The sequence below is a fragment of the Tinamus guttatus genome, unplaced genomic scaffold (genome assembly GCF_059628265.1).
Source record: "Tinamus guttatus ecotype Peru unplaced genomic scaffold, ASM5962826v1 Tinamus_guttatus_pri_ptg000247l, whole genome shotgun sequence".
Classification (NCBI taxonomy): Eukaryota; Metazoa; Chordata; class Aves; order Tinamiformes; family Tinamidae; genus Tinamus; species Tinamus guttatus.
This window is the reverse complement of record NW_028288781.1, coordinates 3,612,893-3,757,071: the sequence shown is the minus strand read 5'-3', so window position 1 is coordinate 3,757,071 and position 144,179 is coordinate 3,612,893. Positions and strand designations below refer to the sequence as shown.

General features: G+C 40.9%; 2 protein-coding genes and 1 pseudogene across 5 annotated transcripts; 1 reads left to right on the top strand and 2 right to left on the bottom strand.

The window, feature by feature from the left end:
• Window positions 1-5,870: 5,870 nt before the first annotated feature.
• Window positions 5,871-17,264, top strand: LOC148594391 (FRAS1-related extracellular matrix protein 2-like; annotated as a pseudogene).
• Window positions 17,265-19,709: 2,445 nt separating this feature from the next.
• On the bottom strand, window positions 19,710-37,465 carry SMARCA5 (SNF2 related chromatin remodeling ATPase 5). The gene is made up of 25 exons (XM_088526478.1): window positions 37,343-37,465; window positions 36,852-37,088; window positions 35,298-35,372; window positions 32,877-33,043; window positions 32,064-32,164; window positions 31,287-31,387; window positions 29,628-29,807; window positions 28,582-28,737; window positions 28,349-28,480; window positions 27,479-27,547; window positions 26,881-26,990; window positions 26,572-26,798; window positions 25,686-25,807; window positions 25,444-25,596; window positions 24,947-25,083; window positions 24,535-24,679; window positions 24,211-24,330; window positions 23,849-23,959; window positions 23,144-23,257; window positions 22,926-23,048; window positions 22,218-22,350; window positions 21,307-21,425; window positions 20,923-21,135; window positions 20,391-20,501; window positions 19,710-20,010 (listed from the first exon to the last, which is right to left on the bottom strand). The coding sequence occupies exons 1-25, from the start codon at window positions 37,463-37,465 to the stop codon at window positions 19,945-19,947; spliced, it is 3,345 nt and encodes a 1,114-aa protein (XP_088382604.1). The 3' UTR covers window positions 19,710-19,944.
• A 6,044-nt stretch (window positions 37,466-43,509) lies between these two features.
• Window positions 43,510-130,666, bottom strand: GAB1 (GRB2 associated binding protein 1). 4 transcript variants are annotated; one of them, XM_088526564.1, is made up of 12 exons: window positions 130,541-130,664; window positions 77,994-78,288; window positions 70,505-70,715; window positions 67,738-67,821; window positions 64,626-65,230; window positions 62,840-62,925; window positions 62,330-62,633; window positions 51,233-51,322; window positions 48,942-49,035; window positions 48,470-48,593; window positions 45,669-45,791; window positions 43,510-45,444 (listed from the first exon to the last, which is right to left on the bottom strand). In XM_088526564.1, exons 1-12 carry the CDS (start codon window positions 130,610-130,612, stop codon window positions 45,286-45,288), a joined length of 2,247 nt encoding a protein of 748 aa, XP_088382690.1. In that variant the 5' UTR covers window positions 130,613-130,664; the 3' UTR covers window positions 43,510-45,285. The 4 variants fall into 4 exon arrangements, with proteins under 4 accessions (XP_088382690.1, XP_088382689.1, XP_088382687.1 ...); XM_088526563.1 differs by lacking the exon at window positions 67,738-67,821 and having other exon boundaries at window positions 62,330-62,540; window positions 130,541-130,666; XM_088526561.1 differs by lacking the exon at window positions 67,738-67,821.
• Between the last annotated feature and the right edge of the window lie 13,513 nt (window positions 130,667-144,179).

Here is a 144,179-nt window from a genome sequence, read left to right as displayed (position 1 = left end):
TAGCAGTATTCTGTTTAAGTTTGATTTTAACTATTGGTAATGGTTTTTAACTATTTTCTCTCTTGCTCTTAATTGAGCTGTAATACAGTATCTGCCTCAGGTCTGGACTGTCATATATAGTTAGAGCATTTATCCCTGGTTTTATTTTCTTGTATAGTTACTGGCTACATTCACCCTTTAAATTGTGAAATGTTGATTAGGAAAGAGTTCAAAATGTGCTTCTTCCAATACAGCTGTCTAGCTATAGATACATGTCTGTAGCTGTATTATCTGTCTCTATGGATAAACAGATGTCTGCACTGACACCTTGAGCAATTATTGTGAATCCCATGAAGCCCCTTCTCTCCTGGAGAGAAGGTAACGGTGTTTGGTATTATTATTGTTTGTATTAATCAGCCAGCTTGGGCATGCATTTAAAGGCAAACTGTTTCTTGTATAAGGAAGAATACAGAACTAGATATAGAAGGTCTTTGACTCACTATTTTCCCTTCTTCTTTTGAGAAAAGTGAGCAGAATGCACTGGATACGACCCCAGCGCTTCAGATTAAGCAAGCAAAATGTTGGTCTTTTCAAAGTCTGTAACTATTTCCAAGGCTGGTCTGTGTTCCATGGAATGCTACTGTCAATTAGCAGAGGGACAGCCAAGCCATGAGTTTCGGAGCGTTGTGCACTGGGATGGTTCCTTGATGTCTGTATGTGTCACTGCCCAGTTGCTCCACCTCGTCAGTCAAACTCCAGGAAGCCGCTGGCTCCATCGCAGGGGAGCGTGGTGGTCTGCAGTGTCTGTTGGAGCCTTCCACAGGGAGCTCCTGGCCTGCGTTTGTGCTCTGCAGCTGGGAGATGGAGACGGTCTAAAGAGATCCCGTGCACGGCAGCTGCAGGGTGGCCTGGGGTTTTTGCTTCCCTCTTGAAATGGAATAGACCTCCCTGAAAAATGAATAGTGTCCAATCACTTACAAAAGCAAATTTATCCAGTTGCATCTGACTAAGAACTGGCCAGTTTGTAAGGAATGCAGTAACTATAGGTGGGCTACTTGGTGCTTATGTTTTCAATGCTGATATATCAAAGGGACCTATATATAACATAAGTTGGTCAGACACTGTTTGCTTAGGAAATTTTGTCACAAAGTGTGTGACTGCTTTGTAATAGCTACAAGGATCTTTGTTAGGAATTGTATTTTTATAATAATATCCTAAATTGTTATGTTTGTTAAATATAGTAATAATATGCTGAGTCTAGCAAAGCAATGTTTGACGCTTCTACTTAGGAATCGAGATCTTAACTACTTTGTGGGGAGTGGGAGAGATGGCTAATTTGTTCATCACTGCATCTCATATGGTCATTCACAAATAAAACAGGTGCATTAAAAAAAAAGATATAGTTATGCACTTAGCAAAATAGCTGTATTCCTGAAGTTAATTTAAAAAATGTTCTGATAGCTTATTTTTACATTTTCAGTGTTCAGATTCATTCTTCTAATTTGAAAGCCTTCAAGTGTCACTTCCCTCCAACTAGTGCCTCCAAGTTCGATCCAAGACAGTCTCTTCCTCTTGTCTCAGGAGAGATGCAACCTACAAAAAGACGGACCAAATGCCAGGACCTGCATATTTTTATACTGAAACCTCAAATACAGTTGAAAAAGACTTCTAGAGCACTGATGAAGGGTTCAGACAGTAAGGTGAGTGGAGACTTCCAATCACTGCTGAAATTAGTGGTTTTTTGAACTTGGCAACAAATACCAAGATAAGCAAAAGGATTCATTTGTTGATTTGTGTATACATTTTTATGGCCAGGTAGATGGACTCTTGTCAAAGGCTTTTGCTAGGTATGAGAAGGTAATTGCACCATCAAAGGGGTTTTCAAAGGATGTACTGTCCATTTTACAAGAAATCACTTAATGCAAGTCTGTGTCTCTATTTGTGAACTCTGTGAAAGGATCGGCATGTGACATAGCTGTTACTATGAATCTAGTTCTGTAAAAGATCTATCTGATGCTTTGGGCTGCGAGTCATAGTTGCTACCGTAATCGGCTCTGAAATCTTGGCTCCAAACACATTAAAGTGTTGCCCCAGTGAACTGCCAGAAGTTCCCACTATGTATTCAACTCCTAAAGGCTAATGTATGTGGATCAGTGCTTGTGCATTCAAGATTAAACTTAGTAATGTGATTTAAAAAAAAAAAATCATGATTCATAAGGAACACTGGCAAGGAGTTCCTTAACGTCATATTTTCTTTAAGCGCAATTTGAGGAAAACTTAGAACAGTATGGCTTAATTTCTTTAATGAAGCAAGTGGAGACTTCCCATCTCAGTTTAATGAACTCTGTAAATAAGGGTTCGTTGACTATTATATAAAATAATTTTGCATTGTTTAGAAAATTATCCTTAGATATTTGAAGACCTAGAAATGTGTATGTTGTGCTGTACCGACTTTTGAATGTCTCCTATCTATGAAAACTTTCATTTTTCTTTGAATGCGGACAAGAAGCCTAAGTCTTCTGTAGTCAGGAGTATTAATTACAAAAAAAAAAGTGTAGAACATAAAGGAAAAAAGTACAACAAGATTTTTGATTGTAGTTACACTATCATTATACTGAATTAATATGGTCATAAATCAAGACCTCTAGAATCTTTCACAGATATCTATAATTTATGCTTTATATGCTGTCTGATCTCTGGTGTTAGTCATAAAACTTTAATATGGTAATACAGTTATTTTTATCTAAAATAAGACTGTAGGAAGAAGATTACTCCAGCTTACATCTATGAGACACAAAGGAGCTGCTTGAGCAATTAAAAGTTGTTGTTTAACAGTTCTTTGAGCTTGATTCTAAATAACTTGTATAACATTGATCCAAAGCCCATCAAATTTGGCTAAAAGGTGATTGTAGAATTTAGAGGGCTTTGAATCCTGTCTGAAGAGCTGTAAGCACAAATGTTCTTTTCCAGCAGATGGGTGTTTATGAGAGCCATCTTACTGATTTTAACAAGGCTGCTGGTATGTAATATGAGGCTACTGGTAATATAATATGCATACTTTCAGGATTGGGCTTTGGTGACATAAGCAAGAAGAAATAACTGAAAAATTACTGAGAAAGTTTTCTCGTGGTGTGTGAACGTATAAGCAAGGCGATGAGAAACATTCTGTGCTGTTTGCATTTAGTCTGTTGATGTTTTATAATATCAGCTTTCCATAATGCCATGATAAGTAGTATACAGTTCTGAATTAATCTAGTAGTGTACATTCGTGTTTGTAATATATTATACAACCATCTTTCACAGCTTGCTGTAACGAAGTGGGTTGAGCAGATTTCTCTTTCCATTTATTTTAATGGGGGAAATACCTTGTCTTCAGAAACACTCAGGACACTGCTCTGTTCCTTAACATCAAGCCCTTTATGAGAGCACTTGAAGGAAACCTGCCATGTGTTGGGTTTTACACAGCCGTTACACACTGGCACCATTCCCTATCATAGCACGAGTACCCAGGTTCTGATCATTGTAAAGGACAGTGTAGGATTCCTGGCCTTTGCGAGCCCTGAGTGTGCACACATGTACACACGAGTCTGCAGGCGATACCTGTTCCCAGGTGCAGCTCTACCAAGGAACAGAGTTTGCTGCATTGCCTTCAGCTCTGGCAAGAAGAGAAAAATCCTTTCTACCTGTAAATGGTTATTCAGGAATACTTTACTGACCAATTACTGACCATTGCAGGTATATTTGCAAGAAATATCCTCCTGGCTTGAGAAAACAAGGTATCTGAAAAGACAAATCCCAGTAAAATGGGTTAGTGACAACAGCACCACTGAGTCAGTCCTCACTACCAGGTAGAGAGGTGCAGGCTGTGTAAGTGCGGGGGAGCGTTGTTTTATTTTCTTTTTAATGTGAGGACTTTCCCTATCTTACAAAAAAAAAGCCATTGATAAAATAACGGGTGGTTGCATAAGCCCTGTACTAAAACAAGAACATATATTTGGTCTCTCAATGCATCCTTTTCATCTTGTAAGGAAGCTGGGTCGCTTTCTGTGTTAATAGATGCCGATCTTCCTAGTGACACCAGAACGTGAAGGTGTCAAGCAAACGCGTGAGCAGGAGAAGCCCGGTACCGTTTCCTTTAACTTAAGAGTGGCACAGCCGTTGATTCTCCTGCAGGCAGTGACAGGCGCTGCTATTTTCCTCAAGGGCTCTGGGGAAACCCACCAGAGCACTGCGACTTTGCGCGCCGGGCTCAGGCACGGCAGCGCGCGGGGCGGCCGCATGCCCCCGCTGCGCTCGCCCCCGGCCCCGCTGCCCCCGGCCCCGCTCCCTGCCGCCCCGGGGCCGCTCCGCGCAGGGCTGGGGCTCTGCGGCGCTGCCCGGCCCCCAGTAGCCCCCCAGGGCTGGTTCTGAGGCACTGCTGGCCATGCCGGGGGTGGCCGAGCCGAGCGCTGCCGCCATCCTGGTGGCCACCCGCGGGCTACGCGTCCCCCTGGGCTGCTCGGCCGTGCTGGACCCTACAGCAGGGCTGGTGCTGCGTGTGCTGCCGGGGCACCACTGCTCCGTGATGGTGCTGGAGGCTGGCCCAGGCCCGCCGCGCTCGCCCCGCCGCGCTTTCCGTGTGCCTTCACCTGCGGACAGCTCACCTGCAGGCCCTTCGGCACCGCGTGCGCCTGCAGCGGCGCTACACCTCACCGCACCGCTGGCGCTGGAGGTGCTCTTCCAGCAGCCGTGCCTGCTCAGCTGCAACCTGCCGCTGCGCATGGAGAAGCTGCGTGGGCTGGATGCCCCCCTGGACGCCAGGGTGCTCGCCTCTCCTGTGGGCAAGCCCCAGAGCGCTGCTCCTGCTGCGGCCCCCACCGCTGCTGGCTCCCTGCCTCCCTACGGACTGGACACCAGCTACAGCGGCGACTGCCTGGCCGTGCTGCAGGCGAGGATCCGCTACGAGCACATGGCAGCCACTGCCTTCCCCAGCCGTGACCACATCCCCATGTGTGTGGCTGTGCCCGCCGCCAGCCCTGAGGAGCGGGAGTACTTCCAGGTGCTGGTGCGCGTCCGCGAGGGCACAGACAACACGCGGCCCGAGGCCAGCTTCCTGGCGTTGCTCATGATGGAAGTGGACCAGTTCGCGCTCACTGCCCTCACCCTGGACATGCTGGCTGCTGAGGACCTGGAGACACCATCAGACCTCCTGCTCTTCAATCTAACCTCGCCCTGGCGCAGCAGCCCATGGCAGCAGGGCTACCTGCTCAGCACTGATGACCCCAGCCGGCCCCTTTCTGCCTTCTTGCAGCAGGAAGTGAGGGAGCTGAAGATCGCCTACCAGCCCCTTACGCTGGATACAGACCAGGAGCAGCTTTTCCAGGTGGAAATGGAGGCACTGGACTCCAATGGTGCCTCATCGGAGCTCTTTGCTTTTGTAATCCTGGTGAAGCCCCTGTGTCTTTGAGCAGCGTGAAGCCGTGCAGCACACTGACTGCTTGGGAGAACAGAGCAGCTCTGCTCGGTGGCTTAGTGACCTGGACCTGTTTAGCCTGGAGAAGCAAAGACTGAGAGGAGATCTGATCAACATGTTCAAGTACCTGAGGAGTGATTGTAGGGAGGATGGGGCCAAGCTCTTCTCGGTGGTGGCTGGTGACAGGCCAAGGGGTAATGGGTGTAAGTTGAAACACAGGAAGTTCCACCTCCATGTGAGCAAGAACTTCTTTCCTGTGAGGGTGACAGAGCCCTGCAACAGGCTGCCCAGAGAGGCTGTGGAGTTTCCTCCTCTGGAGATCTTCAAACCTGGATGCCACCCTGTGCCACGTGCTGTAGGTGTCCCTGCTGGAGCTGGAGTGGGAGGGTTGGACTAGATGATCTCTAGAGGTCCCTTCCAACCTTAACCATCCTGTAACTCTGTGACCGGTACTGTTAACCCCTTGATAGACAGATACTTCTATATTACCATCAGTAGCATTGATATGGTCTTCCCTGAGGTGATCAAGAAGGGGGTAACTCTGAAAGACGGTGGAAAGGTGACGCTCACAACTGACCTGCTCAGCACAAGTGATGTGAACAGTCCTGATGGGAACTTGTACTTCAGTGTTACCCGGTCTCCTGCCTGGGGCCATTTAGAGAACTCAGACAGTCCTGGGGTACCTGCTGTTTGCTTTACTCAGCTCCAACTTGCTGGCAGCAAGATTTACTACATTCATACAGCAGAGGATGAGGTGAAGATGGACAGTTTTGAATTTGAAGTGACTGATGAATATAACCCAGTCTTTCACACCTTCAGGGTCTCTATTACAAACGTGGGCAGTGAAAAGCCAATTCTAACTATTGGGGACCTGGTAGTTGGTGAAGGGAGAACCAGACTGATTACCCCTTTTGAACTGTCTGTGGAAGACAGGGATACACCTGACTATTTACTCCTTTTCACAGTCACTCAGGTTCCTGTGCACAGCTAGATTTTGTACAATAAAAGCCACCCGGTAACCACCTTCACCAAACAAGACTTGAACAAAAACCTTATCAGCTATAGACATGATAGTATAGAAACCAGCCAGGATAGCTTCTCCTTCTCTGTGACCGATGGGATCCACACGAAATTTATGTTTTCCCTGACACTGTCATGGAGACCCATCAGTCCCAAATGCTGAGGATTCGGATCAGTTTGCTGGACAACGGGTTGCTGCAGCTAAGGTGCCCCCACCCTGAGGAGACTTCCAACGGAGCAGCTGGGCTTCCTCATCACTAGTAAGGCACTAAAGGCAGAAGACTGGGACAGTTCACACAAGCTGTTGGAATACAAAATAACGAATGGACGAGAGCATGGCTTCATCATTAATACTGGCCTTGGAAATGAGAGCATTAGAACATTTATGCAAGGTTGGTGCTGGTGATTTTGTTTGCTTGTAATTATTAGACACAATGAGGCTCAATTCTGCATTATATAATTTGGATCTCTCTGTTTCAGGAGATTTAGGATGCAGTGTGTTTCAGTTATACAAAATATATACCCATGTACACAATTAGAAATACATACATGTAAAAATGAAGCTTGATTTTACCTATCAAGACCAACAGGGAAGTTCTGTATTTTATGTGCATGCATTAATGTGTTTGCTAGTGTGCCTTAAATGTATGTTTTATCATGTGTGTGGTATGGTACTGTTCATGAGGAGACAGGCTAAAATCTGAAACAGTGATTTACAGATCTGGCCCTGGTTTCTTTTCCAAGACTGAGGTTCCTGTTTTCCTTCCTGGAAATTAACCCAGGCTCAAAAATCATTATTGCTTTTGGTGGAAATTGTTTGGAAAAGCATCAAGTGATTTATTGTCAAGAAGGTGAGTGGGGGAAGCACAGTAGTTTTGGTTGCATTTTGGGTGTTCCCATTCCACAGAGAAAGCTGTGTACATAGGGATCTGCTGCACCTCACCTGTGCTGAGAGGGTCAAAGGATAGTGGAGCTCAGTGAGAGCAGCAGGTCTCTGTGTAAACAGCCCTGTGCTTAAGCAGATCCCAGGGAATTTACGGGCTTCAGGAATGTTATTCACTGTCCAGGCTAGTATAGTACTTACTTTCTCAAGAAAATCTCCAGTCAGGCCTCTGCCTCCACAAGTGTGCTTTCCTCATCATAAGAGTGACAATGTTTTCAGTTGACAAGAACCCAAAGTTGTCACACGAGAACAAGGGCAACTGATAACTCCAGGGGGGTAAGTCTGCTAATACATTGATATTAGCTGGAAAAATACTAATGATTTCTTCTTACTCCCTGGGAATTTCCCAGCAAAGTTGTATTGACTTTTACAATTATTTGTGATTAAGAAGGAAAATTTGCTGTGCTCTCATCTTTGTTGTTCTCATCTCTTTCCTGACCTGTAAAGTTTTTGTGTGTAAGCAAAGCTTAAAAGGATTGATTAAACTCATTTTTAAAAGGTGGACAAATCTTTACTCCTGGTACATGCAATTCAGTTATGGCAAAGTGATTCTTCCTAATGTGCTAAGACAAAAAATGTGAATTTAATATTTAAAATTAAATATTTTAAGTAAAACTATATCTCATTGGCTTTTTACCCTGGTTCTTCAGATTAGAAATTAAACTCATATTGTGTTACTGAGCCTAGAGCAACATAAAAAGTCGTGCCACAGTATACAAGTTTAGTCGCTGAGACAGTTTGCCACCAAGTAAGTAATGAAATCCTAGATTTAGAATGATGTAAGTTTTGTATTATGCTGTGTAATGCTATGATTATTCATGTTAAATATTCCTTTCTTAGCTGATATTGATGAAATGAGGATAAGCTGCATCCTGAGAGAAGGTGATAATGCTACCAGCGACATCTTCTATTTCTCCATTGAAGACAGTGGTAAGATTAAGATGCTTATGTATGCGTATTTTAGAATTGCTCCATCTGGTGCATGTGAGAATGTGCCTGAGAAGTAAGCATTCTGTTATGGCTTAATAACTGCAGCACTTGAATAAGCTGAGATACTTTGATTAGCTGAGATGATCCTATCTGTTTTATTAGTTAGAGATGAATATATTACTTTCTCCATCCCATTTCTAGTGCAGTATTTAAGATCTTCAAACCATGCACTAAGAGTATTTATTAGCAAAGCGATGAAATGTAGCAGTTGTTTATTTCCAGTTGTTCAGAAATAATTGAATACTTGAAACAGGTCAATTGCTATTGACACTTTGCTCATCTATGAAATATTACATAGCTTAAGGGAAGTTAAATCATTTTCAACTGCAGTGCTTTTTCATGGGAATCCTATTGCAGCAAGTTCCTCATGTTTACAAACAAAGATGGAATAGTCAGCAACTGGAAATGCACAGTATCCATAATTGCTGAATTTTTTTTCCTTTCTAGTAAAGATTTGGGTAAGCGAATCATTTAGTTCAGCTGTAGTTACATGGGGCTTCTGGAGAGTGGAAGATCTCTGTTTCATAATCAAAGAATGCACCAAGTCAGCCCTCATGGCTGGCACTTTATATCCTTGGCAACTTTACAGATGGAGAGATCTTCTCTTTTAGGAGCCCATAGAGTAAGTGAGAGACAAAGCTACGAGGGACTGCAAATGACTTTTGGTTTGTGCTTCGTCTGGTTATGTTGAAAGGTAAAGGTCAAACATCGGCTAGCTGAGGGGGATTGAAGAAACAAGCTGGATTTCACAAGCCAGTTACTTTCTAGCTCTTTTTGTGCAGCTGATGCAGTTAAAATCAAATAGGGCTACTCATTTGAGAAAGATTGGAGATCATAGAATCATGCTAACATTTCACTTAGCATGCAGCAGAAGGTGCTGCAAACAGCTACCTGGGTTTCTTACAAACATCTTATTTTGCTGTCAGTTGCTGAATATATGAATCTTTGGTCATGGCATGTCTAAGTGAAGTAATGTGATAGTGATGAGAAACAATGAAAAGAAGAATTACATGGCTGAACAGATGATTTTCATTCCTTATACACTAAGGAGCACAAGGGAGGCAGTAGATGTTTTCATTAACAGCGCTTCAAGTCTTCACTGAACAGCACGATGACACCATTCCTTCACCTAGACAATCATCTCTCTGCTGCAGGTCTCACGAAACAGAGGAAGCTGTGACAAGTGTGTTTATAGATTAAGGTATTTACTGACTGTAGGGGTATTTGTATACTGAAATGATTGGCACAGCTATGGGAATGCCTGGCTATTGTCAGTTAGAGTCTGAGTGAGTAACATCTGGGCATTCACTTGGAACTTGTTTGATATGGGAAGTGTTCATGTTCAGTCTTGGGCCAGTCGTTCATTCCACAGACCAAGTGAGGGTAAAAGTTAAATACAAATAGGTAGTTTCTTAATTATTTTCTTCTAGGCTTGATTATAATTTGGTAATAACAATATGTTGTTCAAAGATGTATAGTGGAGCAGTGATATGCAGTAAACTCAGAGCCGGTTAATGTTGTCCTTATTATTATATCTGGTTGAGGAAACTTCTTTTTTGTGACCCTCTGACTTTCATGCAGATGTCAGCACTAAGCAGTGCCTCTCCACCCTGTTTTATGCTCACTCATGTTTTGTATGAGGAGCTCTGCATGTTTTAATTAAGGTTGTAGTCTATTACTCTCGTGGTTTGCAAGGTTCTTAAACAGTTTTCAATTGTACTGACAGTATAAATGATGATCCAGCTTCATGTGTGTTTTTCACTGTATGTTCATTGTTCCTATCACTACTAATGCTAGTGAGGCTTAATAGTGAGGGAAAGTGAGGAGGAGCTGAGCACTTGCAAATGTGGGCTATAGCTAGATGGTACAGGGTTTGCTAGAAACATCATGGGCTTTGTGAGCAGAGCTGTGCTGGGAGCAGGAAGTGTTACCAGACTTGTGTGAACAGCCTCTGGTATCAGCCCTCTGCCCTAGGAGGCTGCTGTCGCAGACAGAGCTGGCTGAGGGACCCGTCTGTGTGCACTGGTTCTGTGTAATAAAGTGTTTTAAACCATTAGTAAAGGTGGACCTCGAGTACAGAAAGATGAATTTTGTGCTAATCAAAGGCACCCGTGCATCTTTACTCCTGGCCGTGGGAGCAGCAGCAAACTGTTGGGGAAGGAGCAGCTTTCGCTGTGACAGCTCTTAGCCATTAGCTCTTAGCCAGTTGGGGCCATTCATTTCATGTTTCTACCAATTCTTTATCTACTAGGATAGGCTGGTTCACACTAGGATTGTGGCACAAGAGGGGTGTGGGATGGGTGGGGGAGGGTGTCTTAATTTAGGAGACGAGACCCAGTTTTGGGCTAGTCAAATAAGTGGTCAGTTTTGGAGTTAGCACCAGCATTTTCCAGAGTTGTGTGGTCAGAGGTGACAAATACACAAGTCACAGCAGCAGCTCACACTATCTTGTTTGTTTGTTTGATCTTGGTCTTTAATTAAATGAAAGATCACATTCATTCCTGCCCCCCGCCCCTCAGTTAAGAGGAAGATAGTCTGTATAAATGTATTATTTTGCTGTTATATTTTTAGTAAGAAGCATGATGCTATTGGGATAAAATTTAACATTTTGCTTACCTGGAGCAGGTGCCAGTAAATACAGATAAGCCCATTTATTTTGTGTGTGTGCCAACCTGTAGGCCTGCAATCCCAAGTGTTTGGACTACGAGAAGACTGGATCCCTTTGTGCCACAGAGAACATCAATGATGCTCTGACTCGGTACCGCTGGCTTCTCAGTGCTCTGAGTGGCAGCAACGGTGTCACCAGCCCAATGAGGGAAGTGGATGCCACCACTTTCTTTACCAGCACCAAATCCATCTCCCTGGATTCGCTATGCTTCCAGGCAGGCTCCAGGCTGCAGTGTGCAGCACGAGCTGTGAATGCCATCGGTGACGCAGGTCTGGAGCTGCGGAGTCCAATTTATACAGTAAGCAGAGAGGAAGGTGAGTGATAATTGCAGGAAGATGGTGGCCTTTCCTGGGCAATAGCATCATCAGCTTTGGTATTTCAAGAGTTTGTACCCATCATAGCTCAGGTGTAAATAATGGGAGGGTGTCCTGGTCCACCCACGTTAGAGCAGGAGCTTGACTTCCCTGCATCCCAGAGTTCACAGCCAACCCATCGCGTGTTTGGGGTGGAAACATTCCTCTGTGTCTTTGCCCTAAATTGTTTGTTTTAGGGCAGGTAATGCAGGGTGAGATTCACTCATGGGGTGAGAGAGGCACTACCCTGATTACAGGAGGGAGCAAGACTGTTCCACACATGCTTTTATCAACCTCACAGTTGAGAGAACCATGAAGAAAACTGTTTTGCACAGTTCAGTTCTGCTGCTGCACCAGGCCGTGTTCCCCCCACCTCCAGCCACCGTGCAAAACCCCAAGGGAGAGTTAGACTCTGTGAAAAGAACTGTGATGCCAGGATATTAGTGCTAGTGCCCTTGTAGCTGTGGTGGTCTGTCAGAAAGGCAAGGCAAAGTCTGTGGATGGAGGTGGTGTTTTTTATTACGATCAGAAGTTGCTTTTGAGCATACAATCCAGGACTGTCATGGTTTGAGACAGTTGTGTTCATACTCAGTGCCTGAAAAGTAGCTCCCTCAGGACTTCTTGCACTTAAAAAAAAATTAGACTGTAGCTTGTGAAGGTTGCCTGAGTCTCCCAAGTGTTAGGTTTACCCTAGAGTGGTAACTATATATCTTAGCTCCTCTGTGGATTTATCATTCCAGACCCAAAGTTGTTTGGTCTTTGCGTAATTTGATTAGAAATTATCTTTGTTTTTCTGAATGAGGAAATGAACCCAATATATGTCACTAGTGGGAGGGGGGAGCCCGCAGAACAGTGGGCCAGAGGAGTTTACCTGCCCTGTGACCAAACCTCACAGATTTACCTAGAAATAAACAGAGTGTACAAAACTAGAGATATGTAAAGTGTAAAAGAACTGCTGGTGGAACGAGAGAGCCATGGGAGACGAGCTCTTCCTACGGAAGGAAGAGAAAAGCAGAGAGGTGGGCAACACCAGTGAAACATCATTCAAGAGCAGTTCCAAATCAAATTGGTGACATTCAGTTGTTACAGCCAGTGCTGTGCTGGAGAAATACAGCTTCTGGTTTGCATGATTCCCAAGATGGCATTTCACTGAGAAGACTCTGTCAGACCATTTGAACCAAAGGGCTGGATGGATAGTGGTCACAGTAACTGCAGGCTAAGGGGAGAGACATCCTGCACGTGCAGAGACTAAAGGCACCACACAGGACGTATCACCCACTTACGCCTGCATTAGAAAACCGAGGTGGTCTCTTTTCAAAACTCATGCTGAGGCTTATCTCCGAGCAGGACAGGGAGCAAAACAAACACGTCACGGCTTAGGCTCCTTTCTTGAGGAGGTGCAGGCTTGGGTCAGCTACGGTCTGCGAGGGGATGGTTCTGTTCTGGTCACACAGGCTGGTGTGGGCGCCTGCAGAGCTCCGAGTCCCGTAGCCCTTCACCCCAGCCCCGCGGTGGTGGCTGCTGCCCGCGCCGCCCTGCGAGGGAGGGAGGACGGGCACTCGTCACAGAGCGGGGCAGGTTCCTCAGCCTCTGCTGGGAAATGAAGGTTTTCCACGCTGCTCTCCCTGCATCTCCAGAAGGGCCGTGCCTTGCTGTGGGCACTGCACGGATACGTGAGGCCTTGGCCCTAGGGGTTGCAGTAGCCAGCATGGGCAGAGTTCTTTTGATCTAACCTGGCGCTGTGGCTATTTTGATCTAACCTGACGCTGTGGACAGACACATCCAGACTTCTTAAGCAGTAACACAGTCCATCGGATGTCTCACAACCCCCCTCAGGCCTTTGTCAACCTCACGTCCCAGGAACAGTGGGAGCAGAACCTTTCTCTGCTAAAACTGATGATCCTGACTATCCCAGTCTGATCCGACTGATGGTCACTATGCCTCACATGGACGGTAAGCACTGAGTGGCCAGAGCAGCCTCTTATTTAGCACACATTGCTTTGGACTTTCTTCTATGGCAGTTTTTCTGTCAAAGTAAAAGCAGTATTTTGGGTCTAACCAGAGATAGACCAGAATGCTCTTACATGTTTAGCAGACGTGTTCTAACACTGCAGTTTGCTGCATTGCATCAAACCATGAATGATCTGTGTTTCAGCAACAGCTTACCAACTGCAAAGTTAGTGTATGGGTGAAACATTGATCATCCTGATTTCTTGCATTTCCAGTCGCCAGCACTAAAAAGTTATTCACAAGCAGATAATGAGTACTGTGGATGCTCCCTTTCGTTCAGGGTGCTAGTGGACCATGTGGCTTCTGTGTTTCAGACCTGTTCCCAGTTATCTCCACACGCCCCTTATCCAACTTGGTCCAGGCAGCACTCGCGTGGGACACCACAAGTGCTCCAACCTCCTGGACTGTGATGAGATCCAGACCAAGCATGGCTTCGTAAGGCAGGGAACCGAGAACCCCAAGGTGGTGGAGAAGCATCACCCTGGCAGTACAGCCGCGCTCTGCGCTCCGCGAGGACCCCACGTTTCTGCCGGCGCCTCGGCCTGGGCTCCTGTCTCGGGGCGTTCAGCAGCTGCCACGACGCGGCCGAGCTGCTGAGACGGGCAGGTCGGACGGGCGGCCCCTTCCTCCCGGCACTGGTCTTGGGGGGAGCAAAGGCTCTGGATTTCTTTCAGATTGCATGTGGTAACGTGGACCTCCGTGTTTCCCAGGTCTCAGGTCTGGTGCAGCCCTAGGTCACGCCGCGGGCGCCCCGTACGTCTCTGATGTGTTCCGCTCCCGCGCTGCAGCGCGTGGCTGGCAGCGTTTTGACTTGTGGTCTGAACTGAGGCTCACCTTTGTGTACGACACTGCCATCCTCTGGCAGCAGGGGACAGGCAGCAGCCCCCCTGCAGCGCAGCTCCAAGGTGAGTCCTTCCCTCGCTTGTAACGGCCACCCCACTGCTGGTGGGAGCCTCTCACGCATAGAAACAGCAAGCCAGACTCCCCCACTTAAAACGTGCACCCTAAGGACCATGATGTTTGTTTTTTAATGCCATATGTTATTAAATTAGATGGTTTGAATCTTTCTCCAAGTGCACACTGCTTTTAATCTTATCAAAAACTAGACAAAACAGTGCACAGGTCAACTCTAAGGCAGGTATTCTTATGGGGGTTAAACTACTGTGCTGAACTCGTACAGAGCTAGGAAGCAGAAGAGGCATTTTCATATCGTTAGGATGCAGAGGAAGCATCTGAATGTCTGCAAAAGGGGCCATGCTGGGGCGAGTAGCCTTCGTGTCTGTGCGAGAGGAAAAAAAAAGAGTCCTAGACTCTGTCCCTTTCCTCCCTGCCCTCTGCTCCATGGGCAGATGCGGATGTGCTTCAGGCGAGTCTGTCCCTATGGCTGCACAAAGGGGAGAAGAATGTGGCCCAGGGGAGTAGACTTGTCAGCTGGCATAAATCAGTGTATTTCTTTTGAAATTGGTGGGTCTGGAGATCTGTCCCTACACAGTCAACAGGACAGGTTTTAATTTCTCCAAAGAGCACCAGAACTTATGGAGAAGGTCTTTTTTCTAAACTGTTGGGAAACAGAGCTGCCCGGGGCACATGGGACACTGGGTGGTGGCATCAAGGGTTCCTCATCTGCAGATTGCTGGATCGTGTGGGCCGTCGTTCAGGTGGAACGAGTCGGTGCCGGTCCTGGTTCTGTTTTGATCCGGCTTTTATTGGCCTCTTGCTCCAAGGCCTGTTCGCTCAGGAACTTTTGCACGTGCCACTGAAAAATATATTGCAGGTCTGCAGCTGAGGAGGCAGCTGTGCACTCAGCACTATTTTTTCTTAGGAATCTTGAAATAAAGCACAGGTAGGTGTTCTAATGGGCTGTAGTAAGAATCGCAGAATAGCAGACATGGAGTGTAGGAGTGATGTTTGCAAGTAAGATGAAGATGTTTTTCATCATCTGATTTCACTTATCCCCACAGGTCAGTGACCCACAGGCAGCAGAGTTCAGTCTAAATACCCACATGTTCCTGCTGTCCAAAAAGAAGCTTTGGATATCTGATGGGTTGATGGGATTGGTGCTGATGGGACTTTTGCTGAAGGTATGGAAAATAAAAAACAATGGTTGTGTATTCAGCCAGTTGTGAAAGCTAAAAGCAGCACCACTTTTAACAGGCTCCAGCTTTGTATTTTACTGCTTTTTCTAACTCCTTTTGGCAACACCTTTGTTTTGTGTACATGTATTTCCATTGGAAAAAAAGAAAAAAGTAAAAACATATAAGCAGTAAACTACAATGATAATTTAGTATAACTGAAAGAGGCTTTGGTTCTAAGTGATTTGTTGGGAAAATAATTCAAAAGATTCTGGAGTTCTGCAAAACTTCTGCTCAACTACTGCGTAGTCGCAGCTTCCTCCTGCCCTGGTTAATCAGCCGAAGCAGCCTGGGCTCAAACTTTTTGCCCTGTTTTGAAAGGGATAGATAGTTTCAGTGCTTAATTCGTTCTAGTCAGAAATGCAGAAATTGGATCTGGCTGTGGCCAAACTGCTCATTCAGACGCTCTGCTTCGAGTTGCACTCAAGGCAGGGGCTCCCGTGCCCTGTTCTCGCTGTCTGCCTGAAGCTGTGATCAAGTGCAGAACTAATTTTGTTTTTATTGAGTCCCTTATTTGAGGCATCGGTCTGAAACACAAATACTCTATGAGGAACTTTATTTTGCTTGATATATTAGTGATCAGGTTGGGTAACTTTTTGTTTGTGAATATGGGTTGCCCTCTAGTGAAAAGAAAGGAAAAGCTTACTTGAAAAGGGCTGCATTGTAGGCCCCGGAGGTCAGTCCAGGCTTTCAAACAAGCACTGAATTGACTCCAGCACTGAATTGCCTGGTATAGTGCAGTACATGTGATGTGTTTGCTAGGATCTCAAATCTACGGCCGAGTGATGGTGGAGCCAGTGCAGCACCTTGGCGCTGCCGTCAGCTGCATCATCGAGCGGGTTTTCCTTTGCACCGGTGCCGACGGCTACGTGCCCAAGTACAGTCCAGACAAGCAGGAGTACGGCTGCCTGGCTGACTTGCCTTCCCTCCTGTGCACATTCAAGATCCGGGTAGGTACATTCAGAGCCCACCCGCACACCCTTGCCCTGTGGATTCCTAAGTGAGTCAGGAAATACTGAACTTACTTAGTCCTTTTAGGACAAAGCTCAACCTGAGACTGAAGCAAGAGTCTTTGGATACCTGGAATTTCATGCTGCCCTAGCAGCTGATCATGCAGCTGCTCTTCCTTTAGTAAACCAGCCTGGCTCTGATGGTTTCAGCCTGTCTTCTACTCTGCTCTTCCAGGTAAGCTGTCTGGTAAGTGTATCACACCAACATTCTTTCATAGCAAAAGAAGAAGGCCCTAGCAGAAACTACATGGCTAATCTAATCATGAGAGTGCTCTTTCTGGCATTTTTAAAATATTTTTCGATAAGAACCAGCTAGCATTTGGACAGTTTTATTTGGAAGAGCTTTTGTAATACATGACATTGGTCTTCATTTTGCTTCCAGGCTTAGATTTCTGACTTAAGCAACAAGTTTACTCGGTTCCCTCCTGCTAAAAGCATAGAGACCATGAGAGCACTGCTTTGTAATCCTGAGGTACTCTGCTGCAGCCTTGCTGAGGTACAGCTGTGCCTGGGAGCAGAAGACAAATCTTGCCTCCCAAGTGTTTTCCTTTCCTTGTTTCTCCTTACAGGTGGCAGCAGGCCGGGAATGGTACATGGACGCGATCTACACGGTCCGATCTAAAGCAAATGCCAAGAGTGGCCAAAGGAGCCTCCCCATCAGTACACACTGTCCTCTGCTGCCCGCAGAGTTAACGCCACGGCCTTGAAACGCCCCCGAAGAGCCAATCCAAAGGCCCCCTGCTTTTGTGCAAGACATTGGGGCAGACAAGACCAGGGGCACCAACATTCAGCAGTTGCTCTTCACCGGGCCCACAAAGCTGCGCCTGTCCCAAAAGCCGCGGCCCCAGCTGGCAGGCCCTCCCCTAGGCAAGCTGGGGACCTGACCAGCGAGGACGCTGCAGATCACCTTGTGCCTGTAGCTGCAGGAGTGACGGGGTTGCCCTTTGTGGGCTGCACCGTGGGTCCAACTGCCTTTTGGCTGAAGCACCAGCCCTCAGCTGGGAGGAGCAAAGGGCCCACCAGCCACCCCAGCAGCAGCCGCGCTCGGAGGTCTAGCCCGGGCCCTGGGGCTGGGCCTTGGCGGGGCCTTCCCGGGCACACGGTGCTGCACCTGCACGGCTGCTGCACCTGCATGGCTGCTGCACCTGCACGGCTGCTGCACCTGCACGGCTGCTGCTGACGGGGCACGTAGGGTCGAGGTGAAGGACTCGGCTACAGCACCCAAATGAGTACCCCGTGAGCAGAGCGTGGCTGGTTTTAAACCTAGTCAGAGTTTGAATATGCAGCTGTAAACGTGCCTTATTGTCCCCATGGAAAGCTGGTGCTTAAAGAGATATGGGGGGATTTTTTTTTTTTTTTTTTTTTAATTGCAGGTGCTGATTTTGTGTTTTTGTTATGTTTTATAAGGACTTCCAGGTCAGGAGGAGTTACTGGAGAATGGAAGCTAAGTAGCAGAGAGGATTCTTTTACATGAGTGATACCAAAAAGTTTGTCTCAAATTTCAGAGAGGACCTCAGACCTACAGCCAGCAGCTGAAGACTCACACAGGTACGGCTGTAATTGCAGCTCTGCTGTAACTATAAGGAGATTATATTATTAACCGTATGATTAATAAGAATTAGAACTATATTTTAAAGTGACACTATTATTAAGGCTTAGATATTGCCTTAACTCCTTTCTAACATTGTTAAAGAGGTTGGAGCACTTGTACAACACTACTTTTGACTTTCTCCATACTGTATGATAATTACCCCTATTAGAATTGCCCTTGTTACATACATTAATATAAAAACAGCATCTAAATAGGGGCAAATACTTCTAAAAGGGAGCTTATTTTGTCAGTTGTCCTGCCTCGTTTTATTCTGGAAGTGGGCAACTTAACTGTACAATTTTGATTTGTTCTATTAGTAGAGACATTTTGGAAAGTTAGTGCTTAGCTCATTTCCTTGTCTTCATACTTGAAAATTGGGTATGCAAACGGATTGCTGCCCAGCTCTCATGGCTGGTTGTTTTCCTTGTCTTGGGCCTTTTTTTTCAGTCTTGCAGCATTTTTTGTTTAGGGGACATTACACATGGCCATATTATTTACAATGTCTTCTCTAAGGCTGCCACGACATTACAGGGTGAAGATTTTTTTTGTAAATTGACTCATAATTCTGCTGTACACAGTAAGCTCTTTCGGATTTATAACCAAAATATTTTTACTGAACCTGTTCTCATCTGCTGGCTGCAAACTAGCTACCTGCAAATAGATACTTGCTTCATGTACCAGTGAGACTAGTACTGCTGGCCATGAAATGGCTCTGTGTAACTGCTCAGCTTTTTCTAAAGCCTAGGGTTGCCAAAGTTCAAAAGAGATAGGTGATTTGCTATGGATTCAATCCCTCCGTGTCTACACAACACTGATACTTTTGATCTGTGTTCTTGAACAAGCCCAGATTGAGTAAAGCAATCTATGACTCAGGACTTTGTTCGCCTGTGAATTCCAAAGTTAGATGGTGGCACTGGGGAGCACAGAATTTACTCACGGTGATGATGTGCCAAAGACACACAACTAGGAGAGCAGAGTGGTGGGGCCATGGGCCTAGCTTGGCTGGACAGGGTGGCCTGGCTGGCTAGGAGGTGGCAATACAGAACATAGTGCAGCTTACACTGAGCAGCTCTCTTGCCGCATCAGTTAAGACCATCTCTATTTGCCAAAGCTGTTAGTGCAAAGGGGTTGTTACACACACTGGTTTCTGTCCTGAGTTGCTGCTGTTTACCAGTAAAAACAGTGCTACCGTTCTTAGGCCAGTCTAATTAAGTACAAACTTGTAGTGTCACCTTTCCACTTGTACAGATTGCAAGCAGAAGAGTTCATTTTGTTCCATGTAACACATTAATCAGATGTTCCTGAGGCAGTGAGTAACCTGTATTTTCCTGTAGTGTCTCTGGATTCAGCTCAGTAAAGCAAAAGTCAAACCCACACAATTTCAAAACAAAATGAGTCTGAGTTGGGGTACAGGTGTGAGGTGACTTACTTATAAAGTAAAAACAAATTACTCTATTGATCATAATGGAAAAACAGTTTTCCCGTAGGTGAAAATGGTTTGGGCTGAGGAAATGAATGGGTATTCCAGTGGAAACATGTAGGAAAAAAGTCAAGTGAACCCTTATTAATAAATGAAGCCTATTTATTACTTCAAGTGTTAATGGTAAAAAAAATTCAGCACAGCTGTTGCATTTAAAAAAGTGAACCTACATTAAGTACTATGTTTCTAGTTCAGTAAACAGATGAACCCGATGTCCTTTAATGACATAATAGTTGAGCATTATACAGTACATCTTATGAAGACCCGTAAATTAAAGAACTACTTTTTAAATTTAGTGATTACAAAAACTCTCCATTCACAGCTTTAGCTTCTTTTTTCTTCCACGACCATCAGCAGTACCATCCATCTTGCGCTTCTGTGCCTGCAAGGGAAGGTGTTCAGTAAGTTACTGGGGCAGGAAGAAGGCTGCCAAGTAGCATGTTTGCAGTCACAGCACATGGTATGATGTACCCAGGCACTTATTAGCAGGTGATAAACTGCAACTAGGCAGCACGGTAAATATGCACATCCCCCTCAGTATCAGTACAGCACTGCTACTGTATTTTTCCAACTCTGGAAAAGTATCATGAAGAGAGAAAATGTACAGCATCAAGTCAGGCTGTAAAAAGGCTTAAGCTGCTTGTAACTCATGCCCTGTAAGTTTTTCCCAAATAATGTAATGCATTGCTTTTTCCAGACAGATTACTAAAAGTAGCTTGTCTTAAATGAGCTTTAGCACAGAAATGCCTTATCAAATCTTACCGATGAGGGTTTTGGTCCACGTTTCTTCTTTTCTGCTTTTTCCTTTTCTTCCAATTCCATGTTTTCTCTTTCAATCAGGGTAATTAAAGTATTGCATCTTCTCTGCAGCTCCTAAATTGCAGGACACATTCGATCAGTTAGGCAGCTGCTTAAAAAATCATATCGGAAGATTAGAAATCTCTATGATAAGTTACTGTATTTCACCATGCAAAAACTAGACAGTGAAATACCAGTGAAATCCAGAAATGTTCCGTGGTAGTTACTGGCTGGCCTAGCAGGATTGGATTTGATTGCAGATGTTTGCTTTATTAAAACAGCTGTTGGTTCTGAAAAACTACCTTGGAATTTAAAAATCTTCTCCTGAAAGACTTTGTAGTTTACTGTACTTGCAATTTGTTACATTTGTGGAAAAGGCTTTATAAAAATCAATGTATGTTACACATGTGCGTGCGTACATAGGCGAGAATGACCTGCTAAAGCTGCCTTGTCTTGGGGGAGCCTCGCGGAGCAGGGAGCGCGCGAGGCTACGTACCATGGCAGTTCTGGACTTGAGAAACCAGTCGAATCGGAACTGGGGCGAGTTCCGGATGCACTGTCTCAACTCATCATACACATTTTCTTTATCAAAGCCCAGCTTGTGGAGCATACAGATGAGAAAGCGATCCTCCTCCTCAGTGTAATTCTTCCCCTTATTGGTACCATATGAGATCCTTAACTGGTGGAAAGGGGCTTTGTATCTGCCAATCTGAACAAAGCGAAAAAAAAAGAGCGTAAAGAAGAGAAAATGCAGAATAGATGAATGAGATGATAGATAAAAATTAGATCATGATCTATAGTGCTAGGATGTGTCAGTATTTGAAAGATGTGATAAAGATACAGAAAAGGGAGCGGAAAGAAAATAGGGAGAAAGGACTACCTTTGTGTCAAGTGCTTTTTTAATGCTGATCCGCCTCTGAATTCTGGCCTCTCCTCTTTCTATCTGAGCCATGATCTTTTCTATATCCTGGAGTTCATTGCATCTTTCCCAGAACACAGCTAAAAAGAAGAGCCACTGGTTAAGTTTCTTAGTACTCAGCTTACAAACCCTTTGTCTATCCATTTCTCAAAGGCAAACCTACTTTTGAAGCACAACCTGCTGTAACAACAATTCTGTAACAATAGGCGGAAGAGGGAGGATCACTGCAAGCAACCAAAAAGCACCACAAGTGTCTGAAAGACTTGAAGGCTTTTCAGGACTCTGCCACATCGTAAGCAGCTCCTCCCCTTGCACATTTGGCACAGGGACCTTGCAGCTGCTGACCCGGCAGTGGAAGATCCCCCTCCAGGACATCGGAGGCAGGCAGCCACGGGCGCTTAGGCTGCCAGAGCCCAGGGTGACCACAGGCACTGACAAAGCACCTTCTCATCTCCACACCCTGTTCTTCCACAAAGGGATAGCAACAGCGTAAAGAGTTAAGGAAACTACTCTTTGGCTAATGTGAGATCTCCCTGCCTAGTAAGCACATTCTCTCAGCATCTTCTTTGCAAAAATTACGAAGATACAATTGGAGAGAGCGGCCTGTCCGAGTACTATGGATTTAGAATATTTAGAGGTGGACCCATACAGGCTTGTAGGTATGTTTCTGTGGAGCTATAATTACACAGCTGCTGAGTATGCTAAAACTTCAGACACCTCCCACATCCACCACTGAAATTCCACTATGAATGTCTCAAAGATCAATATAAGAAATACTAACAACACGTTTAGCATGCGCACAGGCATTTCAAACTAGAAAAGATGGCACTAAATACTGATTTGCAGTGTTAAGCACTTTCTTTTTAAGTTACCTGAGTATTCGATGACTTCCTCTGGGGTTTTTCCTTCTACTTCTCGTGCTATATTTTCAATGTCGTCACGGCCCCACTTCTCATTCGCTTTGATGAACTGGTTAAAGTCTCTCTTATTCCAGTTAGTGAATCCCTTTATAGCAATAAAAAGCAAACAAAGGCACTTCAAAGAAAGCTACTGAAACAAATTTGGAGGAAGACAAATGGTGACCTTCTGTGCAATAATATTTCTGTCATTCCAACAATATTAAAACTTTTTTTTTCTGTAGTTTAAAGTTAATAGAAAAAAGAAAAAAAAAAGAACCACATGCTTTTCTACTACGGTTTTTCTACTGGTGGCTCTCCCTCTACATACTGCAGCATGATTAGCACTGGGTCCCTGCTCAGAAAAGTGGTCAGTGCAAACTTGAGAAACCGGAGCCTAGAAGCTGGGACCATTCCCACTTACTCACTGGACTTAAAACTAGGTAGGCTGGCAGGCAGATGCAGCAGCAGCTCCATGCACTAGTTGGGTGGGCATCCTGCGAGGGCATCTAGGCCCATGACAAATATAATGCTAAATTTCTCTCAGTCACTTTTCACAATGAACCAAAACTTGCAACCACATTAAGTAGAGCATTTGTGACCCAGTAACAAAAGAATTTCCCTACCACAGTGTAAAAGAGAAAGCATGCTGATGATTTAGATTTCACTAAAGCCTCACCATACCTGGGTTAGAAGCTTCTCTTTTTCCTCTAATTCTTCATCATTAAGAGGCTCAGCCTCATCAATCTTAAGCTGCTCTTCCTTTTGTGTCTGGGCTGCATTTGGTAGGTCGGGATTACGAGGTACCTAAAAGGTTTTAGATTGTGTATAATTTGGCAAATAAAACAAATGCTAGTCATAGCCTCTCTATTGAGGTTTTTTTTTTTTTTTTTTCCTATTACCTTGTAACCTATTGTTTTCCTGTAGTAGAGGATCTCTTTTTCCAATAGTTCAAAGAGGCGTGGAGGAAAGAACTGGAAGTCCTGAACATTTGGCTGCTTCGGAGGTCGTGGTGCCTGAAATGTATAGAAAGTTTGCATTTGTCTCCCTTTCATGTATAGAAGTTGCTTGCTTGTAATAAATGAATGAGAGTTCAGTTTGTGAGAGACAAAAGCTTAAAATATGCAAAAACAGCACTATCCTTGATAAAAAGTCAACAGTCAACACCAGGCAAACTCAAGCATCAAGGCCAGCTTTAGAGGTCAAGGAGAGCGGGTCCTTCAGGGAGAGGGGGCTGGGGTGGGGAGAGCCACACAGGCACCCCTTAAACAAAGCTCAGGTGTCGGAGTAGCAATAAGGAAACCCTGCAGGTAAGGAAAATCCAGCACTACTTAGGCAAAAATAAACATTAAAAAATGTAAAACAAAATGAGAAACACCCTGGTTTTACCCTGCCTACGGTCTTCCTTTTCCTGGTAAAGGTTGAGTCCACTCTTAATTCTTCCTCACAAAAGTTCATGTTAAACCCTTTGGATCTTTCTGAATTTAAGTCCTTCAGGTATCTCCTGCCCTTATGAAAGTCATTCTGATTTAACATCAATCCCTTGCTTTCACAGCTGCCACCATTTCTCATGTTTGTTTGAAAGAGTCTTTAATGAGTCAACTCACCTTGGGAGCCTTTGGCTCGCTGACTCGCAGAGCCTCTCTGAAATAGGCATCCACAGCATAATTGGCTTTTCTTTCTCGTTTAGGTGGTTCAATCCACTCTGTAAATGCCATCTACAAAAACAAGGCACCCCCAAGTACCCCAGGAAATATTAACAGTAGATCTTACAAAACATTAATAATCAGTTGTGAGTTCCATTAAAAAAAAGGTCAATAACTGCTTTACATGTAAAAGCTGTAATTAATCTTATATACTTATATACTTATTTTTGTATGTTACATTTTTAACAAATCCACATTTTAAATAAAATGTGATTCAATCTTATAAAATCAGTGCTTTCCTCTAAAACAAATTTAATTGTTACCTTTTGTTTTTCTCTGTAGTCTTCTCCTTCAAAATTATATACACTGGACTCTGTATCCATTGTGAAATTCCTGAGTGAGCTCTCACCCATCTTGGAGAGCTTTTCATTCATTTCTGCAGTCTAGGAGGGAGGCAAGGGCACAGTAACAATTTTGGAAGAACAATAAATTACAAAATTTATAACAATAAAAAACAAAGCTGTTTGATGAATACAAAGTTTCGTAATAGCAAAACCCATAGTTGTCCAGCCTACACTGAAGTTATGGTCCAGGCAGATACTATATTACTGTTTGTTAGTCTTTTTGTTTTTAAAACTTGCTCTCACCTTCTTTGCACCTCTTTCCAAAATGTGATCAATGTCTTCATCTGTAATCTCACTCTCCTTTGATGCAAACACATGTGTTGCTCCATGTCTGATCATTTGCAGCATTTCATCCTTCCCAAGTTTATTCAAGTTTTGATCCACCAATCTTCCTGCAGATAAAAGCAACTTGCTAAAGAATTTACTGAACAAGTAACAAAGTAATTTTTTTGTCTTTCCAAGTCAACCCATCCTTATGGAAAAATAAATTTCCAAGGGGCTCAGGACTTTGCACTCTATTCAGAGAATCTCATGAGGGCAAAGGCAACATCCCCATTAGCTCTTAAGGGGATGAGTTCATTGTAGTTTGCAAGTTGTGAGAGAAAGAGGCACATGATCACTATAACACAGGAAGGGAGAAGCTGCACTCATGCACTTGCCTTGCTGAATGACTATGGAATCGAGCCGGAGCTTCATTTCTGCCCGCTCCACTATTCTTTCTTCCACTGTGTTGTCTGTGATAAACCTGAACACTCGAACAGTTTTGGTTTGGCCGATTCTGTGCGCGCGATCCTAGGCAAAGGGCACAAACACAACATCAGTGCTTGCTTTCAAGCGCATACACACCATCCCGCGTTAAGTTTTGCTCTGTGGATTTAGGCACTACTCAGTGCTATATACAGCGTAACCCATGGTATTTCTTCCAGTTGAAATAATTTTATAGCCCAAATGTGACTACGTGTTCCTCAAAGTGAAAGCTGCACTGGACCTAAAAATCAGTCTTAGGATTACTAAATAGCACAGAAATACTGTGCTAAAACAGGAAAAGTAGCAACTCAGTGTGGAAATACTACATTAGGTCACACATACATGTACAGGAAAGCTGTGTGAGACAGCAGAGACAAAAGGATAACATTTCCACCTCATACTTACCATAGCCTGAAGATCTACTTGGGGATTCCAGTCTGAATCATACAGAATTACAACATCAGCAGTAGCCAAATTGATTCCAAGACCTCCAGCCCGTGTACTCAACATGAACACAAACTTTGAGCTACCAGGTTCATTATATGCATTAATAGAAGCCTATATAAATAAAAAGAACATGTCAATTGAACCAAACATTTTAGGAATACTAGTTTTTACCTAAGTAAAATACTTCAAAATTTAGATACCTGTCTCTCATCATGAGGTGTTTGACCATCCAGTCTACAATATTCATAATTTCGCCACATACAATAATCTTCCAAGATGTCTAAGACTCTGGTCATCTGACTGAAGATTAAGACTCTTGAACCTTTTGGGGGCAAAAAGCTTTTATGATTTCACCAAAACTTAACACTTACTGAACTCTATGAATTTGCCTAATAAAAAGGGGAAGGAGGGCAGTTGCATGTTACTATCAACAAGAGAAGTTATAAATAAAAGGACTCATGTAAATAAAATAATGCTGGTAACTTTCAGGAATATATCCAGGGATATATTCAGGAATATATGCATAGAACAACAAATTTAGACAAACTCTGCTATTTTTATTGACCAAGAATCAGAATGTGAAAGACCTGGTAACATCAAATCTTTCTGTGAATCTATAATGCAGGGCTGCAGATGCTGCTACCAAGTACTGCAATGAACACCCAATATTTTAAATATCATAAAGACAATTGTTTTTATATTCTTTAAATATAATTTATACTTATTCTGCAAAGGAAATTTTCTTGGGAAAACTGTGGAGATTTATTGAGGAAAAAAAATGTAGCATAGATAAAGAAATCTCTCTACCAAATATATATAAAAACATATGAAGAACAAAATTTTTAAGCATTTGTGATGGAATCAGTCTATCCAGAAATAAATTTGTTCTTAAAGTCAATTTACTTATCTGCCAAGAACATTAAAAATGTGAAGTAATTTATGCAAACACACAACTACTTCCAGCCTACACTAGGGCTTTAACTACAAGCCAGAGTATTACAGAGCTTCTGTTTCCTTTCACATCCTCCCAGTCTTGACATTTAATCATTAAAATAAACAAGCCGCAAGACACAGAGTGTAGTATACCTTGTTCTTTCAACTTGGGTAGTAATTTGTCCAGTACTACCATTTTGCCACTGTTGGTGACCAAATGCATGTCTGTTGTGTAGGGTGGGCCGGGTTCTGCTCCGTCGAAGAGGTACGGGTGATTGCAGCACTTCCGCAGCTGCATCAGGATATTCAGGAGCCGCATTTTGTCCAGCTTCCCGGCAGAATTGAGAATGTCGATATCCTTCATTAGGATCCGTGTATACCTGTACCAAGGAAAACAACCAAGGCTCAAGCAGCTCAGACCTTCTGAGCGTCAACCACAGCACAGCCAAGCACATGAATTACCATTCTCGCTGCATTTTGCTGAGACCCACATAAATTTTAACTTCCTTCTTCGGAGGCAAGCTTTTCTCTACATCAGCTTTAATGCGACGTAAAAGGAACGGCCGCAGCACCTGAGGGAAATTGTGTCATGAAATATATTTTGGAAGCCGAAATACAGAACATGTCTATGACAGAAGCAGACAGATACTCTCTGTTCTAGATGCTCAAACTGCAGAGCTATTACCTGATGCCCCCCACATGGAAAAGCCTCAGACACACAGATGATTACACAAGGGAATAAATATTGTGCCAAGACCCAAAGATTAAGCCTTTTTTTTCCTGCTTGACTGAAATCTCCAATGCTACATTCATAGCATTAAATATAATGTTTACATTAAAAGTAATGTAAACATTAAAAAACCCAAACTATCAACCTTCTCCTTCAATGTTCTCCTGCCTCCCCGAAGCCATTTCCCGTTCACCTAGGCAGTGAATCTTCTTATGAGTGTCTCCAACCTGTTCTGAAAAGCTACCATTGTTTTTGAAATGACATCAGACAAATTACTTTGAACCTAACTTAAATAAATGTAACATTTACACACAAAGCAGAAACACCTACCATATGGAGACGCTCCACCAACTTTTGATCCCCTAGACAGTTGTTTGTATCAAACCACGAATCAAAGTCCTGTGCCAAGAAAATAATTAATATGTATGAAGTTCCCTTTCAAGGTACATTGCAATGTCACTGCAATGATGAGTAAGAACCACTTAGTGATTCTGTCACACACTCAGTAAAGGAACAGGGCACCCATTCTGGTCTATCTCGCTTTGCTTTCATCGTGCAGTTCAGCAGTACCTCTTCATCTACCTCAGCTCACCATGAACCTTCCCAAAGCCAAAACCGATTTACCATTATGTTTGTGTTTGGTTTTTGTTTTTTGAATCTAAGCTGCTTTTGTTATAGAGCAGCTTGAACACAGGCACAGCAATAACTATCCTCCCAAGTCGTTACTGTGATAAACTTCTCAGCAGACACACGGTTCTGCCGCTTAGGGGAGTCTACTGCTGTTTAAATACTGTCTCCCCACTCACAGGAAAGCACGCAAAAAAGTACTTAATGGAAAAAGACCAAGTTAGTTGTTTTAGCTATCCATATGCTTAGTCCTATTTTGAAATGCAGCTGAGATCACCTTCCCATTGTGATTGCTAATACCTCTCACATCTGCTAATATTACAATTCAAAAACAGCCACGTCGACAGAAGTAGCATTAACTACTACGCTTTACAACTTTACAAACATTTACCAGCCATCAATCTCTCGTTATCAGATCTGATAAGAGATCTGATTAATTATAATAACACGGTGACTGCAACCTGAAATACACAGCATAATTCTCAGACCTATATATATATATTCAGGTCTATTTTCAAAATCTGGAAAAACACCAACATTCATATGCTTTGACTAGCAAAAATTATGACTTACTTCAGACGAATTAAACACATCTGGCAAAAGGAAGTTAAGAAGTGCCCAGAGTTCATGTAAGTTGTTCTGAAGTGGAGTTCCAGTCAACAGCAACCGATTTGTAGTCTTGAATTCCCGCACAATTTCTGATAACTGAAGGAGACAGACACACAAACAGATATAACAATGTTACCAGCCTTCCCTACACACCTACCTAACCCACGCAAATATCTGTCAATGAAAGCATAAATTACCTTAGATTTTTCATTTTTAATCCTGTGGGCTTCATCTATGACTAGGTACCTCCAGTTAAACTTTTTGAATACTGATTTCTCCTTGATGAGCATTTCATACGACGTTACGCAGACATCCCATTCTCCTGGCAGCAGCACATCTCGGACAAAGGCGGCCTAGATGGCAAAGCAACAGTAGTTCATTACTGAGGATTTCTCAAAAATAAGACAAAGAGAACACATTAGTGATGACAATATTTTAGAGCAACATTGCTGCTAAATTTGAAATTAAGATTAATTATAGATTTAATATATGACTGTTCTAAGACTTCAGAATTTTGTCAGTGCCAAAGCTGCTAAGACTCCTGTGGCAGAGCAGGGAAGAGATTTCGGCTCTGAATTCTGGTTTGGGAAACTGCTCATGACTGTACACAGGAGTTTCTCAACAGCTGAACTCTAACAATATTGAGGAAACTTGAGGAAAGCCCTCAAAAAAATCAAGTTGAGTTCCACTTTAAAACACTGGAGTTCCTGTGCATCAAAAATAATCCCAAACACAGCTGCAGTAGCTGCCTTTAGAATAATAATTTAAAAACACTGCCGATGAGCAGATTTAATGACTTCAGTAATAATTACTCCTTCCATAAATAAATGAACTCCAGCTGACAATTCTATAGATGCACCACCCTAATTCAACTAAAACAAAACTTTCATTTGACATGCTAGAAAAACAAGAGAGAATGATTCAAACAAAAGTTTGTATGTGGTTGAAAATATTTTCTTGTAATTGATAAAAATCAACCAGAATAAGATTCATCTGAGCACTACTTTTTCCAACCAATCCCTTTAGACACTAAGCTCACAGATTGTTTTCAAAGAACAGTTACTTGGTGAGAGACCCACAATCCTCTTAAGAACCACTATCACAGCTGTACTATAATGAAGCAGTTAGAAACAAAATTACTCATTTCCAGGTTCATATACCTCACACGATTGACAGCACTTTATATCAACCCTATATAAATAGAAGGTAGGAACACAGGAAAAATAACCATGCCAAAACTTACTCGCTGATCTTTGTCACCGATCAAACAAACTGCTCGAAGGGTAGGTACCCATCTCTTAAATTCATTCATCCAGTTATGGAGAGTGGATTTCGGAACTAACACCATGTGGGGACCAGGAATATTTCTGTAGTGTTTCATATACCCAAGAAGCGAAATTGTTTGCAGTGTCTTCCCAAGACCCTGCGAGAGAAATTAACACATCAGAAGAAATTTCTGAGGAAACACCTTTAAAAAACCTCCAATGTGATTTCAGAGAATGTGGCAGAAGACACAGCAGCCTGAGTTAATGAAACTCATGCTGCTTCTCTCATGTTAAAAAGAAAAAACATTTTTTCAAACCGATGTTCATGTTCATAAAAGTTAGACCCTTGTATTACGTGAGGCATATTTTCAGAAGGCAAAGAAAGCTTTACTTTGTTTTTTTTGTTGTTGTTTGTTTTTGGTTTTTTTTTTTTTTGTCAAATAGGTGCACTCTGTTTATTTGGAGACCAATGAAACATTACAAACTTAAATTTGAAGTAACGAATCCTCTAGGACAACTCTGATAAGCCACCACATCATTTCAGTTCTTCTGAGAAGAAATGCAAACTTAAGCTAATGTAAAAAGCTGCATACATGAAAAAAACACAGTCAGCTTCCTTAGAGCACTTTTTAAAAGTGCCCTGTTCATTATTCGGCAGAAATATTAAAGATTTTCAGTATATAATGTTATCGCAAGAAAACTGAGGAAGACATGCATAAACTGGATCATTCATATCATTTCAAAAATTCAGAAAGATCATGACTTGGGATTAAAAAAACCCCATACTGCACGTTATTTTTGGTTTGAGAATTAAATTCTGTTTTCAAAATGAGCACATTTCACTTAGTGAAGAAGAGAAAAAATTTTTACAGGCTATGTAAAAAGCATTAAGCAAGACAATGAACATTTAAAAATAAATCCACAAATATTTAATAGTAAATATTTAAATTCCTCAACACAGGATGTATTTTGGAGTACAACAGATCCATTCATTTATAAAATGTCCTAAACTACTTTGTTAAAATAAGCCTGCTCCATTTACAGCTGTACTCAGCAAAGAAAATCCTGTATTCCACGGTCATGGTAGGAAAGACCTTTTAACAAGCCTCTCTTGCTACATCTACTTTAACATTGTTTTTCCCAGCAAATTTGCCACTGTTGCACTCCTTGCTGCTGGGGATATCAATCCATACAGGACACCCCTAGGCTGCCATCTTCATTTCAGTCTAAACACGACAGGGAGTGTTCCCACATCTGTTGCTCTTTTCATACATGATACCCTTTCACATAGGGGAGTTTCAAAATATCGTAACAAAATAACTGCAATTTAAAGAAACACAGAAAGGATGTGCTATTCTGTAGAATATCTTTATCCCAGAACTGTATTCTCCTAATAGGATAGAGAATCCATTTTCATATGCCTACTTCATAAGCTGCCTACATGGCTTATTTAAGCTAACAGATAAATGTGGTGTACAGTGTTTTAACATTACTGATTTAAAACATGCTAAAAAAAAACACGGCAAATTATACACTGCATGTTATATTATTTAAAAGAATACTCAGCTGAAGTAATTTTTTTTCCTGCATGAGTTGTGCTCCCACCCCCAGGACAGAAATGCAGGCTACCGACGTACCATTTCATCCGCCAGGATGCCATTGATGCCATTTTCATACAAAGAGATGAGCCAGTTCAGTCCTCGGACCTGATAATCGCGCAGCTTTCCCCATTTGACATCTAAAAGGCATGGAAGAACAGACTAAAAGATTTGTAACAACTTACCAAAGAACCTTCCCATTCCTCTTGACTGCTAATTGAGACCGATTATCTACGCTACAGAACAGCATCAAGCAATAAACTTCAGGTAGTAAATTCCAAAGGATCTTCGAGAGATCAAAGACACTAACATGCACATTTTGTTTCTATATGCATGAGAAGCAAGACCCCAAGATATGTGAAAACTCTTAATTTATAAACCCTCCCAAATCAGAACATACTAGAGCATTAAAACAATAGCATACTAAACTCCCTATTAAACAAATCTAAAGCTGCTGTGTACTTTTAATTGTGCCAGAAGGCATATTACATGTGGAAAAATTGTAAGATGGTCAACTCAAAAGCAGAACTTTGAGTGCAGATACAGCTGGCCTGGGAAAGAGCTGCAGCTAGCCGTTCCCAACCACTGAGATGTGTCAGCTGGGCAAGACTCACTGCACTCCCTTTCTAGCCTGAAAACAAACAGCTCCTTGCTAATGTATTTTGTTCAGTTAGGTTGCTGCTGGTTAATTTTCTTCCCCCCACTCCACCAAATCAACTCATTTCCCATGGAAGGGTGCAAATAAACTTCATTTTAAAATACACAGGTTTAAAGGAAAGGAACTTTCAGGGGAAAAGGAGAAAAGAGGAAACATACATGATGGAGATTCTTCAAACCGAGTGCACACATTGGTTGCCTTGGAGCTTTCTGTTAAAAGCTCCTCATCTTCTTCCTGTTCTGTTCTACGATGCCGGTAGCTTTTTAAAAAAAAAAAAAAAAAAAAAAAAGTTTTTGAAAAAAGTTTCTGACTAACCCAAAAGACACTAAACTATTTCAAAGTCAAATCTGAGATCAGTGTGGTACAGACATAAACACCTAAAGGAGCTTCTTGAAGGTTTCTTTAAATGAACTGATCCACTTATATGCCACTTCTTTAATTTTAAGAGCCACTTCCTAATGATAAACTGTTACATTCCAGCTGAGATTAGCAGTAGCCTCAAATATTAGTGTGCTTAGCTGCAAGAGAGACTTAAGACAGTGCACTTCAGGAGCTCTAGAGCACCTGCCAAGAGCTAGAGATACTGCAATCAGACAAGCAGCAATGAGGACAATCCAAATTTCTCGATTCCTGATTTTCAAGCTGTCAGTAAGACACAGAACACTGATGCTCTCCACACAGCCTTGCAACTTATAGCCATGGAGGCTCTACTCTTTTGCCCGTTTCTCTTCATGCTGGAATACTTTTAACCATGACAGTACCTCACCACAGCACTAAATTTCTACAAGTCCTAGAATTCTTAAACAACTCTACTCAGCTTGTAGGTGGGAACTTTCAAAAAAAAAAAAAGGCACACACGCTGTAATACACACAGCCAAACAGAACAAAAGGCTAGCCAACTTCACTTACATTCCTGAAGCAAAATAAAACCCGTAATTACAGTACAAACTGGCCTACATGTCATCACTTACTCGCCAACTGACAGTAAATTCTGCTTCTCATCCTTCTTTATTCGTGGACGTCCTGGTTTCATTTTCAAAGGTGAAGTAGGAGTTTTCTGAGCAGCAGGCTGAATGAAGTGAGCAAACAGCTCAGTCTGCTTCAGCAGATACTCAAATCTGTTTGCTCTATCTGTTTGCTGTTGACAAAGAAAATGGAATGGAACAAGTGTAAGACACTGCAATATGCATTCGATTTTTTAGAAAATAGAAAATGCTTTCAAACCATTTCGATTTGCACACCTACAACAAACACACCAACAATGCAACCACCACGGACACACTCAACACTCTTCCACTGGCTGAAGGCTAACCTCGAGCACACAATAAAATCTAAGAGGCAAGCCAGGCCTGCCTAAGACTGAGATCTGGCTTTAGCGCAAAGATTGTGAGGGTGTCACTGGACAAGGCAGCATGGCTCATAAAAAAAGAGTCCCCCTCCCAGAAATTTTCTCCTCACTAAGATTCATGTGATTCTTTGGTGAACTCGTTCACCTCATCAGCCTAGCAACAGCCACTTTCTCTTTTACTGCCTTAGTTTCCTGTGTGCTCACACTCCCTGCTTGCTCAGCGGGATAAACCACCTCACCTACCTTTGATGGATAAGCTAAAGAGGCAGCACGAAGGGCAGGCAGAAGGGGAGCAGAAGAGCCCCGAGCTAGAAGGCAGAGCACCCATTTCAGCAGCAGAACTGCCAGATATGCTCGGCCTAATTTGTCACACTGCACCCTTTGATATGAGACCCTGTTTCTGCTGCGCAATATAGATTACAGGAGACAACGTTAATATCTAAAAGGGTCAACTGACCCTTTATGATGGGTTCCACTTGGAATCAACTCACATTCCCACGGCCACTTCGACTACTCTTCTAAAGTCTCTGTAAGTTCAGAGACAAGTGAGAGAGAAAACAGCAACCACCTGATGCTGCCAGGTGCCAAACACAACCTGGTGTTCAGCAGCCTGTGCAGTTAACAGGCAGCCGACCTCCTTAGTAGAAAGGAACAACACTAGCTACAGCATTTACAAGTTCACTTCCTTCACCATTTGCCAGGAAAGAAATTAGGAAGAGAAGACTAAGTAATTTTCTTGTGGTGACAAGAAGAAATGTAGGCAGCAACAAACTGAGAACAATCAGTTTCACATTCCTCTGAAGAAATTCTGTGTGCAGTCACAGACACTGAAATTACAAACTGGAAGGAAAGAAAGTAGGAAGAACAGAAAAAGGAAATGTGATGAGATGGTAAGAAATGGATGGCTCCATCCCTAAATTCAGGATATCCTAACAACTACAAAAAAAAAGGAAAACAGCAATTTTCCTCCTGCCCAATCAGCACAAAATTACCCATCTTCAAGTTTGAGGAATCTAACCAGAGCTTTGCAAAGAATGAATTAAATTGAAAAAAAAAATAAAAATAAAAAAAGGCTATCAAGATCCCTTTCTCTTTAAATTAATGATAAAGTGTAGGAAAAAAAAAAACAGCAGCTTAGCAGCAAAACTCTATCAGCTTCCTGTGAATTTTGAAAGCACTGATTTTAGGAAGTTCCTCTTTTATTTACTTAGACCTGTAAATGATACTGTTTATGAGAACCTGTCCATTTTGAAGTCTTCCTACTAAAGTATATTTCACTCGAAAATTTATGTAAGAATTTACAGTATCTACTTAAAGTCTTAGGATAAACTTTTTATTTTTCTCTGCCCTACCTGTTAATAAATAAATACATATATATACACACACACACTTTCGTGTATATATATATATATATACACACACACACACACACACACACTCATACACACTTGTATAAAGGACTGCTATTCCTGAAGTTCAAGATTTTTCTGTATTTGTCAATAATATAAAACGTCAGAGACTTCAACAGATTCCATACGTAAAGGAAGAAAGGTAGTAGCCGGTCAGGATGGACCCTCTCCTAGGGGGGAGATTCTGTTCCAGAATCTTCCAGTTTCTGACTAAGAAAGTGACCTCTTTATGATCCTCCTTATCTGCAGGAAGGACTATTTCACAGACAACTGCAAAAGCAACGCACAATTCTTATTATGCCTTTTTCCCTGAAGATGCCTGAATACTTCTCATTCTCCCATCTGTCCTAAATCTAGACTGGTACAAGACTGCTAGGACTATATCTTGAAACAGCAAAACACATTCACAGCTGCACCAACACATTACTGCAATGGCAATAAAGAAACAACAGAAAACAAAACGCTAATAAGGGAAAAGAGATTTTCTTAGACTTTTTTGGTTTCAAATTACTTAAATGTTTCTGAAGGACTAGACAAAAGCCTATACATGCCGTTAACAGATTTCAAAAGAGCCAAACACAAAATATTAACCGTTTAATACCAGATAGCTGTATGCATTCCCAAACGCTACATACCATTTTCTCTTCATACGTAGGATCTGCTTCCTGGATTTCTTTTTGTTTTCCTGGTGATGCATCATCGAACGATTCCTGAGGGGAAAAACATTAGAAGTAACTTCTTTTCTGAACAACAGACTTTGCCCGTGTAAAGGTAAATAAGCTGGATACAAATTACTATCTACCCACGCCGGGTAGCGCCTCCTTCTTGTGTTGCTGCGGTATAGCCACGTTTCCATTAATTACTGTGAAATTAACTAGGTCACAGATCCGTGATCCCTCCCACAAGAGGAGGCCCAGAGCTAGCTCTCCATAATCCAATCTAGCTCCATCCCTGTAGCATCATGCGGGTGCAAACAGGAGAGCCAGCCGTGGTCCAGGAGCCCAGCCGGCCACCTCTAGGACGCGGAACTAGAGCCTTCCCAAAGCTGCCCCTGGAAAAGGAACTGCCAGAGAACCGGCTCTGCGCTGGAGGCAACAGCAACTTCACGTTCTGCCCTTGTTGCGTGTGACCCCAATCCCTCCACGCTCTGCTCCAAGCGAACAACTCCACGTAAAGAGCTTGCCCTGGAAGCAGGGCGGCATGTTGGAGATGCCACATTCTTCCCTCCTTTGTTTACTAAATCAGCAACTGTTGTGGCCAGGAGAGGACAACGGCGTTTGTTTTGACAGCCCCTCCTCATCCTCCTTCCTGTCCACTCCTTGGCACACTGCCTTCAACTTGCCTTTCAGGACAGGGTTTTTTTTGTCCTTCTCTCTTCCAGTTAACTCTTTCCCCCATCATCTCCCACATTTAATTTCCTCTTCTCCCGTCACTAGCACCAAAAACATGACAGGATGTCCATGACAGGATAGTACTTTACAAAATACTTCTTGAAAGGGTAAAAAAATGAAACGAGATGTCGAGTAGTCTTTACTCCAAAATCATGATTCCAATGGGGAATTCAATGAATTCAATCCAGAACAAAGAAGCAGTGTGAAACAAAGGGAAACAAAACAGGGGTTGCGCGTGGGGGAGTGTCACCTTGCCAAGCTCCTGCAGGTACGTACATGTGAAAACACCGACACAAACGCCTCATTTGCCAGTCAAGAGACTCAGCACAGGAAGTTACAGCTAAGGATCTTTCAGAATTTTGTTTTCTCATCTCCCAGTGTATATTTCACAACCATCTTTCACTGGGCACAAGGAGGACGGAACTGTCTGAACCCCTCGACAAAATTCATGTCTCTCCAGCGATGCTGGAAACTTCAAACAGAAAGAAAACACCCACAAAAAAAAGCAGCAACCTGCTCTGACCTCTTCAGATGTGACAAAGACAGCAAAAACTTCCAATTTACATAGACAGCAAGAAAAACAACCTCAATCTTTTAGCTGACTAGAGCCATGAGGAAACCATTTAAAAGGAAAGCTGCATTTATGCGAGGCTGAGGCTAACCCCTTCCTCAAATAAAGAGCAATTAACTTTGGATATACACGAAAGAAGAAACCATCAGAAGCAGGCGCTTCCCAGCATCCGTGCACTCTCTGCCCGGCCTGGAACGGCCGTGTTTCGTGCAGGCCCAGGCCCTTGCCGTGCATCTGCTGCCACTTGCCAGCGCGCGCAAGGGAGGCCGTCGCACCGCACGGCGCGACGCCGAGGGCAGAAAACGCCATGCAGCTCCGCATGGGGAAAAGCAGGAGCAGCCCGGGGATCCACGGAGCAGGCTGATCCCTCGGGCCTGGCGCGGGGAGGAGGCAACGCTGCCATAAGGCGCGCTGGCCTCTCCCGGCGGGCACTCGGAGCCCCTGGGAACTTCAGGAATAAGCACCTGTTGCCGAGAGTCAAGCAAAACAAAGTAAAATAAAGAAATAAAAACTAGAATAAAGTTTAGAAAATAGAGCGAATAAAAAATAGAACGGCACAAACGGCAGTGACCCCGGCCGGCCCCCAAGCAGCCCCCGCGGCGCAGGCCGCGCGCGCTCCCGCCGCCCCTAACGGCCGCTCCGCCGCCGCCGCTCCTTTGTCCGCGCCGCACGCGGCCGCCTGCGCCTCATGGCGGCACCTGCCGCGCCGCTCGCTCACCTCCATGGCGGGCCCGACCGCCGCAGCGCCCGCCGCGGCCTCGCCGGTGTGGGCCCCCGGGGGCGGCGGCGCGTGAGGCTCGTCCGGCGGCGGCGGCCCCGGCGGCGGCGGCCCGGCGGACATGATCCCGCGCGCACAAAGCTCCGCCGGGCGCCGCGCGGGCCCGGCGCGGGGCTGCGGGAGGGGAGAGGGAAGGCGGAGAGAGGAACGAGGGCGGGGGCGCGCGCGGGCCGGGGGCGGCGGGGGCGCGCGCGGGGCCCGTTCAGCGCTGGCGCCGGCTGCCTGGGCGGGCGCGCGCCAACCAGGAAGCGAGTCGGCCGCCGCTCTCGCGAGAGCCGCGCCGCGAGCGGGAGGCACCAGCGCGCGTGCGCCAGGCTGTGCTCGCGCCGCGGATTGGAGGCGCCGCCGCACGGGTCCGAGGGCTGCGGAAGGGGGCGCTCTGTGACGTCACCGCATTCGCCGCCGGGGCCGAGCGGGCGGGGTGGGAGGAGGCGAGCGCGCGCGCGCGGCGTGACGTCACGAGGCCGTAACGGCCGGCGGGCTCCGTAACGGCTCCCAGCGCGGGGGCCTGAGGAGAAGGCGGGAGGAGCAGCGGTATCCGAGGCCGACCTTGGTCATTAGGGGAAACGAAAACGGAGCCGGTAGAAACCCCTCTCTTCCTACACCAGGCTCGTAGAACCAGACTAGTGCATGCATGAGGAGGGGTCTAAGGTCCAAATAAATATATCGATAAATAAAATTTAAAAAAAGAAAGCTGAAAGAATAGAGGAGGAGAAGAAAGAGATACGTGTCCTGCCACCCTCTGCCAGGGAAGGGTAACTCAGTCCTGCTGCTGCTTTTATGTGTGGCTGTGGGGAACTCCAACTGCCTTTTTTTTAATGAAAAAGAAATGGTTAAGGTAATTCCAAGGAGTGTGCAGTGTGCATGCCCTATTAGAGATAATACTTGCTCCTGCTACCCTGCAGGAGTTGCAGCCCAGCTTCCTCTTGGCCCTGCCTTAAAGCCACTACATGGAGCCCCTGTCTGGTGCATGAGGTCAGCTCACAGCACATCCCAACTTCCCCCAGGCTGGTGAAGGCTTATAACTAAAATACAATTGGTAGCACCAGGACCTGTTCCAAAAGAAAATACCAGGAAGATGCCAACACTATGAAAATACAACTCACAGTTCAAATTGCTCTTTTCTCTCCAGTCAGTCACACTCTCGTGAATGCACAAAATCCAAAGACCCTGAACAGGCAGCCTGAACATGGAGACCTTAAATTAAAAGCAATCCATAGCAAAAAGAAACTCCTGACAGAGATTACTAAAATGCTAAACCCCAACTAATGACAAATACACATCAAGGCATTATAAGCCTCCCCTAGTCATCAAGTTTTAAAGTATAGAGACAATTACTTGTTATTAACATGCTTATGAAGTTAGTAAAGAACAGTTTAATTACAGATTTTTGTCAAATTTCTTTGTCATGTCTTTTGTTGCTTGGTGTGTAATAATAACTTTTTAAATTAATATTCTTTAGATGACTTTTGTTTAATAAATAAACACTAAAATACCACAAATAAGAGCTACTCTAGAATATACTGTTAGCTGCATAGCAACTACATTAGTAGGCACTGCTACACATATCAACACTATAAATTTGATAGAAAAAAATACTATATATTTATTTCAATAATTTCTTAGTGCAATGGTGACAATATTCAAGATAGTTTACCACATAAACCTACAAGAAGGTATTCATGTGCTCTTTAGATTTGAGTACTCTCAAGATAATATTGAATTTAAAATTACAGTGCATGTTAGCAAAATTAGTATTCTATGCAAAGTAAACAATACTGAGTTAATTTGCAGTGCTGTCTCATAAACATTCACAAGCCTGTGTTTTAGCTCTGTCTTCAAAAAAATTCTAAAAATAATGCCATAAGAAGACCAAAAAGTTTTTCAAATTTAATACTTATAACCACAAACCAAGAACAATTTGGCAACAGAAACAGTCTGTAGCTTGTCAGACTTTGCTTGTCTCTAATTTAAAGCAAGGCACCAGATGTGTATCTAGCAATAACATTTATCCATGGGAAAAAAAAGCTTTATGTCTCTGATAGAAATCCTTGAAGAAGGGAGATTCTGTAATAAGTAGCTCTCCCACGGAAGAAAGTCAGACTACAGAAAATGCTTTTAGGTTTTATTTGCACAGTGTTGTGACTGAAAAGGCTCAACCACAACCCAGATTTATGTTACTTCATTATGGATGCTTCTTTCATTACACATGCAGACCTTTCTCATTCCAAAACTCCCCATCCTCCTTGGCGGTCAGTTCTTCACTGACCCTCCTTTCTCGAACCCCAAGGTTTACCTCTTACCATCAGGTGCAGCAATGAGAGTGACACAAGGCGAAGAGAGAGGATCCCTTGCAAATCCCATACTGCACAAATGGGCATTGGCACTAAGCCACCTGACCCCCTTGTGGGGTGGTCGTTCTTTGAAGGAAGGAGGATTTTTATGAGGTTGCTATAAACGTGGACTTCGCTGAAAGAAGGGCATACATCTGCAAAGAGTTTTCTTAAGTAAGGCTTATTATTTTAGCATTTTTAAACTATAAATAAAAATGCTGTTCTATTTATCTACAATTTTATGAAGCTGCTGGGATTCCACATATACACAAGTATCTGCCTGTAATTTCCATGGTGTCCCTGCGTGTGCAGAGGGGTTGGACTACATGACCTCTAGATGTCCCTTCCAACCTAACGATTCTGCGATTCTACCAGACTAGGACACTCAGCGTCTTGTAATACAGCTTTTACTGCAGGAATGATGTGTTCTTATATATGCCGTAGACTATATTAGTGTATAAATATCTTTCAAGTTCTTGGTTTTAGAAACAGATACAGGTAACACATCTGAATTCCTTTCTGTATTAGTGGTTGTTTTGAATAACAACAGATTATTTGATATGTTCAAATTCTATGCTTTCTGGCGAGATAAAACACCTATGGTGGAAGTAATTAGTTTTCAAACCTGATTTAAGGGATTTTTTTTGGGGAAAAAGGTCAGAAAAAATGAGAAATCGAAGTAAAATCCTGCCAAAGAACCGAGGGCATAGGGGAAAATGTAATACCATGTGCTCTATTTGTTATGACACACAGGCAGGGGATTTGAAATGAGCAACAGAAAATAAAAGCATGACAGGTAAGTGTGGGAGTGATAAATGATAGATAAGCGGATAGAGACCAAAAGAGCCCATCAAAGCTACTTCTGTAGCTCTGAGCAAAATACCAGGGCCATCAGAACAGACACTTGTCAGTTACGTTTTCTGAAGAAAAGAGCAAAGGCCCACACAATTTCAGTTAATTTGAAAAGATGATGGTCGGTCAATACTGATAGAAGATATTTAATAAATTAGAGAGTTGAAATCATTTTTTTTTCCAGGGGAGTGGTAGTGGTGCTTGAGCTCTCAGAGGATTTGGGTGGTTTGTTGGATTTTTTTTTTTATTATTACAATTATTTATTTTTTAAATTTTCATCCATTTACTGCACAGAAACTCAAGAAAGTCAAGTTATCTGCATACACTCCACAAGTGCATAAGTCCATGTACACACTAGCACCCAAGGGCAGCTGGAAAGAACCTCAAAGAGCATTTAATAGAATATCATTAAAATGGTAATCAATATCTTATTGTCCCTCTTCAAAACTGATGCAATTCACATTGCCTTTAATTGCAGAGGGAACTTAACAGGAAAAGGCTCAGCAACTATGGTGGATGCTGTAAAAATCTTCAAAAATAAACTATGGTATTAGTACAGATACTGATTTTATACCTAAAAAAAGAAAATTTTTGAGTGTCTACTTTGTATTTTATGTTTATGATTTGTATTTTATATTCTAGATGTTATGATAATTTTGCTATTGCTTCCTGCCCTAGTAGGCTTAGATACACTGAAGTCAGAGGGGTAGTTGTTTTTAACACACATGAAGGCATTAGCCCATGCCCCATAGTCTAGAAACAGGAAAACATATTGTTTTGGCCTACTACATTTGGCATCATAATGGGACACTTGTTTAGTAAGCTGGCTTTTGTAAGTGCTTAGTGTTTCTTAATTTATGGGTGTACACAGCAGGTTACGCAACTAGAATACTTCAGCTAACCTCTCTTATTAAGAAGTCAACAAATGAACCAGATCAGTCCTTTCCAGTTTCCATTAATACCAAAGGTTTCTTTTAAAGAGTTTAAAAATGAACCCCCTGGGTGTCAGAGCAGTCTAGCTCTGGTCACCAACTGACAAGATGGCAAGTCCCTCAGCTAGTCGTACAGACAGCACCAGCTACTCTGCTTGCTGCTGTTGCTGAAAATTACTGCCAAGGATGCTGAACCATAAATATACACTGTGGAAAATTGCTCATGTCAAAGACACTATTCGTAAGTCCCATTCTTATGGGGAATAAGAATGTCCCATTCTTTGTGCCTTTCCGGGTTGAGACCTATGCCCAAAGATACCCGGTTACTCCTTCAGCTGAAGCCAAGACACACAGAAGCATCCAACAGCCTGATCTTCTGTTCATCTGCACCCAAATCAATGCAGTGCTTTTGTGGAGCACTTCATACACACTAGTGGCTGGATAAGAACTTTTTTTGTGGCAGTCACGGATAGCATAAGCATTTCTAAGTAATAGGAAGGACAACAGTAAATGAATCATGAGTTTATGAAAGGTTTGGTGCAACACAGATCCCCAGCTAACATAAGAAATAGAGGCCAATCTCCAAGGCTGGTAAGCTTCCAGAGTAGCTTTGCAAGACTGGACAAAAAAAAAGTATATATACATACATACACGCACACAAATTGTTGTTGGTTCTACCCGGAATGACTTTTAACTTAATTGACTGTTGCAATCAGTAATAGCTACATTCAGTTTAATTGTGATAAAAATCTTGCTCACATAGTGCAGTGTGAAAGTTCTGGAGGGGCCCATTGCTCCCCATTTAGCTATATGGAGCAACAAATTCTAAATTACAGAATTACAATGGCAAGACTAACTTGTTTGTAAGCCCTATGTGCAGCATGATGTTGTGATTGTCATAGATGAATAGATCATTAAAAAAACTCTTTAACTCACACCTAACCAAAAGAGACTACTGAGCACAATGCTCTTTCTTCATCTTTTAAAATGTCCTTTTTAAAAAAAAATCCCAGCAGAAACACCTGTGCTTTTGCCCTTGCATGTTATGGGGCAACAGTGAACAAGTGACAGTGTGTTCAACTGAACCTGTGAAGTATAAATGTCCCTCTGCTATCCCTCAGCCTACTAGTCTTGTAGTAGCTAAAGCTTTTGAGGAGATTTCCCAGTGCTTTCTTGAGTTAAGAAAAGCAGCCTTCTAGCAGGAATAAAATGGTCAAACTAAAAATTTAAAGAGCAGCATTCCCAACTGAGCACGGGGGTGACAGGGATGAAGGGCAGGCTGGAGGGGTGCAGGACAAGCAGCCTTTTGATGGCCCTCCCCCAAATTCCCCTCCTACCCATGGAGGGAAGAAAGAAACACACGTTTCAAATACTCCGAGATCAGCTTAACCCTCAGGCATGTGCCCACGTGAGCACAGGAACACGCAAAGCGACCCTTTGCCATGATGATAAGCACCAAGAGAACTATGCAGGGGAAGCCGCGCGCGCAGATTACCTAATCGCAGCTGTCAAAATCAGAAGCAGCTCCGCAGCGGAGATGCGCCAGCCCACGCTTAGAGCCAGGGTCCCAGAGCAAGGCTGCCTGGAGCGCGTTTCTGAAACTACCAAGTACTCACCATGCCCACGGACGCTTTAACTTACCATCGGCGAAAGGAAGTTTGATCCCATTAGATAAAGGCTTTGAAGCAGCGTAGATTTATTGCTCCAGGATCTTTAAAGATTTGAACTAGTTATGCTTAAGTAATGGAGCTCCCCTGAAGCCAGTACACTGCTTTTCCTGGCTCCCAGGAGGCTGGGACTTGACTTCATTTTTGCTGTTTCGAGGGGGAGAAAGTTCAGAGACATGCTTTAGAAACTGCTATATTTAATCTTTTTTTTGAGAAGTAGTCAGTGTTGTATCTAAATCCACAATTGTGAAAAAATGTGGTTGGTTTCTAGATACCCTTACACACACACATTGAATATTGCTTTGCCATTTCACGGGACAGAGTTTACACATCAAAACTGAACAACTTGATTTATTTAAAATTCACCTCAAAATGCATTGTGTTTAGTTTTTTTTTTTTTTAAATGAGCATTCAAAGCATCAAAATTACTAATTCAAAAAGAACCTTTGTTAAGAATACATTAATTTACATACTGTAGTTTGTGGCTGTGAGGGGAAAGAAACAAACAATAGCAGATTAGGCACAGGACTGACACCAACATGCCAGAAAACAACACACTTCTCAACTTTTAAATGATCTGGGCAAATTAAAGCAAATGGATCAGGGAGCAGGGGAAGGGACCACAGAAAAACAATTTACTTATGAGCATTTTTGTGTTTAAAAAAAACAAAAGATGAAAAAATGTTAGTAGGTTTTCTATCTAGACCAAAGTCATTCACACATTTAAAGAACTCTCTTCCAGATAACAAAACTGTTTCTAAACCAAGGCAGATTATTATTTGGAACTGGCATAGTAAAATGAAGGATCACAGTATACAGAGCTTAAACTCCTGTACCAGGAAAAAGCAACAAGTGGTTTACAAGGGGATCAGTTAGGTATATTATCTAATTTTTAAAAACAGAGGTATAAAATATCAGTTGCATAGGGATTTAAATATAAGGCAAAGCAGAAGATTAAAGTAAAATAAAGATCGTAAGAAGGGCACTATGGTGTCAAAACATAGTATTTCCATTTGAATTAAAGGTCTAATTCAAAATCACAGTATTTTGCTAGTACTACAAACAGTGAATGTCAAACTGTCCCATTAATCTCAAACTGAAAACTGACATTAGAACTTCTAAATAGTACAAAACTAAAGCTCACTGTCTAAACCTGATCAGTGTATTAGCACAACAGTGCTTGGTACGTACCTGATTTATATACTCTACCTTCCGTAAATAATATAAAGGTTATTTCTTGTTAATAGGTGTGAGATCACAATATTACTGCATGCCATCAGTGGTTTGCAGGCTTACTTGATATTTAATTACTCAGTCTTTAGAAGGTGAGATCCCACCCTGCAGAATCTTCACCCATTGAATACAGAACACTGTCATTAATAAAATACAATAGAAGTTCCACTACTAACAACTAACATAGAAGCCAGGATTGTAGGTCTAAACCCAGTATAGTTCATTATTATTAACTCACAGCAATTTTTGTTAGGAAGGTAACCTGTAGACTTCCAAATCATCTTGCGTGTATTAAATATAAACAAGTATGTAACTACCGGTCATCTCTTGACATTTCAAGTAGATTATTCAATTGTGGAAGTATTTCCGCAAAATCAATTTTAAGTTGTTTAACTGAAGTTCAAATATTAATTCCCATATCTACAAGTAGCTTAATTAACCTAAAATTGTAAGGAATAGTAGTGTAAGGAAAAAAAATTCTCCAGATGAATTAGGCATTAAGATACACTAACTGGGAATACCTGAACCAACATCATAACTGAAAAAGTGCATAAACATAGTAATACTACAAATGTGTTAACTACCGAACAAAAGGTTTCCGAAAGCCAAGCGATACTATTGTACATGGTATTTACAGGTTGCGAACTTTCCAGAGACCACAGAGCCAATTTAGGATCTTAAAATTCCTCCGATGTATCTGAACATCCTTTGGCTACCGTCTTCTTCGGTCAAGAACCTATCCACACACCAGTGAATCATCAAGCGCTGCACAGTCAATCAACACTGCCATCGTGGTTCTGTAATTCTCAAAAATGCAGAGCGATAAACGACGCCTCTTTCTGTTCTTTGAAGCTAAAGCTGTGTTTTCATTTTACACTTTTGGAAGGTGTTTCAGATTCTGTAGACTGCCTCCCATCAGTCCATGCCTCTCGTGTGCTCTTCAGTGCTAGTGTTTTCTGCTGGTCAACCACAACATAATCAACTCTTTCATCTGCCACGCTGCTGCCTGAACCACTGCTCTTTTTCTGGAAAAGGCAAGGGAGAGTGAAAAACCCATTAAGACAAGTCAAGGCAGGTCCCAAACAGATCCAGGGCGAGCAGAGCTTCCTCTGAAAGGTACAACACACTCTCTCTGTCACATGCTGTTTGACAAACTAATGAAGGTGATCTTGCTGGGGGCTCACCATCCCAGCAACTGCTTGGGAAGAAATGCTAAACTCTTCAGGGCTGAAGTTCAAGATTTGCTTACCTTACGAGGCGGGGTAGATTTCCCAGAATCTAGGTCCAGATCTAAATACTCTACTTGCTTATCTCCTTTAGGTTTTACCATAGGACTGCTTCCTCCATCAAGGCTGTTGCTACCAAACAAATTCTGAAATTATAATATAAATAACTTCAGCTGCAAATGCACATTGTCATGGGCCATATTATCAAATACGCTTGCTGCAAACTGCCTAAACATTCAAGGTTAAAGACCTGACTGAGTGCTCTTGCAATGTGCTAAGCCATGCATGTTTTATTGACACTGTGTAACAAGCAAACTTGTTCCAAGGCAAAACTGGAAAAAAATAATGTTGAGCTTGGGACACAGAGTCAAAAGCCAAGGCAGGAAAACCCCCCAAACCCAACGACCAAACCCACCCCCACTTAAGGGTGCCACCAAATCAACCTGTGCTTTCCACCTTATACCCCTTTCGCAGCATGAGATCTGGATGGAGTCTGTTTTTTTTTTCCTGAATATATATTATCTCAAATTTAGCATGATTTAATTAAAATTTCTGTATACCTTTACATTAATTTCAGAATTTCAGTCTTACAACAGTGACAAAACTTCAAAGGAGGCTTTTGCATGAAATGCAAAATAAAATGAAGTGCGTCATAATTAAGCTGAAAGTCAAAAGATATTATTCAATGGCTAAAAATGAAAGATTACGCAAACTGAAAACTTTGGGTGGGACTGCCTGAACTAACATTGTACTGCATGTACCTACATTTCAATTAGCCCAGACTTTTACAACCTCACCTCCTCTGTCCTCTCCCAGCCTGATCCCTGCCTCTTAACAGGTGTTATAGGAACAGTACAATGGAAGGTCTCTTCTCTAAAAGATCTAAAATATCTAAAAGGAAGACAGAGGGCAGCAGTCAGCAAAAAATGAAGAGCAAGGCGTAGGAAAGACAGAAGGGCAAAGCTGACAGCAACTTGAAAGAAAAAGCAGAATATTGCTCATTTTATTAAGTAAACCAGAAGTATGACAATCCAAACAAGATACTCCGAAGCTGATGACAGAAAAGGAAGAAACAGTTCGGGCTTCTTCCTAAGGTGTAGTTACAATAAATAAAATTTTTCAAAATGTCCATGGAATTAGCACATTTTAAGACAATGGCCTTGAGATATCTGTAAACATTCAGGTTCTCTAAGAAATAAAATACTTCAGGGGTTAAAGCTTAATGGGCTTGGCTTTTTTTAATGAGAGTTATTTTGTATTACATCTGCATCACCCAACTCACTACTAAGTAGTAACAAGGACAAACACAAATGACCAATACGAAGTTCAGTTTTGCTGCCCAACTTCTCTAAAGCATATTTCTTAGTATTTAAGAGTCAGAATCCTTATCAGTTTTCAGCATTAAAAAAAAATTGTTCTTTAAACAGAAAAGGGTCTGTACTTCACACAAACTAGGCAAGTATAATGTATGCATTAGAAAAAAAAATCAATACACTTAAACAAAAACAAAGAAAAGTCTTCAGAACAACCTTGAAGAATGAATGATGCAAGCAAGCATAAGATGATAATGCCAGGCCATCCTAGCTGTGATATTAAACACAGCATCTTGGCACTCAAGATAAGCCCCTAAATGACATTCTAAGATTCAGCAGAAATCCCCACTTCTCCTTGTGATTCTACTATGGCCAGAAGTGCAGGTACAAGGCAACTTGCAGCTTTTGTGTAAAAGCGGACGTCTCCTGACTGCAGGCTGGGATGTTCCTGGTTACTTACCAGTGCCTCTCGCAGAGGGCTCTTGCGGGAGGTGAGTTAACTTTACATGGCGGAAGGCAGCAGCAGCAGCCGGGAATGGGGCAGAGCACGGGCCAGCACCCTCCTGCTGCGCCCGTGAGGCGGCAGCCAGGCCGAGCTGCTGCGGGGGCCGCTACCGGGGCGGCATCCAGGGACAAGGCCGGGAGCAGGGAGGCGGCAGGGAAGCTGGCATGGCAAGGGCGGGACAAGAAAGCAGCACAAGGAGAAGGGAGAGCTGTGGTACAGCGAAAGGGGACAACACATGCCACACGTGAGAGCAGACACACAGGCAGAGCAGAGAGGGTGGCAGGCCCTCCCCTAGAGGAGGCTGGGGAAAACCACAGCTTGCGTAACGCTTTGAAGATGAAAAATGCTACTGTGCTCTCTAAGTGAGAATCCAAGCTGTAAAGATAGAGTGAATGACCCTGAAAGGATGGCTGGGCTAGACGTACAACTAGCTAGAGGGCTACAGCCTGGCCTAGAGCTTTACTCTGAACCGCATTTTAGTTTGGGCTTGAGGCTCATCTCACCCCACCCCTCCTTCCTCCCCCCCTTCCCTTTCTTTTTTATAAGAAGCCTAATAAATGCACTTGTAGCTCAGATTTCATAGACTGGAAACCACAAATATCAATTATTTTCCCTGTTCTTCCCACATTTCTTGGAAGATCTTCTTTCAAAAAAGGGTTTTGAAGTATGCCTCAGAAGTTCTAAAACAGTTTATTTCCCATAATGTCACAACCAGTCTCTATCCTGGGACAAACAACTACAAGACAAGAGGAGAGAGTTTGTAGGGAGGAGAAAGAAACGTGAACTGCTTTGTAGAACAGACATGCATACTGACCCTACCCTAATTAGAAACAGTCATGCTCTTATTTTTGTCAATGCAATCTTACCAAAATTACAGCTGTTTTATAGAGAGTTGCCTTTTTTTTTTTAATCTAGAAATGTAGAGGGAGGTGATGTTGAACACTTGAATGATTTAAAAGTAAGGACTGCACAGGAAGAGAGTAGTTAAGATGTAGATATTACATACTGGGTCTTCAGTGGACTGATTTGGGTTCATGGATACATAATTCTCTTCACTGTCGTGCGAGTCACTGCTGGAAGTTGTGCTATGAACTGAATCCGGTCTGGGAGACATGGGAAGCCTGGAGGAGCTAATTACCAGGAATTATTTTACAAACAATACATCGTTAATATCTTAAACCTCCTGGTGAACAACAAAAATAAGCATATTAGAGCTGAAATTTTCATTCAAGTTGTATTTTCCAGTTACACAGTTCTTAATATTAAATACTACAAAAGAAACATTCATATTGACACCCTGTTTCAGTGAATCTATGCACACTATATATACACACACACACATATATACACACATATACACAGATCCAATTACAAAAGAAATCTCAATCTGTTGCAAAGGCTAAGGAATTCAATAGAGAAGCACATATATATTTGCACTCCAGTCAATGAAAATAAATGAGAAAAACTAAGAAACTTACTCTCGTGCAAAACTTCTGGTGATAGGAGATCTAACTGGGGCTTGTAATTCTTCCCATTCAGGCAGAGGCTTTATTTCTAGTGGAGCTGGTTTTGCTACATAGGAAACAGACATTCTTAAAGCACAGAAAATTTCTAAACTAAAACAGCTTTTCAAAGTCTAAATACCAAAAGGAAATACTATTTTTTTAAATAGTAAGCACTAGTAAGGGAAAGGAGGCACTGCTCAGCTCTCAGAAAGTCGTGATATATTCACCTATATTTTAAACCTTCCCTTTATTGAACAGCAATTAGAAAAAACACAATTTAAGAATTTTTGCAAGATGCATTTGTACATATTAATCTGTTTCAAAAATAGACTCTGAAAATGGCAGTGTCATGTTCCGTGCTAGTTGTGTCACAAGACTTGTTGAACTGACAAGCACAGGACAGGCTTGATCAAATGTCTCAACTTAAACTGGTCGCATAGCCAACTCTGGATACTTTTCTTGGCTCATGGACAAATGTTATTAGGTAAAATTTGCCCTCACTGTGTACATGTGCACTTACTGATTAGGTTTCATGGCTGAAAGTGTGGGCAGAATCTTGAACTACGATTAAGTTTGCAAAGCTCACAGATGAGTCAATACCTAGCTTAAATTCCAGAGGTGCTTGCCTTGTTTTGGGTGCTCAGCAAGCTCCGAGCTCATCAACAGCAGAGCAAAGCAGCAGTGCGTCATTAAGGCAGCAAACGTGACGCTAGAGAACGTGCCATTTCCAAATTCCATTTTCGTAACAGAACCACAAAGCAAGTATTAGCAAGGAATACATTATCCTTCCCTCCCACCTCTTTTGTTTTTTTTTTTTAATCTTTTCTAAATGTTAAAAGCAGAAGTTTTTAAAAAAAGTGGACCATAGAACTTTTTAGGAAAACTTGTTACAGTTCTAATCTCAGCTCCATCCTCCCTAAAAATATTTTAACAAAATAAATTCTAAAGCTGCTACAACAACAACAAAAACAAGTCAAACAGTTTGTTGCATACTAACAGATTTACAAGGTCAAATTTCGGGTGTAAAGAACCAGTTCCTGGGGAGTAAAAGCAGTCACAAGTGACCACATGAGGAACTGAGAGAAATCAGTTGCTTAATCAGTATGGTCTTCTCGTAAGGAAGAAGCAGAACCGTACAACAGTCTACTGCCATTATACTTGCTCTTCAGATAAAGTTTACATGAAGAGTCAGCTACCTTATGGATTCGACCTGAAGACTCATAATTCATTTTTTCTAGTTTGAGTCTTTAGCACCCAGTTTTCTCCATTAGATTAAAATGCCATAATTACTCACATATAACACATCATGCCTACTCCGGTCATTCTGCCACTCTAACTCATTTAAGCATAAAGCCTTTGCCACATACTCTCACAGACTTGTAGATATTCTCCTGAGGATCTACACCTGCGTCACCTGCATCAAGCTATAAAGTCTCATGTGAGACAGGGTGGCAGAAGTGAACTTTAGGGAGGCAAGATGATACTAAAGCATGAGTGACACAGCGAGACCCCAGCCCGGCTCAAATGCTGTGTAAAGGGCCTGCGGCCGCGTGGCACCTACAGTCGGCAGCCGTGTACAGCACTCGGGCATAAACAGAGCAAGGATTTTGTCCAATGCCCCTTGAGGACAGCAGGAACAGCTCATCCAATTCCAGGGAGCTTTAGCAACCAAACGTGCTGATCAATTACAGTTGTGAGAACCTTTACACATTATTTGCAATTTGCTTCGGCTCATGTACAAAGCACCAGCTCGGCGCCTTCAATAAAGCCAGTGTGACTCTAATTGCAATGCTCATAAATAGCATCTCTGCACTAATACATGATCACTGTGTTGATCTTTTTGCTGCGCTACAGCACTTAGCCAACAGCAGGAGACCCAAGTGAACTGTGGTTTCAGGTTGTTGCCTCATCAAAGTTATTTCAAGCAGCTTACAGGTAAGTCACATATACTTGTTTCTAAGTAAGCAGACACAAAAGTAAACCTGAGATACGAACAGATAGAATTTAAGAGATCAGAAGACTTATGTCTAGGAAAAGTTTCCCTGCGCTGTTAAAGACAGCGAGGTTTTTTCTTCCTTATAAAGGAAACTTGCTTGGCAAGGAAACAGCATTCATGATCTTAGATTGTAATAGAAGGAAAAGATCTTACATTATAATAGAAGCAAAAAAGGCTTTATGAGAGTTCAAATTCTAGAAAAACATTTTTCTTAATGCTACTTTTAATTTTATAAAGCTCCATATACATACAGTGCTAAAGTACATACCCTTTCTTCTTGTAGTAAAGTCACCTATGGTTTGTGAATCAGTTCGCTCTAAACCATGTGGTTTAGGTCTTAAAATTTTAGGGCTTTGACCTAATTGGTAAAAAGAAGACTCTCTTAATATATTGTTCTTTTTATAACTGGAATATGGAATTTTGTACATAAGCAGCAGAACCCCCTGCAGAAAGGTTAACGCCACAAGCATAAGCAAGCTGCCGAAGGAGAGTTTTACAGTCTAGCTGGGTCTCACACTAAGGGCTTAAGCACCAAACTTGCAACAAACAACACACTGCATGCAAGAAATTTGTCGGAGGCAAGCATAAGAGGTGTACAACTGGCTAAAAAGGGCATTAAAAACACTGTAACTGATCTTTACTATTAAATTATTTTCAAGTCGTATTACAGTAAAAAATGCTGTATTTGAGGAATATCTAAAATGACACAACAGTCATCTTTCAGATATAGGTTAAATCACTGTAAAAATTTAAGCCTTTTTATTCACCATATTACTTCAGAAACAGCAAAGCTTGCAGGAGGTCTCCTCCCCGACATGCCCTCCTCCACCCGCAGTGGACCCACGGATCTCCACTCCCCACGGATCCTTTTCCATACCGTAGTTGTTAAACATGCTCCCCAAAGGACTGCATCAATTCATACCAAAAACTTCACACATTACAAGCATCTCTCTGCGCTTGTAGAAGTGGAGTGACCTTCAATCCAAACTCCCAGCCTGCACACCAGCCCCCTGCCACAATGCAACCCAGCCTACACCGCAAACGGCTCCAACAGAAAAAAACACACTTTTTTAAGCCATTGGCGTTTTTGTAAGGTGTGTATGCCTCTAAGTGGGTGTAGTAAGTACTCTAGTTGTTCCCTAATATTTTATGCTATCCTGTAATGTAACAGTTTAGATGAATGTAGTAACGAGGTGAAGGGGACAGAGCAAGAAAACATATTAGAGGCAGTAAGATTTTTATAGACGGGAATATAACCCTTTCCCTTTAAGTAAGTAGTTCTTACTCAAACTGACAAAACACTGCAAGAAACTCAGATCACCTGGTCTATTTTAAATAAATATGATCGATAGTGCATAATAACCCTAATCTTTCTTGAAAGCGTATCTAACGAAGTGTTTGTTTAATATTAGAAAAGATGAGCGCCTTCAGGTGGTACACCAAGAAGCCATATGAAAGGTAAATCTTGACAATAAACCTAATAAAACATTGTTAGGTCTGATTATGTTTGAAAATTGCCCTGCAGCACCAAATGGAAAAGGACTGGCACCAACTCAGATGCGGGCTGGTACTACCAGCAGTGAGTGAGAACACTTGGTGAAAAAAACAAATCTGGCAGCAAACACCAGAAGTTTGCAAATCACTACCTGAAGGGTTTTGCATATGAAGGGTTCTATTACTGTTATCACTGAAGTATTGGGAACAATCAAGTAAGAACAAGCAAGGTAAATAGAAAGGTTTTGTACCATGTTGTTAACTGTTATGCAGTGCTGCTGAGTGACCATGCAGGTAGGAAGCTTGTTTATATTTATTAATACCACTATATAGCAACTTCCTTTAAAAAAAAATACAGTGATATTCACATAGAAGGTTGTTTTCTAATTTCTAAGACAGATGTTTCCTTAAATGGCTAAAAGTGCTGACGAAAAGACCAAGTGGTTGGGCAATGCTGACCAAAGGCTCAGATTATACAGTAGCACAGCAAAGTATTTCTGTAAAGTATGCTGCTGACTGGAACCAAGTCAAAAGCATGACCCAGCATGTTGGCCAAGTTTACTCCGAACTGATTTAATATTCTTAAGTACCTTACCTACAGTCCTAGGGTGGAAGCTTGGGGATATAAAAAGATCAAGATCCCAGAATGCACTGAACAGATTTGTAAATTCAAATTCAAGCATCATCTACAAGTGACATTCTATGCTAAATATCATTATCTAATCACATTAGCTTTGTGTTCCACAGTTTCTAAGCTGATTAAACAGAAATTTGGGCCAATCCAACCCAGTTTAAAAGATCAACCGATGCACTACCCTATGAGCAGAGATCTCAAGTACAGTGAAAAATCTAGCGAGGTTAACAGTGTTAATAAACTACTTAACCAATATGTACTTAATGACCTCTCTCCTCTTAACAAATGTAGGCTCGATTGCCTGAAACCAGTAAGATAAAAGAGCAATGAACTTAGCGCTGTGACTCATTATTTCTACTTTTATAATGATTCTATCTGGTCTCATCAAACACTTTCCTCAGTTACAAGTACCCCCTTTTGTAAAATATGGGTATTATGTAGATGCTTCTCTCATATTCAATTTAGCATTTAAAAACTCTTCCCAAACTCTCAAACAAACTATACAAAAAAGCATAGATTTCTATGATACCCCTTTTTGCATCAAAAACATACAAAATGTTCCAGTGTAAAATATGCTCACTGCATTTTCATCTCCTGCTACTGCAGGACAGTGTGACCTAAATACCAACTGGGTGGCAAAAGCGTTCGCTGCTACTAACCAGCCATAATAATGCAATTCCTTAGTATGTGTCTGAGAATTAAAATGCTTGTGCATTTTTTTTCTCTCTACAAAATAAAAAAGCTGAGGAGCTTATAATTTACCGTAGAAGAGATCTGACACCAGACGGGGAAGGAGGAGGAAAAAGAAAAAAACCTACAGAACTGTGAGGTTACTTATTTTACTATATATTGCACAATTCTTCCATCCCATCCTTGCCATTTAAGAAGCTAAAATAATGTGAGTTAAGGCACAGAAAGGGCTTAACACCTTTTTTCAAAAGACATGTATTTAATAAATGTAACATCAGTTTTTAAATTGCCATTCTTTATCTAAAATTCACCAGCTCTGCTGCTAATTTGACCAGATCTACAAATAGAAATACTCATTTTTAGAACTGAAAAACTTAAAGAGTGATTGAAATTCATGGTGCTGATCCAGAATAACCTTACTAATTGACTCTGAATTTACAGTTCCTCGAAGCTTAGAGAAGCAAAGAGTTGAGGATAACAACATGCAAAGTATCTCATAACTGCACAAGAGCCTCGTCTCCAAGGTTTATGCTATATAGAAATAGTATCTGAAGACAAACTCCATAAGGCCTTTCTTTAAAAGGAATTGACCAAAAGTTTAAAGGATCTTTATACAATAAGCCTGGTCCAAGGACTGGCCAAGCACTGGTCAAGTGGGCCACATACACCATGGCACAAAGACTGTCCAAGGGCTCTCCAAGTTGAAAAATCACAGACGAAGCTTATTTTTTCTAACAAACAGCCAGTGCAAAAGTTGCCAGGTGAACACATGCTGATGCATCTAGGGCTAGGCTGCCCTTGGACAGCGTGAGCTCCACTCCCGGCACTGCGCAGCGTGCGTCAACGCTGCCTTCGCCCGAGAAGTCATCACAGAAGAGTCCACTCCATGTGTCTGATTTTTATTTTCAAATAATGGCTTACCTTGAAAAAACCTCTTTTTTTTTTTCTTTTTCTTTTTCTCTCTTATTGGCCTTGCTAATGCAATCTCTTTCCTAATTTTTCAGAAAAAAGCATGGAACATAATGTGAAAAAACACGTGTGTGTCTGCAGAGTATGTGGCTCCTAACATTTTAGGCTTTTTGGACAGCAGTTGCTCATGGAAGAGCCTCCTTTTGTTTCTGGTTACAGCCTTGAAGCGCTAATAACTGCAAGATTTCTAGTAAGAAAGCTTATTTTCTGACTAGCTGTTTGCTCCATTACGTGTTGGCAATGGATTTTATGTCAGGAAACAGCAGACATCTTCATGAAAGAGGCAACAGTATCTAAACACCAACCATTTCCAGCTAAAAACTTCACAATCTACCAATGTGACATAAAATTAAAGAAGTGCACAATCTGTTAATGCTATTTCCTGGCCAATAGGACTCTGATCCTCATGAGACCAGGAGAACAGGCACAGGAGGGTTTGCCTTGGAATGGGAGGTTGGAGGGCAGGAGAGAAAAGCAACCACACAGTTGTCCTGCACAGAGGAAAGGTCTTTCAAAGAGACATAACCAACAGCAGTTCACGTGTGTGTAACTAAAGGAAAATTAAATTTGACTGAGGTGGTGTATTCCAGTACTCAAACTGCTGTGGCTTTCTCCTTAAAAAAGAGATGAAGCTCTAATACATATTAGAAAGATATATTTAGTTTTATATTTATAGCTATATTAGTGTTACATATATATAAAATATACACATATATAATGCTTATATATATATGTTTATATAAATAAATAAATAAATAAAATCCCTATCCATTTCCATATTAGTATCTAGCAACAAATAGAATGAGTACCAATACATGCTTAGTTCTGGCCAATGATATCTCATGGATGCTCTTGACTACAGTCTCTTTTGGACAGTAAAAAAAAAAAAGTTCAAAACAGCTTATACAGGAAATATTATGATTTTTTAAAAAACAGTAAACTAAAGAGATGTTCTCTAGTACTCTCAAAACACTTTATCTTCTCCAAATAAACTCTCAGAGAACATTAGTACTTTTGGACACTTTGGAATTTAAGAATGAATTTAGAAAAATATCTGATTCTTAAGAAATCTAACTGTATCAGACAGCTAAAGTTAAGAGGTATTCCTAAAATATTTACCAACTGCCACAAAATTATTCGAGAGAATACCAAAGCTATTAATCAGCCAAATACTATTTGACTGCTCTGACTTGCCAATAATTCTACATGTCTATATTTAAAAATCCCCCAAAGCATGATGAATTGAAAGCATTCAATAACATGCCCAGTGCTTTAAGACCAAAGTGCACAGTGCTCTAATGCATCTATTGATTAATAGTTTTACAGTTGCACTGAGCTTCATAAAGTACAAGGGATACTACGGTGAGGTGTGTCTCAATTTTAGGAAGCATTTTTTTTTTAATTCTTACTTGTCTAAAACATGAAAAAGTGAGTCCTTTTTTTGTTTAAAAATATGCAACAGAATTAAGATAGTTCAGAACACTGCAATATTGCCAGCTTTCATTTTATCTGAGTGTATTTGGTAATTTTTATTTTATTTATTTAAAGAAATCTCAGGTCCTGACGTAACAAATGCCTTAACTATTTCTCTGAAGTTTTAATATAGGATGCTGGAATGGTGTTGCTGTTATATCAGAATGTGCAGTATGTTCACATAGTCCAAAACTGGTACTCAAGCATGTAAATATTTAACAAGAAAATTATTCACCGACTTCACAATTAGTGAGAGTTCATTTTCTTAACAGCTATTTTGTTTGGGATTTTTAAAGTACCATACTATGAATAGAATGATTACATGGTCACCTTAGGATCCACTGTGATGCTTTTGGATGACAGGAGGAGACAGACACTTACTGTCACAGTGAAAATCTTGTATATAATTCCTTCTTCAAAATGGGCTTACAGTTCTAAATGCTAAGCTTGATGAAAAACTAGAATTGTCTATAAAGTTAAAATCTGGGTAGAAATGCTCATGAATAGTCATAGCAAAGAGACAGCCACTTTTTTTTTTTTTTAATAAGAAGCCCACATATTTGTGGCTTGACCACACGAATTATGTCATGTAACATCTTAAATGAGAAAAATTTAGAAGAAAAACAACCAAATTTAGCATCTCTGCTTCAAAACGAACTCAGGGGAAACAACATTTTTCAAAAACAACCACAGGAATGAACTTCATGAGATTTTTTTCCTCTCTTTTTTTTTTTTTTCCTGTTTGCTTGTCTTCAAGGTATGCTAGTTCTTTAATTTGCATGACAATAAACATATGCGTCACTTACTGCCTCTAAATCCTATCTTACCACTCGCTAGGCTCTAAGTTACCAAAGACCGACCATTTCTTTTAATGATAATGGTATGGACTAAAGGTTATATACAATTATCTCAAACAAAATTCTGATTTGTGTTTTCGCTGAAAGACAAATCTTTTGCAAAAATAAATGCAAAAAGACACTATACTGATTATTGGTTATTTTTGCAATCAATGAACTATAAAAGAAGCTGTGAAATTTGACCCAAATCTAAGACTGAAACCTTGCCCAAAGGAGAAAAAAAAAAACACTTAAATATAATTCAACTGTAATAACATTTGGACAAATATTGGACAAATACAACTGTTATTCAAGTATTCAAGAGGCAAGCAGCAGAATCCAACAGCATGTTGAACGTAATAAGAGCGGGTGATCCGGAGATCTTTACTGTCTCTGTCAGCAATCTGCTTGGCGATCATGAACACATCATTTTATCACAGCTCCCCATGACCCCAAATGAGGTTCTGTAAAATGTTTTAAGCATTACAGATGAAAATCATTACCAAAGTGGTAGCGTTGCACTCTGCTAAAGAGATTTAACTTTTTTCATTCCATCGTGGTCATGAATCATTAATTCAGGCATATATCCAAAACATATTTTTCTCTCTAGAAGTCTAAAACCCCACTTTGATACAGAGAAAATGGAAGCTAATAACTAACAATAAGCAGGGTATCAAACCAAGACTTGAAAGAATTCCATTCTGCCATTGTCAATTCCATCATTAAGTGTTTTATTCGAACACTGAAAAATCAAAAATTGACAGTTAATATGGAAAACATTTCTTAAGAGCTTTGAACTTTTAAAGAGATTGAAGCAAATACTAAATGTTATATAGCTCTAAAGTTATCTCCTAAACAAGTATTTTTCAAAACACCACCTCACTGTGTAGTTCTTTGGTCTTGAATTTGTGCTTTAAGATCTCAATTCCCCCCCATAGTCCGTCCCATTGAGCCACAGAATTGGGGGCTTCATTATTGTCATGCTCAGAAGCTCAGACAGCCTTGCTCTCATTCCAACGCTGCCTCTGCTGAGTCACCAGAGTTTACACAGCGGCCAAAGCAGAGCCCTGCTGCCACTCCTGACCAAAGGCAATTCACACTCTGCCTCTTCTCTCATCAGCCATTCCCTGTCTTTGCTCTCTGCCCTACAGCACATCTGTTGGGAAGACAGCAACCACTCAGACTGACAGACCTCCACCAGGTCCTCCACTTCCACAAGGGTCACCAGCACAACCACCTGGGACCAACCTGCTCAATAACTCTCAGGACCACCCTGAGAGTTCCCTGTGGAACTAGGTAACATTACCCTTTCCAGATGTTTTGAAGAGCTCAAGGAAAGTACAGGGTATAGAAGAGAAGAACCAGGTTGTTCTTTGCAGCTTTCATTTTCACAGCAGTCTATTTTCCATTGTATTCAGCTACCTGAATTTCTACTGTGCCTTCTTCAATAAGTGTTACCTTGAAGAAGGAACTGTCTCAGTTTTGAAAGAAGACTCTCTCAAAATAAAATGTTGTTGAACTCCTCTGCAGCGGAACTAGATACATAGCCTTTGAATGATTCAGAGAGCATGACCCAACTGCACAGACGGAAGCAATATATTTTCCATTTAAAATCTTCTGCTAGCAATAGTGCTTCCAATTTAGCATCACCACTGCATGCAACTATGGCAAGCTAAACCAGCCAGAAAGCAGAAATACAAGATGAACACAAACAATAGTTCTTTAAAATAAATCAAGTAGTAACCTGGGGGTGGCGGGGGAACACATAAAAAAATATTTTATTATTTTTGTCATTCAGTTATAGGTAAAAGCAGAAAAGCAGCTGACCAAACACGCTCAATTTTGGCAAATATCACTTACCTTTGGTAGATTTCTCTAAAAAAATATTAACATGTTTTGATTCAAGCTACTGGGGCTGGAAGCCAATAGTGTGTTTTGAAATTACTTTCAAGCCTTTCTCCACTTACAGAAGCAGCTGTGAGCCAGAAGAATGAAACTGCCTGAAAACGTAGTGTAATCTCAAGACTATATTACTGTCTTTTCTTTACCTCATGTTCTTATCTTCTTTCTACCTCATGTTCTAAATCTTTTTTTTTTTTCCTGAAATCATTGGAAAAAGACACAAGCTATCTCACAGGTCACAAGGCCTCGTGGCCCAGACAATCTGCACAAATTTAAAGACAGAAGAGCCTCAGGCTTTGAAAGCAGGGGCAAGCTGAAAGTTCTCCCCGGAAGAACGGGCATGTAAATTAGTGAATTTTAGATGTATTTATTACCTACATTTAGTTTATCAATGATTTTAATTTTCACAACTCATTCTTCATCTCAGATTGACTTAACAGCAATACAGGAGGTTACACATGGCAGAAGGCCACCGCCGTCCTTCATTTCTAACACTGGCGAACTCTGCTGTTAGTGAGCCGCCAAGTTCCTACGCCAAAGAACAGAGGAGGAGGAGGAGGAATACAAGCCCCGACGACAGAAAATAGAGCATTCCTTGTTGTGCTAGCTTCACCGCATTATTTCTTCGTCAAATTCAATTTCAGCACCGTATGCTAAATTTCTCTAGCTTACACCTGAACACTTTTCTAAGCTACAACTAATGCATACGTTAAAGGTGATTATGCTACTTGGCCATAACAAGAATGTCTACTAAAAAGGAATTGCAGGGCTCACAGTTTATTTACAGCAATATCTGAAACCAAAAAACGGGTTACAGCAGCTTCTTCAGACAAAATACAACACAGCCTTCATGCACATGGAGGCCTTGAAATTCTCTTTTGTTACGTCTCTTTTAGAGAAGCAGCATTTGTCTCCAGCAGAAATTCTCATGTCAATCTCATGTTACATATTACATGAATTTACCTCTGCTTAAAAGGATTAATATTCAGTAAATGGTTATTTCATTTACCATTTCCCCCCTCCCTCTACATCTAGCTAGATTTTATGACAACACACATTCTTATATATTTTCTTTCCAGATGCTAAGTGTAGTTTATTTCACGGATAGCTTTTTTTAAAAAATGAATTCCTCTTTTAAAAATAATAATTAATCATGCTATTTTAAGGAGACATGGTTTCCAAACGTCTACAGGCAAAAACACAGCTAGTCAGTATAAGTCGTACTATGCAACTCCACACTCATCAAAAATGTACTAGTACATCTACAAGTCTTTCTCTCTTCCCTGATGCTAGCTAGGTCTTCCTACACACTGCAAGCACTGCGGGCTGGCAGGGTATCAGGAGCCTTATGTGTTGCTCTCAGAAGGCAGAGTACTAACTCGTTTTGAAGAAAGATGCAAGAGCAGCAATGCCACCTCTGCAGAAATCCATGCGACCTTTGCACCACCAACAAAAAGCAAGAAGCTTTTCAACACAGAAGTTTACCACTTTGCAAAGTCCACAAACATTTTTATCAGTTGCATACACAAACCGGCCAGTCAGGGAAAATATTTCAAAGCAGTTCAGTGTTTATTTTGAGCATATTTTTCAGTATCAGGTTTCTTCAGTCTGTTACTGTCCAGTATTTCTTATGAATTAAACAAAACTACTGTCTGGTAATGAGGAAGCAGTTAGACAAGAGCAGAGAGTCAAGGTTTTGAAAAGGGCTATGCTTCATTTTCTGAATATGGACAGTCGAAATAAGATGTGGCACATCCCAGTTTACACAGGATACATTGACAGTATCTACTCCTGTTAAAAATCACAGGCTGTTTTCACTTAATGGCAATCATACTAATTTAAAGTTTCAGATAATAAATATCTCTGGCCATCTAGGAATTTGACAATGACTTTTCTCCAAAATGAAATCAGCCACTCTCAGGTTTGTGAACACTTTGTCAAACATATAAAAGTAGGATGCATTCAAATGCGAAATAGTGTAGACATTTGATCTAGTGTTCTTTAATTATCACCTATGCAAAAAGTTATCTAGCCTGAAGAACAACCCTGCAGTTTGCAGATTAACTGCACCATCATTTATCTATATTTCTGATATACTGATGAAACTTTTCAGATCCCTGGGAAGTCCAAGATCTGTCAGTCATTTTCTATGCAAATCTCTCATATAGTCACATCACAATAGTGTCATCTTTGTTTCTCCAGAAAAGACTATGCTATTCTCTTAAACATTACATGAGGAAAAGTAAAACAAATGCACCAGATTCTTCAAGAGATTTATTTTTAAGGAAGTTTTGCATGGGTTCTCTAAAATTTGGCTTTTTCCCCAGTCATTTTTGTTTCTGCAGTTATTGCAGTTTCCTCAAACTCAGAACAGGTTCTTCCCTACATTCAGCAGTTTAAAATACTTCCACATGAAACTCTTCATTTGCCTGTTTATTCTATTGTACTCTTAAAGGCAAGGAAACCCAAGATCTAGGCTGATGCTATGTTTTCACTTAGCTACAGTTATCTGAATTGCATGATAACCATGACACCCACCTCCTATGACAGGGCAAACCTGTCTTAGGGACTGGCTCAGCTGAGCAGTTTCCTCCTCCATTTTGGACCCAAGGAAGATATAATAAGTGCCTGGTAACCTCACAGGTCACCAGGAAACCATCTTCCTGTGGCTGCTCCATGGGGTCACTCAGTGCTGGGAAGCCCCAACACGAAGCAAGAAAGTGTTTTTACTTGCTTTTATAGATTGAAATGAAGCCTTAAAATTATTTACCTTTTAACTAACACTACTCATTCAATCTTTTTTTATATATATTTAAAACAGTTGTAAGAATTATTCTATAACTGTTGCATACATTGAATTGGATTAGTTAACAAGTAGCACAATACAACTCATTATATGACTGATTTTTAACACTATTGACAACAATAGGATGCATCTAAAATAAATTGAGTCATTTTTAATTCTTACAGTGAAAACTTTTATTGATTCTTTACTAAAGACTGCTATGCCTATAAATTCTTTTTAAAACCAATTCCTAGTGTGCTATCCCATCATCACAAGTTCACTTGCTGTACTTTACACACAAGGATTAAAACTTACACTTCTGTATGTTAGCAGTTCTAGGCCACTTTTTCGTTAACAATTACAGCAGTGAAATGTAAACCTAAGGTTGTTTTCTGCACTGTTATTTTAATGTTATAAAAATGGTTAAAATTGTTATAGAACTCCTTCATCTTACAGCTACTTCACAGGATAAAAAAGGGTTTTGTTAGAATTTTTTTAAAGTGATCATTTTCTCCTAGAGTTGGAGAGCTATGTTATCTTACTAGGTGATAAAAAACAACTTCTATTGGACATTGTCCTCACCTTTTCTGTCTGGTTTGAGGTTCCGATCCACTGGTGGTGGTTCACATTCTGCAACAGGTACTGTCCGTCTAGGAGGGGTCTTGGGACTGGACCTGAAACCCATGTGAGCGGGAGGAGGGACTTGCTTTCCAAATAACGGAAAATCAAACGTGCCTGGTGTCATTGGTACATAGTTTGTTTCCTGGATGGGTTCAGTGAAGCTGCTGGAATGCTGTCGGGGAGGAGAGCTGGGATTCATTGGGACATAATTTTCATCTAGATCTTCACTTGAAACACTTCCCACTGTCAACATGCTTCTGTTTTTCTAGAATTAACATATATTTCCTTTAACAAAATAAGTTATGCAATCAGCTGTGAATCATATGAATCTTTTAACGTACTAACTCAGATTAATATAAACCTACTGAAAGTGAAAATCACAAACATCGTACAGCTTGCTTATAACATGGGAACAAAGAGCATTCAAGGACTCTGTCACTGTTGTCTCTCCTGACATCAAATCGTACTTACAAAGTGGTTATGGAAGCCTTCCAATGAGTTAGATCGGTCACTTGGGAACGTACGTGGAATACTGTAACAGTCTTGAGAACTAATTTCTGAAGAAACAAGAAGAGAAAGTGGCTATTTACTTCTTCATCTCTGTTCCTGTCATTGAACACCAGGCCACCAAAGTCTTTTCAGTATCTACTGTCTACTCCCGAGAAAACACACACCCCGCCACCCCCCCCACCTAAAGCTGTGGTTGACAGATTTTATCTACATATTTGAGAGGATACTATACCATATGCTTGTTCACAGACAAACTTAATAACAGTATCAGTTACAACTTTAAGCTCTTGTGGTGTCATTTTCCATGGAAAGAAATAAAGTAGCTTTCCCATTTCCCTTAGCAAAGTCTTCTTGCAAACAGACAAGCACAAGAGTGGGTTTTGAGATATGAGACCCTCAAGAGGGAATTCTGTTCTAAAATAAATGATCAACAGACATAATTTAAGGGCTAAAGTGAACTTTTCTGACTCAACCTTCCCTTCTAAATTGCTCATTCAATAGAACTTAGTCTCTTGTAACAACAGGTAAATTCCTCTCAAGTCTGTACAGAAAGTGTGCTGCCTTCCCTTCTGCTCTCAGTTCCCCTGTAAGGTCATCAGAGACTTTCAGTTTGAATACGATGCTACAGATCCAAAGTTCTCACATTTTTCAGGGTCCTGACTCTTGGCCATCCACTCAAACATGTTCTTCAGTGTTGTGATCGGGGTTCACATGGGAGCACTGGGTATATACTAACGCTCAGTGATATCAGCCAAACACCAGCAACCTCTCTGTGGATTTGGACACCTAGATGCCAACCTTACTTTGCAACACCAAGCAGCAATGCTGAACTCAACTACACGAGCTTACCAACAACAACGATTAATGCTTCCCCCTCTGTCTTCTGAAGATTAGTAACACCACAAAGATACCTAGTGTTTCAAATATGTCCAGCTAAGACTGAATGCTCTAATGCAAACAAGTGCACTTAAGCCACAATATGTGCTTTGCTGTTCTGATGTTTTGCTGCAACTTTACTCTTTCCTGTTTTAAATGGCAGAACCACAGACTGTAAGTGCGAAGTGCTACACACTTCTTGAAGGCCAGAACTGCCTCTCATATAGTCCAGAAAAAAGGTTGAATGGTTCTAAGTTTGTTTTAAGACATACATCAACACCTTAGCAAGAGGGGAACCCTCAAATGTCATTTAAGAGAAACTCCAGCATTTCTAGTCCATGGGATGTTATTTCATTAAATTAAGCTTCATAAACTTAATCTCCTCTTGCAGGTACAGCATTATTTCTTTTTCTTATTTTTAGCCATCCTATCTACTAAATACAGTCTGAAAATTAAGCTGAGGCATTCTATCCTTTGCCAACCTTCCTTTTTCTTGGCAAATACTGACATCAGAAGGAGATCCTGCAAGCCAAATCAGTTATTGTTACATACCTCCAGATCAAATTTGAGTTCTTTCCTCCTGTTGATGACACATAAAAGAACAAATTCTACACAGTTTCAGCATCTCCAATCACATGGTGGCTTACTCAAGTTACAGCCACCTTTTCTGAAGCCTGCCTTACAGAAAGTGCAAAGTTTTTAGATGCTGCCTTAAAGCAGCTGACCTTAAACTGCTGAAGGAAACACTGCAAGGAGCAAGCTTGTGCTTACCAGACCATCAGACAAGTATAAAGAACTTTATACTCGGAGGCACAAGATTAAGATCATTTTTCTTCTTCTTGAAGAGCAGAACAAAACAAGGAATACTGACCTTTACGGAAGATATTCAAATCTACAGTTGAAATGGTATTACTGCGCGAGGGTGGCACTCCTGCTGAAGGGATGCAGTAGCTATTATCAGTGTCTGAAGCAGCGTGGGTAATGCTACAGGTTTCCACAGGAGATCGATCCGAAGAGTGGTGAGGTTTTGGTGGTCGAGGTGGAGGAATATCTGGAATCGTCTCCAGTTTTGAAGTCTGAGACAATGATCCTTCTGGAAAAGTTCGTGGAATCTGGTAAGTACCTCCAGGCGTGGGGCGAATGTCATAGCTAAGGGAGATATGTCTCATCTGAGCATCTAAGGAAGATGTTGCTAATGGGGTATTGAAAACATGTTGCTCTCCTTCTGCATCAGTCCCTGATGGAGACGCTGCCTTTGGTAAAACATCCTGTGAATAACTCCTGGGAAGGTTATAGAGGCTGCAGTCCGCCAGCGCCAGTCCGGTACGAGAAGGCGGAGAGTCATAGAATGCTTGCTGCTGAAAAAAGCCATTGACAGCGTGCTTGCCTGCGGCCGGAGCGGCGCTCCTGTGGGAGGGCACGTTATCGTTGCAGTCTGTTTCCGAGGAGGTGGATTTGGCCGAGTCAGCATGAGATCTACACATAAGATTGTAAGATTAGAACGCTGATGAACATAGGAAAAACAAACATTCCATACTATAAACACAACTTTTAAATACAAACAATTGAAAAGGCTCTTTCTTTTTTTTTTTTTTTTAAATAAAATGCAGGAAGTCGATTATTAAATAAAAAATAGTACTTAAGAATAATGATAAGTAATTACACACATACAAACCCATGCATGTGAAACACAGTAACACAACAGTGCAGCTTTAGCAGCAGCTCAACAAGTTGCTGTTCCATAAAACCTGTGATTTCTAGAAAGACACCAAGCCAATTTGGAGCAGGGCTTGTTTGTTCTAAGGGGACGGGTGGTAGGGTTTTTTGTTTGTTTTGTTTTGATTTTTATGCTTTTAAACTTCTTAGTGCATGCTGCAAACTACTAGCACTTTAATGGCACTACTAAAAGTGAAAATGTTGCATGCATCTCCTGATTTTACAGTACTTGCTATTTTTCAATTATTTTTTAACATGAAAAAATGCTAAAGGAAAAATATGATTGCCTGCAACACCATACACTGCATGCCTGAAGTTGTTTACTAACAAAACAAATGAGATTCAAAATATATAAAGGAGAGAAACAACAGATAAAACAAGAAAGGGGGAAGGATAGCCTGCTCTTACAGAAAAAAAAATCTATAGAGTACATGTGCAAAAACTGCTTTTGTCTTGAACTGAAGGTATCAGTGCTAGATAGTAGACAGTGGTTTGCCTTTGATTTTTTTTCTTTCCCTGGGTAGAATGATGCAAGTTAGAACCATGGCAAATATTAAAGCATATGAAATTAATTAAGTCCGTACAGCTTTATCATTCTTACCATGATATTTCATATTTGCATTACCACATAATTGTACTTATTTGCATTACCACATAATTGTACTTATCTTTATATGTATATGTGTGTGTGTATTCTCACATATAAATATATATATATACACACATATAAAAATAAGACACCTATATTTCAGTGTACATGTCATGAATAGCTGCTGCTTCTAGTCTCAAACTCTTTTAAGCAATTGGGCCAAACAGTTTACAAAAGCTTTCTAAAAAATTAAAAAATCAGCAGAGCAAGTACAAGTGCAAAATTTCTCCTTATTTTAGTAGACTCTCTTTCTGAGGTGATCACAGTCACTATGTATTACTCAGATTTCAATTTATTGATATCATCAGACACAACTTCTTAACTTAAAGGAGGGCTGGATTTATCTTGGTGGGTTCTAGTAATCTGAGAAGAAAGGAATCCGGTTTAGCTATTCATTTAGGTGTCCTCTGTTGTCACTGAAGAAATGGAGACAGTCAGAAACAATCCATTATTCTTGGATATCAATCTAAAGCTAGCATGAACTACTCCTGAAGCAATGCTTCAAGATTATCCCATTATACGTAAGCAATGATGCTATCATGTTTAAATTTAAGAATTTTTCTATTTCTGACTGAATGTTGTTTCTTATTCTTTCTTGACCACAAGCACTTGTGAAAGCAGACTTTCCAAAACCATGACATGAAGCAGTCAAGCCAGTCACTGGATTTTTCAAAATATGAATGGGCTGAAGACAACCCAATTTCCCAAGTTCAAGTTTTAAGACAGTCTGAAACAAAGGCAGAGAGAGGAGCAATTCAAATAAATGAAAACAGAAAATCATCTATTAAGTTTAAATAGTTTTCAAAAGACAATATTAATTGTTTGTCATGATAAAAAGAACATGTATAAATTCAGAAATCTAACACTGCGAATTTGATTCATATGTTACCTCTAGAGAAGTGAAGTTTGGACCAGAGCTTATGAACAGATTTTATTTGTAATTATTTATAGTATCTCAGATGCAAGCCGAGATTTTTTTTTCTTTTCTTTATTGCACTTTTATTGCAACAGTTCTAGAACAACAACAACAACAAAAAACATTTGGACTTTTGTGTTACCAGTGGATAATCCATTTATATAACGAGATCTGTGTATTTGGAAGTGGAGAGGCATATACATTGCAAGAAGGTTTCTGAATGGATTGATCATATAATATCAAATAAGCAAGCCTGCCCCTATGCACTAAAAAATAAATGCCAACAGAGAACTTGGGTGGAGTTTTCAAAGTGTTTAAGTCTGAGGAATATTCATCATAATTTGAATATTTGGTCTGGCTTGACCACTCCTTTTTTTGAGCTGATTTTTTCCCCAAATGCAGCAATCAATACAACAGATCAAACAGAAAGCAGCAGCAGCAACACTGGTCATGTGTGCCAGTAATCTGCGGTGCAAAAAAATAATAATAATAATAAAAGGCAATACGGAGTAATACACGAACAGCTCTATCCTAAGTTACTTCTAGAAAACAGAAGTTAGGGATACATAGTTTTTTTTCTCCTATTAAAATTTACAGTACACCATGCAGGACATACCAAACAAAGAATATTTTCAGGCAAGTTAATGGCTCTGTGATTAATTTCTCACACATATTCCAAAAAAACAGCTGCTGTTCACTCACTGCAAGGGAATCTTTTTACTTTCAAAATCTTCTAATAGAAGGTATTCTTGCCCTTCTTCAGAGATAAAGGATGACCCTTGGCTGCTTCACAAACAGAAAAGACGAGGAAGACAGCATTTAAATACCTGAATATACCTCTCAAATGAGCCAGAACAATCAAGTTTGGGGAAGAGATTTTCATAGCATTTTCATACTTATTATCCAAACATGAACTTTTGAATCGCACTAAATGCTCCAGTCAAACAGTACTCTTTTTCAAGTCAGAGGAGATCAGGGCATAAAACTGCATTATTTTAGACAAAAAAACAGCACGATTAGTACAACTGCAAATAATGTTGTGAGGATATCACATATTATGTGGTACACTGGAGTTCATAGCAATAAAGCACTTGAAAAGTACTTATTTGGTTAGATTCAAAACACAAGAACTCCCAGCAGTTCCCACCGGGCGCCTTAGCTAATTCTATTTTTTTTTCCTTGCAGTTAACTACCTTATCTGTAAAAGAACTCCAAAGCCCTGAAATATAATTAATTCACAGATTATATATTAAGTACCACTCAGAATAGAAAGTGTGCTTTCTGCATATTGGAAACTTTCAGGACTAAAGGAAAAAACCTTATACAAAAGAAACCATTCAAGTAATAATATCTGCCTATCACATTATAACTATTATGGTTTTCTTCTAAGGAGTATTGGCATACAAAACATTTTCCCCACAAAGACATAACAAAATTCATCAAATTCACAGATTAGTTTTTACAAGTCTAGGAGTTAATGGGAAAATAATGAAGTTGTTTATTTCTTCTTCAGTTAGTGGGGGGTAGATTGGAGTAATGCACACAATATTTTCTAACTGATCATCTTCATAATAGACTACACACTTCCAAGACCATAGGAAAGGGTCTAGATCAACTACATACTGGCCCAAACTGAGCCAGACTTAGCAGGCTGCATCTTGCTGCATCAAAGATGAAACAAACAACCTCCTTATGCAGAACTGAAACTCCAGCATAAGATCTGTTTTTTTCATTACTGCTTTCTTGATAAAAGGACATACCTAATTAGCCAGCTTATTAAATATAATACAGCAAGCCCATCATCCCCAACTAACCACAATGCCTGTGCTCACTGTCTTCACATACTTCTATAAAAAACATCACTTATTTAAACAACCTCCATGCTCCCTAATACTTTATCATTCCTTTACCAACTCGTGGTTTCCTCTGCTTTATCTCCATAGGATATTCTGCCTTCCCTAATCTCAAAATACCTACTCTCCTGTGGCACAAAACCTGCAGACTGTGCACTAAAGGACTCCACATGTTGACCCATTTTGTGCTTCTTTTCAGGGTCCCCTCAGACTTAGCTCTTTCTGCTTAAGCCACAAACCACACAACTGCAGAAGTTGTCACATCTTAACCTTGAAGATTAAATAAAAAAAAAAATCATGTGATTTTAGAAATCCTTTCTGTGCCCACTCTTTGGGGGAATCAAACTGGCATCCTGACATGCTTCTGATAAGTCAGGGCCCTAAAACGGAAACTCATGAGTTTTTAATTCTAGAAGTGAAATGAACCATCGTAGAAGGGACATGACCTTTAGCAGGAAGGGTAACATCCCTCGCAGACACTGTTACCACCAGCCTCTATGTGTCACTGAACATTCAAACCTCTGGCACTTTAAATAAGTGGGTATTGGGTCCCCCTTCTCTTGCAGGATGTTTTGGGCGCACTGTGCTGTCCATAAGCTGCACACTCCATAGGCAGGGGGACCAGCAGGCTCTTTCTGCCTTCGACTTTACACGAAGGACTGCGAAGGGTGGGTGCTTTCCTACCATAAAATCATCAGTAAATAGAGCAGGAAAGTCCTCAGGCATGACAGAGCAAGAAGAAAACACCAAGGGAGCAGAGGGCACATGGCACAGGTAAAACTGGCAGAGCATCAAGGTGTTGATGAAGAAGGCACCACCATTAAAAGATATGGCCCTAAGCGAGCTTGTGAAACACTCACAAAAACACTTTCAAAGGAAAATTTCATCAGCCTTCAATGCACATTTCCACAATCACGAAAACAGTATGCAGTTTTATTTAGTTTAATTTTTCTGGAAATACCTCAGAAGACATTTTTTCATATTATAAAAGAACATATTGCTCTTATAATCAAGGCTGACAGAGGCTTCTGGAGGTCATCTGGTCTAACTCTCCTTCCCACCCCAAATTCCTCTAGGCAGAGGCAGCTTCAAAGTCAAATGAGGTTGCTCATTTTGGTCTCATCCAGCCCACATTTTCTAAATCCTGAAAAATGGAGATGCCACAAAGTCCCTGTGCAGCCTGTCCCAAGTTTGGTGACCGTGTTCCATTCTGAAAAAACACTAAACAAAAAACACTAAATTCTTCTAGCTTTTTCTAGTTCTAGATCAGACTGAAGCACCACAGGGTGTGACTAAAGAAAAGGTGGTACTTCATACTGTGTGCTTCAGGCTATGATGTTGTCCCTGGAATCGCTGCGTTAATCTGACACTTCATATTGAAAATTACCATACACACTTTCAAAAAATGCAATATAGGTCTAGTGCTGAATAAATAACCTACTACAGCCACAAGAAGTCCAGGCAGAGAAAATAAAGAGAATTAACACTTCCCTTAGTCTCCCCTAGAATACATGCATCCAAATTATTAACGATTTGTCAATTAAAAAGAAAAAAAAGTTTAACACAAACATTCTTGACCTATGCAAGTATATGTTATTAAGAGAAAGGTCACTTACTTTATAGGTTCAGGCTTTTTACTCTGACAGTTTATTAGCAGTAGGTAGTCTTGAGGATCTTCTTGACCAGAGGAAGACTCTAGTGGGGGGATGTTAATAAGCTGATAAGGAGGAGGTAGGGAAGATTCTGCTTGTGAAGGTGGTGAAGTGTTGATGGGCAAGGGTAACTCAGCAGATGCTTGTAGAGAACCAACAGGTGGCTTCACAGCATCTGCAGGCACAGAAGCACAAAGCTCTTTTTACAATGATCAGATAGTCATACAATATTGCAAAAGCATTTCTTAACAAAATACACATAAGGAAAGTTGGCTTTTTAATTTTAAACTACAACTACATGGACGTAAGTAAATCTCAATCCTGGATATTTCAGAATAAAAGCATAGGTCTTATGCCTTAACTGTGCGACTGACTTAACCTGACTTAACAAAGATGCCGAGTGCTGTTGTACAATAGCTAAGAACACAAATCTTGTTTTAATCAAGAACAGACACGAGTCCATCAGGTTGCTATTTTAATTTGGCAACCTGAATCCACACTTGCGTATATTCCCTTTTTGACCAAAATCACTTCAGTATCCAAGGTTATTTACCAGTCAAGAAATGGCCTCTCTCAATATCTGAAAAGCATCAGGAAAGATTTGGCTTTTGCAACGGAAAATCCTTTATAAAAATCAATACAGAGGTACAATAAGTACCATATTCCAAAAGTTTCCTTTGTTACATAACCTCATGTTTTATTTTAGTGATGGAAACCAAGTAGTTATGGGAACTTTTTTCCTTTTATCTTCTCCTTATAATTCTCTACTTCGTATTCACATATGTGCCAAATAAACATATCCTGACAAATTATCTGGGAGACTGGAAAACATTGACACTACCCAAGCATTACACAATAAATTCACTCTTCTGCAGCGTCAGTGATGCATGGAATGAGGACATACTTATAGCAAGTGATTCCGTAAGCACCCAGATTTTAAGCTGAACACAAGCAGCAAGGCAAGCCTGGCACAGTTGACCCACTTTGGGGCAGTCTGTATATTAGGGACATCCCAGGGCAGAGGTTGCATCCACATTCTGCTTACCAGTCTCTGATAGACTTTTCCTCTTTGAAATTGCCTTCCCCCTCTTGAGCACATTAGTATTTTTGACCTCCACAACATCCTGCGGCAATGAGATCTACCATGTATTGAAAGGAGTACTTCCTTTTATTTTAAAACTGCTGCCTGATAATTTCACTTTATATCCTTCAGCTCTTGTTTTCACAGAAGCAGCAACAATTGTTTGCTATTCATAATCTCCATTCTGAATTTTATAGACTTTGCCGCAGCTTCACTGAGTTGCTGCTGCTTATTTTCTCCTGGTGCAGAAGCCATTTCAGACCTTGTTCCCCTTTGTTCTCACCTTTCCACGTTCCACTAACTCCTTCCTGAGAAAGGAAAATTATTATTGCATGAAATGCACATAATATCTTCTACTTATTATTTACAATGACATAATGTTTCATACCATTTCTATCATAACCTCCCATTTGCCTTTTAAAGGGTATTCAGCATTAAAGTTGACACTGTCTATACTATCTAACTACCCAGAAGGTTGCCATGCTCTCATTTCTGAGCAAAGATAGCTCATTTGGAACCCACTGACGTTAATGGATAGTTAGGGATGTTTTTCTCATGATGAACTGCCTCATTTATTTTGAAATAGACACCGCTTGACAAACACCCTGAGCCCGGCTAAATTTTTTTTTTTTTTTTTTTTTTTCTGAGGAGGAGGAGGAGGGTGTGGACACAACACAAAACTATTGAAGTATCTACTTTCTGATCTGAAATGCACCTCATAAATGCATTTTGCACATGTCGAATACTGCAAGCTAATTCCACACTAAGCTAATTCCACACAAAAGCAGCTGAACTCAGCTTCAAACACTTCACTGCTGGGCTAGTTATTAATTCTTACTTTATCTATTCAAACTATGTAAAATTACACTATCAAGAAAACAGTAATGTTAGTTAACAACTCTCTCTACTAATAAAATAAAATGAACGCTCTGTTTGCTTATTTGGACACTCACAAATATTCTCTTTATCCACTTACTCATGTATTCCACTATGATTTCAAAGAGCACAGTAATCAACTTGCTTCATTTTGAATTAGCAGATTTTTAGGGAAGGGGTCATCTGCACACCAAAGAGCCTTCTAAGTCATTCAGTTTGTTCCCAGAGCTCACACACTAGGACTGCTTTGATATAACCAGGGGCTGGAAAAGCATGCAGAATATTTAACATGCAAATGAGTAAAACAAGAATCCTATTTTGTTTTGATAATTCGTGCATTCAGCACAGCCAGAACAGGAAACTTTCTTGGAACAGGAGATTTTTTCTTAGTTCTTTTGTTAACAGCAGTAAGTTACACCATTTCTTCTAGAATTTATTCTCTCTCTTTTTTTTTTCCCAATTAATTTTTTAATAAAATTAATGGGAGATAAAAAGAACTCTTTTTCCTACAGGCAGAATAAAAAGCTACCCTCTTGCTTCTGGAAAAAAAAATACATATTCCTTATTCCTCCCTCCCCTCCTTTTCTACAAAGGTAGAAATTAAATTGTTTTCTACATCATGGGATACAGTCTCTATTCAATATTCTAATTATAGAAATACTTGTATGACATTTTCTCATGAAGTGAACAAGATACAAAAAACTGAGAGCCTTATTACAAAAAACACCATTTAAATGTCAAAGTTGCATCGATGCAAAGTATAAAAAAAGCATTCTTTACAGAACGCGTGAAAGACTAAAATAGAAATGGGATTTTCCCATTGTAACAATGAATCAGCAACAGATATGTAATTGTATGATTCTACTATTCCTCTCTGAGATGACTCATTCAATCTATTTACAGCAATGCAGATGTTCCAATTAAAAATGGCCAACAAAATATTAGAATAATAGCCTTCAACAAAAATTTATAGAAAATTGTAGTTGCCATAAAAATATACAACTATATAGAAAATTTGTAACTTCTGTTTTTATATTACTCATCTTTCTACATGCATCCAGTACGCAAGGGGCACATAAGTAACTGAAAAAAAAAAGACTAGGGACAAACACATCACCTGAATATTCTGAAGCATTCCTCTTTAAAATTAAGTCTAGTCAGTATATTCTCTAAGCCACCATCCATGCATCAGTTTAGCAGGTAAATGACTACCTTTATGTAACAGGAGATGCACCACGAGCTGCAGTGCTGGAGTTCCCTCCAGTGTCAGCTTCTTGGTGGTTTCCAGAGCTCCTGGAAGGGGCAAGGCCCACGTGCGGGCGAGCACGCGCACGCGCAGCGCGGTGCCAGCGCCTGCTGCTGCTGCAGCCAGCCAGGCCCGGCAACGCACGGACACGCCAGCCTGGCTTTGGCAGCACACCAACCCTTGCCAAGGGAGGCTTTCAGCAACCATCGCAGCACCCGATCAGTATGAAACCTGTGCAATGAACCTCTGTTCTGAGCATCTCTGTTGCTGTCAGAAAAAGAAATACTTCTAAGTAATCTCTAAAAAATTTGTTCATTTCATAGGGTTTTTAAAAAATCATTCTAAAGCACCTTTTCTCTCTTTTTCTAAAGATACACAAAACATCCTGTTTTTAAAAAGCACTCCAACAATGATTCCAGTACTTACCTACTTTATTTCAAGCTCAGGACAGCTCCATCTCCATAAGAACCTCCCTAAGAACCATAAACATAACTGAGTCCTCTTAGTTTCTATCACTTGCTAAAGTTTCTGATTTTCAGAGCTCACATGGGGAATTTTGTACTTACTGTCTGCAGGGTATACGTAATTTTAAGCTGTATTTTGGGTAAATCACCTACGATTTTAAAATTCTGAAAGCTTTTGCATTCAGTATTTCTCCCCACACAATTTTCTTCTGAAGACTGTTCATTTATAAGGGAAAAAAAAATCTTTAGATAGTACACAGGCTGGAGTATCCACGAAAATTAGTCAAGAATTATTGTTATAGGGTAATTTCTGTAGGTGCTGGCAATGATAAAAAGCACAGCCCATCATGTAAAAGAAAAAAGAAAATCCCTTCACTATAAAGGCCTATATAGCCTTTTTTTCCCCAAAATGGGCTTGCTACAGCTACACAGCAAGTTTACCCAACCATGGCAGCGCCAATATGTGCAGATTCAGAGGCACCTGGAGACTACTGAAAAGATGTTTTGAGCACTCCACAAACACCTCAAAGCCTTGTGACTCAAGAATTCGCAATCTGTGCAACAGTTTTCCAACCCAGCCTCCTGCAGTCCCTTTCTTCATGCAACTATTAAGGGGATTTATGTCTCTCAACTGGTTCTGCGATGTATAAAATTGCTTTGCCAAATGTGCTAGCCTCCATCATCTACCTGTCAAAGCCAAAAAAAAAAAAAATCATATTTTTTATTTCTTAAGGGCTGCCCTTCTTGCTGGAAGCTCCACACACTCACATCCACTATTTATCAACTTCAGTTCCCCAGAAAGTATCTTCACTGTAACCTCAGAATTCAACAGTAGTCCAACAACTGATGCACTAAGAGGACTTTTTTCTCACAACAGTCCAAACTACCTTATTTGCTTTTACCTCTTTCTATGTCTGCTCATATGTTGACTCATCTTATTGCAGATAAGACATTCTTGATGGCAGGGCCTGTTTTCTGCTCCACAATTGCGTAACAGGCAGCACAGTGGTAACCTGATCTAAGGACTTGACTATTATCTCAAAATGCAGCAACAGCAATGGCTACCGGTACAAAAAGGTTTATTCTTGAGAAGAATATAAGGAGCAGGGGGAGCAATAGGGATTTCTGTGCATGCTGCCAATCACTGATTTTACATCCAACCTATGATCAGCTCACAATGCCCATGTACAGCGCATGTTTTGTCAGAATGTAATTAAGAAAAAAAAATTGTTATCTAAAGATAATTTTACTGTGTAAAATATAGAGGACATAAAGCAAATGTATCGGATAGCAATTGTCTGAACAGAAATACTGCAGACTTTGAAAAAGTTGCATGTGAAACAACCTCTAGTTCTTTCAGAGCACGATCCATATTACCATTATATTTAGATACATAATTTCAAATGTAATTAAAGAAAATAATTTCTGTTATCACGCAGACCGCAAATTTCAACATCTTCTTGTTCTTCCCTTTTCCTTTTTTCCTTCATTCCTTCAGTTTTATTACCAATACCTTTACTCAAATTAATACGTGCAAGTAACATATCTGCACATGGTGTGACTATTTCCTCCTGCCCTTGCCCTGCCAAGCATGCAGTTCACTAAATTACAGACCATGGAGCTGTAAAAGTCTATTGTGAGATAGGATCATGTATAAAACATTCATGACATCTGTCTGGTAAATTCTAGGGAAGGGCTTTCACAGTCTGTTCTCAGGTACAATCTATGCCTGTGTTTAACAATCCTAATAAAGTTGTTTATCACTGTCTGACTTCACATACTCAAACCAAAAACAGTCGCTTCTCTATTCAGCTACTGGTAAATGTGGATTACAATCAGTCCATGCCCTGGTTATCACAACTTCTGATGCTTTTCAAGCAGTTCTGCAAAGTCCTCTTTCCTTGGATATTTTCTTAAGGCCAAGATCAAATCCTTCATCTTTTTTTTTCCCCTCATAGATCACTTAAAAAAAAAATCATTTCTATCTACTGTTCTTCGAACATTTATCCTTCTGGATGTGATTCAGACTACAATATTTCAGTGGAGGCCTTCACAGCACCGCATTTCCACATCCACTTCCACTACTCCATTCAAAAAGGTCTTCCACTAGATTTTATTGCCCAAATTAGCAGGAACACATATTTTTACCTATAGTTAATTTCAAACCTTTTGAAGTGTTTTTCTTATTGCCCGTAATGAACTCAAGCTATACTACAACTACAAGACTTTGAGCGATCCTATCTTTTTTGTACCACACAGTGAGGATGTGTTTATTTGTGCTCTCGTACACACAAGGGCAGCCAGGTAAGTACATTCCTTCCTCACTTTCCAAACTCCTACCTTGCCTTTGATCTCTGAATGTCTCCTGCCCACAGCTGTATTGGTGCATCATTAGAAACCACCATCACCTGCCTGCCTACCTGTTGCCCATATGGATGCCTGGCAGACAAAATACTGAATCATATGGCAATCACTTTCAGAAACATATTGCGGGAGGTCTCAGTTATGATCAGCACACCATAAAAACAACCCCTCACTCAAAACAACTACCCTTTATTGATTTTTTTTTTATGGGGATGGTAACTTAAGAGACTCAAAAAAAGGTTGTGGTGATAGTTTTTCTTCCAAACTGGAAAGGAGGAGGAAGGAGGAGGAGGAAGGAGGAGGAGGAAGGAGGAGGAGGAGGAAGGAGGAGGAGGAAGGAGGAGGAGGAAGGAGGAGGAGGAAGGAGGAGGAGGAAGGAGGAGGAGGAAGGAGGAGGAGGAAGGAGGAGGAGGAAGGAGGAAGGAGGAGGAGGAAGGAGGAGGAGGAAGGAGGAGGAGGAAGGAGGAGGAGGAAGGAGGAAAGAAAGAAAAGGTCTTTCTTCAGAATGCAAGAATACTAGAATACTTTCCGGTCATTTTTGGAGATTTGGCTGGAGTAGAGGAGGTGAAAGCCTGTTTTCCCTCAATTCACAAAAAAACAGGGTTTACAATTTTAGCCCCTTCACTCAGAAATGTTTTATTTATAACCCTCTTACTATTTAATCTCTTCCAGGGCCTGTGTAAAGAACTACAGCAAGTCATGCGACCCATTAATCTCCATGAAGAATGATGGAATAGTAAGTAAATAAATAAGGATAGATCCAGGACAGGCAATGCTGGTGGCCACAAGGTATTTGTATGAATTCTAACACGCTCCCTTGTTTCCTGCCAGCTGCTTTCACACAATGTCTGCCTGCAAAAGATTTGATCAGGCAAGTAGAGGAGTACAAGTTATTTTTTGTTTTGGGGCATTGTTTTTTTTAATGAGTTGCAGAGCACACAGAGAAATGGTAATATAGCAGAAGTCTGGGATTTTGCACCCACTCCTGCTTGCACAGTCAGAGAGTTGTTACACCAAATAAGATTCCTCAGGTGGGAAAAAGATTTTCAGTATAAGAATTATAGTGTACTTCAATTAGGAGTAAAATGCTATACAAACACACTAAAATGCACCATATTAATTGACAAAGATGTTCTTCTGTTTGGCCTGATTTTAAGATTTTTTTTTCTGTACTTGAGATCTAATGTCATGCAAAAAAATTATGCAAGAGCCTCCACATCACTTTCTATCAAACACATGATTTGTTACAAATTATCAAGATCTTACTTAGCGCTACTTACTTTTCCCAAGGTAGTAAGTAAGCTTTCACAGCCAATACATATGGGTTTTAAAATGTATGTTAGCTACAGATTAATATCTGATCTTGGAAACTTTCTTTGCTTGGAGGCATAGCAGAGTTTGTTAGAAAAGAGCAGAACTTACCTTCATCCGTAGGGTTGAACCCACAGATATCACAGATACATCGGACCCACTTGTTCATCTCCTCCTCGCTGTCTGCCACCAAATAGAAAACTCTGTCTATAGTGTTGATATCAAAAATATAACTGTTTTCAAATTCTTTTTTGTTAAACGTTAATCCAGCATCCACTTGTTGACATAAGTTTAAGTCAATAATACGGATAGGCTTCTTGGCATGGTCATTTTTGTAGTATTCCAAAACATCTGGATCCCCTGTTAAACGGCCGCTGCGAAGTACAAACCACCTTCTCTTCCATGCCTAAAAATTGGAGGAAAAAGAATATAAAAAGGAAAATTAGTTGGGGAAGATGACACTTTAAAATGCATTGATGTAGCAATGGACTAGATGGACTAGAGTATCAGTGAATTTTAAGAAGCTTTTTGTCTTCAATATTTGAATTTTGCTTCTAGAAAGAGAACGTATACTTAAGTTGCTATTTACAAAAGAGAAAAAGATTTATCCAAGGCTTAAAAAAATGTCAAGAGGAGGAAAAAAAAGCACACAAACTTTTAAGGGAAGCTGCCACAATCACGGGGATGAAAAGATGAAATATACCAAAGTGTTCCATTGTGTCTTCTTCCCAACACCTGCTGATTCAGGCCATTGCACTTGTGCTCTGAATATTCCATCTGCACTCAACACTAGTGACCTACATTTAAAGAACCTGCAGCACCCACAATACATGCTCCTCTGGATGTGAGCAGAACGCTCTAACCAGGCCCTCAGATTTCACATCAGCAGTTGTTACAAAAAACAAAACAAACAAACGAGCTACATTACTATTTTTTCAGAACTACATAGAGATGGAGAGGGAAAATACAACTGAACGGTCTCATTTTATCACTTAAAACCAGCCCTTGTGTAAGGCCCATCCAAGGAAGAAAAATTTCACAACCGGACACTGTGCTTGTTAACACCAGCCTTCCTGCCACCGCAGATGCATAGAAGCTAGTTAAGGAGAAAAGCACCATCAAAGCATCTTCTCCCTCGCATAATCCTGTTGGGATGTCACCCCCATTAACTTCATTCCCCGTCTCAGCTGCACTTCAGCTCCTCAGCTCTAGCAGCAGTGATGTGTCCAGCACGATCGGCTCCCTCGTGCTCAAGCACAAGGGTAATGGACGCATAGCAGAAACTAGGGGCACTGTCACTACGCTATCCCTTCACTGCTTTCACACAGAACAAAAATGTGAGAGCACAGGCAGGACACACTGGGGAGATGCCACCTTTTTTCTACTTTTTATTAGTCGGAGAACAACGAAAACCAGAGGAGTCACCCACCACGTCTTACATTGAAGAATCACCTGGTGCCCCCAGATGCTCCATTTTCAACTTCTTCAGGGTGTCGAAACAAGTTGCAAGTAAGTCCTTAATGAGGAATTTTAAAAAAGCAAAAAACAAAATCCAGGCAAACGGGAACCGTTATTTCGGCTAATCCGGCTCTCCTGCTGACACAGGCAGGAGAAGAGGCTCAACGAGAGCAACAGAATCAACACGGGTGGTGCCAGAAGCAGCAAGATGCATGGTAGCATTTACTCACCAAGACCTAGCTCTGGAAGTAAAAGTTTTCTTACTATACATGAGGAAATGAGCGTGTCATTCTTGAGGAGCAGGAGAGTTCCCGCTTCTTTCATGCAGCCATTCCCTCCAAGAACAAGCTAGAGGAGGGAGGACACAAAGGAGCAAGACTCAGAACCGTGCTGCCACATCAGCGCTGAGCTCTGAGCCGCCCGGCAGCGCGGACGCACAGAGCAGGCCTCACAAACCCCTCTTTGTCAGGCGCGCAGCCATTCCCTGGGTATCGAGCTTCGGGAACTGTTATGAAAAGATAATACAGAAAATGGAAGAAAGGGAAAAATGCCAGACAACTCAGTTAAGGTTGGCAAGCCATTCACTAGCTACCAAGCCTTTAAAAGTTAAGTTTTAAAGGCAATTTTTATACTTGATTTTCAATATTAAGTATGTTTATTGTCATAAATGCGGCATCTGTTTTTAAATAGCAAACTGTGCAACTCTAACTGTTCTGCAGCACAGACTTCCACCATGCTAGTGAGCTCAACTAGGTGACCTGTAAAGCACGAGTGGAAGATTGAACAAAAAACACCTTCAATTGCAATTTTAATTACAAGCATCTTTTAAGGAATAGCACTGCTGATAAGCATTGTATAACCATGGCCTCAAAACACTGCCAAAGTTTGTTTTGTTTCCTGTTTCCAAATCAACTGACAGCTCAGATTCTGGGATAACAGGAAACTTCAATATTGGAGGCGTTCTCTCCAGGCAAGCTCGATCACAGATACGTGTTCTGAACTGAACCACAAACCTTTGTTACTTTAAAAAACAGGCTATCTTTAACCTCAGCCTTCAGTTGTCCAGATGAAAATCTCAACGCTTAAATCAGCAGGAAAGAGATTAGAGATAAGACAGAAAAAAGAAAAAAAAAAAAAAGAACTGAACAGCGAGATATATTTGTACTTGATATTTTTTATTACTCAGGTTAAAAAAAAAAAGAAAAAAAAGAAAAAAAGGAAAGAAAAACTAAAAAGAACCGATCAAATATGCCTCTTTTGGAAGTTTATTTCTAATGCAGTGTCAGCGAATCAAAACATTTCTGATCATTAAGCCTAATAACTTCTGTTGAGTATTAATAAGTAAATAGGAATCTTAAAATTTCAGAATTCAGTCAGCTAAAGAGAACTTGTTTTCACCCTGCCAAACTATAAAATAGCAACTATTAAGTATTTAAAATACTGAATTTAGCCTACCAGCACCTGCTACTATTTTTGAAGAGTTTTCACATAGTGCATATGTGTTTATTTCAGTCATACAATGAGTCACACTCACTGAAACTGGCACAGATTATATTCAAAAACAAATGCAATTCCATAAACTACACACTAATAAGGCAGATACAAAGGTTCTCTGGATTACAGTACAAAGCACAATTTAGCAGCAGAATAAAGCTTAAAGCTAGACAAGAGAACTGACATCAGCATCCTTGCTAATCATAGTACAAAAGCGCCTCTATATTTTGTCAAAGTGCAAAATGAGCCCACATAAATCACTCTTTGTTATTTGAAAATATCTGGGATTCTTAAAGCTTGATCTATTTTTAACGTTTCAGTATTTGTCGTTGTAATGAAAGCCGTACACTGCCTTACTGAAGTGCAGAACACTGTGCTATATATGTGATGGAGAGAGCTTCTTCAGTAGTCCCTTTCCAAAAAGAAGCCTCTAAAAGAGAGTGTGCACATGTGCAAATCAGTATTCACGCAAATTTAAACGCCTTTCTCCCCTTTGGGGCATTCTTGTTTGAAAATGTTGCTTTTTACTCCACAGTGCACAACATAGATCCCACAAAAGAAATCACTAAAAAGATGTGCAAATGGTTTAGCCACATTAATGCTACAGGTGCTAACAACAGGTCACGTCACTGATTCTACCAACTATTCATTATCAGAGAGTTTTTCTGTAATAAAATCCAAATGGATGAAGCCAGAGAAGTCATATATCCAAGTAGGTTGTGCAACTTAGGCATTTGTCTCATGCCAATATTGCTCATTATGGAAAAGACATTTCGGGGAAATAAGAAATGAATCATTTTTCAAATGAAACTATTATATCCATAGTTAGATAAATTTTAATATTTAATATTAAATATATACATGCACGTAAATATAAAACATGTAATCACAAAACACTGCAGGCAGATCAAATACCTAATCCCAAAGTGAAACTGCTCCTTTTAAAACAGCAACTAACAAGGCAAATGTCACAGGAATCAAGCTCGCCAAAAGCCTGTGTAGGCTTCGAAAATACATTTATTACAAAACAAGGTTGGCCGCTTTTGTTTTAGACTAAGAAGGGACTTGTGTGCGCCTCAGCTTGTTTCTCCTTGGAGGCGCAAAGCGCATCAGCTGGTCTAACACAGGGCACGGCCACTCTTGCCAAACATTGTCCCGCACAGATCAGCATATCATGAGACCATCATAGCTACAGAAACAGGCTTGTTTGCTTCTTTTTGAACTAGTCCAAAATATGACAAGCGGCTCACCCACAGATCGTCAAGTGATCAAAGTAACAGCGGAATTATTTCAAATCCAGTATTTTGAGTACAAAGTGCTGATATAAAAGCGAGCAAGTCAGTTAAGAAACTGGTAGAAAGCACCATTTCAGCTTTTTTGTTTTTGACAGCACACAACTAAAGCGATACGCAATACAGAGAATTTGCATTATAAACTCCTTATTGGATACTAGTCCTCTGAAGAACTTGTCAACCACCCTTCAGCTATAGCTGCCTGAATCTTGTTCACTTTTACGTATTACAGTCCCCCTCATCTCTCCAGCTTTTGGCTTTTATAGATATTTGAAAGGTACCTGCTTGGGCTGTTGGCTCGAACTCAGACAGAAAGGCAATTGGGTACGTACATGTAAGCGGAGAAGGGAAAGGAAGGAGGGAGGGACAGGAAAGAGGAGAGAATTTACACTTGGACTTTGAAAGGGATTTACCCTTCTATTTGAATTCTCTCAAACTGTTACCAAGAATAATACTCCTGTAATATCATCAATCCATCTTCAGCCAGGAATGGCTGGTGGAGTTGGGGATAAAGCTGGAAGCCTCCGGACTTCCTGCTCCTCTCTGGGGGCGGCAGACTGCTCTGCGCAGCCCTCCCCAGCGCCCCCGAGGGCTGCGGGAGCTGAGGGGCAGGAGCCAGCAGCTGCTCTTGAACTCTGCGGCTTGAATCAAGGTTTTACTCTCCTTGAGCTCCTCTTGCCCTTTCTTTCAGCCTTCTATCCCTGGACTTCTTCCTCAGCCCAAAGGTTAAATTATGAAACAGCTAAATATCTTTGGTACAAAACAGGAAGAAGGATCACAAACAGGAAAAGTATCTTGTTTCCCTCTTGTCACCACACTGCTCTTTTCCAGGTGTTTTCTTCCTCCAAACGGCAAAGGAGCCACACCGATGCTGTGGCGCCCGGCGTCCTGCTTGGCCTCGGGCATCCCGCTCAGAGCCCGCACACGATCGTGTGCGCTCACCCGCGCCAGGCACGGACGGGGACGCTGGCACCACGGGGCCCTGCGCCGCACGCAGGGAGGAGCGTCGCTCTTCAGCCTTCAGTGACTCAAATGGTAAAACTTGAAAATCTCTAAGCTGAAGTTTTGCCAAAAACTAGCACCTGTAGATATCTACGTGGAAATAAGCTAAGAGCTATAATTCGCAGAAAGAGTTTTCTGGAAAGTCTAAACCCTTCCTAAAAGACTTTATCATGAGCACCAAAGAGGAAGAATATGAAAGAAGAAAAAGTCCTTGTTACTGCTGAAAACCTTTGTCATACACTTACTGGCAACCAGCATCCTCCTCTCTAAAAAATATGCCCTTCCGTTATTGCTTTCGTTACTTGTACTGACTTTATGCTTAAAAACAAACCCAACACACAAAAAAACATGTTTAGTATCTTATTCTAATAGCGGAAACTTGACTTCCAAGACCTCATACTGGCCCATAAGTTCTATTTGCCAGTTAAACATCAAGAAGTGCCAACAAACTCCTGCAAAATAAACAGAGGTGAAATGAGGAAAATACTGGATACATTAGGACTTTCTTTAAATACTTAAGACTTGTTTTCCAGGAAGCACCATCTTTTCTCACTGAGCAAAATAAGGAAAAAACAGTCTCAGTGGAAGTTTCCACTCTCCTGGCCATCATCCTGATCATCTGTTCCGAATACACACAAGGCCAAAATTTCTGTTTTCAAACTATTGTCACCATTTTTGAGTCTTGTGCTGCCGATTCTAACTTTAGCTTTGTTAAATAAACAAAAGAAAACACTGAAAATACAGCAGAACAATACTGCCAAGCAGACTGACTGCAAGCAGCACTTCATGGCCCATGTTTAAGCACAGGACCTCAAACTAGCCTCCCAGCACTATAAAGCTAATCAAAGTGCCAGAAATAAAGGGCAAGATACGAGAGAGAGAGCGCGCGCGCGCACACACAATATTACACTCTAACCACTGCCGCCTTCTGAGAATTGAACGTTTGTGGAACATTTTGACAATCTTTTAGATTTTACAAGGGTTTTTCTTACCCTCCCCACTCCTCTCAGCCTTATGACCATTCCCAGCGAAGCCAGGTCTGCATCACCTCACCTGCATGACAGGCATCCCTGTTACGGCTGGTGATAGCAATCTCCCCTCTCCTCACAAACCACTTTATTGCTCTTTTTTTTTTCTTCTTTTTCAGTGTTTCAGATATTTGGTAGAGGCAAGCGCTAGCTGAGCTCCACAATACCCCTGCACAGCAAAGACTTATTATCTTCTCTTTTACATAGGAGGAACTCGCTCGGAGAGCTAATGCAATAAAGCAGGTAACTGAAGTCAGGAACAGAACCCTCAATTTTGCTGTTTTCAAGCTAAGCCCAGCAACCAGACCATGTTTCCTTACTCCTAGATCGTCTTATCTCCCTTCACACACCTACAAATATCCTGTTATTTCCCATCACTTGCAAACTTACTCTCACACTTTTATTTCATCAAACTACTTGTCCTGTCCATCCAATACCTATTTCTTCCTAACAGCCTTGTCAAAAACACATTCCATATCACCACAAATTAGCTCTGCCATCTCCTTTGACCACTTGAAAGCAAAAAAAAACACAATGCCTGTCTGTCGTTAATAGCAAATGCAGGATATCTGTTGCATGCGACTCCCTGTTTTGCTGCTCTTTTTCTCAAAACATTTCCAAAATTTCATCTTTTTCATGTCATTAATTCTCCTGCTCTAGCCTTTCCCATATCCCTTCTGCATGTATTAAAAAAAAAAAAAATGCCAAGACCAACTTCCTTCACTAATCCTGGCCACGTCTTTTTCCATTTCATGCTTCTCCATCAGTGTCTTGGTTTATTGCAGTTTACAGCTTGTTTTTCCCCCCATTTCTAGGCCAGTTCTTAAGAAAGTCAAACTTGACTCCCTCCCTCTCCTCCAAGTGAACTCTCATCGCTTCATTCTACCAGTGACACCAGACTTCATTCATTTTTCTTCCTCTCCTGCATCTCTCTTGGTCTCCCAAAGGCTCCCAGAATCAATGAGCAAGGGCATGACATTGCCTTCCTTCCGATTCCTCTTCAAGATCCGTCTCTGTGATAGTACTCATCCAGCCAACTACACTTTGGCTTTCTGTCAGATTATTTTTAAAGTAATGGTTTTGTGTATTTATCAGCCATAGCTGTTTTTTTTGTTTCCCCTCTCTAGTCACCTCAATCTTTTCATCGGCTCTTAATAAAAATACCTCCCCCTCTCCCCTCTCTACCCTAAGAAAGCAAGACATTCAGAGTTGTTTTTTTTTCCTATAATAGGTGTCCATCACCTATTACTGTACAAGGATTACTACAGTGCTGAAAAGACCCCTGAACAAGAAAAACAATCCAGAACTGACCGTAGGCACACTGTCACTAGACTAAGTTTTCAATGTCTTAAACTCATGAGCATACCTAGTGGCAAACAGCAGGAGCACAAATCACTCAAAAAGGTTTGAGATTTATAAAGCTGCAACCAATCCAAAGCAGAAAGATGAGAGCTACACTCTGCTGGCATCAACCACTGACTTCCCACCAGCAGCCAGGGATGAAAGATGGCACCAGGCCCTTCTCTCTCGTCATTTCTCATTTTGTAGCAGGAAAGTCTTTGTGAAGAGGTGCTCATGACTGCAAGGCTTTCCAAATGCTAGGTGTGAAAAAAGTCACCATTCTTCAAGTTCACAAGCCATTTTGTAATATTTTGCAGAGATTCAAAGTTTTGTTTTCTTTTTGTACTTGCCTGTGCAGGTATTTATCTCCGACATTTGTGAGGGGCTTATGTAAAAATAAGGACAAGCAAGGCACTAGGACTATGTAAAAACCTGCAATTCCTGATGCTATTTTGGATCCTTTCAAGGATGCTGAAGTTTCAACAAATACACAACATGTGCTTCACCATTATCACTAACTGAGTACACTTATGCTGTGTACAGATTTCTATAGATGACAAGAGAGATCAAGCATTTTCCATATCATCTTTGTCCAAGGCCTAAATACTGTCTTGAACTCCCCACAGAAGCAGCAGTTTCTCCAGCCTCAGCAGAAAATGATGATTTGAGGGGGATTTGACAATGGTTCAAAGATAACCCACAAATAGCCTCCTCAAAATAGCCTGGTTTAAGATCAGTTAATTGTAAGCCTAACGGAGGAACTTGCCAGATCACCATTAACACACATGGAGAAATCTCAAAAGAAAATTCAAAACAGCATTTTAAGCAATTCTTACAAATTAAACTTCATACATTTGACACTCCATTCTCACGCACTCTTTGCGAGAGAAAGACTGTATCCCAGCTGACATCTTTGCAAAGCAAATGTCTGAAAATTGAAGCAGCAGCCTCTTCTGCAAGTGAGAAAGCCCCTACCTGAACGCTGGAAGGGCCTGAACACAGTAAAGGAAAAGCTAAGGAAATGAACTGTTCTGCCAAAGTATTAGACAAGGAATCGATCTAGTGACTCTTAAATACTGTGAAACATTCCAAGGAAAGGGAAAAGTTAGGAAGGACATGCTCAGTGCTGTTCATATTTGAAGATCCAAAAATTATCAGCTTTTGTACTATAAACCATCAGATCTACAACATGCATGAACATGTGTGAAGACATGAAAAAAGGGATGCTAAGAAAAGCCAGTAGTAGGTCTGATATTTTTTCACACTTTAAATCAGTGGGAAGATCGAAAATCCTTGTTCAGAGTGTTGCCTGCACAAAAGAACTCACTGAAAAAACTACAGAGGGGAAAAAAAAAATTACTTCAAAGCACAAAGTCAAAATTATTTGTAATATATTATAATATGTGAATGCTAATCAAGTCGAGTTTCTATTATTAAAAACAAAAACAAAAACCCCTTTTCCAGCAGGGAGAACAAAACATTATCTTAGTTCCAGATAACTCACTACTAAGTTTCAAAATGGCTAGGAGTTGAGAGAGAAAACAAACCAAAGCCAAATCAGCTCTAACAAACCAAAAACAAGTTTAAGTGCACACTGGCATACTTGAAAATCAAGATGCTTCTGTACAATTACAGCTCAAGTACTTTATAAAAAGCTACTTACACTTCTCATCAACTCATGTAAAAAAAAAAAAATCTATCATTTCCTGGACTGTAACAGTACAATCATATAACATATTATTAGATCAACAGTTTTGCAGAACTTAATCACCACAGCCAATTCTTTTTTTTCTTTTTTTCTTTCAGTCCCAGAGCAATCCTATGAATCAAGGTCTGTTCTGAAACCAAATCCTTGGGAGTATTCTGCTGCCATCGCCCCCCCAAAGCTCAACACTGCTGCCAGAAGAACCCTGAGTGTCCCCTAAGCAGTCCCCAAGTTGGGCAGTGCTGCTCCAAACAGCTCGGTACAAATCTCCCCTATGGACAAAACTCAAGGACCAACAATACTGCCTTAGCAGACAAGATCTAACTTTTCATTCTTGAATAATGATATGAATATCAAAGGAAGCAAATGCTTCAGAGGATTGTATTAGCACACATAGTATGCCCACACACATGCTGCCAACTGCAACAATGTATTAGAACCTGCACTTTGTGGCTTTTTTCTTTTTTTTTTTTTATTTCTTTTTTTTTAAAGTGATATAGTAAGAAAGAGATCTAGGCTGGTGCTTGAGATATAGAACTTAAAAGTCACCCAATAAATAAAAACAAAAGTGAAAATCTCCTTTAGTACTAAGAAAAAAAAAACACACATTCCAAGCAAAAAGATAACGTGTTTTAAGGAAATACTAATGTAATCCAATTCACCTAAACCAAAACACCTAAGTTCAAAAGCAGAGAAGTAAACAACATCAAGTACTATTTTTTTTTTTTAATATAGTTTACCTCTTTAAGTCTTCAGAAAACTTAAGCAATGTCCTGGTCATTTCTGTAGTTGTGTCTACCCCAAAATAAGCAAAGCTCTCTTTTTCCTGTCGGCTTTCCATCTCGCTCTACACCACCCTATCCCAATAACCTTTGACCAGCAGGAAGTAGACACAATGGACTGAAAATAACAGCAATTGTAAGATTTAGAGTGATTTAATACATGAGGGGTGGGTTTAAAATATGAAAAAAAAAAGCCTTCACTTGCTCTAATTTATAAACAGCTGCTTAAAAAGCATGGTAGCAACATAGGTTCAATCTCCGAAATCAGAGGTTGAACAAGGCTACAAACAATGAAACACTGTGCACTAATTTACCCCGCTCTGCACTTACTAGTACACAGCAGGGCAAATTCTTGCAATTATTAAGATTCTGCATTAAAGTCATAGTCACTTGGCTATAACACCTCATGGACACCAAGTTTTCATACAGGGTAAACAACGAAATGCAGTGGAAGTTTTATAGCTTTCTAACTTTTTTTCCCAAGCATCTGTAACTATTACTCATCAAGTGCTCAGTTAAAGCATTTCCTTCATTGAATAATACAAAATTCTTGTAAGAAAGGTAAACAGTAGCCCATTTAAACACTCAGGTTAAGAGTATGTGTGTGTGTGTGTGTGTGTGTGTGTGTGTGTGTACACATTCCTATATGTGCATATGCATCATTTAAAAACTCTTACAATGAGCATTTTGTCAAATAGGCTACTAACATGAAAAGCACTTCCTAATCTAAGACGTTAAAGCAACTCATGCAAAAGCCCATGCAATGCCCTCACAGGTATTTTCGCTACCAATATAAAATTGCCCTTTAAATTTTATTAACACCTTGTTAGGAACGCTTGAGAATTATAGGATCCCAAGTCCAGACGGGCAAGTGAAGTATTTCTCTTTGTTATTTTTAGTGTTTTTATCTTGTATTCCAAGTGCCTGTTGATCACTATCCCGCAAACCCACAACCTCACCCTGTCCTTGCCATCCCTCCAAGGCCTAGGCCTTTGTGTTCCTCCCCCAAGGTTACATCACGACACATGGGAGTCACGATGGTTAAGACAGAATAAACTAATTCAGAGAGGTATGCACCTCTTGTATAACAGTTTTATTTTCTGGAGAGGAGAATGGAGGGAAAATATCTGTATTGAGTTTATATGTATATATACACTGACTCCTTGTCTTGAGCACAACACAGTAACCAGACAAACAGCTCTTCAGAAATCACAGAAGTTGATTATGTCCTCTGCCTTGTGAATGCCAAAAAAAAAAAAAAAAAAAAAAACACAGGCTGGAGACATTATAATGGCATAGTTCTGATTATGTCAAAAGAGGAGTTTTTAAATAATGTTCTCCCATAATTTTCAGCTTATTTGCTACCCCATGCACGCACTTTTTCATTCTTCACTGTATGTCTACGTACATGAGGCCCTGCTTGTTTTTAGAGGCATTTTAATCATAGATCATACTAGGAATATGTCTTTCCTTGAGTTGGGGAAACTTGGGCATTGAATTTCTGCAGTTTAAGGCAGGATTTAACCCAACAATACAGTCTTTCATAAAGACCTGCAAACACGCAAAATAACAACTAGGAAGCCCCTCATAAGGTATCTCAGCGCCGAATTCTCAGTAACTTACATATATAAAATGCCAGTATTACATATGAGCAAGCTTGAGGGTATAGCAGCAGAAGCTACTAATAGCACGTATTATAATAGTATTTTGAAGCATAACTGGTTCAACAAGGACGTGATGCCCTTTTTTAGTTTGAGAATCCCTTGAAACCACTCTGCCTGCTAGAGCACCTCCTCTTCCCCTTCCACTATCCCAAGACAGAGCCTGATGCCATCACACCAAGGAATAACAGAGAAAGGAAATCCTGCCTAGATTTTCCATTAGACAGATCAAATCGTCAATCCAGAGAGGTCTTTGCTCACACACACGGTAAAAAGAAGATGCTTCCAACTGATAAACTCTGAGAGGAAGCAAGGTTGGCTCCATGACTATTTTTAAGTAGTTAGCATTCACACAATGGTTTAAAATTAATGGCCAACCCCTAGGGTCCATGAAGATTTCATTCAAAATACTAAGGAGCTGAGCATATTTGAGAGGAGAAAAAATAATTTTTAAAAAAAGAGCTAGAAAGTGGAAAATATATTCACACTTCTCCACAGACTCAACTTGAATTCAGCTTGTACACATAGCCTAAGTAAGTGCAAAGATATGAAGCTTTCTGTTGTTTTCTCCAAAATGAAACGTTCCCTTTGACAGTTGCTGGGAGAAATCTTACCTCATGGCTCCTGTCATTTTGACTAACATTCTTTTCTGACTAATACTCTTTCACTGCAAGTATCATATGACGAAAAGTAAACACCGAAAAATGCTTATTAGTCTTTATACAGCTGTACTCTGAAAGGAGGGATTTGCTTCTCCAAGCTAATTCCCAAGGCCAGCTATCACAGCTGCGCTGCAGCAGGGCTCTTTGCTAGAGGACTGAGCTTCCCAACTGAACAGCTCCTCTCTGCATTTCACCATCCAAAGGACAGAGGCCATTTAGTTGACAAAACGACTAGCACTTCATATTTCGCTCAGTTAAAGCAGCAACCCTAATCTAAGGCTTCATCCAAGTGTAATGTTTTAAAAAAACTGTATTTGGTGCATCCGGAGAGTAGACAAATACAGACATCTTTGGTATTACCTAAAGACATAATTTAAGGGGCAACATTTGGATGTTAAATGCACAGAAAAAGTAATTCTAATGCCAGGCATTCCTTAAGATAAGTAACAAGACAAGGCAAAAGATCCTTTTAGCTCACCCTTGTAACCTAGGAAATGCCCAGAAACTCAAGGCATTTTAAATATCCAGATTCATCTCTGCCACTAACTGCTGAGAAAAATTTCTTTTAAGCATTTACCCTTTTGAAGATTTTTGCTGTTGTTGCTTTTTAGTAGCAGCCTCTTTCTGATCAATAACTGCTAAAAGAATCACAGAAAATAAGAATTGCCCAGAATCTCTAACTTCACCACAATATATATTTCCCTCTTCCTCAGATAAAAGTGAACAATTAGTTTGTGGTTTTCTCAGTGCAGTGAGATTGTTCATTTCTACATTTATATCAAATCACAACACATTAAAAAATAGGAAAAAAAGAAGAAAAAAGAAAAGAAAAAGAAAAACCTATCAACAAACCACAAACACCACCTTGAGAACTGAAAGTTAAATGCTATGAGACTGTTTTCTTTTAATTTTGAGTAGATTCAAGTGCTCCAGTCCCTTGCCTTCATTTGGTTTGCAAATTGCTTTGCAAGCCAAAGCTTTGCTCTTTGAGATGAAAAGCAAGCACTGCATTATCCAACTGCTTTCTACACCTTTTTGTGAGAGTTTCATAATTAGTTTCACTTACTATAAAAATGTTTAATTTTTAACTTACAGGCAGCAAAGGAACTCTAAAACTTGGGTGCCTTGGTACTTTATTTGTTGGTGCCCTATACATCTAACTGACATCCACTGTGTTTACAGACTGGAAGTTCTTACTACTGCCAGCGCTTCAGGAACAATGTAACTGTGAGAAGGGGGAAAACATGTTTTTCTAAATTTTATTTGTCATCCAGCAAATTTCCAAGGTACATGTGTACCAGTTTGAAAATATTTTTAATACTTTGTAACCGCCAAGGGACAAAACAACCTCCTTCAGCAGGTATTTGCCGCATCTTGTAAGTTAACCCCTTCCAAACCTGAAGTTACTTGCGAGTAATAATGATCACAAGATTTGCTACAGAGGGGATGATTTTTCAGTATCTGTATCATAACAGCACTGGAAAAGTGTAATCCATTTTGTGAAGACCACCATTCTTTATCCTCAAAATGGGAGGCGCACCCTTGGAAACAGCAGGAGGCATGATAATACATACATATGTATATACACACATACACACTCCCGTCTGCCAATGCCATGTGTAAGAATCTAGAGAGACACACCTCATTTCAGCTGCTTAAAATACATATATGTATGTGTTTGTATAAATATATATACAGCCATAACATGAGACTCCAAGCAAACAGAAGCAGCGGTGGGACACGGCAGGCTCCCCGGCTCGCTGCCCACACGGGGCTGGCCGTGTGCCTGCTGCACGGCCCCGCGCCGGGCCTCCCCACTGCGCCGCACGCCAGGGAGTACAGGGCTGCGGGAGGCTTCACAGGGAGCACCCTCTTACACCCAGCACTAGGGGCCGTACAGGTTTTCCAGGCTGCCCTGGCTCTCAGAAGTATGACAAGGAAGCAACATCAGGTAGATGTTTAACACACACATTGACGCCTCCAAACAGGAGGCTCCACAGCTCAGCTGCCAACCCTTGCTCTCAGGCCGAAGGGCCAACAGCAGTACGGCGCGAAATTCAAACAGCTGCTCTAAGCAACACCCAGGTGACCTTCACATCTGAGCAGATTCATCTGGCCTCTGCTGCAAGTCTCCTTGTTCGAGGAAAGCCATGGAGCCAAAGCAGCTTATTCACCACACGAATCGTGACAGAGCAACTGCTGAGGCCAATAACAGGACTGTCAAACCATAATTTTAGAAACCACTGATGCAGAATGATTATATCTTCACTGTCACCCACTGCGGAGATAACACACCCACTAATGTCACATTATTGTAGAGCTGCAGTCAGTCGCCTGTTAGACAGGTGCCACTTCACCAGAGCTACTGTGTAATTTGGGAACATTCATTTCTTCTCGATAGACAGTCAGGGAGGCCAGAGCCTGAATATTACAGAAATAATCTTGCTTCAGGAAACATGCTGATGTGCCAGAGCAGCAGGGCACCCATTCCTGCTCAAATGCTTCTCATGGCACCAAGGCAGGAGCAGAGGGGGCAAGGCAACCCAAATGTGCTAAAGCCAAATCTCATCAGTGCACAGTGAAGATCAGATGATTTGGAGGAGTGGGATGATAAAGACGGTCAGGTTTTAGCATTACACATTTCTGAACCAAAATGAAGTGTTATCTTTTTCATCAACTATAAACTTGCAAATACAAGGCCCCATGGCAAATCAAGAGCCTCAGTCATGCTAGGACTATTCACATGAGCTGCTGCTGAACACTGCTCAAACTGTGTCAACACTGAGGAAATTTGTTTGGGTGATCAAAGTCACTGAATCAAAGCAACAATAAAAGACTCTGGCACCAAAGTCTTGGCACCTTTTGCAAAACATGTGAGTCAAAAAGCCTGATAAATAAGCAGAGCCTGTGTCACTTGTTTGTTTACCATCCTCTCAGATCTCTGCTCAAGTACTCTTAACAAAAACGTGGGCACAGAATTTAATAGGTTACTATAATGAGGTATGTCCTCCAAAGGGAGGGAAAAAGATGACTTTATTGCAGCAAAGTACACTTGAATTAAGCAGAAATTAAAAGTTTAGCACTCTGCCAGAGCAAGTTGCTCCTGCACAAAGAAAAAAACTATAACTGAACCTTTCTACGCCTTTAAAAGAAGTCCACGTTACATCACACTCACAGGATTGATACAATTCTCACAGAATATAAAGCAGCGGCAGTGATTTTATCAAGCACAAGGCAAGGGAGCAGCCTCAGCAGAGAAGCACATCCAAACAACTGCTTTCTCTTTGATTCACAATATTTAGATTGTTATTTCCAGTCCAGGTTAAACAAATCGGTGTTATGATACTATTGTTAGGCTCAATGTATAAACACGCTCATGCGCTTTGGAAGCCGTCCAGCCAGCTCAACAACACGTTACAAAAAGAACAGTTAAGAGGTAGAACATTAGCTTTTCCTGGGCTTCATGCACTGAGTTGTTATGGAGAGGGAGTGCTGTGTGGGACTGGAGGAGAGCGGGAAGGAAAACGCCAGCGCAGAACAACACCAGAGCAAAATATTTTGTGAACACGCTATTTTAAGAAGTTGAGAAGATTCCAAAAAATTCAAATAAGACCTTACAATGTCATACGTGAAGCACCAGAATGAATCCTGAACATTTCACAGAGACACCACAAGCAGTAGTTTTAATCAGAATCCATAAACCATAGCAAAAGAAATACTGAAAGTACAGACTTTTTCCAGTGAAAGAGAAACGTTAGGGTTCAAATCACAAATACCTATTAGCAAAATTTTATTCAGCACACAGAATTCCACTTTGTCTTTACAAACTAGAATAGGAACTGAAAATTGCATAGCTCTGAACTTCTACACATTCTCCAGTGATAAGGGCTCAGACTCCTTCCCTCTCCTCTGAAACTGCTCAGGTGCTTATACTACATGACCAGAATTCTACATTCAACCCAGTATTTCTCTGCAGCCAAAAAAGAAAGGAAACATATTTCCCCCCTTCAGTCAAAAAAGAAGTATTTTAAGACTGGCCTATACACTCTAACTGTTTATTCAGGGCACTCTGCTTACAGATACAGAGTCAAAAGCAAGTACACATAAGAGAGTTGTAGACCAAGGATTTTTCAGATATTGCAATCAATCTACAGCATCACCAGAAAGAAAAAGAAACTCTATTACGAATGAAATGCAGAGCAATTAATGTATTTGTTATGCCATTCACAAGCTCCACAGCGTGAAGATTACTCTAGTTTATACTCTGCTCTGGTGAATCTTAAGTCACTTTACTATTTCAACAGCCAGGGAGGCCCAGAGAACACTGCCGTGAATTCATTTTCTTGAGGCATTTTGGAACATGCAGAAAAACACACCATGAAAAAGGAAAAATAAATATAATAACTCATTTCCATTAAAAAGGTCCTTGTGAGAACTCCCTAATCCATTCCAGGCAGAAGGCAGATAGGCAGCAAGGCCTTGCTTTGTCAAGTAAGAAGTGAACACGAAGTTCCATTTTCCCCCAAGTACCCTTGGGACTTGCCCAGCTCATCAATGAATAAGATCTTGGGATCTCTTCAGCTCATCCGATGCTCACATTGAACAGTTAAGAGAGCAAGTTAAAATTAAGATGGAAAAATGTTTCCTATACTCACATAACACTGTAATATCTGTAATAGTAAAGACAAATATATTTAACAACTACACAGAAACCCAACTCAAAGCTTTATAAACTGTTTAAAAGAAAAAAAAAGAGAGAGAAAAAGAACTTGTAATGTTCTCCATTTGCTTTCTTAAGCATTTCATACTTCATCTTGCGTATATATTATTGCTGCTTCTAAACTATTGCTGCCACAATTTGCTATCACACATATTCACCTTATTCTTGATCATCCAGGACATCACATCGAGATATTACACCATTTTAACTAAACTAGGAAACTTAAAAAAGCCTGAAAGCTAGTAATATATTTGCACTGTTCCTGACCACATTGCACAGATTGTTATCTACAATCCATTAATAACTCGTGCAAATTTGTATTTTCATTTTTATCAAATACTTACAGAAGAACAAACATTCTCTGCACTGTGATCATTTCCCCAGTTGTTGGGGCACAGTTTTTTTTTTTTTGACACAGTAACTCATATGCATCTCAGAGATGAGTTCCTTGCAGAATTGCTGAATAAATACACCACATCTGAATACAGAGTTCAGAAGTGACTGCATCACTGAGCCCCTTGCCAAAACAACAGAATTGTTGTGGTTTTGTCTCACTAGAAGTGTATCTGGTCTTATTAATTTTATGTAGCAGTTTCTTTAAGCAGTAACTCAACAGAAATGGACCAACCTCTCACAATATGCAAGCTACGCTAGAAATGCAGCTTTTTTTTTTCCTAAACACAATAACCAAGCTATTCTTTAAAACAGGTAACTCTGACTATACATCAGAAGTAAATACTATCTGTCCCAGAATATTAGTCTTCCTTGACTAAACATTGCTCTAGTATCACCTGCATTACAACTACTAAAAAAAAAAAAGAAGCTTTTTTTATTATTTTATTTTTTAACTTGCTGGCATAAATAGAGCTTAAGAGTACAACTACAGCCAGATGTGTTTTTTTTATTATTATTATTTCAAATTCAGTACCTTTCAAAGAGCACCTTAAAACTAGCATATTCGCAAATCCAGTTGGATTTCTGTATACCACCTGTTCCAGCTAGCCGTCCTACAGTTTATGAATAGGACAAGGTGACAAGGATTGCCCCTTAACCACATGCTGGATCAAGACAAAGCAGACCAGAAGAAAAAAACACAGGTACTTTATAAAACACAACTCTTGTTATTCACCCATGCTCTAAGGCAATTAGAAGTTACAGAAAACATTCTTTTAGCACCAATATTAAAGAATTTCAGAAAGAACAGCTAAGCATGACAAAACTCAGCTAACACAATTCCAACACTGACTTTAAAGGGAAATAGTTCCACCATGCAGAATCTTACTTGAAAACACGTAATGGACCATCTTGCATTGGCCTCCAGGCGCTATCCTCTTATCCAAGCGAAACCCAGCCGGATCTCCATTTCAGCATCATTCCAAGGAAAGGACTAGACTTCGCGCACCAGTTGTCTGCTGTGAAACAACTGAAAGCTCTGCAATCTGGTAGACTCAATGAAGGTTTTAATCATCTAATGAGATTACCTCATCTGCGTGTGGTTTCGCAATGCAGCCTTGATGGTAGCCCATTATGCCAGTCCCCTGACATGCAGTATCAATCACACTAATCAGCTTACTCTGTTGCTGCCATCACTCCACCAACTAAACCACTGCTACACACAGAAAAAATAACAAAAACAAACAAAAAACCCTACAAGAAACACTAATAGCTAAAATCACAAAATTAACATCACTTCCATGCAACAGTCTATTTCTACATTTTTCTAAACATGCTATATACACACCCAATCATAGCCAAGTACACCACCTCCTGGCACAGAGCCTACTCCAATTTACATGTTCAGTTGATGATTTCCATTGGTTTTCTCACAGCTTTGTGGCCCAGCATCAGCAACCACATTGTCACCAGTGCGGGTTCCACAGCCGCAAACAGGGCGCCCAAGGCATGACAGGTGCTAACTAGGCACCGGTTGTCGCCTACGACCAGCACAGAAATGATACAGTGATTAAAGCTATCCCTTTACCACAGCAAGAAACCTCTGCTCGATCCAGCGTAACTCCTAACAAATACAAAACGTCTGTTTCACAGATGGGACTAGTATGAACGTTTGAATTCCACAAGTCAAACCTCGTCTGGATTTTACTCATTATTTAACTGCAAGGAGAACAAATAGCCCTGGGCTCTGATGTCTTTCTAGGTGGCATAATGACCCATGCATCTCTTGTGCACTTAAGAAGACTTAGCCACACAGCTCAAAAGAAAACCCAAACCAACACTGCTACCATCAGCATTTTGCACGAGACAATTTAAGCAATTAGGCTAGAAAAGTGGGAGATTAACAAGCAAAACTCTGAAGCACTGTTTGAATTAGCGTCAGCTTATCACACCAGCATTGTTTTTTCCCCTCTGAAAATACTTGAAAATATTAGTATTGCCAGAATTTCTGCTTGTTTTCATTCCATGCAAAAAAAACATGCAAGCTTTAACAAAGATACTGGCAATTAACAGCATTATTTCTTTTTTTAAAAGATTATACACACTTCTAAACAAGATTAGAGGCTGTAAAACCACTCACTTATGTCCAGGGTGCCTCTTTGACAGACCTTTAAGCTGTTCCCTGCCACAGTGCTTAAATTAACTGCTCTTCATAGGGCCAAAGGAAAAGGAAGGCAAGGCAAGAGACAGCACCAGTAGATAAAGCCGTAACCTTGTAGCATGCAGGTTAAAAGTACGTTATACAACTTAAAACTTAATACAAAGTGTAAAATGTAAAAACAAGCAAAAGAAAACAACCAATCAATCCAAACCCAATAATATAAGCAGCTTCTGATTATCAGTCCATTTTGTCAACCAAGTATTCCCAAATTCTCCTGAAAGCCTCTTAAACCACTGCCAGGACACTCATTTCATTTGCAAGCTTATGAAGAGAAACCCAGCACACCAATCTCTGGATAAGAAGATCAAAAGACTTTTTTCCCAAACTACCTACCTTGGAAGCCAGTGACTCAGCTGGCACTGCTGAAGCCGGGATCTGCCCTGGGATTCCTGCCTTGCTGAGCAATCCTTTTTTTAAGGCAGCATATCCTACCAAAAGGTAACCTGTGGCACTTCGTATTCCAGCTAAAATGCACTGCATTTTAAAAAGAACCTGAATTTTCTCCTCTGCTTTTACACAAGCAAATCCCAGCACTTACCTTAAAGCTTCTATAGTGTATCATCTTTGCACATCACAAGTGAAAGTAAATACTATTCCTTTTCAAACAAGAAAAATCAACACCCACAAATAACTACTGCTACCCAGATGCATACTAGGCCTTTGGATGAAATATGGCTCATGCTGACTCTCCCTATCAGGGAACCAAAGTAACTACTCACAGCACTTCTGTTCACAGTAGTGGCCCTATCACTTCCATACAAAGAATTAAGTGATAAACAGTATAATTTGTTCTGTTTTTCTCAAATAGCTCCACATAAGATTATGAATTTAACAATACCATAGCAGGAAATGTTAGGCAACCTTAACTCAGAGACTCAATGGTTGGTCTGTTTGTAGTAAGGTGTCTGAGGCTGTGTTTGTTTCCAGAGATCTCAAATGCTGTTAAATGAAGAACTCAAGAAAGCATGAGTTGCATTTTCTTCCTAGAAAAAGTAACAAAAATATTAGCTTCTTAGCACATTCATAGCTAACCACATTCACTAAATGCCTCTGCTTAATATTCTACATAACTTTCATTTAGATAGAGAAAATGCTAAGCCCATGAAGAAGAGTCACATAAAGCTCAGGAAAAAGTCACCTGCATCAGGATTTAAGCCTTTATTTCTAATATTAGAGTGCAAACTTCACTGAGTTTCTGCAGTTCTTTTATCAGGGATAGCATGATTTTCTCACAGGATATTTTTGTTGTCAAAACCTGCACAGATGTGCGAACAACACGCATCAAAGAGGAAAAATGAAAGATAGGAATAAATTGATTTGCAGCACATGTGAGAAACCAAATAAAATAACTTCTGTTTAGACCAGAAATTATCATTTTGCTGACCGGGAAATTGGGATTTGCAAGACTGCAACCTGCAATGTTAGGATGGATTTTTCCTAATCTGGGCATACATACGGAAAACAATATTTCAAGCTTGGTGCACAGGATCATAGTAACACTTGATGTCTGACAGGTTATTTGGGGCTATAAAAACATTTCTTGTTGGTCAGAATGTACAGATTGCTCCACACTTCTCACCAGCACATTGCAAGAGAGACAAATGTTGAAAGAGGGTTTTAAGAAATATCTTCCCACCTGACAGTAATTTCTTTCTGACTCCATTATGATGAAGCAGAGTGTGAAGCTGCCATGGAATTTACACCCACAGAAAACTTTAAAGATGAGAAAATGCTTCTGGAAATGGACGTTTGACCACATTACGTACAGGATTGGGTTTGTTTGGGTGCTTTTGTAATTCTGCATATTTAAAGAGTCTGTCCTGGGAAAGTGCAGGTGCTCCTTAGGCCAGCATGCTTTCCAACCTCACCTACAGGATTTACCATGGAGAGAGTTCAGAACCACAAACCTCAACATATTTGCTGCATGGCACCACCAAGACCACGTCTGTAAAAAGGCATATCTCAGCCTGCCCTTGCAGTTCCTGTCTAGTATACTGAAAAACCTACATGAGCAGCACTAGACTGTGTACATACATATATATACAAATTTATAGTTTGATCAACACACCACAGTCAGAACAAGGTGGGTCAGTGGCCTTCCCTGATCCCCCTTCAAGCCTGTTCTGCTTGGGCAGGCAAGGGGCACGCGGGCATAAGCAGGGGACCGGCCATCCCAAGAGCAGCGAGCTCCAGGGAGTTGTTTTACAAAGAGCCAAAATAAGAAGCTGGCCTGGACAAGTCCTCAGAGGCAGCCCAGCTCTAACAAAATCAACCCGAGCCCTAAGCTGTTGCTAATGAGCAATCTGCAGTATCTTCCCATCTCTGTAGTGTGGATTCAGGTCTGCACACCAAGGGCAATATCCTTTTTGAGGTTCTGCCGCCCGTCCCTAATTTCTCTTATATAGCATTACATGCGTTTACAATATAATTGTAAAAGAACGTGATTTCTGATGTATGTATGATTTTTAATAAGATAGTTTGATTTCAAAAATGGTTCCACGACTAGCAAATAATCTTTCTTACAGCTTCAATAATGTTCTGTGACACATAAAATACTTTACAGTCAAAAAGGCAAAACAGAGCACAAGGCAATAATCATCTTGAACCCATATCCAAAATATTTCAAGAACTACTGTAAGTTCTGTGGGAGAGAAGGGCAAGTAGTACTGGAGCACCCACAAGAAGCAAGGGGCATGATGCATGGTTAGCTGCTCCAGGCGCACACTAGCACTAGCTGGTATCCTCTTGTTCATCTCTATTTCTAACCAGCACAGAGAAAGATCTCACCAAACCATACCCAAGCAGTAGTCGGGTACATACACTGCTATCTGTGCAAAGCCCTGGCCACCTCTGTGCTGTCTCCTGTCCCACAGACCTTGACACACACCAAGGACACTCTTAGTGCCACAGTTCGCAGCAGCCACCTTAGGGGAAGCTCTCTGCAGAACTGTTTCTGCCTCTCTGGATGTTTGATATACTTCCTTTAAAGAATGAACTATGAAGTAGTAAGTTCTTTCATTTTCATTTATACTAAAATCATAGTCCTCTCAGGTTCATAAAGAAAACAATTCTTGCTCATCCTCCAAAAGTCTCCTGAGAGTCGTGCATGGGTGCATACACACACACACACACTTAGAGGCATGTATTTAGAAAGAAGCAGGAGAATAACAACTGGTTTCCTTCCAGTGTCATGTCCTGCTTTTTTTCCCTGAGGTGATCTGCAGAATTATCACAATCCCAGATGTTGACAAGAGGAAAGAGAAACCATAGTAACTTCATACAGGATGAGACAGTTGACTGCATAAACACATTATCCTAAATACTAACTCACAACAGCTTCTCCATACAGGCCATTTGTTCCAAGTCCTACAATTTTAAGCTATAGGACATTAACAAGCATATGTTTGAGTTTCTAGCCACTTCTAGTGTGTGTGAGGCAATGAACTTATACAAGGTATTTTTAGACTTCCTGCAATCAACTGTCCTCCCAGCCTTGCTCAATATGACACATAGTTGTCTGAATTATTCGATTGTGCTAACACATGCTCTAATTTTAAAGTTTCATATCTGTGTTTTCCATAAAATAATTCATGTCAGATTTACTCATGCAAGAAATTGAATCACAAGTGATAAAGGGTCATCTAAACTAAAGCATATTGTGTAAATGCTTATTCAACTTAGAAAAACAATACTTACAAAAACAAAGGTAATTTATTTTATCTACAAAAGATAATTGTACAAGCTGAACAAAACTCTAATAATGCTTGGGCGTGAACAGCAAAAAGGTGGCTAAATTCTGCCATTACAATATCACGCAAGCCTAAGGTTGGTCTTGCTTGAAGATAAGGTACATATTCTGCATGCAAAGGCAGGCAAACAAAAAAGCCTTGTCTCAGCTGCACAGATTCTGGAAGACAGAATGCCCAAAGTCTCAGAAAAATGGCTATTTTCTGGCATGGTTCAGAGAACCATCAATGGCTGAGCAACTTTAGAAGGAGTCAGAAGGTTTTATCACCAAAGCAAACCGTATGTCCAAGAAAGGATCAAGTTAGAGAAATATCAGTGCACACAGGGGAGGCCAGAGAGAAGCATTCCAGTACAGGATATTCTTCAAAGAGACAACCAAGAACTGGGTGACTACTAGAACAACCTAGTCATTCAGTAGAGTTGAGTAACAATTCACTACTTGCTGGTGCAGACAATACACTATTATATTAAGTACTGTCATTAACCATGATTATGCATTATCTCTAATGAAGAAACTGCAACTGAAGAAGCTCCCAAGCTACAGCTGTGGCCAACATCTCGGAGCCAACCGCACCTCAGAAGTCTTCCGCTCATCTGCTTCCAATTTGCAGAAATGGGTGAGTCCAATTAGTCCAGTAAGATGTCGATGCATTTCTCCATGAAGGAAATAGAAGATCTCACCAAGATGTGATGCTGTGATTCGTTTTTAACTGTAATTGATGGTTTTTCTTTTAATCTGGCACTAATTAATTAATTAATTTTAGCACTATCATCTGCTTTCACTGGAAAAATATGATTGTTACTTTTGATTATTGCCTCAATTCACGATCTCCTCATTTAGATCATTACTATTAATATTAGAACACTGAGCCACAGAAAATTGGTCACGCTGTTCCAGCTATTCAAATAAAATGGGAAGAAATTCCAGGGACTAGAGTTAGTGCAAATTCAACTGAACAGGCTTTGATTCAAGGTCTACCTTGGATTGCAATACAAAAATCAAAGTATCTAAGCTTTAATGAGTAAATTTTCACAACAGGGTCCTTTGAGAAACTGGAATTCCTCCTTCCTATGAGGACAGAATCAAAATAATCTCATTTTGATGTTAACATGGATGACTGTTTGCAGACACAAATAATTTAAATTAGGGAAATCAACTCTAGGGGAAATCTCTAAAAATGGTGAAGAATTATTTAAAATCAGAATAACATCAACCAAGTCAATGCTGCTGGGGGTGTCTTACCACAGTCGGTGCTAGCAACATCATACTAGCACTGTCCATCATTCAATGGGTCTCTACAACCTCACAATTTTTTTCTTACAGTTACAGTCTTTTAGATTCAAAGGGCCTGAAATAGAAAACCACCCGACCAAGATATGGAAGAAAATAGATTTATTGTGATACAGAGTTAACTAACTGCTTTCTAAATGAGAAATACATGCCTTTGGGTTTTTAAATCCAGCACCACCAGCAATTCTTAAATTGTTTATTCAAAAAGAAGACATTACATTTGGAAGACATTACGTTCTTACATTTGATAGGAAAAAGAAAAAAAGTGTGGATGGCTCTTTGTGGAGCAATGCACATGCAAAAATATTCAGTCATTTCACATGCTGCTCTTTCCCTTTAGTTTCACAAGCAAAGAACTTTCCTGAAACACCCCGTGAAGGCAGGACTCCCTCTGCCATCACCTGCAGGCCCAAAAGCAACACTGAGCAGGTTTAAAGAGACCTTGCTCATAGCTCTGCATTGCAGCACTACGAGTCACCAACTACTGCTTTTATCATGACCTTGGTTCATCTGCCAATATATTCGGCAGGCCAGTGGAAGCAGTAGTAACTAGAAAAGCAAGCTAAGCTGCAAGCTCTTCAGAACCCCCCTAGAATACCCAGGCAAAGCTCCAGGCAAAATATTGGTCTGGGATTTTCACATGTTGGGTATCAGCAGCAAGAGGTTACTTAAGCAAGGAGGGCAGAGCTTTGACTTTGGTAACAAATTTTTGAACCCAAAGATAGCACTAATGAATTGAGTACTCAGATGATCCACCACACTAACAGCACCAACACATACAAGTGTTCGCATTTCAAATCCAACCAACACTTACACACAGAACAATATATGCACACACACACACACACATAAACATACATATATGTATGTGCATGAATATACACACACACTCACTCTCCAATTACTACTTCTCCGGTGTCATAATATTAGCCAATTAACTTTCTTCAATCCCTAGGAAACACAGGTCTATCTTACTCCTTAGGGATCCCTACAAAACACATCCTGTCATTCTAATGCTGTCAATGTGCGATGAAACCAGCTTTGTAGATCAAACTATTCAAACGAGTTGGTATTAGGAGAAAGCACAACTTCCAGTCACACATCGTTATTACTGTGGCACTACATAACAAGAGAATGAGCAAAAATTCTTTAATAGAAACTCTGAAAGTGTTTTCTTAATAGGAAGTTATAACCTGGGAAATAGAGTAATTCTGCTAAGAATTACAGATTCTTAGTGCAGAAACTTGTGTTGATGACAAATCCAGATTGGAGAGAAAGGGTCAATAGTGATGCCAAAAGTGCACAGACTATTTATGGTAAAGCACAAGGGAGATTATATATATATATATATATACACACACACACACACAAATACAGTAGTCCTAAAACTACATAACTAAAAAACATACACAAAAAAAGGCAAGGGCACAGAAAATACTTTAAACCACAAACGCACACTTTGATGCTATTCTATTGCCAGTTAGGTGGAACAGTTGAAATGCCTTGCCATTTCTCCAGTACCCTCTCTGCTTTACTGTTTAATACTCAATTTTTCTTTTTAGTAAGCATATACAAAGTCTAAAAAAGTTCACATTGAAAAAAGTTACTGGAAATATTTCATTTCACTCCACCAATATTCTCTTATATTACTATTAGATCCTGACATTTGAACAAGAAAAAGCCTATTGACCTAAAGACCTTCGTGAAGGTCTTTGAAAAGTATATTCTGTATATTTGAAAAGTATATTCTGTATAGCTGATCTCCCTAAAGACCTAAAGGTCTAAGCTAGGGCCTAAAGCTATACAGAATATACTTTTCAAATTATTCTCCTATGTTTAACAGGATTGGTAAGGGTAGCCCAATTCAAGTGTTCTTTGCCCCCCGCCCCGCCGCCCCTTCTTTGTCCCCCAAGCCTTGTAGGAATTAAAAAAAAAAAAAAAAAAAAAAGCCAGGCAACAGCTATACATATAAAATAAAGGAATTTTCGCAAATCAAGTAGTAACTCAGGTCTCAGCCCTACAAGCACACACCCAAAGATCTAAAGGGCTTTATTGCTATGTAATTTTCTGGGTGAACTTGAAGGGGTAGTCTGAGAAAAATTACTTCTTCAAAGCAAAATCAGTAGAATCACTCCCAAAGTTGATTTTCAATATGGGAAGCAGCAGTACCTGGAACGTGACAGCAGCGAAGGTCAGTTTTACCATCATTGCTTTGAAGAGAACTTTGCAAACACCAGATGTTTCTGAACATGAATAGTGATTTCTTTAACACAAGTGCAAAATGAGGAAAAAAAAAAAAAAAGTCTCTCCTTCACTGCAGCATATAGGACATCCCCAAAACACATTCCCTTTTCTCTCTTTGCCCAGCAGAAATTTTCTTAAAAGCATAGAGTGAGTCACTTGTCAGATACAGCTACCTGGTGCACTAGGAATAAACAAAATATTTTGCAACAGCCTTTGTAAACCAGCAGTCACTAATTTAAACAAACACAGAAATTGCTGCGTTATCACAGAAATTTTTAAAAGTTACCCTGAAAGATGTTAACTGTATTAACTGTAAAACAGGCTTTTCCACAGAGTCAAGATTCTAGGCAGTTAGCAAATTCCTAATATATAGTTAAGAAAAATATATATGAATTATGCCTCTTTTAAAAAAAAAAAACAGCTTGAAGGGGGAAGAGATGAAAAGAATCTGTGGTATATTTTAAAACATTATTACTTCTATATTCCTTTAGGAAGGCTCTTACAAGATCACAAAAATTCTTTCTCTAAAAGTTGAAAAACTTCTTATTTTGCAAAAAACATAGTAAAAGATGTAGTAAACCCAGTTAAAACTTCTTCCTCACCATATGTTTGAAGTCTCTTCACACATCCCCCCCTCCCCGAAAAAAAATCTATATCTAAATGCCTGTGTATATTTAGAGATATATCTAGCTGAAATTGCAAGCAAAGAAAAATATGATTCTCTGCTTGTAATAGGCTTTGAGTTATCAGAAATAATTCCGAGATGATTTCAGGCTTTTTTGTTTGTTTGATTTAGCTTTTAGGTGAAAGCTTGATTACAATATTCCAAAAGAAAAAGAAAGGTAATTAGAAACTTTTAAGAAAAACTGAGTTGGTGCCTTTGTTGCACCCATAATTAAGTGCAAAGGATCTCTTACTATAATTTAAATAAATGAGCACCTGGCTTCCACAGTGTGCCCCTAAGCACAGCCCTGCACTCGCACGCCGCAGCAATAGCCTCGCTGACCCTATACACCAAGTCTGCCCAACGAGATGCTCAGCAACAAAACCCGCCACTTAGTGACTTAATGGAGAGAGGCCATTAGCTTGCGGACCAGCGTCGCTTTGTCTAACCAGCAAGAAAGCAAAATGATCCCGGTGGGACAGCAAGGAAGGCCAGCGAGGAGAGGCAAGGAGGCAGGGAGCGCAGGAGCAGGGGCCCGACGCACGGGCGGGCAGGCGCGCCGCAGCAGCCCTACCTTGCAGCGGGGCCGCCTCGCTGCCTCTGCCGCACAAGCGCGCCGGGCTCGCACGCGCGGTGGGCAGCGTTCGCTGGCCCCTGGCCAAGCCGCTGACTTCAGCTGCTCCATATTCATGGAGCGTGGCAGCAAACGGATCCCATGGGACAGCTTGGCGCGGGCCCCCTCGCTACTGGGGCACGCGGAGGCCGCGCTGCAGGAGCCCATGGAGCTGCAAGCATGCAAGCAGCAGCATGAGAGCTGCGTGGCCCAGCACAGCTCCGCAGTCAGGCTGAAACAACAGAAGAACCACCCCCCAACTCCATGTAGTTCCCCTTGTCCAAACATATATGTGAGCATGTTCCCAACAAACAGGAGACACAGAGAGAGCGTCAAAAATCGCTCGGCAACTGCCTTGCAAAGGGAACCAGGCGCAGCACTTCCTTGTGGTGAAAGGTAAGCTTAAAGAGATGGAGTCAACTGAAAAAGAGGCTCAAAGAGTGATAATTTATTGCAGGAATTCAGTGCATTTTATCTTGCACATGCTGTACTATTTCCTGATACACAAGCTGTTCAGTCGAAAACTTAAAGGTCAAATTTGCATTGATAGCCTTGCCAAGGAATTTTTGAAAGAGAAAAAAAGGGGAGAAAAAAGAACAGAGAAGCAGACGTGAGACTTAAAAACCAGTTTCTGTACTTTATACAAGGTAAAAAGTCACATGCAGTACAAAAAACAGCAAAAAGAGATGAGTTTAGTCCTGTTACAACCAGTATTTTTCCTTTAAATATTTCTAATTGAAGTTATCTACTTGTGTTAGGTCTTGTGTTACTTGGAAGCCTTTCCTCCTTGGAAATATGGGGAGGGGAATTAGTGACCATCTCAGTCTTAATCTTTCCTCATTCTCCCATGCAGAGAACTTGCGTTTCCTTTACATACACTTCATAAGTACTTATATCTGAAAACAAGTGTTTTTAGAATCCATATAAAACTGCTACTCCCAGGTTTAATTAATGCAAGCTGCATGAAGACACCTTCACACACAACTAGGCACCCTGCTGCAAGAGAGCGGGCTCTGAACGCTTACAGTACAGCGGTGGGCTCCAGCAAACAGGCCCATGAAAATGCCAAAGGGAACTTCTCATCTCTACAACTTTCCAGATTTTTAATGAGCCTGTGGGGATTTTTTTTTTTTTTTTTTAAGTGAAGGAGAAAAGGAAGCACTTGTATCTTCTAAGACCAGCATAACCTCCCCTCCTCCAAACGAAATGCTTAATTATTCAAAGATGCATTGTAACCAATCAGGAAAGCATAATATTTAAAGGTCTCACATAGAGCCAGTTGAAACCTCAGTGAAAGCACATTCACGCTGTAAGTGATATGCCAGCACACTTCGGGGGGGAAGGGGGGAAATAAGTACCACCACATGCATGCCGTATTTTCACACTTCATACCACCAGTAAAGACCTTCAAGAACAGCACGCTTGAAACAGCAAACTGGGTCTCTCAGTGAAACACGGTGCTGTGATTTCCAAACAAACAGGGCAGCCTGGAAGGCATCAGAGGCCCAGCTCTGCGCAGAGCCAACTGTAGCGAGGCCCACGCAGCACGATCCAAGGCGGCCGGCCTCCTGGCAGCGCGGCCCGGCTTCCCTGCACCTCCACAGCCCCTGGCGTTCCCAGCCCGGGAATGACTGGTGCAGGATCTGTGCCTGCTGCCGAGCGGTGCAGCTGGGCTGGCCGCCGCACCAGGAGCCCTTCCCTCCCAGCTGCACAGAGGGAGGAAGGCACAGAACCAGGAGCATCTTCTCCAAACCTTCACAGAGCTTTCTACTGCAACCTCCCCCATCACCCCGGGACACGGGTTTAGCACCAAAAACCTCTGCTTCTATCAAACACTGCAATCTACCAGGAAATGCCACTGAAACTCCCCAAGGGAAGAGCTCCAGCCCAGCTGACAGTAACTCTCCATCTGAGTGACATATTAAAAAGCAATCAAGCTGATTACATTATGCACAAAAACACGGTTAAGCAGCGCAGTTTTGCTGCGATGTTAAAACAGCATTTGATCTTCCTCAAAAGAAATCAGATTTAATTGTCAAGATATAGGCAAGGGGAAGGAAAAAAACCATCAATGTAAAACAGTTTTTCTGCAAGCATTTCTGGATTATGAGGTTTCTCCACACTAAGCAAAAGTTTTATGGAAACAAAAGGTGAAATCAGTGACCTTGGCCTGGGCAGACAGGGGAGGCTGCAGAGTCTTTGTCCTTTGGGGGCTTTGCTTTGCGCACTTTCTCCAGCTGTGAGTTAGCCCCATCACACTCTTCTCACCAGGCATGGGTTCACTTCAAACCAGCCCATAAAGCAGCCCATTCAGCACCTACTGAAGACGACAGCGAGCCAGCACGCTGCCAGGAGCTGCTCAGTAAAGCAACAAGCCTTACAGCAGAAGACCTTACAGCGCTTACTTAACCAGCCTTACATTGGACTGTTTTGATCTCAAATGGGAATAACTCCTGTTATTTTTAACTGGAGACTTTCCACTTCAAATTTCCTCCAAGTCCTAGATCCTTAACTAAGAGAGACAATATGCGTTTAAGTGAAAACAGCTGCAGAGAGACAAAAACATGTTCCAGAACTGCTGACAGCTCTGTACACCTTTACATGAGCAATTTTAACTTTGTACGGCTTTCTCCCCTGCCCCTCACCCAAGTCCTAGAGAAACTTGGGCAGTAACATTGTGAAAGGTAAATTTATGCCTGGATTCTGTGTGGATGGAGACTAATTCTGAGTATAAAAGATTTCGTTGGACCACTGCTCAGAGTACGTAAAAGATTACATATAGCATTATTGGTTAACATTTAGCTAAGCCTATACTGGAATTTCATGAGCTCCCCAAACTGTATTTCTGTGACTGCAGAACTGCAGCCTAGGAGCCCAGTTCCAGGATCCCAGATGGCTCACACGAGTACATTACACAGTGGATCATTTGCATTGCATTCCCCCTAAAGAGCACGCATCGGCCCACAGTCTACTTTTAGACCTGCCACATGCTGATCCTTCTTACAGACAGTGACGCCACAAACAAACTCCCAAGACTAAGAAACTCTTTCCCAAGTATCACATTTTGTTCCAAAATGCAGAACTCCATGGACGGCCAAGAAGATTGAATGGCAATGAGAAGGAAAAACTGAGGCAAGACTTCTCTCCTAACATATTGCTGTCGATCTGTGGGTCCTGTATTACAGTCTTGCATTGCATCTGCAGAATAAAAAGTAATTTCCCAAGGAAAAGATGATGCCTCATGAAGTGCTCTGCAGAGAGCACAGCAGTGTCTGTCTCCTTTCCTCCACAGAGGCACGGAGACTAGCAGAGGAGTGGCTAGGCCAGCCGGCATGCCGACAGCAACGGTTTCACATTTCAGCATTGCAAAAAACGCAAACAAAATAAAACAACAAAAAAAGGAAATTCTGCCACCATGCATCAGATCTGAGCAGGAATATTCACTAATTGGGGCTTGAGTCAAGTAACACTTTCAGCAGACACAGAGTTCTAAGCTATTTTTTGACTTATTCTGCTAAAATCCCTTGCTTTTTATATCACAATCCAACTAATGAAATTCCTTCCAAAACCCCACCCTTCCCTCCACGCCAGAAGTTTGCAAATTTGAAATTCTAGCCCCATCCTGGATTAACAATTCATTGCTTTGTCACCAAGTTGTATTTCGCAACCAGCCTTTAATGTAGCTGTAGCAAGAATGTCTATAAAATCTTAAGCTGCCAAAACCTGTTCTGATGCTGCAGCTTCATTCACTCACACTCCGATTCAAGATCCCAGAAGAGCCTGAAGGCAGAGATACAGGAAAGGGCAACTCTGCCAGCCATATACCTGCCAGGAGCCCAGGCACTTTTTGCCTACTGCTGCAGCCATCCATCAACGAAGCTGAAAAATTCACAAGTCTGAAGTGGAATCAATAAGGTTATTTGTCTCACTTCATTCTCCCCTCTTGATTAAAGAAAAAGGAACCATCGCTTGCAATTATTAATCAGAGAACGGACTGACCACATGCCACCTCGAAACTTGGATGGCATCACTGCACAAGACACTGATGGGAAATAAAGAAATCACCCAGATTCTTTTCAGATTTATGTTCATAAATACTCCAAAAACTTTATTCCTACAGTCAGTTTTGACTGTGATTGTCAATAGCAAAATGAATTTGTTCCTTATGTGAAGTCAAAGCTGTACACAGTCTGAAGTCTAAAGACTAGTTAAGAACATTCCTTTCTAGGATTTTTTACATGAGAATATGAGATTTAAAGATGAAAAGTTTAGCCAGCTCCTGGAAACAAAACTCTTAGGAAACAACATGACAAAGGAAATGTATTTATAGGTCTGCAAAAGGGGAAAGAAATCACTGGAACAGCTGCATAGCTCTTGTGCAGCAGACAAAAAAAAAATGAAAAAGGAAGAAAGACACAAACGTAGGGAAGAAAGTTTTTTAAAAATGATCCAGAAATTGGCAACTTTTTCCTGTATCAAATTACTGTGCAAGTATTTTCTACTTTATAACTAGTACTTTTTTTCCTACCTGATCCAGTTTTCCTAAGTGCCTTTCCCAGTTTTCATAATTAAACCCATTAAATAAATAATTATACGGCTATGACGCATGTTGCTATGGCAAGGATTGCGATAGCAAAGATTCAAGCTTTTATGACTTCACTACAAGGTCACCTAGAAGACTGAACAAGAAAAATGCGTGGCTAAAAAGGTTACTTCCATTAACACCCACTGCAAGGAAAGACACTGAGATGATGTGCATTTCCGTACACTCCGGAGTGCTCTGAAGCACCAACATTTCGTTTTTCCCTCCAACCTCTGCAACAAGTCACAAAAAGGGAACACAACTATCCCATCTTTCTGGTTTTGTCTGAAAGGTTTGTTAGGACAATCCCTAGATCAGTCAGTGCAAGAGGCCCCCAGGGCCACATACATTTATTTGCCCACTAACCTAGTCAAACGCTCTTTTGCCTTTCAAAGTATCCCTAAAATACTACAAGACTGTGATCTTTAAAGAGCGTGCATTCATCGCGGAGTGCCTTTAAAGTGGTGCTGCAGAGAGATAAAGAGGTAGAGCTTCCTTCCCATAGGAATGGGGGCATCCTTCCCAGCACGGTTCCCAAGCGCCAGCACTTGCCCTACCAGCTCCTCTGCAAGGAAGGGCCCCGCAGAGGCCTTAACCGCAGAGGCAGGAGGAAGAGCTGCTGCCACTAGTCCTACAGTGGGTCAAGGCGAGGAAGAGGAGCCTGTCCCCACTTTGCAACCTTGTCTCCACGAAACTCCCGAAAGGATTTGAAGACCCACTGCACATTTACTGATGGGCCATAACTTATGAGAAGGCTGGGACCAACACACCTGCCCCCAGCCAGGCAGCAGCTCTGCAAGGTGCAGAACGTCAGTACAACCCTGCACTCAGCGGTTCCGATGACACCCGGTGCTCCGGCGCATCCATAGCAAAAAGTCTAACCGAGAACAAGCAAAATTCCCCAAACCAGTTACTATTTTTACTAGTAAATCTTGCTCTAAATATATCTGCGTGGGGGTGGAGGAAGAAAAGCAAAAATGAGGGAGGTGTCAACCAAAATCTTCTAATTGTTTACTTAAAGTCAAATCAACTGCTTTGATGCTGCTCCACGGTGAAGTCTACAATTTAGCGTATAGGACAAGGCAAAGAGACTTTCACATTACAGGAGAGGTGGGAGATTGGAAATTAGAGATGAAGAAAGCACACACTGGTACTGAACTCTCAAAACAAGTTATTCCAGTTTAACATTTTTCTTCCTTGAACTGACGTAGCATAAATAAGAACCAATGAACTAATGAAATGCAAAACTTATCCCGAAGCATGAAAGTATTATAATTATGCTGTGCTCTGCTAATTTTAGAAGACTAAGAAGAATGACTATACTATAATAAATCAAATGTAAATACACAATGCCATCCAATCACCCAAAGAGTGCTCAACCCACCCAGCTGAATTCCTCTCTGCTTTTTCTTAGTTGAAGGCAGCAAGAACAGCAAGGAATTCCTCTAGTAGCTCCAATTTGCCTGATTAGCTTCTCTCAGGAGCAGAACAGACTTATTTAACAAAATCACCATCTCTTGTGTTCCAGGACACCGACTCCTCTACTGTGGCTTTCTGCAGGGAAGGGGCTGGCATGTTTCATGTGGGCACTCAGTGCACATGCTAGGCTGAAGACTGCACTTTCTTACAAGACACAAAACAGTTAAAACCTTGGGAAAAGGATAATGAAAAACTACAGAAAAGCTGCAACAAAACGACCATCTTCCTTTGAGGCTGCTATTTCCAGGCAAAAATCACTAAGGGTCACTGCTTCTCCCATTACAAAAAACACTGTTTTGCCCAAGTTTCTTTCAGTAATACAGTTCAAGGAGGTCAGAAAACAACATTTAAGAATTCAGCTGTAACACAGTTTTACATGAGAATACACTTATTTTCTCTGCTTTAGATTACCCTAAGTTACTTCAGACACAGTGAAACCATGACACATACATGAGGAAGACAATCAAATCACAACCTTCCTCCTACAGAAATCCCCAGGATTTTGAAGGTGCATTTCCTTGCAGTCTTTTTGGAAGAGGGTGGGACAGAAAAAATAACGTTTAACTTTTTTTTTTTTCCAATACTATGTTTTTAGTCTTGTCAAGAATTTCTAATAGTTTCATATTAAAATGTTGCATTTTACTTATATTTTACTGACAGAAGTAAAATATTTTATCAGTTAAAAACAGCTTAAGGAACAGGAAAAATCCTTAAATGAATGGGCTGTAATTCAACATTTAATTTCATCTAGATTTATCAGTACTCCTGATAGAACTTTTCATTTAGAAAAATTTGAAAAACTTTGGGTTCTCACAGAAATGCAGACATTGCAGGCTGACATTAGAAAGGATCAACAGAAAGGAAACGTATTCCAGGCACAAAACAGAAAAGATCCTTACAACAGACCAGATATTATAGCCAAATCAGTTACCAGTATTTGGGCCAATATTTTTCATGAACTTGCTGAACGTGACTCAGAAAAGCACATTTTTAATTTATCCGAAAATACTTCACAGAATCCTTATCAACTTTCAATAGCTCTAGATACCTAGTTTACTTGAAAAGCTCTTTACTAAATTCCACTTTATTTTAACTAAGCTTAGCCCAGGGGGAAAAGAAAATATTGTGATAATCTTCCCAATATTATGGAAACAATATGGAAATGTAGCAATATGGAAAATGTTACACTGAATCACTATTAAGATCACTTTAAATTAGATCTTTTCTTGGTCATAGTGACTGAAATATATGAAGTACTAAAAACATTCCTATTCTTAACTTCAAAAGCCCACCAAAAAAAAAAAAAAAAAAAAAAAAAAAAAAACACAAGACAGCAGTGTGCTTGTTAAGTCAGCTAAAAAACTCGGTTGTTTGAAAGTTTTGATCAATACAAACATTTTCCAATTCATTTCCAAACAAGCCTGAAATGTAGCACATGGACTTCAAAGCTCAGATCCCCATCCTTACCGCCTCTCTGATGTCTTTAATAGGTCCTGGTAGTCATGGCATGTTTGGAGTATGTGTACGATTTCCCATAATTGGGAAAAAAAAAAATCACCATTATGAGGAGTGTCTCAGGAGCCTATAGATTTCATATGCCATTAATGTGTCATACCACAAGGGCATATTTTGTTAATGCTATGTAAGATATTACAGTACATTCACTTAGCACTGCAGACTGGAACCACACTCACCTAACAAGACAGACAAGTTTGGCTTATACAATACGTAAACAAGCCTCAGAGCAAACATGCAGTAGAACAAGTTGAAACATTGGTTACATTAGTTAAACCTCATTACACCTGAGTAGCCTCTTCATTTCCAGTTATTCCCATTAAGTATACTGTAGGTTTGCAGGATCAGAAAAATAACAAGTCATCACCTTCTGTTCCCTGTTCCTGGAATGTCTTGCACAGAAAGGTGAAGAGGAAGAAACACAGGAGTACACAAACATTGCTGGATCATTTTCAAGCTACTTGAACATCTACACGCAGACAGCTCTATTTCCCCCCCCACCCCAAGTTCCCTCTGTGCCATGGCACAGATCACACCTACATGCCGATTAGTTTTAACTCCATCAGCAGCCTTTGGTACCATGAAGTATACTGTCACACAGAACCCCGATGAAGTAGCCCACATAACCTTCCTCTTTCATAGCAGTGGATTTGGGTCAAATTATGGAACAAGTGAACAGAGATTCTCTTTTTTGCAGATGCATTAGTTCTATTATATCACATTTCTTTCACAAAGCATTTTTGAGAATGCAGCCGCACTGGCAGTCATATGCCCTATGCAAGACAACTTGCAGCTCCACATGAGATCTGTGTGACACTAGCCAGGAGAACAGGTCCCCATGGAGGGGCAGTCCAGAGAAGTGCTGAAGAAAGTGCTCAAAGAAGATGCAGAGCTTCTGCTTAGCCTCTTCAGGTGAGGGGATGCAGGATTAGGGGATTCTGCTGGCTTCAGATCTTTATTTGGATTAATGAGATCATCAATTAAGAGAAAGTCTGACTTCACAGATTTAAAAAAAAAAATGCATTTTTTCCAAGAGTCAGCTGTCATATTGTTGTTTGCTTTTATATCTCAATGGAATTCAAGTCATGCACACTATTTGGGGCTTTACTGAAGGATGACCACAAAGAAACTTTAGAGTTGATACAGAAGGCAGCAGCTTATCTTGGCAGAGGTCCTAACGGAGCACCGATAATTACCATGCTCTCCCATTCGGGTTCTGTCAATTGTTTCTGCACGCAAATTTGAGCCATTTTGGATTTCCAGATCTCTATATAGTCAAAGCCCTAGTTACAAAGGAACTTCTCATTCTACTCAGGCAACACTAACAAAAAAAAAAAGCCATTTTTAAAGCCCCCTACGTGCTTTCCAAGCAGAGACAGACGAGACCATCTCTCAGTAGAATCTCTCCTGAGAGCATAACCCACAGTTTCATCCCTGCGTAAGGGATGCAAGCTAAAACAGATGGAGGAAATGGTTATTTGAACTATTTTGCTCTGGGTGTATTTATAAAAGATTTTGCCAAACACATTTACTGTCATTATTAAACACAATAAACGGCAATAGGCCTACCAGAATAACAAGCACCTTGAATGCAAACAAGTTTCTTGTCCAGCAGTAAGCCCTACCTTCTACAGTTAGAAGCATTTCACCCCAAAACCTAAAGTGACCAAAGGGTAACCACCGCATGTACTAGCCCTTTGTACATGCAATATGAGGAAAGCAGTAATAAAGAACAAAAAAGGGGGAAATAAAGTTTTAATCAGTTCAGAGTTTAATCAGTCTGCTTCAAATTCAGGTGGTACAGAGGGAAGATGATATAGCTCTGTTGCAGCAGATAAACTGACACAAAATTCTTGAAGTATTACAGCGCAGTGACAAAAGCTTTGAATACAACCATCCAATAATCTGAAATTCATGAATTTGGGAGGAATAAAATCAATGTTGCATTCAATAACTACAATGTGGTTAGCAAGAGTGAAAAGAGATCACTACAACTCTGCTCTACCTGGGAAAAGCCTACATGTCTACCGAACATCAAATTTGGACAACAGCATCTACTTATTCCTCAAAAGTATTATGTCAGGAAACTTACTGGGTATGAAGATTGGAGTGTATTTCAAAGTAATAGAAAAGGAAGACAGAAAAGACATCTCCCAAGGCAGGGGAAATATATATATACACACACACACACATATACAAAATGCCCTTTGACAGTGAAATATAAGCGATAGCAGTGTATAGAAAATAATTTATAGGAAAAGAGGCAGCATTTAGAAGCAGAGACACTAAAGATAGTGCCACCAATATAAAGCTTAAGTAACCCGAGCACAGGAAGTCATCTGTGGACAGGGCAAGGGCCAGAAAGAGCAAAGAGGAAGAAATACATGAATTAAAACAGCAGTTGTGGGTCCCCAAGAGAAAGTGAGGGAAAAAAAAAAAAAAAAAAAAAGTCACCACACAAACGCACACCTCTAAAGCATTAAAGCAGACCAGAGTAGCATGGGATAGTGTCACAGGGCCACACATAAAATTTAAAGCTGGAAACTTGAATTGTTTCTAAAGTCAATAAAGATAGAAGGTAAAAACATAAAGAAAGAAGGAAATATTGACAAAAGAATTGGCTTGGAAAAGATCAGAGACATCTGTAACGGTCATGAGGAAAGAGTGGAATGGGCAGAAGCCCAGGCCTCCTGAACATGGAGATCTACTAGTAGCTAGTTTTCTGGGAAGGCTCTTGGGTCCAAATTCTATTCCCTCCTCCCTGTTGCAGATGTGCAGATCTTCTGCACACATTACAAGGCCAGTTTATTTATACAAGCTCTTCCCTAAAGGATACAGGGATGGCTGAAGATTTACCAGCTAGGAAGGCAAAGACATACCTGCTGTTGACACTAATTTATAAGTTGCTTAATTGTTTTAATTACTGTATACTTACCAAGAAGCTATGGCTAAAGTCGCAAGATATATGCTGCGCTCCATAATGTTTAGAACATTTACTTATTCAGATATTTGCTTATTTATTCAGATAAATTTTACCCTACTTGATGGATATTCAGCATGATTTTCTCAAGCAAATTCAGTAACTACTTACTTCTTCAAATGAAGATCTGTAACAGAGACAACTCTCATTTTGCCTTTGTACATGACAATAATGCCTAATCAAGCTAGGCTTCAAGGATCTGTCTCTGTTTATCACATAGCATGATTACCTAAAACAGTTTTCTGGATGATGTTTAAACCTTAAAGGTTGGTTGGTTCTGCTTAAACTTCAGAATTCCTTTGGGGAAGCATGTGAATCGAGCCTTGTAGCTAAAAGGCAATCCTGGAACGACATCTTCATCTGGGGACTCTTTTTCACAGAGAAATAAGTCGTTTCAATGCCACTGAGATATAAACAGGGTTCAGAGGAACTATCTGTAATAGCCTCAGTGAACTTTGTTCCATTCAGTCAGCTCTACCTACACATCCAGTAGCATCGGGATCCATTCAGAAAAGCAATTAATCACTGTGGGATGCTGCACTTCTTCGTGGAAAGCCAAAAGTAACACATTAAGTCAACAACTATTTCAAAATAGTTTAATTCTCTAAGGAGATGATTGCTTTCCCCAAGTGATGCAGACATGTGTCTGCTGTTGTCGGAGCCAATTCAGAGACTTGTTATTCTCTCCTCAGTCGATTTCCAAATCCAACAACCCCTTCAGTAAGTTGCGGAGACCGTGACGTGACATCACATTTAGCGAGTTTATTGCACAATTATGGTGCCTATGCCCCTGGATTTTATTTTGTGGGAAAGTACATTTCTTTGGGGTCTGAGCTGCATTCCTGGTTTATGCCCACTCTGAGTTACAAGTTTTGGTATAAAGCTTAGCATGATTTTTTCACAACAGTATAAAGGTATTTTATGGCAAGTTAAGGCTGTGTAGTTCAATTGCCTAGAGAAATATTTGCATTTGAAATTGAGACCTGCTGGAATTTAACAAGTTACTCATAGAAACACTGCTTAACTATTTGCTAAATCACATGACCCCCTACTGCATTTTACTTGAGCTCTGTTTTAGTCTCCGTAGAAAGGAAACAAAAAACAAAACAAAACCCATATCATTTGAGATGGCAAGACTCATCTCTTCAGAAGAAAGATCATAACACAATCACTGAAACTCAATACAAAATTATAATTTAATAACTTCAAATTCAAATGGAAGCATATTTACATATCGTGATATTTATTGACTAAAACTGATAAATTATTAGCATAAAACACTGCAACATTAAGTTAAAGTAGGAGATTGACCTAATTATAATGGAACTCAGTTTTTCAATGTTATCTTCATTCCAACCCTAAATATTTTATATTACCAACTTAAATTGAAAGACAGTAATAAACACGTCCTGCAAAGCAGTAATTACAGAATCCACTCATTACATTTTTGCTTTTGATTCACCAAAGCTTACACCATACAGTGTACAAAGGACACAAAATATCTACTATATTATTCAATATGGCATTTTTTGGAATCCATACTATTTAGTTTCAAGGTCTCCAAAATGTACACAACAAAAGGATAAAATGAGCATGGGCCAAAACATTTTCACATAATTGCTTGTATATTTAGTTTCCACATGTTGTGGGGTTATTAAAAAACAGGTTGCCATCATTTTCCACTAGTACTATAAACATAGCACTGTCTTCTATCACACCTCATCTCTTCCCAATTTCCTACCCTTTTTCATTACCCAAACTGTACCCCCAAGCAAATGAATTTCATACTACAACACAGAAAACTCAATCCAACCCCAACCATATCCTCCCCTTTACTCATGGGAGAAGGGCAAATAGTCCAAGGAAAAGGCCTGTGCATATGTTACTAGCAGGAGAAACTGAAATACGAAGTATTCCTATGGCATGTCACAGTACAAGGCTTCTGCTGCGACTGTCCTCTGCAACTGGTTTAGGATAGAGTAACATTCTATTGTTTTGCTTTATTGGCACCAACGACCAATTTTAAGTTATTCACATGAAGAACATGCTTCCCTTGCAATATGAAAAGCCATTAAAAGTCAATGTAAGCTTTAAACGTTGAAAAGAAGGCTACTTCCCTTTTACAAGAAAGCATAATTAAGAGGTCAGTATAACACTGATGTTTTTCTTACTTCATGTAGTCTGCCTTCAAGATATGTGACTTATTCCCAGCTTCCTCCCATCTTACTAGCAGGAATTGGGCAGTGAAATGAGGACACATGGGACAGGAAAGCAAAAACTCCTAATATTAGACCTGACAGCATTTGTCATAAGTGATGGATTAAATCACAGACACCATGTATCTCAGCAAGGTATGGAAGGCAACAGGGAAAAGGGAACAGCAACAGTAGGAAGGCTTGAGGCAACTTTCCCTTGTTGCTGCTGTTATTAGCTTAGCACAGTGCTTATACACAGCTTTTCTTATCTGCTACCATTCGCCTGCTTGTCTTGATCTTCTGAGCTGATGTGTCCTTTCAGACGATGAAAAATAGAAAGAATTCAGTTGGCAGTAGAAATAAGCAGAAAGCAGCTCACCTAACCTGTACACAAGTAAATTAACTTCCCAAGTACTTTCTCAGAGTGACTTCCCCGCTCCTCCCCTGCCAAAAATAAAATAAATAACTTTTGGGGAGGTGCCAGGAATAAAACGCTTGTTTACTGTGGGCAGGAAGAGCTACCTATGATTCAGACATTAGGAAGTGACAGGAAAGACTGAATTATGCAATTTAAAAATAGGAAAATAAACATAAAATAGCCACGATGAGAAGGAAGAAGAGAAGAGGAGACGAGAGCCACGAGCTTTGGATCTCCTCTCTCACTTGTGCAGAGCTGAAGATCTGAGCAGGCCCCACAGGGTTTCATCACCTTTCACCCCTTCTCCTAGGGCTGGCCAGGGACTTTCCTCTCTAGCACTGAGTAAGAAACATCTGCTAAATTCAGCCCCCCAGCTGGAAAGGGCAGATTACGGTCTTTTTAATTCCATTTGGCTCCAGCAGACAGAGTTCTCAGAGAGGAGCGCTCCATCCTGCCCCCTTTCACGCAGCAGTCTCCAGAAGGCACTGGGAAACCAGCCCTTCCATCCCTCTGAGGCGTCCCATGGCGAGTGCTGAGCAGCAGAGGTGAAACCTGGTTTCACACTGCTGCCACGGGGCATTTTGAAGCCACCAGGGCTTCAGTCCATCTGGAAGGGCGTCTGTGCCACCCCCTGCCAGGGCAGGCAGTGACAACCAGGAGGCAATCTGGGTGAAGAAAAAGCTCCACAGTAGCTGGCACTCAAATTCCCAGCAGTTCAGCAACAGCAAATGGGAAAAAGGTGGAAAAGGAGCTGCCTTTCCTTCCAGGTAGCAGAAGGGGGTAGAAGCACGCTTGGTCAGATATCAGGCACACAGAAGCAACACAGAGAAGCAGAGCACTGGGAAGGGGCCACAGCACCAGCGCTGCCAGCAACTCTGCACCTCCCCTCCAACGACTCTGCTCTTGGCTCTCAGCAGCACCTGCAGAGCAAAAACTTAGTGCTAATTGCACACAGTATCACTGCAATTTCAAAATATGCCCTTTCCAAAGTTAAGAAGACACACTAGAAGATTTGAGTTACACAGCCAGTTATGGCTGCACCAAAAACGACGATCATGGCTATCTAATGGTGATAGTATCTCATTTATATAATTGGTAAAGACTTCTCTGCTATACATTCCTACAATCTGTTTTTTGATCCTGAAGCAGCAGAGACTCACAGATGATCAGAGCCATCAGGGCAAGGAAAGAGTGTGAAAACACAATTAAATTAGCATTAAAGCATACATCTTAGCAGAAAAACTCTATCTTGTAACTTGTCCTGGGCCAAAAATGTTACCTTGGGATAAAACCAGGGTGAAGTTTCCCAATTTTCACTAATGAGTCACCTGAAAACTGCTCCTCACTTTTATAGATCCCTCCTCCCACCTAGTTTCTTTCCTTCCCCAAAACTCCAGAAAGGAGAAAATAATTTTATCTTCGAATAACATATTTATATCGACTCAGGAGACAGGCATTACTGTCTGCTGACAAATCTTTATTAAAGGATAGCTCAGTTATTTTTCACAGCCCTGACAAGCTTATGCAATTTAACTTCATTTGTGCACACAGGTGTGTGAGATAGATCATAACCAGGAACGTGACATTACCTCAGCTTTGAGCTTTAAGGGCATTTTTTTTTCCACACAGAGTAACAAACAAGTCATTAGGCTGCAAAACTTATCTACAAAGCATGATGCAAACTGTTTCAGCAATAACTGAGCTGAAAGAGTACACAGGAAGGCACTAGTGAGAGCAAGGATTGGGAAGATAGACTTATTGTTCCAAGAAAGTTATTTTTCATATTTATTTTACAGGAAAAAAATAACTGTAAAAGCCAAGTTTTTCTAACACCACCATAAGAACATGACTTAATGTAATGTATAATTGAAAGGAAAAAAACATTTCTTGATCCACAAGAGTTTGTGGATCTATAACAAGTGAAATATTCAGCAGTGATAAAGTTTTATCAGTTTTTTGCTTAAAACTCAGATCAAGTTCATACAGTTCACTACTTTCTAGGGAAGCAAATGGCCAGACTGGATTGCGCTCTTAATCTACCTCTCATACCTGCAACACACAAGCAAAATCAGAGAAAAAAAAAAAAAAAACAGGTGAATTAGGAGAAACTAGCTAAAGGAATTAACACATTTAAAATCTCCTTTTGTCATACCCCAAGTGTCTAAGCGTTCATTACTACAGCTGTGAGATTCTTTCTGTCCAAGACCTCTGGAATCTCCTACATTCCTAACTTGGACATCACTTGGCAGAGCGCTCCCCTAATCTCTTCCGGGAAAAGCAAACCTCTTAACTTTAAACTTCAATGCACAATACGCCCCTCGTGCTGCCAGCCCTCCCCTCCTTTTTAACCTGTGCAAGGACAAACTACCAATTCACATCCTCAAGACTCCAAAAGGCTTTTATGGCAGCCTCTCCTTTTTTCTCTTCATAACAAAAACATAGTAACTGTCTTTATATTATCACAGTGTAAGTAACAGACATTTTCCCTATTGTCTGTCTTAATATGATTCTTCACCTCCGCACTAGTATTTCCTGGAAAGAGGGAGATCTGCAGTCAGTATTTCACCCCACTTCCAAGGGTCCCCAAAAGTTTATATGATTTTTTGGATCATAACTGTGTACCAGCTTCTGTATATGGACTTTGGACTAAGTCAAGAACAACTGCTACTGCCCGAGCGCTGTAGGACTACCTGCTCCAAAAAGCAATCCTCAAAAGGCAGTAATCCCCCCCTTCCTGCCCCCCTCTCACAGCATGCTTCTCAGCTACACCTCATCCCAATTCAAGATGTACATGGAGACAAGTGTCAGAAAACAGTAGCAGAAACATACATTCAGTGTGAAGGGGAACATTTCTCTGGGTAGTTTCTTCAGACAAAAGGAAGATGACAAACCAAAACACTCTTTTCCCAATTACTTTTTAAATTCAAAGCGTGCAACATCCCCCTTCAAAATCTTAAAGCTAAAAAATCTAGTTTTAACTTGGCATCATGTACATTTTTTACCTCTTACCTTACTCTTGCAAGCCCTGTGTCATTCTTGTGCACTGCTCGTGTCAAAGGTCTATTCGAAGGCAGGAGTATTAACTGTGTTGGAAGAACTTTCTGTACAGCTTTCCCAAACCTAATCCCATGAACTTCTCCTGCCAGCAGCAGACACCTATGGCAGCTTTATTTTGTTTTTAAACCCCAACCCCCAGAAAACGTACAAAAATAGACAGACTACAGTTTGTTTTCCCACTGCCTGTTTTCCCTTTCTCCTTTTATTTTCAGGCAAAGATGAGGAGAGGTGGAACGTGCTCGGCCATCGCATTCCTCACGGGGTGGAGGCAGGCTTACCCGGGGGAAGACACATCTGCCATCACCCTGCCCCAAGGCTGCCTGCGCTTGCAGGAGGGTGGGGAGGTGGATCGAGTTTGTCACAGCACAGCTACATTGCCACGGAGAGCTTATCTGGCGCTGTCTTCTCTTGTAAAACGGCCGGGCAGTCAACGCGCGAGCAGCTATAGCTCGCTGGAAAGCTCTAGGGCTCAAGACGCGTAACAAGACGTGGTCGCTTTTCAGCTGCTAGGCAAGGTCATCCCTACGCCCCGCTGCCATCACCACCACGGCTACCCGCAGCTCAACACGCCATGCCACCGAGGAACACGGCAGCAAGAGAACTAACCTGAGCTGGCCACTCTATGGTAGAGGATGCAAAAATTTCCTGCCTTTTAAAAACAGATCCAACAAAGCTCAAGGCTTTCCAGAAATTCCAAGAGAAGAACAAGCACAGCTGTTGACCAAGTACCACTTCTTAAAGTGTTCTACCAACAAATTTCTCTTCAACATACAGACTAGCAATATCTTTTCATTTAATTCAGCTGTTGGAACTCAGCTGTCCGGGAGCAACAGACTGGCACATGTTAGTGTCTCTATGTTAGTCTCTACCTCTCCTGGCAGATGCATCACCTCTTTCTCAAGACGTACTTTTTACACAGAATTATGCCATTACACACAGACACCATGCCAAATAACATGACAGACATAACACCTGACTTGTTACGTGTTGTTATCCCACCAGTTCCCAGGCAGCTAACTATCATTGCCATTTGCCTGTGGAAAGGACAAAAAATATGCCACAGGGATAGTCCTCAAGAAAAGCAAATCCTCTCTGATTTTGACCCCAAACACATAGTTACAGTACATAAAATACCACTAAATATATCCCTTGATCTATAAGGTTTCAGTTAAAGAAAAACAATCCAGTATCATCCTGGATACTAACAAGATGGTCATACACTACACAATGTAAAAATATTTTACAACTAAAAGCAATCTGGCATGTTCCAAAAAGCCTCAAGAGTTCATAATAAGAAAATTTTCCTCAAGAGCTACCAGCAACAAACCCAAGCATGAAAACAGACTACCTAATCTTACATTGAAAGCCAGTTTAAAAAAGAAAGCACAAAAATACAGTTAGCACATGGCAGAGAACAATATTGACAAAACTAATACTATTTGTACAAATATGAACACTTTTACTTAAGTAAGCAAGCCAGAAAAATCACCTAGAAGGAACTGAGAGAAATGCAATAGCCTAATGCAGAACTAACATAGCAGGAATTAGGAATACATGAGCAACACTTTGTACCTGATCTAGAGATGCCAGAAACTCTCTTCCCACCCTAAGAAAAAGAAAATGGTTTAGAAAAATTTGCTTACAGATATGGGGAACTGAATTCACATTAATGTCAAAAAAGTTACTTTGAACTAATAATATTCACCTGCACACAACACATAACCTGCCTTAACAAGGTTATTCCTTTCTGTCTGATCTTTCTGCCTGCCTTGCTAAAGCCATTTGCATGGCATAAGGCCTGTCCCTCATAATGAAATACTGCAATCAAATTGCAACAGATTAAATTGCTTATATTGACAATAAAATGATTAGTCATTGGTGCAGGGAAAATTAAGGTCACTTTTAAAGACATCTCCAGTCTGTCACTACAACACTAAAGCAGCAGTCATGGAATAAAAAAAATAAATAAATAAAAATATACATATATTTGGTTTATGTTCATTTGCTTTAAAGTTAAAAGCAAATTTGCATGTCATTTGCACTCTCCTTGATTTAAGAAACTATTTCATCTCATATACACCCTTGAAAACTATTTTTAGACCAGAAGGAGGTGACAACAAAACTCAAGTGCAAGAGATACCCAAACCAGAGCCAACATACAATGAAATTACTTTCATCTTTTTAGATAACTACATTTCGAATTACTGATTCTCCTTTCACTTTTATAAAGGCTTTTGCCAAAGCCATCAACCAAAAGGAATGACAAATAGAACATGTTCTAAGGTCTATGCACAGAGAGGCTGCATTTGATTCTAATCATCTGACCCAGAAGTCATGCCAAAAAAGACTTTAAGCATACTAGCAAAATAGGAGGAGAGAGAAAAGAAAGTGTCCAAGCAATCATTCCAAGATGAAAAAAAAAAAAAAAAAAAAAAAAGGAAGGATACTGGAATCCGTTTTCCATCTGTCACTTTCATCTTTATAAATAAAATTAAAAAAAAAAAAAAAAAACACGAAACACACAAGATTATATACCATCTGAAAGAATGTTAACCAAAAATAACAGCACTGCTCTACAGGTGTTTGGAAGCAGGGAAGTACTCCCACGAGGCTTCCAAAATTGTGCTCTTTTTGACAGTAAAAGCATGTATATTTTTTAAAGTTAAACTGTCCTGTAAAAACATTCCTTTTCTCAATATACGCAATTCACATTTATTTTGCACAGCTGCCTTCCTCGCCTTTTGGCTTACAGATGACTAAAAGACAGGCAAAACGAGATCATCTGCATGTAATTGGAAGTTAAATTCATGATGTTTTATGATCTCCTCTGATGGCATTATATATATATATATATATACACACACACATAGCTCACACTAGATGTTCAACACTGCAGCACTTTGGGCATATGTGAAGGAGCAGATGCTACACAGCATCCCCAAAAGCTGGAGACATCCATTCACCTTTCCACTTCCTCCCCCTGTTCCTGTTAAGTTCTTCATTAAATTGTAATCAGCTGTACCAAATCTCAGCACATCTACCAAAGCATGTGTTCAGTCAGAAGCAGACTGAAAGAATATCCATAACCTGATGTGCACCCAACTGAGAATGGCAATGTCATTGAAAAGGCAGGAATTGACTCAGCTCTCAGCTATTTTAACTTCAGAAAAAGAATTACTATTTAAGAACAGTTAACAAAACTCTTAACCTCAAAAAATGCATTTATGAATATCTTGATAATTTCATAAGTCCAACAGTTCATCTTCACTTAAAGAGGAACAGGACCATTTCTGCTACTTAACTCTCTAACTAGTTATTGGAACAGAAGTGTTTAAAGAGTTTGAGTACTAGACTTATCACCCCAGCTCAGAAACATTTACATTAAACAATGCACATCAGTATGTGATATCACATAAGATGCAGAATAACTAGCGGAAGAGACTCCTCTTGCTTAGTATGCACACACTAGACATATTAGTTCTGTACACAGACTCTCCAGCCTTTCCCTTGGGAGCCCTTTGGGCAGAGAAGATTCAGAGCGTGCACGGCAGCTCAGCTGCTGCTGGCGCCGTGGCTCTTGCAGCACAGCAGCCAGCGCAGGCTGCAAATGCCCACAGGGCAAAGGTGATAAATACCTGCACACTAGCTTCTGTGTTGCTAGGATGAGGCAGAGTGCCCAGAGAGCAAGCTTGCAACGTGGAGGTACCCCCAAAGCCACACCTGACTACTTGCTTCTGCAGCGCAAGGCTCCTGCACAAGCATGGTCTGATTCCTGCAAGCTCCTCAGCACAACCATGTCCAGAATATTAAGATGCCTCATACTAGCATGAGATTAGGCTCACCTATCTTGAATTAACTTGACCACTCCACAGGGACAGCACTAAATGATGCCAAACAAACCTATCTTGTTTTTTTTGTGTAAATCAGCTGGCTTTTTAATTTGCTTACAATGTCGATGGAAGATCACAAAGATCACAGGTTCTAACCAACAGATGCCTACCTTAAAGGAGATTTTTGTCAGGTACTTCAGCTTTTACCAGTTTACAGCTATTCTGCTGAGTAAAATATTTCTTAACACCATATTGGCACATTAAAGTATTACTCAAGACAGAATAGAAGCTACGTGATTAGTGCCAAAGATCAACTGCCAAACAGATCCATAGTAAAATATTTTATTTCTACTACTTTTGCATCTGTACTGCCTTAGACTATAGTTCAAATAAACCAAAACTCAGTAATCAGTTTAAGAATCTGCCATGTTTTAGTCACTACCTCATCCCAGTTGTCTAAACCAGATAGCCTCAGAATAATTGTTGTTGAACACTACAGTTTCTCTGAATTGCATCAGTGTGCCCTGGTGTTCTGTAGAAAAGAGAGAGAGAGAAAAAAAGACTGTTTCATTTTTAAACTCTTCATTTTTAAATAACTATATGTATGATCAATTAAAAAAAATCCTTCTGATATTGCACTATTTTAAGAGAGAAGGATGAAAACCTGCTTTCAAAACTGTCTTGGAAGTCTCTAAGCACAGGGAACACAACCAGATATGCAAAAAAGTCTGGAACTAACCCACCCATAAACATGGTGGCTCCTCCTTCAATCTCAGCTGCTTTGATTTTTTTTTTAGATGAAGTTTTAGCTTTCACAAAATAGAGCTTATTTCAGTAAGAACATGAAGATGTATCACATTCTCACTCAAGAACATAAGCCACTGCAATACAAAGCTCAGTCTCAGTTACACCACACTTGCTTTAAAATTACCCAAACACCAAATGTTACTCTCTGCATTAGTAGAATTTCTGTGAATCAACTGTATAAGCCAAGTATCAAGACTAAAATCCTCGTTTTAAGCATATTCATTAGTCATACTTAATCCTAGCCACAATGCAAATGAAAATGTAGCAATTGTAAGAGATGTTTCAAAAATCTCTCCCATTCACTCAACATTTTCACCCTTGCTTCACCAAGGAGACAGCTGTATTTAAGTATCCGGTTCTCTAGACTGGGCCACCACATTGAAAATCAGCTATTTCTGCTGGCACAGAAAAACTGCAATATAGTAGAGAATTATGAAACCAAGTTTTACTATTCATTTTTAAAAGGACTGATGGAGGAAGAGGTTTTCCATCTACATCTTTAAAAATGAGAGAACTAGAGCAGAAAAAACACAAGTTAGTGGCAGCAGGTTAAAGCAGAAAGCATATGCAAAACTGATGGCAACAGAGCAAGCGAGAACAGGAGATGGTACCAAGGGTAACAGAAGCTGCAAAACCGAGCAGTGCCCCATCCCTGTGCAAAAGCCAGTTCTCTCACAACACTCACCTGAGACCTGTGCAGGATCTAGGCCCAGTTTCCTTTCCCTCCTCCCATCCTAAATCCACATCCCCATCTCTGACCCACACCTGACACCAAAGGTTACTTGAAACTATTTTTTCCCTCAGAGATTTGTTGCGGGAAACAATCAGCCCATTCCAGCTAACAAATCAGTCACCATACTGGTTTCCCCCAGCTCCAGGGAACCAGCAACAGGTGACAATCGTTAGTTTTAAGTTACTTCCAAACCAAAAATGCATGAACAAGATATGAAAATAGGACTGCTTTTAAGGTAGGAAAAGAAATACATGGTGCTAAGGCATACATCCAAGCAAATCTGATTTTTCCACCTCCAGGACAGCTCTCTTTTTTTTAGGCTCCAAATGGCTACGAGCTAGCTTTAATACGGTGTCCAACTGCTTCAAAAAAGATTAAAGTTCCTGTGAAACATATGTCTATGCACTAGCTTCAAAGTGTTCCTTTTCACCCTTCCTAAGAACTGAAACCATATTTAACTGCAATTTCAAACTTTTTATCTCCCTTCCCAGATGGTAACCTGGATTTGCCCCAACACTTGCATGCAAAAACTAATAGGGCGTGAAGTTACAATTTTCCATATATATATACACATACCTACACATATATATATGTGTATATATATATGTGTATATATATACACATACCTACACATATATATATATATATGTGTGAAAAGTATGTGTCGCAGAACAGCAGCTTTCTACTGAAAACCTCTTTCCTGTCTTTTCTTCTGGTGCAGCCTCCTGAAATATCACCAGTATAAAACATAGCTTTAGAAAACACAGCTCGCCTGTGCCTCATCAAAGATAAAATTAGAGGGAGCAGAAGCCAAGATTTCAATCACTGTGCATGCAATGCAAATTCACTGTCTTGTCTATGTTAACTTTTTGCTTGGACAAAGCCCACAAGCATGATGCCCAGGTCACTTTTATGTCTTGGAAGCGGACATGAACCTCCAGCCTACAACTCCAGAAGTACAGACAAGCAGGAGGAATCTCGTTTTAAGTCCTCCCTTGGCCAGCCCCTTTCTTCCTCACAGGAGAGTACAAGCAGATAACAGTTTAAACTTATAACCTTGTGGACTACAGTGCACATAGAAGCAGTACTAACTGAGTCATCCTAGAACTAATATAAGCGTGCCATACCATCACTTTGATACTCCACATCCTCAAAAAGCGCTCTGTTTCAAGCAAACAGAGAAATTGCTTCTTCGGGCCTGGGAACTCCTTAACCAACACCACAGTTAGAGATTTCCTCTTGAGGGTTGGAATGTTATCCTAAAGCAGAAGTGAGTACATGGGGGGGGAAAAAAAGCTAGTGTATTTAGAGACTGATTTATGGTATCAATTTAGGACACCAAGCTCCTGTTTCTAATATCTTCCATCAACAGCAAGCATAACTGCTTGTAATTTAAAGACTGCACAGAAAATTAATTCAAACGTTAAAAAAAACTTAAACACTTTCTACTTTCACAATTTCACCACTGAAGAGGTATCCTAGGACTGTACACCCCGTGTGTATACAAGTACACGCAGCAGATCAGCCAAAAATACAGTCCCTGCCTGATGTAGCAGAGAAGCACAGCCCTAGCCCATGAGGACATTCTCCTTGCAAGTCTGATCCTGCACTCTCAGCATGAAAAGCATTTTTGCCACTGGGAACAGGGGAGTGGGCTACTTCCCCCATCCTCCTTTTTTGAAGGAGGACAAAAGCAGAAGAGCCACATTTGGCCAATTCCTCGGCATTCAAAAATCCACGGGTGACAACCAGTTCATTCAGTCCAAGTTCACTCTTCGCAAAGTGACTGGCAATCACCAAAACATGAAAATTACAGTCACGGCAAGAGCTGCGCTCTGCAGATTCATCTGTGAAGTTTAACTACTTTTTTAAAAGCTGGTAATGGCAAGGCCTGTTTCTATTTAAATACTTGCTAAACAAAGATTAAAAAGACAGCAAAAAAGAGGCCCCAACATTTTGTACGAGCTACACGAATAGCATGAAGCCACTCGGTGCCAGTGGGAAAGGGCCTAGGCACAGGGCTCCTGGCATCACCCGAGCCTCCTACGTGACTTGACAGCGCCTGGGCCGCGCACAAGGGCACTGCTGTTCCGCTCCTGAAATCTGCCCTCTCAGGAGGGCAGCTCCGCTTGCCCGCAGCCCAAATTTCAGCTCTGCTACGGCCTCGTGAAAACACGGATTTCTGAGCAACAAGAAGCTGCTATAAAACAAATAAATAAAATAAAAGGAAAAATTCTCGAAACTCTTCCCTCCTCCCGGTTGATCCCGGGTGCTCCGGCCGGCTGGCAGCGACTTTCCGCCCGCCACCGCACGGAGTGGGGGGAGGCCGCCCGGGCTCGGCACCCGCACGGCGAGTGTTTACATTTAAAATGCATATATCTCCAAGCCCGGATCCAAAGGGAAGAGGGGAAAAAACTCCGCCCCCCATCGCTCCCAACTCCCTCAGAAAAAGGCGATAAAAATGAAGGTAGAAACATCTGACCGCTCGGCGTCCTTTTTTTTTTTTTTTTTTTTCTTCTTTCCCCTCAAAAAATAAAAATAAAAGGAAAATAAAGCAAACACAGAGGGAAGCAAACAAACAAAACAGCCACCCAAGCCAGTCCCGCGGGAGGCGGCCGGGGCGGGGGCGCCCCGCGTTGTCAGCGCCCGGCGCTGCCGGGACGGGACGGGACGGGGCGGGAGGAAAGGCGCCCGCGAACACGGGCGGGAAGGGACGCGGGGCGCGCGTGAGAAAGGGCACTCACGTAGCGTTTCAACTTCTTCTCCGGCGGCGACTTTCGGAGCCAGCCCGAGCAGACCACCTCGCCGCCGCTCATGGCTGCGCCGCCGGGGCACTCGTCTCGTTGTCCTCCCTCCTCTTCGTCGTGCTGCTCCTCCGCGCCAGTGCCGAGCCGCGGCGGTAACACCGCGCCCGCTCCGGCCTCCCGGGGCTGCGGGGCGAGGGCAGGGAGCGAGGCGGGTGGCGGCGAGGGAGGCAGGGAAGGGGCGGGCGAGGAGCAGCGCGTGTGTCTTGTCTCTCACGCACAAACAAACAGCCGGAGCAGAGGCCGAGCGCAAGAACGAGCGTAGCCGAAAGGGGAGGCTGCCCCCTTCCTCCCTCCTCCTCCTCCCCGCCGCCCTTCACGCCAGCAGCGGCAGAGTCGACGAGGAGCGGCGGCCGCCGCCCCGCCGCCAACTTCGGCTCCGGCGTCCCGGGGCAGGATCCAGCCGCCGCCCCGCGCTGCTGGCGCCGCCTCCACGACCCTCCCGACGACGGGGCGAGAGCGGGGGGGCTTTCCCTCCTCTCGCCCGAGGCTCAGGGGGCAGCGGCGGGGTCGGTATCCAAAGCCTCTCCCCCCGCCTCCCTGCCCACTTTTCCTTCACAGCGGCGGCGCCTCCCCGCCCCGCCGGGAGGGAGGGCGGGCGGCCCCGCGCGTCCCGAGCGAGCTGAGGAGCCGCGGCGGCTCCTGCTGAAACTCCGCCAGAGCCTTTTCAAACAACAAGGGCCAGGAGGGGGGAAGGGAGGCAGGGAAGGGGACGGCGCTTCCGACGGGGATCCTGGGAGCTGTAGTCCGCGGCCGGGAGCGGCTCCCGGCGGGACGGGGACTGCGGCGGCGCGGCCGTTGGGGAGCCGTTAGGGGGCCGTTGGGGAGCCGTTAGGGGGCCGTTGGGGGTGCGCGCGCGGGTCCTTCGTTGGCGGCGGCGAGGAAAGAGAAAGGCTTTTATTTTTTCCCCTCCTTTTCCTTCTCCGTCCCCAGCAGCAGACTTCTCCGGCCATGTGGGGTGAGGGGTGTGGGCTAGGGGCGACCGCTGCGGGAGCTGAGCAGGGCGCGGACGGTGTCCTCGTCTCTGCAGGACGGGTCTGTGAAGCAACGGCGTTTTAAATAACAAAAGTTGAAAGGATGACTGAGACGTTGCTGTTAATTCTTTGAAATTGCTCGTTAGAGAGAAAGAAAAAAAACTGTATAAAAGGGCATTAAAATTAACTCGGCGAAAGTCAGCTCCTTTTAGGCAGCCTGAAACTGCTCTGGAAAGAAAAAAATAAAAAGGTTAAACTTGGAAAAGTTGAATGCTAAATTCATGTCTTCCCAGAGCGGATCTGGGGCGGTCATGTTGCTGCTGGTAGGAAGGCGTGAGGCTCCCCTGCGTCCCGGGGAGGCAGCCCGAGCGCCCGGCCTGCTGGTGGCAACGCCGCGGGCGGGAAGGCGCCTCCAGAGGGCGAGTCGGAGCAGCGCGGCGAGCGCCGGGCGCGCAAGGGGCTCCCGCAGCGGTCAGCGCCTTGCGCGGCCTCTCGGGTCTCAACTCCGACAGAAAGCAGCTCTAAATTCTGCCTTTTTTTTTTTTTTTTTTTTTTCTTTTCAAATGACTTCTCTGCAGGGTTTTGGCAATGGGACATGTTGTTCGGTTAACAGTGGTGCGCGTCTGCTCTTCCGCTGCGGAGAAAGAGTCCCCCTAGTGAGCCCTGGTTGAAAGCAGTGCCGTAGTCGCTGTGCTTCGTCTTGGTGCTTCACCTAAAATGTTACAAAACCGCGTGTGTGGCCTTTTAACGGGCTCGCTTGCCGAGGTAGCGGGACGATGAAAGGTTAAAGCCTGGAGCCGTTGAAACCAGTGCATCGATTTCACTATAACTCTTTACACACGGTTACTTTTACAATTGCTTTAAGTTTTATGACAGGTAAAGCACTATAAAATGTTGAAAGAAGAATCAGAAAGATTTTGCCAGAAACATTCAAAAAATCAATGAATTTTGTGCTTTATCAATGTTAAAAAAGTACACAAATTCTAGCATCCAAACTATCCTCTTATATTTTGAGAAATCATCATTGCATCTATATTAGTGGGGCTGTTGGAAAGAGTAAATCAGTAGGTGATACAGTTAATAAGCATAAACTCGTAGGTGATAGATTCATACAATTAATAAGCAATAGTGCTTTAATATTTTGACATTATGTTCATATTTAAAAATATGCTGGAACCTGTGCTGGCCCAGAGTCCAGCATTAGTTTCTCCTGTAACTACAATAACAATTTTCTTGAAAACAGCTATCTAGAGATGCACTTTGTGTGTAGGTTTCATGCCTGCCGTGTATTGCTAAATCCTAGGGTTTGGGAAAAGGAATGGATGTCAAGAATCCTGCTAAATAATGAAAATGTAATAAAAACCTCCTTTTAGAACATTTAAAACGTTATTCTAATGTACAATAACAGGTTCAAATACTGCCTTAAAATGCTTCATTGCACTGTTGAATTTGAGAAAACATAATACAGTGAAAAAATACTTCAAAATTACTTTTCAGATACATAGTCTTTTTTTTTTAAGATGATGTCTAAGGAACTGCTTCGTTGCTGATCATGGTGGTGCATTTCTCTTTCTACTCTCAAATCATTATTTGAACTATCCAGTCAGTGTTCCATTCTACCCATTCAGTTTACAATTTCACTAGCACTTTAAACAGTAATCCTAAGAAAGAGATGTAGATGTTTTTAGCTGTATTTTTCTTTTAAAGTAAGTTACCAGATAGCAAAACCAGGAATGTTAATACAGTGCGTTTCCTTGCATAACCAATGTTCCCTAGCTCATAATTGAGGCATCTTGTATTAGCGCAAACCAAAGCAATTAAGAACACTAGTGAAACACATAAACAGCACAGTATTTAGGTTTGACTTTTAACATCTGCATAATTTGCTGTACAGTGAAGTTAGTGGGCACAAACTAGATTGAAGTAAGGTAGGCATAATTTCCTTAAATAAGGATTAAAAATTGCAAATATTTCCTGAAACTTTAAGCAACACAAGCATGGAGCATTTTGAAATTCTCCTGAAATAGAGAGCTCGTGCTTGGAGGTACAGACTCACGAAGGTCACAGAATATTCTGGCAAGCTCGCCGTGGAGCCGCTGGGTCACGCTGCCTTTCGGCTTGGCAGATTACTGTAACTGCACCCAAGGGCACGACCACCTTTTCGTTTTTATTGATGATGGCCTAAAAGTCCGATGAGGTTTCACTGGAGGTGAAACACAATCTTGCTCTTTTATTTTGCAAATAGCCAGGATTTCTGAGGAGTTGCCACCTTATTTTTCAGGTGAGATTCCATTGCTTTGGATTGTCTATTTTTGTAATATCAGTAAGAAAACAACTGCGATGCTGTTTTGCAGTTGGTTGGACTACTGAGAGGTTTTTTTTTTCATTTTTGGAAATAAGTTTACAATTGGTAGCTGCATGTCGCCAATAAAAGGATGTGCCCAACAAAGCAGCTGAGATGGAATTCTTACTGACTATAATGCCAAAATAATTTCAGGCCTAGCCACTGCATAGTTACGTGTGTTACTATTTCTGAACCATGGGTAGCTGTTGTCGGCCAAAGCAGTATCCATTTTGTGATCAGATACTGTGGTGAAGAATGTAGTACAAAACTCTGACTAAAATGCACATTAACTGGCCAGGTGACACTGTGCTCTGGTACGTGACTACCACTCACAGTCACGGTGCTTTTGCAACCTTCCAACTAATTAACTGTGTTATTTTTGGACTTCAGGCTCCTCTGACATTTTTTCATCTCAATTATTACCTTGCTTATATAAGCATGTGAAAGAGGCCTCGACTCCTCCATTGACTTTGTGTTCTTTTGTGAGTGCATTTGAAAGTGTTTTAATTGGGTTCTCCAAAATTTTGGAGTAGAATATTTATATATTTTACCACATAAAGTAGGTCATGTGTAAATCCATTGCCTCTGGTTTGTCTGCCAAGGCTTTTTGACAAAGGAAGCAGGAGCTGATAGAAAAGGAGATTAAATTCATATGGATTTGTTTTTTAGAAATATGAGTGATACTAATTTCTCATGCAAATAGCTTAGAAACAGTGGAATTGTATAATAAGACCACAACTCTTGACTTAGTATTGTAACTTATATTAGGAAAAATGATGCATTCATCTGTAGTTTCACACTGTAGCTACATTCTGCTGTAGCTATTGATAGTGATTCTTAATCTCAGCTATACCTTCTGTTATATTTTGAAGTGAAATTTGATCTTAAATATGACATAGACTGTAATAAAAATCATAGTTTGAATTTCAAACTATATCCCCTAAAATCATATTTTGTATTTCAAACTGTATCCCCAAACATGTGTAGGTATTTACACAACAATGGATCAGTACAAAAAAAAAAGATTCTTTTAAGCTTGAAAAAATAATATCAACATCTGTTTTCATCTCAAGTATTTCCCCTTTGAGCTCTGAAATCTTCCCAGGTAAATTTAATATACAGAGTTTTTCAGGTCAGTTTGTAGATGACTTTATCGACTATTATTCTCAGATTCTAGTTATTTAGATTTTTTGGCGAAGAGATTGAGGAAATACTAATACAAAACAGGCTTTTAAATTAGATAACTACATGTCTTCACACTCTGGAATTGTTCTTTGATTTTTAATATACCTTTTTCTTCTCAAGTGAATGTAGGAATATAAATAAAAGGATACACTGCAAAACTCATACCAAAAAAAGAACAGTCTTAATTTCTACATTGGTGAAATGCGTGTGTGTGTGTTTGTAGAAAAATCTCCTTTCCACTTCCGGAGTGGCAATTCAGTGGTGAATATTTGTCCTCTCATTTCTGCCAAAGCATCGATTGTCTGCCTTATTCCATGCAGTGGAAATTCTCTTTTCTTCCTAGGCTAAGCAAGTGTGAGGAGCAGGCAAGCTGGCTGGCCAGCCATGCAGAAATGTCCTTTGGTCTGCTCTGCTCAAAAATAAATCAACAGGATTTTCCCGCCATAAGGATGATGCTTTTGCATATATCCTGCTGTAGCAAAAGTGAGCAGATTTTTTGTATTGTGGGAAGCATTTTCCAAGTTCAGCACAATGGAAACTTACTACTTCAGACAAGCTTGATTTGGGAAGTTGGATTTGATCCTGTAATAACTGGATGACTATAGAGATGGCCTTATTTTCAGGACAAATTGTAAGTCACAGTTATGGAAGAGGCCAATATTACGTTCTCCAATGCTGTGCATAGTCAAGAAAGCATGTTAAGCAGGCAGGCTCTTTGACTGAGCATGGTTTGTCCTCCAGAAACACAAGTTGTATGGAGCTCCTCCTAAAAGGGAATTTATTGCAAGACAGGGCACTGAGGGAGGGTTAAAGACTGAGAGACAGCAAAAATTAAGGCACTGCAGGCTGATGGTTTCTGTTACAGCATGAAAAATCAAATGCATCAGAGAATATGTTGGTTAGAGAGGGTTTTCATACGTTACAACAATTGGAATAATTGAGTGTACAATGCAAGTATAATGATATGTTCAGTCAGCTACAAACCCTGACTTTATTTTTTGGCCTTTGTTGTAATCTCTGTGGTGAAGCAGTTCTGTGTAACTGATATTTTGAAAATAAAGAAATCGAAAGATTAACTAGAAGTGTTTGAAGAAAGGAGGAAGATGTTTAAATGCCAGATGGGGATGTGTTTAGTTGAAGCTCCTGTCTCTCTCCATCAGATTAATCCAACATCTATGCCACAGTACTCTCAGGAAATCATTTAATCAGAAAATTAATGCCACTGGATGCCTTGGAATATTTTTGTCACTGCAGTAGGAATATGCAGCAAAAATCAAATAAATTAGTTAAGGAAGGTGCTGATGAGGAAAGGTGCCTCACATGAGTTTTTGAGGTCTCTCAATGGAGCATTGCAGGGAGGTCCTACCACCACAAGCCCGAGCAGCCAGAGGAGCCTTTCTAACATATTCTCAGACCACAGAGTCATACTTTGGGGCCCACACTCACATTGTCTGGATTCTGGTACTATGTGTTAAATTACCACCATTATCTTCTCTGCAGAATTAAGGATGCCTCCTTTAGAAATACTTAGCTCTCATTCTAAGCAGTATCTCTTTAGACAGCCACATTTGCCTTTTTTTTTTCTTTTTAAATCAAACTGGAAGAAAAAAAATGTAAGACTCTCACAACAGCAACACTTTCTACGCAAGCATCAGCAGAGGTAGTTTCAGAGGCAATCCTAGCAATTGTCTATAGCCTCCGCCACAGAGGTGTCCCATTATATTAAAACAACTAGACGTGCAAGTCATCTAGGCTGAGATTCATCTCATCTAAGCGTAGTCATCTACAATGGAGTTGTTTGCATGTGAGCCAGTCATCTATGCTTCATTTATAGCCAGTGACAAGATATAGGCCATTAGGACACGTTTGATCTCTTCCTAAGGCAGATGTCTAAGTCGATAAGATGAATTGTATTCTTGAAGCACTTGCTTATCTCTACGGAGCAAAAAGCGAGTCTAGACAACTAGCTCTAAGGTAGACAGCCACACTTGGGACATGTAAAATTAGGTAAGATTAAACTTATCTCTCAGCATGTGAGGGAGAAAAACAAACATATTGTTAAAGGTAAATGCCAGTCCTAATGGGGCATGTGTTTTTTAATATCTTTTGACTGGTTTTGAGAATTTTGGAAATCCTTGGCCTCAGCAGGGATACAAGATCTAATGAATTTACAAATTGGATAAAAAGATATGAGATCTGTAAATCAAACACTTGCCCATGAAGCCATGTCAGTCCTGCCAAAACAGCACAAAGAGGGGAGAGAGCCCTGCTGTAGCTGTTTATGAAAACTTTAGTTCTTTGTCTTGAGACTTATAGATGCTTAATCTAAGGAAATGTAGATGTGTTTCATTAAGGTTATTATTTTGGAAATCACAATTACAATATCTAAGATGTATAGAGCATTTCAAAGGTCCCAAAGTTGGAGCAGTAGAAGTTTTGGCCTCCCCGCAAGGGCCAAAGAGAACTTCTCTCTCTGCCTTTCGAAACAAGGGAACTCAGACTTCTTTGCAGTATTTTCGTTATTTCATTTCAAGAATTTTCACAGTGGACTTGGACTTCATTAGAAGAATATTTTTTCTTTCATAGGTTTGAACTCTTTCAGGCGCAGTCCAGTCTTTTCTGGCAAGAATTATTTTGTCATGAAAGGGCAATAGTGCAGCAAAGCAGATATTGTCAGCTGAGTGAACGAACGTATCATTTTGCCTGAGTTTATATTTTCTGGTTTAAAAAAAAAAAAAAAAGGGAAGAGAGAAAGATATCTGTAATTTAGAGGTGGATAGAATATAACGTTCCACTGTGGTTCAAATCAAAAATTTACATTTCCTAAAAATCCCCATTCTCTCCTAACTTTAGCCATCTACCTGCCCCTATTTCCTTGACAAAAACAAAATACCAGTTCACTGATTAGGCTTTCACCTCATCCACAGAGTCTAGGCCATCCTTCATGGTAAGAAATAAAACTTTGGCTTGCTTGCTCAGCCACACAACTCCAGTGTTAAGCACTGACAGAATGAGTAAATAGTCACAGTGTGCGTTCACTAGCAAGCCACAATTTGCACAAAGTATGGATTAAACTGTTCATAGGAAACTTATGACCAGTTGAAAGAGTTGCCTTTGACCCTGAAATAAATCTTTTCCATTTATTGATGCATCTGTCTCTACTGGAGATGATTACCTTCTATTTTAAAAGATTAATTTAACCATTACTTCTGGGGTAGAAAACTCGTGCTTATCTGCAAGCTGTTCATATTCTCTGTGAGCTTTCACATAATAGTTCTTTGTGGTTATTAAGATCTATGTCCTTAGTAAAGGATTTACTATTTCAGGAACTGAAATTTTTATAGATTTATTCTATGGTATAGCTATTACAGCATAATTTTGATCTGGTTGTTTCATTTGCTGAGTGCTGAAATCTATTCCAGAACAATAACTGTTGCAGACAGTCAGTCACAGACATTCCTGTCATTCATGATCTATTACACAAATCCTACAGGAAAAAGGCTGAGATTCATACTGTGGCCATTGCTGCAGGCCTCAGTTAACATCAAGATGTTATGTCTCGTGCACTGAATTTTTCAAAAAGTGTTCCAGTATTTTATTTCCCAAGAAAATACAACTTTTGGAATTTGAATTTTAAAAATGCAATAAAAACTGAATTTTGTTAGGTAGTGAATAACAGTTTTATAAAGGATATAGGAACCAACTAGTATTTTCTAGTTTTAAAATAATGTTAATGTTAACTTCTTGTAATGCTTCCACTTCCCAATGTTTTTAATTGCTTGAAACATTTTTCTGAATATTCCTGCTCTTCTGGGTGCTGGATGCATTGGCAGCATTTCCTTGGAATGTGGAAGAAATCAGTGTTCCAAACAAAATCCTCAGCAAAAATAGAAAGAGGGTTACAAACAGATAAATATGTGGTAGCCTGTGGTTAACTCACTTCCTTAGAGTATGGGAACACTGAGCTGTGAACCCTGCTCTGTCTGATACCGAGGAGAACTTGAATCTGTCTCTGCTTTCCAGGTGAGTACCCTAACTAGTAGCTATTTTTTTTTAACTCCTTCTTACTGCCTTACTTTGTTCAGAAGTTTTATTTTAGAATTAAGCATTAAGCTTAATATGAACTAATATTTTCTGTGGAAAAAAAAATTATCTTGGAGAAATGTCTGATGAGCTACATTTTAGTGATGAGGTCCCACCAGTGCAGTACAGGGAACTGGTGTGCTGCTGTGATAACATTCAAGTGATGCAAACCAGCAACTCAAGACTTGCCTGTACATAATTAAGTGTTTTTAACCAGACTCACAGCAAGCAAAACACTTCCTGTGCCAGGTTCTACACTGCTGCTTTAGCTGACCAGCAAATAAAAGCACATCATGTATCCAGAAATCAAAATACTTTGGTTCAAATAAAGCATATTTCCTCCAGCATGCTGTCAATGAACATTTTAGGAAACTGCCATATTGGAAGAAATAGCTCTTTCTGACCCGTTAGCTCTAGGTATAAAAGAGAATGGTTCACCCACAACCTCACATGTAGTATGTAGCATTGCACAGTGCATAACTTCACAGGCAGTCTGTTTGTCTTGCATAGCTGTATTTTTGTGGGCTTTTTTTTTCCTCTCTTCAGGGAGTGCAGTGCTGGACAGAAACTCATAATTTTATTATGCTTGCTGCTTCTTAATATTTCTAGCAAGCTAATTTCCAAGGGTGAATTTTCTGTATGGAGACAGCACAAAGCTTTACAGCGGTGTAGGCAAACTTGAATTTTGCCTTACTCCAGTTCAGGACAAAATAATTACCCTGTTTTCATCCTCAGGAGCAGCAATATTGAGCATAGCAGTAAAGGTAGATTGAGATCACAGAATACTTTTGGGGGTTGGGAAGGCTTCAGGGAGAAGTTTCAGAAGATTGGAAAACATTAAAACAGATCCAGAGCTGTGTCTCTGCTCTGGATGAGACTGTGTCCAATCTTGCTGAGGGGCCATGTAGAGGTTGCAGTGCATGCAGTGTTGGAGACAGCGCATGGCAGGCTGCGCCCGGCCTTATTGGAAGGCCCTGCTTTGACAAGGGTGTGAAATGAGTGTGGCACCCAAAATCACTCCTCTGCAGAGGAAGAGAGAGGTTCCAGACTCTGCTGCAGCCACAGAGGAGTGTCATGAGCTGTGGGAGAAAGCAGGAGCATGGAGGGACCCCGCAGGTATAGCCATGAACTGAAAGAAGTGGGGTTGAAGCCAAGCATTCAGACTTGGAGGCAGATGACTCATCTATTGCCATCCTGTGTTTCCAAGCAAATGCTTATGTCTGTAGCCAGGTTTATCTCCGTAAGGTGTTTTGCCCCTCGTAATTTACCCTGTTGTTAAACACCAAGTGTGAGCCTTTCTCTGAGGATGACATTATAGTGTATGTAATACCAGTCATACAGTGGGAAGATCTGAGTTCGCAACACTGATTCCGTGCTATTGCTTGGCCTTCCACATACAGCAAAGTAGAAATAATGAAGTGTTGTAATCAAAAAGGAAGGATGTCAAAGAGTTCTTCCCACATAATAATTCTGGTAGAATTCTCCAGAATTCCAGGAGAATTCTGGAAGCTTTCAGAGAGCTACAGACTTGGAGAAACTCCTTTGTTTTCTGGGTGGGGAGATGAGCCGACAGCTTTTGCTCCACAGTACCGAGACTGTTCCAGGAAACAAACTGCTTTAATGTGCCTTTCCCAATATTCCCAATGTTCTTTCCCTGTGCACAGTGCCTTGTGGGAGCCAACTGGGGTTATTTTCTCTCTTCCTGGGACAGTTATTTGTGAATTTGCTGTACCAAAAAAATAGATATTTAATCCAATTTGAAAAGTGTCTAGCACAGCTAAATAAGCAAACCCAGAGATAGTAATAATTATAATATGTTGGAGCCTGATTTGTTACATTCTTTGGCAGATTTGAATCATGTTAGGTCCCGGATGATACATCTTTACCACACATTAAAATTGACTTGAAATACCCTCACATGATAAGGTGAGGAGGAGTATCATAACCTCAGCTGTATTTTATGACCTTGATCACTTTTATGTTTGTCATTGATGACACATCTCCATCTCCATGGAGAAACTAGGTTCTTTATAGCCAAAATGCAAAATTAGCCTCCCTCCCCACACTTTTTTTAATAAATGTTTCCCTCACAAGAAGAAACTGTTCTGTTCTGGGTACCCAGATAGTATGCTTTAGCGTAACACAGTATTTTGGTCCAACATAGCACATGGTACTTTTCCCTTTGAAAATGCTATAGTTTTCATTTCAACATTTTCTGACTGAAATTTGAAAGCAAGTATGCAAATTGTATGTAGCTCGTATTTTCTTATGAATGTTTAGTTACAGACTCCCAGAAAACTTGTTTGTGAAACCTGCACTGTTCCTGACTAGTAATGTCAGTTATTGAGTTGTTGCAATGGCTTATTTCCATTAGTTGCCACATACTGTAATTTTAATAAGAACATAGTGTCTTAAATAGCTAACAAGAATAGACAGTCACAAAATATGAGTGAAAGTAGCCATCTTAGGTTCGAAAGTACTGATATTAATGGGCAACAATAATTTTACTTTATTCCATAGCAATCTAAATAAACCATTCACAAAACCACACTGCTGGCAAGTAAGGAAGATGCATCTACTGTTAAGCTGAGGTGTAGCATCATTTGAAAAGCAAAGACAATTAAAAAACAGCATTTTAATGAGGGAGTAAGTAAATAGAAATAGAGTGTAAGTTCTTTAGAGCAAAGATTGTTTCTCCTGAATTCGGGTCTAACTCCAAGACTACTAACTCCATTTGACTTTTCCGAATCTCACTGAAGATTCATTGCAATACATAGTGCTCCTTCACACTTGTCTGGAGGAGTAGACTAGGCTAAGCTGAATGCCTTTGGGGGCAAAAAGCATATCTTACAGCACTGGGGTACTGAAAATGTACATAATAAACAGCATGCACACAGGCTCACTGCTGGTAACGTGCCAGTATGGGATTTGTTTGCATATGCAACTGAAAGGGATGTGCTTGCAAGTATGCCTATATATTTACACAGCAGTAATTTGGTATTTTACTAGGCTGTGTGAGGAAAGTGTGTGACGTTCTTCCAAGCTGTTTAAAAACAGAAGTGTAGATTTAAATTAGAGACCATGAAATGGTGCAAAGCTAATATGTGATCTAAACAAGCTGTAACTGAGCATTTTAAAAAATAGAATTTCCTAAGTTTCTTGGAGGGAAAGCAGCAAAATATGAAACATGCTGTCTTTGCTTTTTTTCTAGTCAAAATGCCAAGGCAGTACCAGATACAGGGAAGTGAAACTGCTTGAGGTGGATGGATTACACATTAAAAATAATAAAGAATGCAGTCAAAGTGTCTCAAATTACAGTGGTCCATTTAGATTTCTAGGTGCCATGTGTTCTCCTGAGTTCTCTGTTGAGTATTTAGGCAAAATTTCTGCTGATCACACGGGGCACAGACTAGTGCTTTTTATGGGATGTATTTCATCCCAATTGCATAACTGTGAGCAGCTGCAATCCACAATACATGTAGGATATGGCAGTTGTTAAACAGACATTTCCCAGTTGCTGCAATGTAACTGGCACATAAAAGGTAGAAAAACCAGTAACAGGGCAGCATCTAGTAACCGTGTTCATTCGCTGCACATATTTTTTGTGTGTGAGATGAAAATGTTTTTACTTCAAGACAGCATCTGTATGCTGACAGGAACTCAGTTTAAACATGAGATGCCATTGGTAGGAGCCCATGGACGCAAACACAGCCTCGCACCAACTTGTGATCTAACTTTTTGGAATTTGTGACCTTTAACTCCAGAAACATGGACGCAGTAAGATAAGAAGAGCAGCTCTACTAGCTTACCCATGGATAGCGAACTGATAAACGCTTGAGTAGTCTGACATTCCGTACTGCAGGATGCAGGCCCACACATGGCGTAATTACAGTGCAGCTTCTAACAACTGTTATTTTCACACAGCAGCAGCAGCAAAAGCAACCTTGCACATCAGGGAAGCCCATATGTCATGGGAATCAGCAAAACAACTTCAGCAAAACAGTGTGAGTTAGAATGTCAGCAACTTCCCGAGTGATCGAGTAAGGAGAATGTCACTTTGATTTATAGTTCATCACGGTTGTAGGTACCTCACTGCCGAGGTACATGTGCGAGTATATCAATAACAACATTACCGTAACCTTCTAATGCATTACAGAAGGAGCTCCACCCTAATCCCTTGGGCTAAAAAGCATTTTCAGTATCCACAGATCTAATGAGCTTGGAAGACTGAAATAATCAATACTTTCTGTTTTTTTTTCTACACTGAAACAATTAATATAAGTTTGCAAAGTCTTTGTGGACATATCATAACAGGCATCAAGAGCTGCTACTGCTGATGAGGCAGTGCAACTTGTGGGAGGGGAGGAGCACATCCCTGTAATGAGGTTTCCTCAGTGGCGGGTAGTACCCCGATACCACAGACAAATCAAAAGCGTAAGTATCCATGAGCTCAAGTGATACTGAAATGATCAAGTGCTTGTCACTGCTACCGCTTGCTCTAGCCCACGGAAGAGTTGAGGGCCCAACATTTTTCCTTTTTCTGTGATCTGCTATGAGCCCGCTTGTTCCTTAGAACATGCAGTAGTGCAGTGCAGAGTGATGCGCTGCATGCGCCTGGGGCAATGCTGCATAAACGAAGCAGGCACATTGGGAAACCAAGCTGTTGGCACAGACCAGAAGGTGCACCTGCCTTGAATGCAGATATAGCTACCAAGAGATGTGTCTGTGAAATGGACACATTTCGCTGTGCTAAGATGGAACTGTTTTTTTTTTTTTTCTTCTCATTCAAGTCAGTATCTCTTTTTATGTGAAAGTGATCAGGATCAGGTTTTTTGTAATTCACTTAGCAAAAATTCAACCTAATATGAATTTTCCAATGTTAATGATTTCACAATATTAATGAATAAGTATCTCTATACTATTTTGGAAACGTGCCACCATTAGGAAGTCTGTTTTTTTTCAGACAAAAGACCATATGCTAGAAAAGGAAAGG

Bases quoted from the DNA above. Each gene is read 5' to 3' on its own strand.
- SMARCA5 (XM_088526478.1), bottom strand. From the start codon at position 37,465: ATGTCCGCCGGGCCGCCGCCGCCGGGGCCGCCGCCGCCGGACGAGCCT. The intron at 28,738-29,627 runs GTAAGTTTTGGC...TTTGCCATCTAG, and splicing joins TCGGTGACAAAGATCAGCGA to GCCGCCTTTGTCCGAGATGT. The intron at 28,481-28,581 runs GTAATTTATGCT...TGTCTCCTTCAG, and splicing joins TTAAAAATGAAAAATCTAAG to TTATCAGAAATTGTGCGGGA.
- GAB1 (XM_088526564.1), bottom strand. From the start codon at position 130,612: ATGAGCGGCGGCGAGGTGGTCTGCTCGGGCTGGCTCCGAAAGTCGCCG. The intron at 51,323-62,329 runs GTGAGGACAATG...TTTACCAATTAG, and splicing joins CCTCAAACCAGACAGAAAAG to GTCAAAGCCCTAAAATTTTA. The intron at 45,792-48,469 runs GTATGTAATATC...TTATAATTTCAG, and splicing joins ATCAGTCCACTGAAGACCCA to AATTTGTTTGGTAGCAACAG.